The following is a 122,442-nucleotide window of genomic DNA, read 5'->3' as shown; positions in this document are numbered from 1 at the left end:
GACTCAACTATAATGCAATTGTAAGGACAGATTGTATGATGCAGCTCTTGTTTTATCTGGGCTGATTGGCTGCTTGCCTAAGTAGAATTCGTGTCACCTCAATGTCCCACCATTAATTCTTACTTTTTTTTTTTTGATTGCCATAAATACCTTTTCCTGGGTTAAGGAATAGTTTTGTCAGTTTACAAAAAAGTTCTTTTTTATTTTTAATATGCCATTAATTGGCAATATTCTTTGATCTTAGCAGAAGAATAGCAGGGGCTGGGGGCTGGTGGTGGGATTAGAGGTAGCGGGGTGTACGGGGTCCTATAGGCATCTCATGTAGAAGTAAGAAATGTTGCCAGGTGGCAGACAGTGCCTATAATGATCTCCCTCCTTCCCCAAACAATGATGCATCTGTGACAAAATATCAGGGGCATGAAAATTGAACCATCATTCAGTGACAACTCAGAGAGAACAAATTTAGTTTATTATCATAAATACCTTCCAGTATGTACAGTGTAATATGTTAGCCAAGACTCAATACAAAACCCCAATGAAAACCTTAACACAGCAGTTAACTCATCAATTATAAAAAAAATGATAAGCTGTACACAGTAATTCTGCATTTGGTTTGACACCACTCTATTCTCACAGGTGAGAATGAAAAATTGGACAACTAAATACTTATGAAACTACCAATTTTATCTTTGAAACTGAGATATTCTAAAGATGCTTTCTGATTATTTGAATGTCTTATATAAATATTCTACCATAGGATATACGTGCTATTTAACAATAAATTCAATTGTTGCCCAACAACATCTGTGCTAACATTTTATAAAAAATATTTTATGAATGTCTACTGGTACTTTAGCTTCTCATATCAGGTATTTACATTTTCTTGGAATTAATTTATGCCAACTTTCCATCTTACAGGTACTTAATTGTTCTAAATGTGGTTGAAAATAAAAGTAGTTAAACAAAATGAATTAAGAGAATATAAAGTACAATTTAAAAAATAAATTTGTGTAAGTAATGCAACATCTCTCATTTTAGATATGGAACTGAAAGTAACCTTACTAGACTCTTGCCCATTTGCAGTTTATTAATGAAAGGGCCAAAATAATCACCTTTAATCTTTTATGTGATTAAAAAACTCACTGCTTCAAAATATACATCAACTAAATTGTCTAATAAAATATGTACAAATATAAATATGACGTCTCAGGGAAAGATTCAATACCTATCTGAAGATGAAAGGAAATGAACCTGCTCATTGCCATCTCCGAAGGCCTAGTCTCGTGTCTAGTGCTTGCTCCACCATTTGTCACCATTGGCTTAGACGGAGTAACTCGGCCTGTCTAGTCAGTGGACCAACAAACTGCCGAAAAGAGTTTTCTTTGAAGAGGCCAAAAACCATGGAGACACAAGAGAATGGTCTGGAGAGAAGCAGAGAGTGGCGGTGCAGTTAGTATTTAGTTAATCTTCCGATTACGGTAAGTTGGAAGAAATATGAAGTAGGAGAACAGAGGTGAGCAGGGCGGTAATCAGATGCTTTGTGGAGCAGACAGCATCCTTTGTGTTCATGGTTGGTGGAAACGTTCCAGAAACGCGGAAGAAAGTCTGTCCCCTTCTGATTTAAGGTCACCACACCATGCTCGTTTGCATCTCGAACTAGATGACCATGTTCACGGTAATGAACACCGAATGAAATTTGCCGGAGGCCGTGTGTGACACGCCAGTTTGAATAAGGGGTGGCATTAGATGTTAGTTTTAGATTTAATCCAGTTCCGATAATGAGTCACTCTCGTGTAAATTCCGGGCTTGTTTTCTTTTCCACAGTCGATTCCCCAACTAACAATGCCAAGAAGATACCAGATATTTCCGTCGTGAGGAATGACCAGGGGCCCTCCAGAATCACCCTAGAAAAGAAGGAAAACATAATCAATGTGGGAAATATTGTTTCCGAAATGAAAACTAATTGGCTCCTGTCTAATAAATCCATATCTGGAAAGAACACTGCGACTTTTCCACAAAGCTTCTTTAACTCTACTAGATAGAAGTGATGCCTTGGTTTAAATTAGGTTTTCACTTTGTTCCACTCTTATTAATCAGTAGTAGAGTGTTCTGGAATGTTCTCTCAAATGTGCAGCATTTGTTAATGAAAGGCTATGGCAAGTCCCCAGTAAACACCTTTAAAGACCTAATCTCAGTTACCTTTAACATAAGATTTCGAAAAAAGATTTAAAATTTATCTTTACGTGATAACTTTATCCTTTCCAAAAATAAAAAATACCCTGTGATAGTTTATTACAATTTCTTAGAATGAGGGAAATGGTAGAGTCTGGAGGAGGCAGAGGCTCCTGAAGCAACTTTGAGGCTCCTTTCTTTCCACATTCCTCCTTTTCTTAGTCTCTTCCAGTGTCTGGTGCACAGCGTGAACACCCTGATTGACTGAAGACAACCCTCCTTAGCTGCTTTCTCTCAGGCCTCCTTTAAAATTGAGTTCTTCACGCTCTTACTGTACTGTCAGTAAAAATAAATAAGTATAAGCCAATGAGCCGAGAATGTCAGCTCCTGTGTAGATCATGTTTAGTCTCTGAGTCGTGTGATTTCATTGTATGTTGGATACACATCTTGCTTCTCCTTCTCAAGGGGGAATTGGAAAGATACCTTGTATTCTAGAACGTGTAGCTAAACCCTGACTTTCTTCCTTTGTTTTAGTAATCCGTGCCCTAATGAAATTGTAGACGCATTGTGTTTGTCTTAAATTTCAGTTTCCTTCAGCAATGTCTGTAGTAACCTATGATTCACAAATAGCTGAATAAATAAATGAATGCATATTTATTATCATTGTATGACAACCAATATCAGGTCGACAAACATGCATGCATACAACAAATGTCACACATGTGCCAAGTTATCATAGACAATATTAATTCTTCAAGAAATCACTAAGTCCTTGTGCCCAGTCACAAATGCTATAGGTCATATCTTTAATTCATTAGTTATTTTTAGATCTTCAAATAGTCATATTTGGAATTGATAATGTGCTTAAATGCTTAGTGCTTGTAATAAATGTGTTGTAAGTATGGAGAAAATGCTATTTCTATAATTTGAAAAATGATCTGTGATCTACTATGTTTAAAGGAGTGACTACAGGTAATTACTTTTCCCAATACTGTAATTCTATTTGGGCATACACTATTTAATTACAAAGATTAGCAGATCTTGTCTCACTGTGGCTTGAAGTTAATAGGAATGAGATATTCAAAGTTTAGTTGACTGAGCCTTGATTCTGTGGCTTCATGCCTGTTTTCTACTCTGACTGAATTACTGATCTCTACCAAGAGTTCTGATTTTCAACTGAAAACCTTGCTTAGATAGCTCTGTTCAATATGATGTTTCATGAGGAGCTATATGTCTTGTTCTCCAGTCCCTCTTCACACCTCTCTCCTCCACAAGCTAATTTCACCAAACTGTGCTAAATGACATCACTCTGTGATCAGTGATTTCATCCTTATCGAGTAGAGGCAGTTTTTGTAGGTTAGAGTACACTTACCTCACAGGCGTCCAGTTTTCCTGTCAAGAATCCAGCACATATCATTCCTGATGATATAGCTCCACCATACACATTCACTTGGTTACATACATCATTACTTATGATCTCTATTTCAACCTCTTGGAGAGAATTGGGAAAGGGACCTAAATAAGGAAACAATAAATGGACGAGAAACTAGATAATTCCAATTTATAAATCATTTAGAAAGACTAGCATTATCAAGAATCAAGTTTCATTCTATGGGATCCAATTGCTTCATGAGAAGGATGATGTGTACAAAGAAATTGGTGTGGCTTGCTGTTCAAAGCAAACATCAGTACAAATAGACAGCACACCCATCATGCTTTTTTCACTAACCACATTACTTAATTCGTTTGCATTGAGTGTAATGCACAATTGCCATTTACTTGAATGTAATATTGTTTTAAGCTATTATGTTTTCATGTTTCCATTTTCAGCTTCAGTTAAAAATGCCACTCATATGAAATTCTTGTTCTTTTTATAAAAGAAGAATTGGCATAATTAAGAAATTGGGAACTTAGTAGCCTTTACATATATGCTATGGCTGTTAGCTTGGTGTCTTTGTGGGACTCCTAACAGTGGGAGCAGGTGTGTCTCTGAGTCTTTTGCTTGCTCTTAGAACTCTTTTCATTCTGTTGGGTTGCCTTGTCCAGCCTCTATATGAGGGCGTTTGTCTTTTCTTACTATGCCTTGTTTTGTCCTGTTTGGCTGTTGTCTCCTCTCTTTTTTAAAGTTTCTTAAAAATTGTTTTTTAAAACAATCTTTTTTAGTTTGCATATTAATCCCAGTTCCCTTTCCCTCCTCTCCTTTCCCTACTCTCCCCAGCTTCCCCAATGCCACCCACTATCCACTCCTCAGAGAGGTGAGGCCTCTCATAAGAGTCAACAAAATAGGTTACATCACTTGAGGCAGGACCAAGGCCCTCCCACCTGTATCTAGGCTGAGCAAGGTAACCCTCTAGAGGGAAGAAAAGAGATATCTTTATAGAGGGAGTCATTATGGGGTTAGCAAGAAACCTGGCTGTTGTCTCTTGGAGGTTTGCTCTTTCCTAAAGGAAAACAGAGGAGTAGTGAATTGGGAGATAGGGAATTGGGACAAAATCTAGGAGGAGTAGAGGGAGTTAAAACTGTGGTTGGGATGTATTATATGACAGAAGAATCCATTTTCAATAAAAAATAAAGTAAGAGGAGAAGAAAGAAGAAGAGGAGGAAGAAGAAGGAGAAGAAGAGGAGAAGGAGGAGGAGGAAAAGGAGAAGCAGCAGCGTAGGAACCCAAAACTCATGCCTACATCTAAAAGTCTGTGCTTGCTATTTTTTGAGTATTATTTAGTGGAACAAAATGTCATATGTCTCAACTTGATATTATTACCAGCTTCAGAGATACACAGATCAGAGGCTCCCATTTAATATTTAATGTCAGATAGGAACAGCTATTTGGATTCCTTGCCGAGGCCCTTTCAGTTTAGCACTATGACCCTCTAGGATTATCATGATTAGTGCTTGCAAATTGTATGAGTCAGACAGACATAACCAACTTCCTACATATGAAATATGCAGGCAGAAGGAAGGCTATTTGAGTGAATATGCTCTGATAAGCTTTGAAAAGAAAGTTCTAAGAGTATGAAAATATAGTCTATAAAATGACTGTCTATATATTGCTATCTTAGCCACTATATCAAATGTAAGTACATGAATACTGTTTATAGCTAAAGTTTTCAGTTTTTTGCTGTGAGAGTCATGAGATTATCTTGATTTATACTTTATATTTTTGTATTTGATTAGGAATTTCCTTGCAGAAGCAGATTAGGTTTGCATGGTTGAATCCTTGTTTTTCCTGATATACTCACCATTTGCTTTCAAAGCTCCCCATCCAGTGACAAACACTTTACTCTTTGGCAAGACTTGAAAGGTAGCATCGGGGAGACAGACTCTGCGCAGGTTTTCAGAAAACAGGACGGGGCTGCAGAGCTTGACCACAGCAATATCATCGTCATGCTTGTGAGCTGCGTAGTTCTCATGAATAATAATGGATGCTATCTTTCTTGTCGTCAGTGGATGGCTTAGGGTTGTCCCAAAACTGACTGTCCACAGTTTGGGGTTTTTGTATCTGATTACAAGTTAAAAGAAGCAAACACAGTGGGTTCATTTCTGGTCTAAAGTTGCCCAGAATTCTGGATGAGCAATTGAACTTAAATGTGGGGGCAAATTCTTTAAGGTCATAGTTGATTTGGACTTTCACACTATCTTCTTTTTAGACTTTCCCATCCTGATAATTTGCTTTCTAGCTGATAAGAAACATTCCATTAAAAGGTTTAGTTACACTCTTTGAGAACGAGTATGCATTTTAAAGGAAAGAATGTATTACTGTTATTTTATATAAATAATATACAAAATATATTATTTGAATAAAATAAAAATGCTTGATATAATTGTCTACATATATTTCTTTAACTACTCATACATACCCATAATCATGTACAGTCATATATTTTTATTCATAAGTCCATAGAGAGGAAGACATAGACAAAAAAAGAGAGAAAAAGATAGAGGCTCAGAAAAAAAAGATAAATTTGTAGCCATATGTTATGTTTTTATGACTTTTCTTCCATTGGGCATTTTATTTAGAATATTTCCCCCATTTTTGAATTTTGCTATGGTTATCCTATCTTCCTTTTTCTCTCTAACAGTGACATATGACAAATCTTTAATAGTGTACAAAGAATAAAAACATATAGCCCATGGCATTCATGTAGAATATCAGATGTTAGCTTAGGTTGGGATATAATTAAAGGCACTAAAAGAAAACTTCTGTCTATTTCAGGAAAACTGGTGAGCATACTTGATTTTTCACTGTTGCCTTGTTTATAGGTAAAACTGAGATGAATACAAAAGATACATTCAGTTGGAACTGAAAGCAATCTATTCTTTGCCCTCTTCTTCAGTAACTGATTTTCTTTTCTACTCTTGCCAACAAGGGACTAAGAGAGTCATGGAAAGGATGAAGAAGAGATAAGAATTATGGAATATGAATGTGAGCAGCAGAGATGCTTGGGACTTCAAGAGAGCAACCTGAGGACTCACATATCAAAGCAGTGAGCAGAAGTCAGGAGCCACTGGGAGCCAATCAGGGATGCACCACAGAGGTGGATACCATCCACCTGTAGGCTGCTTTGCCATGGCCAGGAAGCTTTGTCTGCAGGCTTTCCATTAGCAATCCTTGCTGTGGGTGGGTACTCCATCCCCAAGCCACAATCTGCCAGCCAGAACAAGATAACATGGTTATTTGCAGAGACTTGTAAATGTATCTAGATGTCTTCAGCAAAATTAAGCATGAAAATATTTAAGGATGTGTCTTGCCTTGAAAATATTTATTAAAATTAACAGTATATGTCATGAGGATGATGGATAGTCAAGTTTACTGATTATATATATTTTTCAATTAAAGCATTAATAGTTAAAAGTTAACTATCATCTTTAGTGTATTTGAAGTAATTTTCCTTTGATATTTGTTTTTCATATTTTCTGAGTCCTGTTATTTACAACAGGTTATTCCAGTGATTGTTTACAATTATTGCAGATAAATTTTAGCCATAATATTTTTAAATCTATTAAATAAATGATATTTTATATAACATAGTAGGTTTCATTTAAATCTATGAAAATTTATATTTTAACAAATAAGTCTGATGTGGGAGGTCCACTGTCTATGTGTTGCTTTTATTGGTTAATGAATAAAGAAACTGGCTTGACTTGATAGGGTAAAACAGAGCTAGGTGGTGAAGACTAAACTGAATGTTGGAAAAATGGAGGCAGAGTCAGAGAGAACTTAGCCCCTGCCAGAGCCAGATGGAACTTTAGCCGGTAAGCCACAGCCACTTGGCGATACACAGATTAATAGAAAAGGGTTAAATTAATATGTAAGAGTTAGCCAATATGAGGCTAGAGCTAATGGGCCAAGCAGCTGGGCCACATAGGTTCTGTGTGATTGTTTCAGGGCTAAGTGACCGGGAACAAACAAGCGGCCCCCTCCAGCAGCTAGGAAAGAGGTCAGATGCATGCTTTATATCAGCATATATAGTATAAGAGGCCACACCCAAGTGGGCGGGTAACTTAAAGGCTACTGGAGATAGGAATTGCTACAGCATAAGTCAAATAAAAATAAATTGGAAAAATTCATGGAATTTGTTAAGGAGGTCAGTAGTGAATCTTACTATTAAAAGAAAAAATATTGCTAGAAAATTTATAAAAAAAATTTGTTAGTAATTTTCTCATTAATTGAAAGTAAGCCACATATCCATTTAGAAATACTGTAGGTATTTGAGAAGTGGGATACATGGAGATAAAGACCAAAGAGTTGTGAGTTTGATTCTTTGATTTAATAACATATGAGTGACATTCTTGGACTCACCACTGTTTAGAATATTCTCTGCTAGTGCTGCATTCATTTCTGGAAAAAAAATGAAATGAAGGTCATTTTTCAGTGACTTAAGTGTTATAATTTAAAGTACAATGCCTATATGGTATGAAATCTTCAGATTTGGAAAAAATGAGCTAATGAAGAAAGTCAATGTAAAGGCAATAAGATAAGCCATGAAAATGGGTACTGAAATATCAGTTAAGATTCTGACTGCACATGGATTTCAGGAAGATCCTGATATGATTATAAAATCATTGTCACAGACAGACATTATTTGTCTGAAAGATTAATGTCATACCAATTTATTGATGTAAAAGTTAGGTGTGTAGAGCCATGTTTACATGTGTCCTCCAACATGTGTAGAAGCCTTTCATTCTAGCTTCACTTGTATGGTGCTGTATAGGAGAGGCGTACAAACCATCTTCAAAGTCTGGTATCTAGGATTGGCCCATAGATTTATTCCTATTGTATCAAATTCCACCGCATCTAACATGTTATCATTTTTATTTACAGATAAAACTTGAAAATTATATAACCCGTGACTACCTTCCCAAATCACTTGTATTGCTCTTTATGCCAGCATGTGTAGTGAGATTCGAGTCAAGTATATTCAGATGAAAAATGGGCTAGCATTTCAGGGTCAGGTCTTTAGATCAGTCTCAAGGGACACTGAGTTGAAACCATTGTTAGGAAGTTAATTATAGAACTGTAGTAGATTTTCTAGCTGGCCCTAGGTGTCTAGGACCCTATTATGTCCTCAGTGTCATACTGAACTGCCCTTCCTCCTTACTACCTGGGCCTTCAAGGTCTTAACTGTGTTCAGATGTTGCTTCTGTTGGCAGTCTTTAATCAACTAGCTGCCTGCTTCATCAGAACGCTTTTCCCATGGCCTTTCCCTGCAGGGTCTCCTGTCTTTTAGACCTCAACTTTAAAAGACTCCTTCTTTTACAGTGCTTTCCATGACAAAGCAAACTGAAGTCTCATGTTGTTGTCAGGACAACATTACTTGTGGCTGCCCAGTTTGTTCACTTTCTCCTTTCGGTTAGAATATTGATTCTAGGTGTACAGAGATTTCAGTTCCTGAATGGAATAGCATAGTTGCTGAGTGAATAGATGAATAGCAGTTATGATCTATAGTCTACTGAGTTCTATAAGATATGTACTGTGATGAATTATACACTGTGTTGTATAATATCTTTGTAGTGATGCCATGATACAAGTCTACAGAAACATGATGTAATACTTGTTGAGGAACAGTCTCAAGGTCAGGCAGTTCGTCCTTCCCATGAAAGTTATCTATATGTTAGTCCTACCCTCTATTGGGTCATAATTCACAGTGAGTGGGTTATGGTTAATTTGTAACTTATTAACAACCTTCTCCTAAACCAATATCTATCGTCTGTGATGGAGCTGTGTCTCACATAGAGGCATGGTTCAATAGCTGTGCTCTTCTTACCCGATGGAAATACTGTAAAACTTTAGTTCTGGGCCAAGATTGTTCAGATTCAATTTTCTCTTCTTCTTCTGTAAATGCAACCAGCTACAGTCCACACTGTATTTGTGAATTTTGCATCAATAGATTCAACTAACTCCCAGTCAGAAATATTTGCAAAACACTGAATCTGACTTGTATTTTTCCCATTATATTCCCTAAACAATATAGTATGCTAAGTACTTATGTATAATTTATGCTATATTAGATATTTTAAGTAATATATAGTTTACCAAAGTGCATGGGGGGACTGAGGGGTTGGTCAGTATTTCACCTACAATGCCCAAGGTCCTAGGTTTGAACTGTGGTACAATAACACACATACACACACACACACACACACACACACACACACACACACACACACACACAGAGTGCATGGGGAGACCTGCATACATTGTATAGCAATACTGTGAAATTTTGTAGAAGAGTTGTGATATTAAAATTATTTACTACGATAAAAGAACTCTGGAAGCTGTATAGAAAGAGACAAAATGGTGAAAGACTTCAGAATTTGAGGAAGGATAAGGGCTGGGCTTTATGACCTTTCTTTTTGTTTTACTTGTAACCTGGACTAGGGGCCAGAAAGGTCTGTTAATAAATGGCCTTTATCAACAAGTTCAAAGAAAACAATCCCTGGAAATATTCAATTTTCCTATGCAAAATACTAGAAGAGGGGAAGGACAATAGAGACCTCTCTAGACCTCTACTGTAAAATTCAAGCTTGAAAGTCCAATTCTCCAGAAACAATGACACCAGGAATCCCTAAACCACCCCAGTTCCCCTGCTGTGACCAAAACACTGGTGGACAAACTATCACATCTGTGGAGACATCTGCAGACTCCTGTCTCTACTTAGTGACATAAGGAGATCCAGGTCCATAGACAGAAATATGAAACTACAGGTCAGTGCAGAGAAGCACATTCTATGGCCATGAATAGCAGGCAGCAAAACAGCATAGTGTTGAAAGAATCTCCAAGGCTGAACTGCCATTGAAATAACAAAAGTAGGCAAGAATTTAGACTCCCAGTGTAGGCAAGGTCGAAGGTGTGCTAAATGGAAAAAAAAATATTTATTCAGTATTAAGATTCCCCTAGCCTATAATGTTCAGAATATGCAAAATCTCATGAAATGAAACAAAATAAGAAAGAAAATCTGCAGTTTGAATGAGAACACAAACAACCAGTGCTAATTCTGAGAGATCTAGAATGAAAGAAATAATTGATGTAGATTTTGAAGAGCTGCCACAATCAATGATCTTGTAATAAGTGAAAAATAGAAAAATATTAACAAAGCAGTAGAAATAATTTAAAAATTATCAAAATGATAGGGATGAGAAAAAATTGCTGTCATATAAGAAAAATAATAGCAGTGAGAACAGATCAACTGATTTGATGATATTCCTAGTGCAGATGGATAATGGGAACATCAGTGAACCTGAGGACAGTAGCTGAATTATTCAGCTTCAAGAGCAGTGTAAACGAACCCAAATGAGCAGGCTTTGGTGTCTGTGGGATACGTTACAGAACAGGGACACTTGTGACTTTCTAGAATGGAGTCAAATAAGTATGGGTCTAAAAAGAGAGTCTATAAAACAGAGGTTGAAAATTCCTCACAATTGTTAAAGACAGAAGTGTATAGGTTCAAATAATGAGAAAACTCCAAATAGGACAGAGTAATGAGAGCCATCATAAGGAAACTGTAAAGAAAATAGACATTAAGGAGTACAGAATGAGTCTGAAATTGACTTTTAAGAGACTCCTTTTGTATCTCGCCCACTTTCAAGGAACTGAATTAGCTTACAGAGTTATAGGGCAAACATTTGCCAGACCCAATCCCCTCCCAGTGCTGAGCTCAGCTTGTGTGTGCGTGCATCACTGAGTAGCGCAAACATTTCCTGCACCCAAGGAAGCATAGTGTGCTGTGAAAGAAAAAAGATAAAAAGTCAAAGAATTTCCCAAACAAGTCTGTGGAGCACAGATGTGTGTGTGTGTGAGAGAGAGTGTGTGTGTGTGAGTGTGTGTGTGTGTGTGTGTGTGTGTGTGTTTGTATCAGGAAGGATTATTATCACTTTTCTGAAAGGAATGAGAAACATCTGTGAAATAGCTTACTTAGACAGGAGACTGAAGTTCTGTTATGGGATAGATTAGCTGATGTCTATGTGGATCAGCAATGATGGAGGTCTGGTCACAATCTTGTGAAGGACATCAATATCCCATAAAATATAAAGAGGTAAGTGTAGTGTGATTAATATAGAGAGGCGGGTGTGGTAGGATTGATCTAGGGATGTGGTGTGGATGGGATTACTATAGTAATAACGAAGTTGAGTTTCTAGTATTTGTCTTAATAGGAGTTCAAATTAAAAATTAAATTTCTAAAAGTGACAACCTGAAAGATAGCCCCGTTGGTAAAGTATTTGCCACACAACATGAGGACTGGAATTTGGAAACCTAGCACCTATGTTAAAAGTCCAGGCAGTACAGAGTAGCCCTAGAGTTGGGGACGCAGAGACGGATCTTGCTTAAGGTAGTCTATCTGTCAGTGAAATCCATATTCACCAGAGAGAAAACTTTTCTCAAAAACCTGATAGAGAGCGACTGAGTGAGGAAGAAGTCTGATATTTATGTTTGGCTTCTACAGCCACATAGAAGCACAGGTATGTGTACCCTTCTTCCCTGCTCCCTCCCACCCATACACACATGAACACCTGCACATACACACACATTTGTAAAAATAAATAAAAAGACAAAATCTCCTGAGTATACTGGGAACATGGGGACTTTGGGGGAAGGTTGGAGGGGAGGGGAGAGGCAGGGAGGGGACAAGAGAAAAATGTAGAGCTCAAAAAAATCAATAAAAAGTAAAAAATAAAAATGTATCTCAGATATACCATGTGCCCTCAAATGGGAGAATTGTCTGTATTCTGTCAATCATGTTTTAAATAAAACGCTAATTGGCCAGGCAGGAGGTGTAGGCGGGAAAACCAGAGGGGAAGTGGAAATGATGCAAGGAGAGCAGGAGAATTCTGGGGAGGAGGAATTTAATTCCTCCCACTTCTGCCCAGATCACCGAAGCAACAGGATGTGAGCTGCCCCACTGAAAAGGGTACAGAGCCTCATGGCTAAAATAGATCAGAAAAATGGGTTAATCAAGATGTGAGAGTTAGCCAGTAAGAAGCCTGACCTAATGGGCCTATCAGCATTATAACTTATGGAGATCTATGTGTGATTATTTTCTCTGGGACTAAACAGCTGGGGGGCCAGGCAGGACAAAAACCCCAACAAACAGGCCTGGCCTTTTCATGTTACACAAACTAAATCTCTTCTTTATGACTTTGGCAAAAACCTATAATATAACTTTCTTTTTGATATATCATAATCAACCTCACTCTCTCAAACAATTTTGGGGATGAAAGTAATGGGGGAAAATATACCGGTAACTTGTAATTTGCTGTTGGCTTTCCAGTCTCATTTCATATCTTAAAAAATTCTAATTAAATATGACAATTTTCTAAGTTAATTTAGAGGCTAGCAGCTGTCTGAGAATTATAAAGAACTTTTTAAAATCTCACATACCTAATATTTATCAACTACCTCTTTATGTCTGTGTTGAAAGTGAGATAGATTTTTATTTTTTATTTTTTATTTTTTTTTTCTATGACTGAGATACATTCTAACAGGGTTTGGCATTTTTCTTCAGCTCACTCTATGTCCCAGGTCAAGTCTATTCCGTGTGTTGTGTGAAGAATATGTTAATATTAAATGAACTCCACTTATAATTAGACCATGTTTGTGCCTGACATATTATGATTTTTTTGTTCATATCATCTTCATATTATATATTCAGTTGGGGAAACTCTTGCCAAAATAAAAGAGATTTAGAGATCTAGTGTATCAAAGTAGAAGTTAGGATATTTTTAAATACCACAAACATTGTTACTTAATTAAAAAATGTTGCCAAGGTTTGCTTTAATAAGAGAAAAAATATTTTTATATTTAGGGAACCATATAGTTCTAATAATTATTTTCATACCAACCAAGGGAAGATAATCTTTGGTGCCAAATGAGTGAGAAGTTGTTCATTAGTGACTCAGAGACCTAGAATAAAAATGGTTTTGTTTTATAGTGAAATAAAGAAGCTTTCTCTGGAGACAGATGATAATTAAAAGTGTTAGCTCTTGTGAGAAGAAAAAAGTGTCTTTCTTGCCTCTAAGATTAGGTAATGAAATGTCTCTCTTCATGAAGCTCTGGGTGGATTGCAACTTCTTGTGCAAAATGCTATCAGCTTGTCTTTTCAAAGTGCCCACATTGTTATGGGGAAACTGAAATTTAATCAGTATGTCTGCTTTCAAACCATCATTACTTGGCCTGAAAAAGAAAGGCACCAATGTAAGGCAATGACCTAGCAATTATTCTTAATACTATACTATTAGTACTTCAATATTGCTTGTAGCTTTAAGAAAATAAAACAAATACTTCATGCAGCTTATTGTCATGATTATCTCCTTTATATATCACACAAATGTTAAATCCTGGCTTACCCTCAGCTTATAAAACTTAATCATAATCATAGTGGAGAATGGAAAATCATAAATCTGACTTTGTATTTATATCATCTATGAATAAACGTTCTATTTATATCACATATAAATACATCTATATCTATATATACATATATATAAACTCCTATTTTTAAAAAAATATTTCTAGCAGGTATTTACTATAAAACAAGTAAAATCAGCAGAAGTAACTAAGATTGAAGGAATTTTCTATTGAAATATCTTTTGTCTTTTCAAAGAATGAAGAGAAGAACATATTTCATGATTACTCAAAAAACTCTCCCACTGTGCTCAGTATAGGAACAATTGCATTGTGAGAAGACCTGCTAGCTTTTCTTTGGTATATGTAAAGTCTTTACATCCTGTCTATAAAGAAAACAGGTTAAGAATAACTAAACAGTACATAGTTGCCCTTCCCTCATATGAATTTATTCATATCTGGTTACCTGAAGTTGACAACCTGAGATTTGATATAATGATGCTTTAAACTGGATCTGTGAAAAATCATATCTATCTGAAAAAGAATACAAGAGAACTTTGCTAAGTATTAACTGTGTACATTTAAAAATGCTAATTTAAAAGTTACTGTGATACAAAATGTCCTTTACTTTAATGTTTGTTTATAGTTATCTCAAAGATGCTCATTTGAGCACAATCCTGTTGTCATATAACCCTTCCTATAATTGGAAGAACTTTCTATGTGTGTTTGAAGGTGATCAGCACAAAGAGCTGAATTAAGGTAGACAATTCAAAAGCAGGAATTGGAGCCCAGAGACTGTGTAAGGTTGTCATACATGGACACATCATCCACTTGACATCTGTGTCTTGAAACTCAGTCTTGTTAGTCTCTGAGTGTGATGGAAAGATCAATTTTTAGGTTTGGTAAAACAGTTTTAGATGAAGTTTTGATCCTTCAGACAATGGTGTTGGGAGGATGCACACACAGGCACTTCCACAAACTTGATTATTTATCAGAAGAAATGTACAAAGTATTTACTTAGAATAAAATATGTCTACGAATGCCACAATGTACATTTTGGCTTTACTATATGGAATACTTCATCGATGGTAAAATATCCCAGATCAACATTTCTTAACAAAGCAAGAACAATGGCAATAGGATGACAGTTCTTGCAAGCCCATTTATTGTCATTGACTCATCAAGCTGATTTGGTCAAGCTAACCTTGACCAAGCTGCATCTGAGCAGGTAGTTGCGCAAATCTCAGGAGTGCTGCCGAAGAGTGAAATAAGCGCTATAAGACTAGTGTTGTTTACTCATCATTTAATTTACAAAGTCCTCTTCAATGAAATGTCATGTGATGTTTTATTAGCTAGACTGGGGAGATGTGCTTCAGGAGAGGAATAACTGTTAGTAAAACAAGTGGTCGCATGTTTCTTTTTAGCATATCTGGAAGTATTTCTTATGAAAACATTTTTATTTATACATGTTTAATATCCCTATAAAATATTTAGAGAATCTACTATAAAAAACCTTGAAGTCACTTGAAATTATTAGCCAAGGAACCTGGCATGCTTTGGGTATATATGCATTCATGTACACATACAGATTATTATTATCATTTACATTTTATGCAGAAAATACACAAAATCAAATTTAGTTACTGGTTTTCATATTAACTTTTCAGAAAATGTTTACATTATCTGAAACTAGTACTGTGTGTTAGTCAATAAACTAATAAACTTCGCACCAGAGACTGAATCTGACTTGCATTGTATCATTTATAAACTAGCAATGTTCTCTACATTGTATTTGGTTTCCCATTGTGGTGTGTATGCATATTCACATGTTTAGCTGGTCATGTATGTATGTAATTGCTTGTATATGTATATATGAATTGTGTTGAGGCCAGAAGTTAACATTAGGTGTCTTCTCCTATTGCCCTCCACCTTACATACTTTCAGGGTAGCAATGGTGGTAGTAGCAAAGCATAGATCTACCTCATTGCTGAGTTTTTGTTTCAGGTCTATCCGAAGTCTTGACTGTTCTATAGACAAATCTGAGCTATATTTAATGCTGGGAATCTGGAAGGAGGCCTGGTAGTAATAAGTCTTCTCATCTGAAAGGCAGAACAGAGATGGATAACTTCTGTTAATTACTTTGAGCAAAAGCAGTCAAGAATGCATAATTTTTCTGTGAAGATTTTTATGCTGGAAGCTCAGTCCTCCATATAATAATTTTGAGCGACATAAATCCTCTAGTAAGTGGGGAAGGGAGGAGCTGACTGTCATGATTGCCCACAGATTAATGTATTGGCTTTACACAGTGGGTTAGTCCTTACAGGTGATTAATTTTTATGAAAGTCGTGTTCCTTCTTGTCTCTTGTGTTCTGACTTTCCATGTGATCCAGGCACTACTCAACCTTGACACGCACTCCTCCCATAATGCTGTCTTCTGTGTTTGTAAATGGAGAGTGTTTGTTCATTTCCTTGCCACCCAGAGCCAAATAATCACACAAAACTATATTAATTATAATATTGTTTGGCCAATAGCTTACATCTTAAATTAACCCATTTCTGTTAATCTATGCACCACCATGAGGTTGTGGTCTACTGGTAAGAATCCAGTATCTTTCCCCTTCGGCAGCTACATGGTGTCTCTCTGACTCTGCCTTCTTTCTTCTTTCTCCCTGCATTCAGTTTAGTTTTCCTAGCTTGATTCTACCCTGCCATAGGCAGAAGTAGCTTCTTTGTTAACAAATGATAATAAAACTTATTCAGAGGATACAGAGGGGAAGCCTACATCAACTATTTTGATGGAGTTTGTTGCAGTCTTCCAAACTAGCCTGTACCACTGCCACCTGAAGCCTCTTTTGTTGATAAAGTATCCAGGTTTTATAAAGCATCTTATTATAGAAACATTAAGCAAACTGACAGTCATATAATCAGTGCACTTCAGAAAATTAAATATCCAATAGATGTAGCTAGTATCTCCCCTAACCATTTTAAGATCATATATCTTAATAACCACCATGGTTGCATGTTTGTTTTCTGGCACAATCATTACCTATTATAGGTGGTATTTCATAATAAGTGACAATTTAAAATACTAAGCAATTGATTAATGTCATAATACAATAGGTTGACACCAAATTTAAAAATTCTACTGTAATAAATTTTACTATTAGCAATATATATATATATATATCATCACACCATAAATAGCATATCATGTGAACTTCTTGTGCTATTCAAAAAATGGTATTACATGAATAGCATCAGGTTTGAATATTAGAAATGATTTTTTACACTCAAGATTACTATTGCTCAAATTTATTCTAATAAAAATTTTATTCTGTAATTGGAGAAAATGTTAAGATTTAGAAATATATGTATTCAGTCTTCAAATTTCCGAAGTAATACAATAAAGTGTGACCTTACCATACACCAAAAAGTAAACAAGGAGCCCAATCATTATTGCTAAAGCCAATGAAACAGCCGTGGTAGTAAGAGCAACCATCCATGGTTTCCAAGAACATTTTCTTCTACCCAGGATCCCTGGCCTTTTGAAAGAAAAATGCATATTAAAAGCAGTGAGGACCCTAAGACTATTATTTTTTTACATTCAAGTGATTTCTCTCTGAAGTTCATAATTAGTTTTTATTATATTTCATAACATTTGAATATATTTAATGCAATATTAGAAAAATACTACAAAAATCTAACTTAATTTTTAACTTTAAGCAGTCAACATTATACAGAGGTTACTACTGTATATAATTTCTGGTCCATTATAAATTTTCTTCTTCTTTTTTGTTTGGTACAAGATCTAATATCACAAATGTAATTGATGAGCTTCAGATAACAATGAATCTCTGAAAAGGGTGGCATTTGGGTTGTTGTTCCCACATAGTGAACTACAGCAGTTAATAGATTACAGAAGCTTATTGAGAGGAACAGAAATGAGACTTGATCTACTGGATTTGTTGTCTTGTTTGTTTGTTTTTCTTTTTCACAGTTTTACACTTAAACTGTGTAATTAGAACATGTAATTTGTACTGAATATAAGGAAGATGAAATTATAATGGACTCAGTCAAGTAGCAAAGAAGATACTTATGATGAAGAATAATTAGCAAAATAAAAAATCACCAATATCACGAATAAACATAAAAATGGTAATTCAGAACTCTGGTTTGGTATAATGAATATTACATAGAGTTGTAACAATTCAGACCTATGTGGGATTTTCTTGGTTGTTGTTTTTAACCAAAGATATTACTAGGATAAGGTCAAATATAATCAAGGAAATAGAACATCATAATAGTTGTATGCAGAAGAGAAGAGAAGAGAATAGGATAGAACAATAATAGTGTCAGGGGCTTGCAAATATGACGAAGAGCCCATGCTTCTGATTGCAGTAAGTGTCTGAATGTGGCATGAAGCTCTGTGGAAACAGGATGTTATGATAACTTTTTTCCCATCCCAGTGTCAGGTTCTTCCGTGTAAAGATAAAATCTGAACAATCATAGTGTAGGGACTAGAACATTAACATGAGCAGCGCAGGGTGAGCTAATGCATAGAGAAACTAACTGTACAGGAATGCAATTCTGAAAGTTTACCATGTTGCTTCTTGTTCTATACAACCTACCCTTGAACAAGAGGAATTATTTTTTCTGGAATGGGTACCTGGTCATGGACAGGCATAAAGGGGTCCCAGTTAACAAGTTGAAGGGATTAACTGAATAGCTACCATGGACAGCAATGGTCTGGAGGGAATGGAAATGTCTCTACAATACAAAAGAGAACCTAGAATATCCACCTCTCATGTGTTGATTGTGAGTGAGCCCCTCTGTCTACCTAGCAATGGCATTATAGGTGAGCAACTATGCCTGCTTGGCATTGACACTGACATTATTGGCAAACCACTATGCCTATGCCTGACATTGACAAAGTGTCTGGGATCTGAACTCCAAGTCTCAGGTTTGCATAGAGCATGCATTTTGTTTTGTTTGTTTGGTTTTTCATCTGAGCCATTTTTCCAGACCTGAATCCTGAAGAAATTTTATAGAAAAGTTAGTGCTTCTCTTTCGGAGATTATGATGTCTAAAATGTCTTCAAAACTTGAGAGAGATGGACCCACTGTTTTGTTTTCCTCTCTGGATTAGCAATGGAATTTTTGTTGTTTTTATTTTTGTTTTTGAGACATGGTTTCCCTGTAGCTTTGACACCTGTCCTGGAACTAGCTCTTTTAGACCAGGCTGGCCTTGAACACAGAGATCCTCCTGCCTCTGCCTCCTGAGTGCTGGGACTAAAGGCATGTGCCACCACCTGGCAGAAAACTCTCTTATAAAGATCTTGTGTTAAAAAAAATACGTGTGTGAGTATGTGTGTGTGTTTGTGTGTGTGTGTGTTCAAATGGATATGATTAGTGTAGGAGCCAGCCATGATAAGCTAAATAGAAACAGACCACCTAAAGGAAGTTCTCCCAACCATTATCACCTGCCAGTGTAGGACTCAGCCATGATAAATTTAGTGGAGGTCCGAGTCTTAGTAGTTCACCCTGAAGTAGTACCTGGTTGCAAAAAAGATCACAAGCTGAGATTACCTGAGCACCACCCAAGAACAGAGCACCCAAAGGAAATGCCTAGCACTCTAACCATTGTAGATAGGATCACCTTCCAGCACACACTCACCAGGGCACCCCTAGATAAATGTCAGCCAAACAGGGGTCCTGAACCTTAGAAATCCCTCACCCCCACCTTTACTACTATAAAAACCCAACTCTGACTGAGCTCAGAACTCTCTGATTATTCTGATATGTTGGACACACTGAGAGACTGAGTTTGCAAACCGGTATAAAGTAAAGGCTCTTTGCTTTTACATACAGGACTAAGTCTCCTTGTTGGCTTTTGGGGGACTGCATGGATCTGGGCATAAGAGTTAATTGTTGAATGACTCTACCCTAGACTTTGAGACATCGCTGTGACTCAGTTACCATTTCATGCTTGAGCGTCACAGGAGAAAGGGTTTATTCTCCTAACCATGCAAACTCACTCCAAAATATTTATTTCTTGATTTCCTCTAAGTAATATGTCTCTTTTTTGGGTTTTGTATTAGCCTGATTTTAACTTCATTATAAGGACTGTTCTAGACATATAGAAGCTTGTCCTTCATAGGTATTTGGTAAACGCTTACTTACTAAATGAAATAATGTGCTATGAAGCAATAAATCATTAGTAACTTAGAATCAGAGTTTTACAGCGAATGATTTTCTTCATCCTTGGAAAGATGAGACATGAAATTGAGCATTACCTGCAGTCTAAGTAAAAATAAGCAAATTTATTATTTTAAAAGAACACTGAATGACATTCTATCTTTTCTCCTTCTTAGGCTTTCCACATCCCCTTCCCTAATCCCTCCAATTTAAAACATTTAATTTTGGTTAGCCTATCCCAGTGAGATGATTAAACAGGTTCATTGTAATACAGAAACATTGAGCTCTAACAATAGCTCCCGATATGCAACCCAAAGGAAAGCCACAGGTGACCCCGTCCCTGTGGTTCTAATGTCATCATGACCCATGAGTGATAAAAGCTACCCATTCATCAACACTCTCCTCATTTCAATCCCTCCCTGATTTCATTTAAACCTGAAGTATTTTGTTTTCTAGACAGTCTAATAGGCAGGTGTTTCTTAAACCAAGCCTGAGAAGAATTTTTTTTTAAAAAAAAAAGAAACAAAATGAACAAGCAAACAACAACAGTCTCCTCCACATTCACCGTGTTTTTCAATGTCACAGTCTTACCAAGGGTCATTTTTCAGATCCTGTCCTCCTACTGCCTACTTTTTCTTCCAAAGATTATCAAATGCTTACTTCACAAAAATGGTGTCGCTTTAATGATGCAGAGGAAGAGAAAAGGCTTTTCTTCCTCCCCAGCAGAGACTGTATGATAGGAAAACGTTTAAATGAGGAGCTCAGCATCATGGTCTCAAATGTAGGTGTGCAGTCAGCACATTTGAATTCTTAGCCTAGTATCCTCCTGCTGTCTTTTATACCATCGTTCAGCTTCAGTGTGTGGTGCTTTCTTCACCAGTAAATTAACAATACTTCCTGGTAGGTTTGTCACAAAGACAAACTGAATGCTTATGGCAAACGGAAGAGCTTGTAGAGCAGCAGCAAAGCCTGGCAAGGACTCTGGAGTTTGAGTTATTTGATTGCTGTTCTTCACCAGGGCATTTGTTTATAGAAGCAGCTGAGAAAGCACACACAGGAAGTTTCCACACCGAAGGAGCGAAGGCAGCCTTCTGGGCAGGCTGCTTCATGGGGTCAGGGGTGCTACTACAGAAGGAAATACACGGAGACACTGGTGTCTAGGACATTGGAGTTTGGGTGGCACTGTGGGTACAGATTATTACAAGTTCGGAGAGCAGTTAGGGAAGCTAACAAAGCCCTGATTATCCCTACAGAGTCTTCCATCAGATAAGATGGTTTCCAAATTTGAGATATGGAAACCACCGGCAGTAATTTCACAAGATTGGAAGCCGTCATTACGTAATGAACGTCATGGGGAAAGAATTACTGGAAGAAAAGAAATGCACAGAGGAACGTGTAAATAAAGATGGATGAATTGTCTACTCAGAAGATTTGCTTCCTTGACTTTGAAAAGAGAAAATAATTTTGGAGAAAATCATCATACAATAGTAAGGTTCTCATTCACAATCTCGGGGGCTTCAATGAAAAAGGTGATTTTAATTGTACCAATGGATACAGCAACACTCATAACATTGTTGGTACAAGCACACATGCTAAAATTTAGATTATAGACTAAGTGAGACTTTTTTTTTAACCTTTCTGTCTGAACAGGCTAAATGCCTTGCTTTCATAACCCCACACTTTTCAAATATCAAGAAATGTTTCATAATTGGAAAGTTGACTCTTGTCACAAACAAAATTAGATAAAAATAAATGATGTTTCAGTAGGTAAGAGTTCAAGAGGGGGTAAACAAGGTCAAGGTATGCAACCTTCCGAATCTCTGTGTGGATTTGTAAATTTATATTTCCTGAGGGAAACTTTAGGTTACTTAAGTTAGATCGATAATTAAAACTGTATTAATATTAAAAAAAAACCAAATGCATAAGACTGGCATTGCTGAGACTGTTGAGGGCATCTGGCCCTAACATTCCTCCCCAAAATTTCTCCCAATATGGCTTCCATGTTTTTGTTGTTTCTTTGGTGGTGGTGGTGGACACATTTTCTCCCTGTCTTAAAATATTTTCAATTAAGATTTAATGTATTTTGACCTACACATTAAAGTTAGGACTTACTTTCAATGTTGGGGGATAGTTTTAATTTAAAAATTAAAACTTGGAGCTTGGGGGTAAAAAAATCAACCAAGGTTTTCCTTTGCTGGAAATAAGTTTTGAAAGGTATAATTTAAAATGCTGAATAATTCAAATAAGAACCAAAAGAGGAAACACTGTGTAAGCAACATAGACGGGTTCTCACTGCCATGGAGTTCATGAGTCAGCAGGGATCAAATGAGTAAGTAACTCTGAGGCAAACTACTAAGCTTTGTCTCCAAGAAAACCTCATTAATTAGTAAGAGACTAGAGGTCAAATACTAAGGACCACTGTCGGGTGCTTAACAGGGTGGCATAGAATTATTTATTCCAAAATGCTCTTTGAGTTAAGATGCTCATTAAGAAAACTGGTTAGAACAAGAAGCTAATATCAACAGTTGTAGAAATTAAAAAATAGCAAAAATTAGGGAAGAAGTTTAGGAAGTAAAGATAAAAGAGCAACACACAAAACTAATCAAAGAATTGGTTCTTTGAAACACTAAGACTGACAAACTAGAAGACATAAATTAACAGAATTAGAGATGAAAAGGGTGATATTACAGTAAATTTCATGAAATTCAGATCATAGGAGAATACATTGAAAACATTAAAAAGGTGGGAAACCTTGAAAAAAACAGATGAATTTACAATTGATATGGCACACTGAAACTGAAGTCAGAAGACACAACTTAAACAAACCCATTACAAACATTGAAGGCAAAACCTGATAGAATCTGTCCACAAAGGAAAGCTAAGGACCAGAGGGACTCACTGCCGATTTTGCCAACTATTGAAGGAAGATCTAATGCCAATACTTCTCAATTAGTTTCATAAACTCAATGGGGAAGAACACTACCAAATACCCACTATAGGGCAGTGTTATCCTGATACTAAAACTGGTCCAAATTTACATATTTTACATAATGAACAGAAAACAAAAAGTGCTTTTACCATGTTATTTTTCCCTTCAGAACTCGCTGGCCTTTTGGAGGAGTCTGTACATATAAATGAAAAGAGGCTGGATTGTTTTCTGACAATATTCATTGACATTTGAATGTGATTTGGACCTTGCTTCAGGTTTGGTGCCTGACTTTATTTATCTGTAGAATGGAAATGATTTCCACATAACTATTGTGAGGCAGAATAGATGGGAAGTGCTTGTTTAGTGGCAGCAATTATGAGGTTGGGTTACAGAAGTGACAGTCTAGTTGACTCCACTAAACAAAATTAGTTGGCTTGAAACATATATACAGTGGATAACAGATCTGCTCAAGACAGTGATGCTAACACCTCGTTTGCTTATTTTGGAGGTTCCTGTCAATCAAAAAGTACCTGGACATATAATTTCCCTGCTCTTCCATTTCTCACTCTTAGCTTTTAGTGGCAAATACCTGCCAGAGGGTGACTGTGTTGCATCGACTAAAGGTAAGTAGTATTTGTACATGCCTGTAAGCTTTATTATTAAAAACTCCTTCTCTGTGTGTCTGATGCATTAATATGATGTATCCGGTTTCTTACTATGGCTGTAGTCTTAGGACCCTGGAAAAGGAAGGGAGAGGTCCTTGACTCAAGATTGCTCCACCTTTCCCAAACAGGTTTGGGAAAACAAAGAATGAGGTGTAGGGTGAAGCACAGTTCACTATGACAGTAAAAGCAATTAGGAATTTTCAATAGATAGAATTAAAGTTTAGTGAGAGATTTAACATTCTTTGGAACTTGATTCATCCAACGTCTATGTGAAGTTCATAACATAAATATCACTAAGCTCAGTTTTCAACTAAAGCTACTGTGGCTCAAGTTTCTTACAAGTTAGAATAATAATAGTTCAGGTTACTTAAATTTCATATCCTTATTTGTTTACATTTTTCCTATATGGTTGAATTGCCATACCAGTGACCATGGGAGAAGATTAGAAAAATAGAACTTGAGATAAAGTTTTTACAAGAAATAATTTGACAATTTTTTCAAGATCCAATAGGTCTTGAAGAGCCACAAAACGTATAAATGTAGGGCATGGTTACAGTTTGGAATACCTCTGCCAGGCAAATATGCCTTGACAATCAAGGTTGTAGGATGGAGTTGCCCAGGAGAGACTGTGAGAGACGCACACTTGGGCCACATGACAGTAAGGACACTGACTATCTGGAATATGACCTCTTGGAAACTCAAAAGTAGAAGAAGCCAGGGAATGATTAAATAAGCTAGCTAAGTGAAGATATTATTTTACTTACAAACAGAACAAAGCAAGCTATTAATTTCACTTATAAAACTTTCATATGGACTGAAAATGGCAAAAGTATCGACATTTTCGTATGAGTTAAACTAGTAGATTGGGGAACTAAGAAAGTTGTAGGTAGGACTCTTGAGAAAGAGTGATGCTTGTAAATTTGATATGTAGAAGGTCAATCATTTTATCTCTTTCACTTAGAAGAGCATGAGAGCACAGATGCTAAGAGTTGGAAACTAAAAAAAGCTAAAGAATCTGGCAGAGTTATTGTGGAAACTAACAAAAGAGAAGTACAGATGCCAGGAAGTATTGGAAGCTTGTATGACTAAATACATTCTTCATATTTGTAAGGTAGTCTGTGCAGAGGCAAGATGCTGACATTTTCTTTCCAAAGTAGGCATTATAAATTGGTGTGGGAGGTTCTTCTGTCTATATGTTGCTTTTATTGGTTGATGAATAAAGAAACTGCTTTGGGCCTATAGCAGAGCTATAGGGGAACAGAGGTAGGCAGGGAAAACTAAACTGAATGCTGGGAGAAGGAAGACAGAGTCAGGGAGAAGCCAAGAAAGGCAGAGTCAGGGAGAAGTCATGTAGCCCGGTTGGAGATAGACACCAGAACCTTGCTGGTAGGTCATTGTTGTCATGGAAAAATATAAAATAATGGAAATGTGTTAAATTAACATGTAACAGCTAGCCAATAAGAAGTTAAAGCTAATATGCTAAATGATGTTTTAAATAATATAGTTTCTGTGTGATTATTTTGGGGCTAAAACAAGTGGCATCTTTCAACAAATTGGCACACATGTGCACAACTAAAATCCACTTGAAACCTGAGAGAGTTTGGGCAGGAATCTTAAACACATAAGAACAGAGTTAAGCATGGTTTGGTAGCAGTATTTTCTTGGGTGGCTCTGTTTGCTAGAAGCAAGCAGAGGCATAGCTCCTTTAAGAGAGGTTTTCCAGATTCAGTGGTAGCAGAAAAAAACAGCTGTGCCATTTTGAAAGGCCAGCTTTCTGGGCTGTGCTGCCAGCATGAACTCTGATTCTTTCTGGAGGGCCGACTATGGAACATTTAAATGAATTTTGTGACCAGAATGCTACAACTTGCTTAATGGCAACATAGACCCTCTGTGTGTCTGAAAATGGGACAATGTATATGGCTCTAAGAGGCAATGAATAGCTCCGCCATGCTGGACTGTGTGGAGCAAACAGGCAGGGCCGTATATACCATAGTAATGCTACAGTTTAAGTTTTTAAGAAGTGCTTAACATTTTAAGAAGCACTCCTTGACAGTAAAGAATTACAGATACACAATAGGACAGATTCAGATATAAAAGACCTCTAAATGGTTCAGAGTTTTGGATAAATGTATGTAGGCCTTGGAGAAGTAAAAATAAAGTAAAAGGAAGTAAATAGTTTTAAAAAATAAAACAGTCTTTAAAGAGACAGAGTAGAGACAGTCATAGATGAAAAGAATAAAAATAATAAAATAAATATTAAAAAGTAATAGAGTAAAAATAGGCAATGTAAAGATGGAAAATTCAGAGAGTCTGGATTATGAATATTATTGTGTTTTCTTTGCATTTTTTTGACTGTGAAGGAGCTAAATACAGAGAGACGTTTCATTGTATGGACTGCTAAACTAAACCAACAATATGTTCTAAAGGTATCATGACTTCCGAATTTGGGTTTAAGAATAAGTTGCTTTGGAGAAGAGGTTCTTCTTTTGTTTCCACAGAAGACGAGAACCTGTGCAATTTTTCCAGACTAATGTGGTTTGATGGACCAAGAGCCCCTGAAAGGTTGCCTCGAACACCCCTCACATATTAATGTCTCTGATAAGCAGCAAGAAACAGTTTGGAGAGAACAATGCCCATATTCCCAAATATTGTTTATAAATGTTTGTTTACATTTAAAGGGGAATATACTATAGAAATTTGCATTGGTATAGATCATGTTTTATGGATACAAATTGAAAGTCAACTTTGTTATATCTATATTTCTGCTCTTGATTAAGGTATTGTGTCTGTACAGCTCATTTAAAAAATGTAATGTATAATTAAGAAATATAGGTTAATAGATAAACATCTATAATAGTCAAACTTGTAGTTATCTTAGCTTGATTTTCTAGATATACAGAGATATAGTTCAGTTCAATAGGTATTCTTCAAATCTTTCAAAGATCTTCAGAATATGACATTCAAATATTTTAATAACTTAGGACTTTTTATCACAGTGAAACATATCTGCTTCTGGCAGCACCAATTTCTTCAAGAGAAAGATGGGCGTCAAAGATGCTCCTCATAGAGTTTGCTAGCCATTTGGACAAGAAATTGTTCTTGCCTTAATTGCTATAAGAACTGAGTATGCAGGATCCACAGAGAAATGACTGCTGAACTTGCCTAAAGGTGAGATCATCCTGCCAGACATTCTGCAGAACACAGTAGAAAGTGACTGAAAAACTTCCAATACAGGTGGATCAGTCTTAGAAATTTCTTGCTTCATGTAAAAGTTTGCTGGATACTATGGGCTTGTAGGCTGAAGATGGATGCCCCAACAATACAGAAGAACTTTGGGTGACTTTCCAGGCAGCAAAATGTCTCTGTTAATTCTAGAGTTTTGGAAGTAGCTTACAATGCACTTCCTATTTTATTATAATAAAATTTATAATGTATAATATTAGGTAATATTATATCCTTCTGGAGTCTTTGATGGAGTTGAAGAATGGACAGTTATAGTTTTCCTTAGTTATGATACAAGATAAAGTAGATATAAAATTGTAACTGTAATTCCTGCTTGATACCTGCTTTGTTATATGTAATTTTACTGCATTAAAGTTAAAGCCTTCCTTTTTGTTTAAACAGAAAAGGGGAAATGGTGTGAGAGGTCCTTTTGTCTGTTGTGCTGCTTTTATTGATTAGTGAATAAAGAAATGGCTTTAGGCCTATAGCAGAGCAATAGAGGAACAGAGGTAGGTGAGGAAAATTAAACTGAATGCTGAGAGAAGGAAGGTAGAATCAGGGAGAAGCCATGTAGCCCTGCTGAAAACTGACACTGGAACCTTGCCAGTAGGTCACAAGCCTCATGGTAAAATATAAAATAAAGGAAATGGGTTAAATTAAGATGTAAAAGCTAGCTAATAAGAAATTAGAGCTAATAGGCCAAGCACTGGTTTAAATAATATATTTTCTGTGTGATTATTTTAGGGCTGAGCAGCTGGGAATGAGAAAAGCAGCCTACTTCAACAAAGAATGGTGGTGATTCTATGGTGATATGCAAAATATTCATCAGTATGGCTATGGGACAAGGCCAGTTCAGGCACCCTCTCCTCTGTTGCCCAGGGAACAATCTGGGGACCTCTCCTTGGACCTGGGAACCCCTCTAGAATTAAGTCTCTTGCAAACCCTAAAATGGCTCCCTTAGTTGAGATATTTACTTCCCTGCTCCCATATCCATCCTTCCTCCCTCCCACCCATCCCATTCCCCCAAGCTATCCCAAATCCTCCCCTTCTCCCTTCTCTCTGACCATCTCCCCTTACATCCACCCCCTATATGATTTTCATCTGGCGATGGATGGATAGAGACAGAGACCCACATCGGAGCAATGGACTTAGCTCCCTAGGTCCAAATGAGGAGCAGAAGGAGGGAGAACATGAGCAAAGAAGTCAGGTTCACGAGGGGTGTGTCCACACACTGAGACAGTGGGACTGATCTAATAAGAGCTCACCAAGGCCAGCTGGACCAGGAGTGATGGAGCATGTGATCAAAATGGACACTCTGAATGTGGCTGGCAATGAAGGCTGACTGAGAAGCCAAGGACAGTGGCACTGGGTTTTGATTCTACTGCATGAACTGACTTTGTGGGAGCCTGGTTTGTTTGGATGCTCACCTTTATAGACCTGTATGGAGGGGGGAGGACCTTGGACTTCTCACAGGGCAGGGAACCCTGACTGCTCTTAAGACTAGAGAGGGAGGGGGAGGTGGGGAGGGGAGGTGGAGAGGGGTAGGGAAAAGGGAGGCGGGGAAGAGGTGGAAATTTTTAATAAATAAATAAATAATAAAAAAAAGAAAAGCCACAAAAAAAAAGAATGGTGGAGAGATGAAAGGCAAGAGAACTCAGTCAGGCTGAAACTGCCATTAGGGAATTCATGGTATGGGATAGAGAGCTGACTCAGAGGTTAAGGGAATATCTTGGTCTTGCAGAAGACCATAGTTTAATCCCTAGTACTCACATGACAGTTCATAAGCATCTATAACTCCAGTTCCAGGTTTTCTGAAACCCTTTGCTGGCCACCATGGGACCATGTATATGAGGTAAATATACATGCATTTGGGTAAAACATTCGCACATATAAAATAGTAATATTAAAGTGACTGACACTTCTAAATCTATAAGGGAAGCTGAGGTAGGAACTTGTCAAAAGTTCAAGGCCTGCTTGTGCTACAGAGTGAGAACTTGTCTTTAAGAAGGAAGAAGTGGATGAAGAAAGAAGAAAGAAAAATGAATGATAAACAAAATTTTCAAATGGTTATGGTGGCATACATTATTAATCTCTCTAAAGAAGCAGGCAGATCATGAGTTCAAGGTCAACGTGAGTCACAGACCCAAACTTATGTCAGCAAAGATCCTAAGGGTTACAAGAGGGAGAAAAGTGGACATCAGTATGAGAATTCAAATTTGTATATAATTTGGTGTGATAAATAATACATATAAAAGATTAAAAAATTAGAGCTACTTGTGATACACATTTATAGTCACACCACTAAGAGACTGAAGGAGAAAGATTATAGTCCTTAGCTTGGCTGGGCTAAATAGTGAGTTCTTGGCCAGTCTGAAACCGAGGCCTCCCACCTTAGAAAAAGGTAAAACACATTATAATAATAAATGATTTGACAACAACAAAACAACTCTGATGCACTAAAACAATATTATAAGAATGAAAGATCAGTGTTAGAAGTTCAGATTTATGATTCATTGAGAGTAACTCCCGGTCATGACCAACCCAGGGTGTGGATGTGAGTGATGGCATTTGAGAAAAAAAATACATCTGAATGAGAAGATCAAGGAAATACGTGGGGATGATGTCAATCATCTCATCCAAGGCATTTGTGCTACCTCAAATGAAGGCAGGACTTATGGGGGAAAAAAAAGTAAGCACAAGTCTACTAACAATATGGATTACAACTTTAGTCTGGGGTCCACAGTGACTACATGGAAGTAGTGAAAAAAGTAGATTGTACAGAAGTGTGAATCTCAGAAGAATAAGACAACTGTATAAGGCCAGAAGAGTCGTGCTCCATGATGGTAAAGGGAACAAAGATTAAACTCTAAGTTGTGTAGTGTCTGGAGTATAAGAAGCTCTTACTTGGAAGGCTATGGTGAATTCTGCGTACTAGGCCAGAGCTCTTTCAGCTATTCAGGAAATCATATAGAACTAAATATGGAAAGTAAAGAAAGGGTGTACAGTAGTTCGTTAATCATAATGTTACATTTCAGAAAAATGTGAATAAATAAATTTATCTTATAGAAATAATTTTGAATGTGTGTAAAACTTGGGCACAGAGATACTTTTAAATTTATTTTTAGCTATACTTTTGCTGTTCAAGAATTTCATACATGCTTATAATGTGTTTGATCAAATCTAGCTCCCCCATTCCCTCCCCTCCAATCCCTCATCTATACCCCAAATCACTTTGCCCTCCCAACTTCATGTGCTAGGTTTGTAAACCCTGAGTCCACTTAGTGTTGCTGCTTGTTTTTAGTTGAAGGGTCAACTACTGGTTCATTGGTAACCTCTAGGTAACCACATGCCTGAAGAAAATGGACCCCTCCCACAGCCAGCCAGTCATAGTTCAAGATAAGAGTGAACTCCATAAACTCATTCATGCCAGGATTCTGAATGACTCACTCTTGTGTAGGTCACAGGCATGCAGTGACAGGTGCTATGAGTTCACATCTGCAATGGCATTGCCTTTCCTGACCAACACTGTCTCATGGCACACATCCCCAGACAATGACTCTTACGATCTTTCTGTCTCCTCTTCCCTGATGATCCCTGAGCTTCCTGGAGCTGAGTGTGATATAGATGTCCCATTTAGAGCTATATTTATTATTATAGGGTTAATGTATATACCATATAGTAAGTGCAATGTTGACTTCAGAGTGTGTTAATGTTTTTATAAGTAGAATGATTTTATACTAAATATCATAATGAGATGTCTTACAGAAATACTTAAGCATAATGTAACTTGTGGCTCTCATAAGATGAGCTGGGTTTTTTTTTGTACAGTGGTTGTCAGTTAATACAGTGACTAACAACTGTCAAGGGCAGAAAATAAGTGATTGTGAAGTGCTTAGTCCTATATGAGACATTGATATCATTCCCTCACCCCAAGGTTCAGGTAAGAGAAGAAGGGGGAAAGAAAGATCATAAGAGCCATAGTTAAGAGAAAACAGATACAAAACACTGTCCTCTTGACATGAAGGGGTCATTACGGTCATGAATTCACAGCAGCCATTTTACCGACACAAGACATGCACAAACTCAAGCCCATCATCATCCCATCGTGGATGAAGGAGGGGCTCATCAGGCCCTATCCCTGCCTAAAGAGTTATTGGCAATTGATGATTGCTGGGGAAGAAAGAATTGGTTTTCTTCAAGGATGTGGTCCCTAGTAGGTTGGGTGCAAAACATTGGAAAGCACTGTACCCATAAACATAAGACCAACACTAATTAGGCTCAACAAGTTGTAAAAAACCAAAAGTAGAATCTGAAGGTGGGATGGGTATGTGATGGAAGAATTTGATATGTGGAGGGGGAAGACTGAGGGATGTGTATGATCAAATTACACTGTATGTATATGTGGAGTTCTCAAGTAATAAGTAAAACAATTTTAAAATCTAATAATAAATTAATAAAAATCTTTATATCATATTTAAATATAAAAATATGAGTACACGTATATAAGTTTGTATATATAATGTGTATATTATGTATGTGTATGTCTTGAAAAAGCTCAAATTTATGCTGTTTGAGAAGTACTAACTACTCTTACTCAGTTTGGGTACCATTGTTCTTCTGCTTTTGTCCCAGTGCCATGCTGGCAACCCTGAACTCCTACTGCCCACTGCACTATCCCACAAAACAAGGACTGCTCTACACTTTTATCAGGTACAATCACCATGACTGCATTAAAGTCATTAGACTTTGTTTTCAACTTGCATATATTTTCATTTGAAAAAAAGCTTTTTTTCTTTCTCTCTCCCCTCCTTTCTTTCTTCCATCCTTTCTCCTTCCCTCTCTTCACACTGCATGCCTCTTTCTTTTTTCTTTCTTTCTTCTTTTTCAAAACTGCAGATTGACTTAGGACCACTCATGTACTAAGCAAGACTCAGTCACTTAACTTTTAAAAGGTCTATAAGGCGTGGTCTCACTGAATTGTTTAGGAAGGGCTGAATTATTTATTCTCCTACCTCAGCCTCTCACGAAGTAGGACTTTTATCTGAACCACTAAGTCCACTGACTTATGCCTGTTATTATAATAAGTGTAACAGTACACCTATCTATTGATAGGTGTTTCAGCAATAAAGAAAATTCTAGTATTTTTGTGGAAGACAGAATTATACAGTTATTCAGTACCTCATTTTAAAAATGAGAATATCTGATGGTTTATTTACTTGTCTGTTTCTTTATTATAGTGGCAAGGAGTCAAAGCATATAATAGCACATATGTGGAGGTCAGAGTACAACTTTAAGAAGTTAGTTTCTTCTTCCATCATGGTTCTGGGGATCAAACTCAGTCAAGGTTCTGTTTTGTAGTTGTTTGTTTTGACAAAAAAAAGAAATTAATTCAAATAATGTAATTTAACAAATTAAATAAAAGACTACACATTTTTAGATCAATATAAATATACAGTGACTTACTAAAAAAGTATTTCTAGATTAAAAGAAGTCAGAAATACTATGAAATTTGTTTGAGTAAAGTTGAGAAGCCCAGCAGTTGGTGAGTTTTTGGCTAGAAATTAGTTGATCTTAAATGTTAGAAGAACAAAGGGATCAACTAGCACAATGAGTGTTAGGCATTAGGGTTCATAATGGTACACTAAAACAAGGTGTATTTTCATTACTCAAAAATGGTTAAAAAAAAACAAATAAAAGGCTGATTTGTGTTTTCCAAGGACATCATCAGTAGGAGGAGTTGAGAAACCATATTAACACCTCCTTTTCCCTCAGTCCTCACTTTCCTTTAAACCAAAAAGCTAAGGAAGCACAGAACCAACAATACAAAGCTGTATCATTAACATCTTGGTTGTTAGAATAGAGACTAGGATTGTGGGTTTTTGGATCTACAGGAGAAAATCTTGAAATCCTTGAAATGGAGAATTTATAAAAATGTGGCACCTTAAATGGTTTCTTGGTGTGATAAATATTGGGTGCTTTGTTGATGCCTTTCTAGTTTCTTTCCTTTTATATCACTGGCATTTGTCCCTTGACTTTTCTGATGGATTACCTCTGCCTTTGGCCAACTGTAATGCAGAGCTCACATTTACGCAAGCCTTAATAGTAATTAAAATTGTATGTCCCCAATGCGACAATAGTTCTGACATACAACAGTACTTAAATAAATGCCTGATACAGAGGAAGAAAATTGACCAATTATACTTATTTATTTTTGTATATGTGTATATAGGGATGCAGTGTGTGTGCACATGTATGTGTAGGTGCACACATGCCGAGGCCAGAGAAGGGCATCATCTTCCACACTCTTTCTTATTCATTTGAGGTTAGGTCTCTTTCTGAAGCCAGACCTCATGTTTTCCGAAAAAGGCCAAGGTCCAGAAATCCTTGTGTCTCTGTTGCTATCAGTACTGGGGTTCCAGGTATGCATGTACCATGCCTGCATTTTATGTGAATTCTAAGATCTGTACTCTGACTTTCATGCACACATAGCAAGTACATGAGATATACTCTCCCCTGAGCTGAATTATATTTATTGGTGTGCTATTGATATTTTGTATATGTTGGAAATTATTTAAATAAAAATATAACCATAATAATTTATCATAATGTATGATAATTCTACAAATACAATTCATTTCATTTTATTTGTTTATTTTGCTTCTTAACAAACTAAACCTTAACTTGTGGTTGTAAGGGGATCAGGTGGAGAGAGAATCTATTTGATTAAATATAAAGAAGTACATTTGTTGGTAGGTTTCTGGTCTAGTTATTTGTCTTAATTAAATTTCATTCTTCAATATCCAGTTTTTGTTGACAAAAAAAGGAGAGGACCACTAACCAGACATTAGAAAAGATATTTGCAATTCCTTCATCTTGAGCAACTTGTGCTAATTTATCTCTATCATGGACAGAGAATTAATGTGATGAAGGGCAAGTATGGCAAAGTGAGAAACAGAGCAGACAGAAGGGTAGGAAATAAAATATTTATGTTTACTATAGTCTTCTATATTTGTAATAATGCAAAAATTCTGTAACCATAGATTGAGTTGCACTTCTCGTATACTTACACAAATTGTTCTTATACAGTTTTCAGTTTTCTCATTTTAAAAAGCAAGTATTTATCATTTTTTAATTGAAGAAAGTTTTTCATTTTTTTAACTTCTTGGCTATTGTTCCATAGAATACAACAATAAGTGTATGATTTATAAATGAACATTCTTTGGGAATCTAGAAAAGGAACTATGAGAGGATATTCAAGAGAGGAAGAAGAGTAGAAATTAGACGATATGAAAATGGATTGAAGAGGTAAGAATGAAAAATATAATATTAAAGTTCTTATTTATAAATCTGAGTTTTAGTTATAATTAACATCAGAGTAGGGTCTAAGATACTATGGTTTCCATATAATTAAACATTTCATTTTTCATGAATCAATGTAACGCATTATTAAGAATGAATACAAAGGGTGTAATATCTTTTAAATTCATAGGTGGAGGTGAGAAACTTGTCCTTCCTCATTCCATCTCACTCCTTAAACTACCCAGTGCATCTCAGGCTCTCTGTCTTCCCCACAGATGAACATTATGATCTCAATTCTCACGCTAAACTTTCCAATTCATACCCAACACTGAACTGTGATTCAATTCAACATTAAAAATCTCAGTTCTTAACTATAAAATCACTATCATGCTTTTTTGAAATAGAGTATATTAATATTACAAGAGTAATAGAGAAAATTAATTAGGCTGACATCTTAGCTTGATTTTCAAGTTCCATTTCGAAGCACAAATATGAACCAAAACGTTCATATGTGGAATAAAACCCAACTTACTGATACATTGCCATGCTGGGGAAGGCCAGCTTCTCCACCTCCGTGCTGCTCTCTGTGGGATCCCTGTCAAATGAGTAGCATCCTGGATATTCTTGCAGATGTGTAAGCTGGCTAAGATTGAGAATACTTAAAGATTTATAAGAAACTTGTTGAACGAGTTGGGACGGATAAATGTTATGGTTTGAGGTAAGGGAAAGAATCACTTGATAAAGTCTCTGTTACAGGAAGTAAGAATTTCCTTGTTCTGGCTAATTGAGAAACAATGTCAAGTCCCAAACATAAGCAACTCCCTTGACTCTTGGGGAAACTTTCTGTTTGTCTTTCAAGAGGCAGTCCTGTCCCTCTGAGTCAGTAAAAGTCTGGTCTCTGGCTCAGTCATTCACCTCTTTCAGTGGCACAAGAAACATCAGGTTTTCAGGAAACATTTCATGCTTTTGACAAGATTTTCTTAGTGTAGTAGCATATGTGTTCATTTTGTCTTGTATTCTCATGTCTATTCTAAAGAGAAATACTCTTAAAAAGGAAACACAAAACCCTGAGATTTACCTTGAACCCAAAGCCATTATAAGGGTCTCATCAACTGACAATGTTTTTCCCTGGGTCCAGTAACTTGGCTATATCAGCATAAACTTTCTTTGATACTGCTGGATTTTCATCTCCCTGACACAAGCCATTTTCTTCCAGTGACTCTTTTTCCTGAGTGAGGTAGTATCTCTTCCTTTTTCTTTTGCTACAATTCACTCAAAATTCACTCATTGTCAGAGTAATCTAATTAGAGCCTGTCTACATGATATCTATGGACTCTGTCTTCCTGAACTTACTCCAGGACAGTCATTCCTGGTATCTCCAGTTCCCCCTGATCTAAAAAACATTCCCTCCCCAAGTAAGCATCTAGAGTTAGTTTTATGTGCTCTCAGACTTCTAGGCTACTTCTGATAACAAAGCTCAGAAGGTTAAAACTGTGCTGTATTTCAGTGTGTTAAGCAGTCCCTATGTGAGCACCAAGGCATCCGATATTCATTGACCCCTCTTTATTTCAGCCAATAATATGCAACACTAATATTTATTTTCTATTCCTTCTTTCATTGTAGAAAAACCAATCTTTTTTGAAGAGGATTGTCCTCTACAGGCTCATATATTTTAATGCTTGTTACTCAGTTGGTGGAACCTATTTGGGAAGGAGTAGAAGGTATAGCCTTTTGGAGGTGTATCATGCCATACAGGGGAGCTTAGAGGTTTCAAAAGCCCACACCATTCCGGTTAGCTCTCTCTTGTTGCCTTGTAGTTGCTGTCTCAACCTGTGAGCTCTCATATATTGCTCCAGCACCATTCCTTTCTGCCAGCTGCCATGCTCCCTGCCATGATGATCATGAGCTAAACCTTTGAAACTGTAAGTATGTCCTCAATAAATTCTTCCTTTTAGCTGGGTGGTGGTGGCACATGCCTTTAATCCCAGCACCCGAGAGGCAGAGGCATGCTCTGTGAGTTAAGGACAGCCTGGTCCAAAGAACAGGTTCCAGGACAGCCAAGGTTACACTGAGAAACCCTGTCTCAAACAAGGCAAAACAAAGAAATTCTGTCTTGAAAATCAAAGCAAATTCTTCCTTTTATACGTTTTCTTGGTCATGGTGTCTCATCATAGCAGTAGAAGGAAAACTAAGTCACTATAATAAATTGGAAGACAATTAGTTAAAATTAGTAACTTAGCATAGAGGCAAATGTTCAAACTGAGACAAAAGCTTCAGAATATTATCAACTTTATGTTGCAGTTTAACAAGTTATATAAACTTAACTGCTAAAATAGCAATTCTTAACCATTTGGACTGGTGTAAAATGGTATCTCTGAGTCATTTTGATTTGCATTTCCCTGATGGCTAAGGATGTTAAACATTTCCTAAAGTGTCTTTCGGCCATTTGATAGTCTTCTGTTTAGAATTCTCTGTTTATTTCTGTACCAAATTCTTAAATTGGATTATTTGGAATTTTGATGTCTAATTTCTTGAATTCTTTATCTATTTTGGAGATCAGTCCTCTGATGTTGGGTGGGTGAAGATCTTTTCCCACTCAGTAGGCTGCCTTTTTGTCTTATTGATTGTGTCCTTTAATATACAGAAGCTTCTTAGTTTCAGGAGGTTCCATTTGTTTATTGTTGCTCTCAGTGTCTGTGCTACTGGTGTTATATTTAGGAAGTGGTCTGCTGTGCCCACACATTGAAAACTACTTGCCACTTTCTTTTCTATCAGGTTCAGTGTGGTCAGATTTATACTGAGGTCTTTAATCCACTTAGCCTTGAGTTTTGTGCATGGGAATAGATATGGATCTATTTTTATTCTTCTACATGTTGACATCCAGTTATGCCATCACCATTTGTTGAAGATGCTTTCATTTTCAATTGCATAATTTTAGCTTTTTGGTCAAAAACCAGGTGTTCATAGGTGTGTAGATTATATCCGAGTCTTCAATTCTATTCCATTGATCAACCTGTCTGTTTTTATGCCAATATAAGTGATTTCATTACTGTAGTTCTATAATAGAGCACGATGTCAGAGATGGTGATACCTCCGGAAGTTCCTTTATTGTACAGGATTGTTTTGGCTATCCTGGTTTTTGGTTTTTTTTTTTTAATTTGAAGCTGATTATTGTTCTTTCAAGGCATGTGAAGAATTGTGTTGGGATTTTGATGGGGATTGCACAGGATCTAAAGATTGATCTTGTTAAGATTGTTGTTTTATTATGTTGATCCTACCTATCCAAGAGCATAGAAGATCTTTCCATTTTCTGATATTTTCTTCAATTTCTTTCTTCAAAGACTTAAAGTTCTTGTTGAACAGGTCTTTCACTTCTTTGGTTAGTACTACTCCAAGATATTTTGTTATTTGTGGCTATTGTTAAGGGTGATGTTTCTCTGATTGCTTTCTTAGCTTCTTTATCATTTGCATATTGAAGAACTACTTATTTTTTGAGTTGATCTTATATCCTGCCACATTACTGAAGGTATTTATCAGCTATAGGAATTCCATAGTAGAGTTTTTTTGGGTCACTTATGTATACTATTATATCATCTGTAAATAGCAGAAGTTAGAATTTTTTCTTTGCAATTCGAATCCCATTGATCTCCTTTTGTTGTCCTATTGCTCTAACAAGAACTTCAAGACTTATGCTGAATAGATATGGAGAGAGAGGATAGCCTTGTCTTGTTTCTAATTTTAGTGGAATCACTTCGAGTTTCTCTCCATTTAATTTTATATTGACTCTCGGTTTGTTGTATATTTCTTTTATTGTGTTTAAGATATGTTTCTTGTATCCCTGATCTCATCAAAACGTTTATCATGAAGTGGTACTGGATTTTATCAAATGATATTAAGCATCTAATAAGATGCCAATCTACTTCAGGATTCAGCAAGACCACTTTTGGGAATATACTTAAAAAATGCTCAATCATACTATAAAGACATTTGTTCAACTATGTGTATAGCAGCATTACTTGTAATAGCCAGAACCTGGAAACAACCTAGATGTCCCTCAACTGAAGAATGGATAAAGAAAATGTAGCACATTTACACATTAGAGTACTACTCAGTGGTTAAAAAACAACAACAAAAAACAACAAAATAACAATGACATCCTGAAATTTGCATGAAAATGAATGAAACTAGAAAAAAAAACATCCTGAATAAGGTAACCCAGACCCAGAAAAATAAATATGGTGTGTACTTACTCATAAGTGGATACTAGCTGTAAATGAAGGATATTGAGACTATAGTTCATGATGCTAAAGAAGCTAAGTAGCAAGGTGTTTCCTAAGAAAAACATACACCTGGAAAGGGAAAATAGACAAAATTGCCTGACAAAATTGGGTGTTGGAGGTGGGGGAAGAAGGAAAGGTGGAAGAGGAGGAGACAGGGAGAAGGGGAGGAGGGACGAAAAATTGAGGAATTGGGATAGTCTAGATGGAGGAAGGACAGAGATGAGAGTGGGCTAGCAAGAAACCTGACATTAGAGAAATTCCCAGGAATACACAAAATTGACTCCACTTAAGACACTAAGCAATGGAGGAGAGGTTGCCTGAACTGGCCTTGTCCTGTGATTAGACTGATGAATATCACCATAGAACCTTCATTCGGTAACTGATAAAAACAGAAGCAGAGACCCGCATTGGAGCACTGAACTGGGCTCCCAAAGTCCAGGTGAAAAGTGAGAAAATAAGCCAAAGAGGTCAAGACCATGATGGGGACACACTGAAAGTTTACCTGAGCTAATGGGAACTCACCAACTCCAGGCAGACAAGGAAGTAACCAGCATAGGTTCAAACTAGACTCTCTGAATGTTGATGACAGATGTTTGGCTGGGGTAGAATGCAGGGTCACTGGCAGTTGAGACCAGGGTTTATCCCTACTGCTTGTACTGACTTCTTGGGAACCCATTCTCTTTGGATGGATACCTTGCTCAGTCTAGATATAGTTGGGAGTGCCTTGAACTTTCCCAAAGCAATGTGCCTTATTAAGTAGTGGATTGGGGAGGGGTGGAAGGTAGGTAGAAGGAATGGGAGATGGGAACTGGGATTGGTATGTAAAATGAGAAAAGATAGTTTGTTTTCTTTTTAAAAAAATAAAATAGATTAAAAAAGAAAAATAGAAGAAAGTAATGGAAAGGTTACAATTTTCTTAGTAATTCAGAAATTCAGGCAGACTTACGATAGTCTATGGCTGTGCTCAATAGGCTCTTGCCTAATTTTAATTTTAAGATGTTACGTTTGATGTGGGATGCCCCTTTGTATTCTGTAAATATGTTTTATTACCATTGGTTAATAAAGAAGCTGTTTTGGAAGAAATAACAACTCTTTATTACATTCTTTTTTGTATAGGCTGAGGTCTAGATGAACTCAACTTTGCTGTAGAAGTAAAATTCTCGATACGTTTACTTCTAACATATTACACTGTGTCTAAATTGCAATACTTCTTTCTATTATTTCAAAGTCAACAAATTAGTGATCACTAAGGTCTGAATCCTTATGGTCTTCAAAGATCCCTATCCTGGAATCCTATCCTGTAAAGTGATGGCATCCAGGAATTCTCATAAGCAGTTGACTCCATCCTAGGGATGGAGTCCATAAAAGAGCAACCCAGAGAAGTGGTTTAGACATTTCACCGTGTGAAGGTCCAGTCAAAGGAGCTGTTCAGATACTGTATGTGTTGATATATAAATCTGTTCAGCCTCTAGAACTGTGAGGGAAAATGTTTGTTGTTTATAAGTCATAATACGCTATTTTCATTTTATCAGTCTCCAAATACAAAATAAATACCTTTACTAACATCTGAAAGATGTATTTTATAAAGAAATAAGGCACAATCATTGCTTTTTCACATATATACATACACATGTATACACATACACACACACACACACACATATATATATATAACACAATAGGATTAGGCAAGGAAGTATTTGAGGACCATTTTAGAATTCTGTTTATCATAATGTCAAAACAAAATGTTACTTTTATTCTCTAAGTGATGTTGTAATAGTATATATATATACATATAGTTTGATTTAATGTGTACATATTGTACATGTACGATAAATTTCTTCAGTAATAAGGAAGGAGAGTGCCCATACATAGGATGAAGTGGTGCAGGACATATCATCATTTGCTTGGCCCTGAAGATGCTTTTTGAAAGAAACCACAATGACTTTGTGTGGCACTCTGGAAGAAAAGTGGCAAGAGAGAAATGAAGATGACACTCAAAATAGAAAGCAATAAGGAAATGATAATAAGATTTTGTATATCAAGAAATTAGTTTTGCCCTTGTGCTACCTGTGATAGGCTTCTGATCTCTTTTTGTGCTGTATATGAGGCTATGTTTGGTATCCTAATAAGCTTGATAAAGACCATATTTATCTTTGATGATAATGTTTTTAGATGCATAAAGACTACATAGAATTATAAATAGGCTTATATATTAATATATTATATGAAATATGAAATTATAATAGTGTTTTAATGTAATAGGAAATAGGACTTTAATAATTTACTAAATCAAAATTGTGATAGATATAGTTTGTGTTTATGGAACAATTACTAAACAAAATTTAAAACATCTTTCTTGTGATTGACAACTTCTGCTACAGTTTGGCTGTGTATGAGAATCATTTTATAATTGAAAGAAATACCAAATATCAAATTTCTGTTAAAATAATGCCAATTTATCTTTAAGGTTAAACACTCTTGTTTTAGGAGATAAAGAGTACTTCTATCTGTTTTATATTGCTTTACCAATAATATAGAATGAACAATTTATTTTAAAAATTGTATTTATGTTATTATTCTGGAAGTTTTGAAGTCAAATGGGATTAAAGGGGACCTTGTTGGTGTCTAGCATCTGTTGAGGGATTTCTTGCTTCCCTCCCAGTGATGGAAGGTGAATGGAAAAGCAAGCATATGCAGAAGATGAAACAGCAGGGATTGGACTTGTCACCACAAGAAAAGTTACCCCTTTCTTGTGCTAGCATTTATTCATGAAATCTCTACCGTGTTGACCTAATAATTCCTTACTAAGTCCCCCCTCCAACCACTGATTATTAGGGTATACATTCAAGCTATAGCAGGATAGCTAAGCTGTTTGAGATAGAGAGATAGGAGGATGAAATAGAGGGAGCTCAAGAATGGAGAAGAAAATTCAGAACAGTAAAAACAGGAAAGTACAGAAGAGTTTTGGTGATTATCCTCACAGAATTTACTGAGAGCAGCGAGGAAGAGAGTCAAGCCTAATCTAATGCCAAGACTTGTTGGTTAAGGATATAGGCTCTAGAGATACTATTTTCCTCTCCCTTCTTTTCTTCTTTGTATGATGAATGTTGAAAATGTTTAGCAAGTACAGGAAGAAAAGAAGGGAGAGAGAAAGGACAATGAAAGGGAAGGTGGAATAGAAGGAAGAGGGGAAAGAAGGAGAAAGAGACAGCTATAACAAGACATAGACACACACACACACACACATACACACACACACACACACACACAGAGAGAGAGAGAGAGAGAGAGAGAGAGAGAGAGAGAGAGAGAGTGTTCTGGGGAGAGAAGGTGAGTAATGAACCTATTTTGTGAGAAGCAGAGACAGAGGAAAGAGCTGGGTTGAACACTAGTGTTTGTCAAAATGCTGACATGTTGGAACAACCATTAAGAAGAATGTAGCATGGATTTTCAAAAGAGAAGTAAATGACTGTCCAGCATCATTAACGGTTCATCAATGGTACAACTGACATGGGAAAGCTTAAATTTCTTTTTGGTGTTACAATTCCTTCTTCCCTGTTGACTTCTTCCTCCTCTTTCTCTTTCTCTTCCTCCTCCTCTTCTTCCTCTTTCTCTTCTTTTTTCTTTTCCTTCTTCTCTTCTTCTTCCTCTTCTTTTTCATTATATAGGGTTTAATATGTTCTTTTTCAAGGAAGTAAAAAAAAGCATAATTTGACCACCTATCAGACTTTTGCTTTTTTCAATAAAAGTATACTAAAATTACCATAGTGTTAATACACGGAAGGCAAGACCATTTTCTTTTTTGTTGTTAGTCATTTTTTTATGTTTTTCAAACAAACAAAGCAATAAAAACCCAACACTGCAAAGAACAAACACATATTTATAGTCTTAATGCATTTTCTGTATCATCTATATTGATGTCTTTTAACGATAGTATACTTTGCATTTTGAGATTTTAGATGTTCTTCAACTTTTCAACTTTATTATTTTTCAACACTGCCTTACAGTAACTCCATGAGATAGACAGCATAGTAACCCGTATGTCAGATGGAAAACCCAAAGTAGAAGATCACTCGACTTCTATGCCTTTCAGTCAACAAGTCAAATATCAAACGTGAAATAAGAAGTACAAACACTGCTATAAAAATGTTTTCCATTTTTTAAAGAATTCTTGAGTTTTTTATGTTTATTCTTATTTGCATTAAGTTATTGTTAAATTCAATACAACTAAACATGGAAATATTTAAATCAGTATACACGGTTTCACAGATACTTATACACAAAAAGTCATCACAGTATTATGCAATATAAATAAAATTACACACAACGAATCTGTTGTTACAGAATTTACAAAAGAAAGAATGAAAACTTTCTGGTAGGCAGATTTGCTTTCACATATCTACCAAAAGAGGAGCTTATCTTAATTTCAAAGAAAAATCCAACATCAATCAAGCCCGATTTTAAGCTTTTACCTGCATTTTCTGATGTTGTCCCATCAGCCCATAAGTCACGACCTTCTTGTGCTTTTAGCTCATTAAGATGCAAGTTAGAGCTACTCAGACTCTTTGAAAGTTGTGTTTGTCTTGGATACATATGTTGCATATAAACACAGTTACATGTAAACTAAACCCAAAGCAAGTTTTAGCCATAATAGAATGGCTATGCCACAGCTTCTGTGTGCTAAGTCAGAGTAACAAATGCAGGTCTCACATTTTATGGCTGGAGGTGAATAAAGATGTATGGCTGGAATTCTAAGCATGATAATCATCATCCTATGACTACTTGTCTGCAGCAGACACAGTTCAAAATAAATCCAAGAAATACCATAAAAGTTATTTTGAAGATCTAATACTTCATCTGTTCTTTAACAATGTAATTTAAGGGATTTTGAAATTATTTGCATTTCTTTAAAGAAGTATGGGCATTTAAAAATATAAATATTGTGTTTTTAAAAGTCCAAAGAACATTAATATTGAACCTGAGAATTTACTCTGTGCAGTTGCTATTGCAAATACTTTACCTGTCTTAATGCATGTAATCCTCAAAAAATAAAATTGTGAGGTAGAATTTTATTTACACTATACAGATGAAAGAGCTATCCGAGAGATAATAGGGCATTTGCATAAAATCAAAGTTCATGATACATTGGTCTATCTCAATCTGTGTTCACTAATACTGTGCTCACCACTAGGTTTTGAACTATAGTTAAGCCCTTTTGTTGGGGAATTCACTTACTGTTATTAGTGCTCAGTATGTAGTAAGCACTATCCTTTTTTGCATAAGGCCCTCCTCATCTGACATTTTGATAGATATATGACTTGGCAATGAGTGATGATTTACAAAAGCATCAGTAACCATATGCTCATGTTGGTATTTCAAAATAAGTATTTGGATAATACACGCTATCAAAAGTGTAGTGTGCGCTGCTACTAAACATCTCTAAACTAATTCTGCTTTCATCTGCTTTCTTTTTACACTAGTGGAAAAATCCTTATAATGGTTTTATTTTTCTCTTTTCTGGGCTGATTACGATTGATATGTGGATGGCAAGATTCTGCTAAAGAGTAAGCCAGAAATGCTTCTTAAGAATGCAAAATGCTCCCTGAAGCTAGTGCTTTGAGGGTATTCGTGGTATTATGGCAAGTTCATATGCATTTAAATAAAAACAATTCCTGCGGTGGAGAATAATGCTCTGCTCTGTCAGATGCAAACCCAGGTTAAAGTTCAAGTTTTACTGCCGGTTCAACACTCCTTCATTCTAGCAATTGAATGTCCAGTCACGAGTTCTAAAATGCTGGCGTCTTGAATTCCTAGAGAAGGTGTTAACTGATGTTTATAAGATGAATCCTGGGGCTCGATGTATCATATGAGGTAAGGTTGTAGCAGCCTGGCAGCTTTTATATCCTGAGGGAAGTCATTTGTAAGTGTTTGTCACCTTGAGGCGTCACCCTTATAAGTGAGGCATCGGTGTTACCTGTCATTAGCCATGTCTTCTTCCTTCTTGGTAGAAAGTTTATGTACATAAAAGCCACCTCATGGTATTAAGTTAGTCTATGTCTGAAGAGTTCCTTGACATCGGCAGAAGCATTGTTTTAACCCCATGATTCTAAGTAATAATGTACAGTCTGCTGGCATCCTGCTCCATGGGCCGCGACTATAGCTCCCAACTCTCAGTAATAATGTACAATGTGCAGGCATTCTGCTCCGTGTGCTGTCGCTATAACTCACGACTCTAAGAAATAATAGACAATCTGTAGTCATCTCTCTCTGTGAGCCATGGTTATAACCCACAAGAGTCCACTCTAGATGCCAGTCTTGGAGGCTATCCAGTCTCGGTACTTAGTCACTCTTGTGTAGACTCCAGGCTTGTTTGGAAGAGCACAAGATTGTCCCCAACTTACTATGCCCACAATGTACCAGATGTCCCGATTGTCATAAACCAGAGGCCCACCAGAATCACCCTGGAACAGAAACAAATGTTCCAAATTCAAAATCATTATAACCATCTCTTTTCCACAGACCTTGCCTACACACACACACAAACACACGCACACACACACACACACACACACACAAGAAAACAGAAAAGGAAATTTTTCTTTTTAGTAGAAAAGCAAATATATGTTTCATATATAATATTTACATTATTTATGGCTTATCATCCTTGTATTTTATTTGTTTATTTAGATATGCTCTGAATATATATTATGATAAGACAATATTTTATGCACATAAAATGTCAAATATGAGACTGTTATTTATAATAGTAAAGAGAAAATTTAAAGGTCACTTGGGAATACTATTGGCCTGACTGATTTGTTACCTGCTCTTGGTCTCTTTTTCTTTTTCTCATCTATTCTAATTTATATTTTCTTAGTGAATTATAAAAGTTCCTTTACCTCTTTTATGTAATGAGAGAGATTAAGTATACAGATACACTTACAGAAGGTAAAAATCTGTTCTCAGATGATGAAATGCCTATGTTTCAGGCCCAGCTCTAACAATTATGGGTGACCCTGAGCAAAATATTGTAACTTTCTCTGTTTCTCTCACCTCATTCTCCCATTACTCAACTTACAAAGGTGTGTGTGTGTGTGTGTGTGTGTGTGTGTGTGTGTGTGACAGAGAGAGAGAGAGAGAGAGAGAGAGAGAGAGAGAATGACATACATGTGAGTTTGCTCAGAGAGCTTGAAGTATAGATTAAATAGGCTGATATTTAAATAAGTCCCAAACAAAGACTAATCATAACTACGGTAAGTGACAGAGAAACTGAAATAAGAGCATTTGATTGGTCAGGATGTGCGCTCACAGTCCATCCCCTGGAGATGCAATGATGTTGACATGAGAAGGTAGAGCAGTTGATTGTGCATCAGACAGTGCTCCTGTATTGCATTCTAGACAGAGGGAAAATTTTTGAAAATGCTCTGTGGTGTGAAGAAATCTGGGATATGCAAGGATTAAAAAGATGGAGTTAGACAGGGAAAAAGTACAGAAGAAGTATGTCAGAGACGGGATGAGACTGGCAAATGGCACAGGGATTACTATGAAACCCTGTGGACCTTGCTTAGAAAGCTTTGTTTTGTGCTTTTAAGAACAAAATGCAGGTGCTGAAATATTTTAAAGAGGTCTTTGACATAACTAGAGTAGCATATTACAAACATTGCTGACATTTATCTGGCAAATGCACTAAAATACAATAGAAAAAAATGGGATGAAGAACTGGAAGTTATGAGGTGAGAGAAAAGAAGAGTGAGGGAAGAAGAATATAGAAATGGTAAAACAGGAGTTATAAAAAGATAAAAAAAATCCAACAGATTCAATCAGCAACTTGATATGGAAAGAGGAAAATGTTCTGGAAATCATTAAAGAATCAAGAGAAGACAATGTTTCAAGAAAAGGGGGTTGTAAGCATTAAAGCCCATAATAGCTTTAAAGAAAAGAACAACGTCAAAGATGCCTGTTAGAATTTAACTTGCTGTCACTGGTGAGGCATTAAGAGGAACTATTGGGAGAAAATAATAGGGAAAACCCAACAGTGGTGGCTGACAGTGTTAAAGGAAGTGAGAAACAGAGACAATAGGCATAGACATTCCTTCCAAATATTTTATAGCAAAACAACAAAGTAGGGTTCTATCTGGAGGCATCCATCTAGAGATTTCCCCACAAGACATTTGAATAACAATAATAAAATGAAAACAGTTGCAATGTAAATGTTTACTGTAAGAGACTCAGTCAGTGCTAATGTGAACTTCCCCCCCCCCAAGGCCAGTGAAAACAGGAACTTGAATGGAGAAGGAGGGATGAAGAGATGGGCCATAGAGGAGAGGTGACTTATAGAGCTCTCCCTTGAACAAGAGTGGCTTGAAACTACAAGTCAGTAAATGGAAAAAATCTGTACAAATTCACAAATATGGAAGGAATCCACTTATAGACAACCAGTGAGTCACAAGAGACATACAAAAAGAAATTAAGAAAATACTCGGAGAACAACAAAATTGAAACAGTATCCCCAAAATTTATAAGATACAGGGAAAACAGATGCATAGGGAAACTTATTGTGTTGGATGGCTAGATCAGAAAAGAAAGATCTCAACTCAATATAACATCCCTTGAAAATGGAGAAAAGTGAACAAACTAAGGTCAAAGTTGGCAACCAGAAGAAAATAAAGTGCAGAGCAGAAATAAAATATACAGTAGAAAAGCAACAAGAAAAAACACAGGAGTTGTTCTTCTCATTGTTCTATTAACAATAGCTGGGAGATGGAGACACCAGATGCCTTTCTACAGATGAAAGGGTCATAAAAATGCAGTACAACAGAATTCTCTTCAGCAGTAAAGAAACACAAAATCATGAAATTTGATGGATAGAACTGGAAAACATACTAATGTATAAAGTGGGGGAAATTATATACTGCTAACCATATCTTGCTACATTGAAAATAAATAATAATATAATAACATAATAAATATAAACAACAATTAATAAAATAATAAAAACATTATAGTAAAGGTGCTTTGCTTTGGGTTTGTGCACATTCAGCGCTCAGGACAGTTGTTCTATTTTATGCTAAGCTCAGAAATAGCTAAGAGAAGTTTCCCTCTGAAGGACTGACTTTGGCTTTCAACCTACCTTACATGCATCTACTTTTCCTTCCATGAATCCAGCGCACAGCATCCCTGGAGTTATCAGGCCGTCATATACTTCCTTTCTGTTACACACATCAGTGCCTATGGTTTCCACCCGGGCTTGCCGGAGTTTATTCTGTGTAGGCCCTATTACACCGCGCAAACAAACAAAAAAATAATGTGCTTTTCAAATATGATTGGACCTCTAATACAGACTAGAGGTAAACTGTGTATTTTTAGCAGCCAAAGCACAAAGTATTTTATGTATATTGGTTTATTCTAAATTGTATTTTCTCTAATCCTACAAGAAATCAAACATACAAGCCTCAGAACTGTATCATATTGTTGGTTCCTCCACAACATCTTTTAAAACTGCACACAGATGTTAAATGAATACAAGACTTTTCATGCTAACACACCCTGCAGTCTTCACTGGATGTTCAGAGAGTTCAACCACACTAATCTAACCGAAGTTGCATTACAAATTCATTATTTTTTTCAGCTAATATTAAAGTAGAAACCAGGACACAACACAGAGAATCATTCTCCCTGGTGTCTTTTGCAGGGAGGGAGGTGGTTGAAACAGGGTTCTTCTGTAGCTTTGGAGCCTGACCTGGAATTATCTCTTTAAAAGCCAAGTTTGACATATATGGGATATATGAGAAAAATTTTCATAACAGGATTCTACTAGGCTAAGTGCTTCAGCATGTGTCCCGTATCCTACTTCCTTCAGTGTATTCTTTTCTGGGGTTCAAGACAGAGATTTTCTCTGTGTAACCCTTGTTGTTCCAGAATGTTATCTGTAGACCACGCTGACCTTGAACTCAGAGACCTTCCTGCTACTTCCTCTGAGTGCTGGAATTAAAGGCCTGTACCATCATGCGTGACTTCTTCAGGAGACTCTTCGTTCAACATTAAATGTGTCATTTTTATGTTAAGTATTTGATCAGTCCCTCTGTGTGCAATAAATTAGTATTTAGAATTTGTAAGGTTTAATTTTCAATTTATGAAATTCTTATACTTGGTATCTTTAAAATTTTCAGAAGAGAGTATAAAGGGAAAATAAAGAAAAGATGTCAAAAATGGGATTTAAAATATATGTAGGTAAGAAGGATTTAGATCAAGGAAGTATATAATTTGTTTTAGCTACTTCTGTGTTTGTCCTTTATTATATTCTTTAACTTATTCTATTCTTTTCTTCTTTATTAGTCTTCGTCCTTCGTTACTACTCTTTCAATTGTGAACTCTGAGACAAAGCTATTTCTTTTACTTTTCAACCAACTTACAGTTCCCCATTCCAAAATCTTTGCCATCATTATTAGGGTGTATGTACATGAATGTGTGTGTATGTTATAGCATATGTGTGTGAATATGTTTTCATGTGTGTATGTATAAATATGGGTGCAAGTGTGTATCCATGTACCTGCATGTGGAAGGTAGGGATTGATGGTCAATGTTTTCTTCAATTACTGTCACCTCATTTTTTGAGACTTATTGTTTGAATGTTAGGTTCTTTCACTGAATACTGAATTAATTAATTAATTACAGCTGTGAGCCACACAGTTGGCTTCCATGTGGGTGCAGAAGACCCTAACTCATATCCTTTTGTTAGCACAACACTTTGTCAACTGAGCCACAGCCCCTGCACCATTATTTTTAAGAAAATATTTGTGTATAACAAAAAATAGGATGGAACTACTCACCGTCATCTACAATAGACCCAAATCCTGTGACAAACACACTTGTTTTCGGTGGCAGTTTCATAGATGCATCTGGGAGACAGACTCTTTGAACCACGTTTGAAAACTCTACACGGGTTGTGAGCTGGGCTAGAGCAATGTCATTTTCATTGCTTTCTCTGTGGTAATCTTCATGAATGATAATCTTGCCAACATTTCGTTTCACGGCAGGTGGTGTAATAGTTGTACCAAAAGTAGCAATCCATTTACTTGGGTCTCTGTTTCTACAGAAAATAAAGGATAAGATTTGTGATTGTTCATGTTGCCTTCTTTAATAAAAAAAAAAAAAGAGGTCAAAATTATACTTCTGCCCAGTTTTTAGAATGAAGCTCTTGAAAAGTTCTTATGGTGAGAGGAATTAACAGTTGGTGGCGCTGTGAAAAAGAGTTTTCCTATAGTTAAAGCAAATAATTGTACGTAAGTTATTTAATTATCGGTTTCCATATTTTAAGTTTGTGTCTTTTTAGAGTTCTTTGTATTCTCATTCTTTTCTTTCAAAGAATTGTGCAGGCATTAATTTGCTTTCTTCTACACAAGAAGCATCCTTGTAGGCAAGTTCCCTCTACACCAACACCCATCTTGGTTTGACAACTTACTTGTTGGCTCTTGTTTACTGTGATCTTTGAAGCTAAGTGGAACGTGTCTAATGTGAAGTTCCTCACACGCACAAAGCTTTTCCTCCACCCATGCCCACACCCCTTCCTGACATTCAAAGGTTAAGCTGCCCTTACTGGAAGCAAGTCTCACACAGTCCTTTACTGTAGTCTGTTCAGCTCCCCACTTCACCAACTCTCCTTTCACATAACTGCTTTTCGCCCTGGGGTTATGTCACAAATTACATCCAGTGCAACCAACTCTTACCTGCCATAATTTTTCTCCAAAGTCCATTTCAGTCCCTTTAGAATTATTCACATTACGAATGATTAGACATATATAGAAACCAGACGTTGTCTGGATGAAGGGAAATTAGGTAGAAGGAAGTCATGAATGAGAATTTTAAAAAGGAATTTCCTTGTTTATAAGGGATTACCATGTTGGTCAATCATCAACTCTCTTTTTAAAAAATGGTGGTTTTTTTGTATTTGTGAGTTGGGGATTATGTGCACATGAATACAGGTGTCTGTGGGGGCAGGACACATCTGATCTGTTGGAGTTTGAGGTGCAAGCAGTTGTCCCATACTTAATGTGTCTCCTGGGAATGGAACTTGGGTCTTCTTTGAGAACAGAATGCTTTCTTAACCACAGGGCTATCTCACCAGTCTGTGAACATTATGTTCATCCTACCTGCTCTGAAGTCAGGGCTATTTCTTCCTTGCTTCCTTCCTTCCTTTCTTTTCTTTCTTCCTTTTTTTTTTTTTTTTAGAAAAAGTGTTTCTTTTATATTTTGAGATTGTCATATAATTACATCATTCCCCGTTCTCTAAATCATCAATATTTAAGAGTAGTAAAAGGTCACGCATTTCAAAGTGCACTAGATTGCCCAGGGTTGACAGGACAGAACAGGAGCAGAAAAAGAGTTCTTCTCGCATCTGTTTATTCATTGTTTGTTTGTTTGTTGGTTGGTTGGTTCATGGAACATTTGTTCAATGTAGACACACTAGGACTGGGACCATCATTTGATACCTAGACATTCACTACTAGAATTCTAGGGGTGATAATGACTAACATGATTTCAGGAGTTAAGGAGATCACAAACAAGTTGGGATAACAAAATAGCATGGCCGTCCCTTTGTGTATCATCAAAGATTCATAACAGGCTCAAACATGCTGCTTTGTGAATAGAGACACTAAGAGATACTCAGGCCTTGCTGCATTTTGTCTTCCTACATCTTGTCAAAAACTTTCCCTGACTCACATGGTTTCTTAACACTGGAGCAAACTTTCATGAACATGGAGTGCTGGAATTGCACTTAAATACCATTTTTTTAAATATATTATTTCTATAGAAAGGGATCATTTATTAAAATAGGACGGTCATTTGAATAATCTATATTATCTTCAAAATATCAATTTATTCCCTTCTTAAATAATATTTCAAGTAATCAATTATATGAAATTACAGTACTCTGAAAATATAATTCCTTTTCTTCAGGATCATCACTTGATTTAGCGATGTACCTGATTGATTTTATCAGTACCTGATGTGGGATGTGTTGTTTTTATTGGTTAATGAATAAAGCTGCTTTGGCCTACAGCCAATATAACCAGGAAGAATATAACCAGGCTGGAAGAGCTATATAGAGAGAGTAGGTGGAATCAAAGAGACACCAATAGCTGCCGAAGGAGAGAGAAGCCGCCAGAACCTTTGCAGTAAGCCACAGACTAGTGGCAATACACCCATTAATAGAAATGGGTTAATCAAAGATGGGTTAACCTTAGGCTAGAAATAGCCTAAGCTAATAGGCCAAACAGTGTTGTAATTAATATAGTTTTGTGTGATTATTTGGTTCTGGGCAGCCCTGAAACAAAAGAACAGTCTCCATTTACAAATACCAGGGTTTTTTTTTGCTACATTTGCCGTATTTAAAAATCTTTCTTTGACATTAGCATTCAAATTTCTTTAGCATCTCTCATTTATACACTCCTTAAAAGTAGTTTTAAAGCTACTACCCTTGTTCCTTCGATTACCTTTTGAATACATTCCCATTCTTATCACACTATGAAAAATTACCTTTTTAAGGTCAGTAGTAATTTTTACTTTATCAGCTTCAACATCTAATTCTTATGTAGATCTTCCGATCCCCAGACAGTTCATTATTCTCATTGAAAGGAGTGATTTATCATTACTAATATTAACCTGACATTCTGGTTATAATTTTTATTTTATATAAACACTTTCACAAACACATAAAAACAAATTTGGGAGACCATAAGGACATGAACATGCCAGAAAGTCTTAGTAAGTAAGTGGAACTTGTGTACACCATGAAGACACGGTTCTAGTTGTTTTGGGATTCATAGCTATGAAATTGTGAGTGTCTTCCTCAATGAAAAAGGAACAGATAACTTTAAATTCATTAGGTCTTTCTCATTATACCTTGTCCTCAAAGAGACTGTTTACGTGTCTTGGAATCATTCTGTTTATATCCTTAAAAGAGGAATAAAAGGACTCCAATAGCACCAAGGAAAAACTGCTTTAGGAGGACACAAAGAAGGTGTCACTGAGCAAGCAAAGAACTTTCATTCAGAGCCCCTCCTGTTTTTGAAGATTTTCTCTATGCTGATGGTAATCCCCAAGGGAGAAAAGACCTTGTCCGTTAATCTCCAGGCTCTCTAAAGAGTCTCTGTATGACTGAGTTTTGAGAGAAACAACCATGAAAGCCAAGCTGAGAACCAGGGCTCTGCCAGACAGGGCCAAAATTCCATGGTATGAGAGCAGAATGACACCTCTATAAGCCTTCTGAGTCATGCACTACTCCCATGGGGTTTCCTTGATAATGCAGTGAGAAGGGAGTGCTTCAAAACAGATTTCAAAGCCTTTTTTTTCTCTTCGTAATGAAATAATCCTGGCGATTGATGATGGGAAGTCAATTAATTAACTAATGGGGAAGTAGGACAGAAGTGATTAATTTTTCTCCTTGAGTATGTATAAGACAAGTATATTAGTCCTCATGGTGAAAAACTTGTAATATTAGAAAGATAGCACTAGAATCACAATGACACAAACCAAACCCTGTAGAGTGCAGAGAAGGTGCAGACTGAAGGACAAGCTGGTGACATTGAGCTGCTCCTTTCATTAAATAAGCAGCAAGAGAGGCCTGAGGAAGCGAAAGCTTCCCATAGCCCAGTGAACTTACTTCCAGAAGCAGTGAGCTGCTGTCAGGAGCCATGTGTTGCTAATGAGGGTGGCTCCACACTGATGACCAGCCCCTATGAGCTGGAGGCTGGCCTGCCATGGCCACTCTCCTTCCATAGCTGTTTCCCTTCCTTGGACAATTCGCTCAGTAGTAGAGGATGCTGGCAATGGCATGTTTGAAGACGACATCCTTATCCCACATCCTGACAAAGAAACACGTAGTAGTTTGTTCTCATGACAATAGAGGGAAATATCATGACTTGTATTTAGGGAAATCACGAAGAAAATCTTTTTTTTTTTGTTTCAGCAACTCTTTATGCCATTCTTAGCAGTTAGTCACTGGTGTGTGTGTGTGTGTCTGTGTGTCTGTGTGTGTGTGTTTGTCTGTGTGTCTGTGTGTATGTTTGTATAGTGTTTATTACTCTGAAGTTCAGAGAAATGAAGAAATACTTACCAATATGCTTAGGCATTTAGTTCTAAAATCAGCTTGTTTATCTCTATAAAACATTGACACATATTTCTAATCCCAGCATTTGAGATGCTTTTACAGAAATTTTGTCAGTCTTTGGCCAGCAGGGGCTACAGAGAAAGTCTCTCATAAACAAACAATATAGACCAATAATATGAGTTGAAAATATTAAGTGAGCTTAGAAATAGAAGCAATAGAGTTTGAAGTCAGGGATGTTAATGCCTCCAGAAGTTCTTTTATTGTATAAGATTGTTTTGGCTATCCGGGGTTTTTGTTTTGCCACATAAACTTGATTATTGTTCTCTCAAGGTCTGTGAAGAAGTTTGATGGGATTTTGATGGGAATTGCATTGAATCTATAGATCGTTTTTGGTAGAATTGCCATTTTTACTATGTTGATTCTCCCAATCCAAGAGCAGGGGAGGTCTTTCCATTTTCTGGTATCCTTCTCAATTTCTTTCTTCAACGACTTAAAGTTCTTGTCAAATAGGTCTTTCACTTCCTTGGTTAGTTACCCCAAGATATTTTATGCTATTTTTGGCTATTGTGAAAGGTGAAGTTTCTCTGATTTCCCTCCCTGCTTCTTTATCCTTTGTGTATAGGAGGGCAACTGATTTTTTGGAGTTGATCTTGTATCCTGCCACATTACTAAAGGTGTTTATCAGCTGTAGGAGTTCTTTGGTAGTTTTTTTGGGTTGCTTATGTACACTATCATATCGTCAGCAAATAACGAAAGTTTAACTTCATCCTTTCCAATTCGAATCCCCTTGATCTCCTTATGTTGTCTTATTGCTATTGCTAGAACTTCAAGCACTATATTGAAGAGGTATGGAGAGGGTGGACAGCCTTGTCGTGTTCCTGATTTTAGTGGAAAGGCTTTGAGTTTCTCTCCATTGAATTTCGCATATAAATAGATGGAAATAGAAAACGCTTTACTGAGTGAGGTAACCCAGACCCAAAAAGAGGAATAAGGTATGTACTCACTCATAAGTGGTTTCTAGCCATAGTTAAAGGTCTTTGAGTCTATAATTTGTGATCCTAGAGAAGCTGAATAAGAAGGTGAACCTGAAGAAAATCATATAGTTATCCTCCTGGATATTAGACCTAGGCAAGATTGCCAGGCAAACTTGGGTGCACTGGGGGTGGGGGGGTGGAAGTAAGGGGAGATAGTTAGGGAGAGGGGAGAGGGGAGAGGGGAAGGATCGGGATGGATTGGGAGAATGGGAGGGGGGAGGAAGGAAGGATAGTTATGGAAGCAGGGAAGTTTGTATCTCAACTAAGGGAGCCATTTTAGGGTATGCAAGAGACTTGATTCTGGAGGGATTCCCAGGCCCAAGGAGAGGTCCCCAGATTGTACTCTGGGCAGCAGAGGAGAGGGTGCCTGATCTGGCCTTGGCCCATAACCATACTGATGAATATTTTGCATATCACCACAGAACCTTCATATGGCGATGGATGGAGATAGAGACAGAGACACATATTGGAACACTAGACTTAACTCCCTAGGCCCAAATGAGAAGCAGAGGGAGGGAGATCATGAGCAAGGAAAGCAAAATCAGAGGGGTCCTTCATCTGACGATGGATGGAGATAGAGACGGAGACCCACATTGGAGCACCGGAAGTCAGGACCGCGAAGGGTGCGTTCACCCACTGATACAAGGGGACTGATTGAATGAGAGCTCACCAAGGTCAGCAGGACTGGGACTGAACGAGCATGAGATCAAACCGGACTCTCTGAATGTGGTTGACATGGGGGCTGACTGAGCCCCCAAGGTCCACATGAAGACTGAGAAGCCATTGACAATGGCACTGGGTCTTATTTCGTCTGCATGGACTGGCTTTTTGGGATCCTGTCCTGTTTGGATGCTCACCTTCCTGGACCTGGAGGGAGGGGGAAGGAACTTGGATTTCCCACAGGGCAGGAAAGCCTGACTGCTCTGGGGAATGGTAAGGGAGGAGGAGAGGGAGTGGAGGGAGTGGGGGGAGCGGGAGGGTATTGGGAGGAGGGGAGGAAGTGGAAAGAGTGTTTTCGGATACTTGAATAAACAAGTCTAAGGGGGAAAAAAAGAAATAGAAGCAAAAACAGAAACAGCTTTATTGGGTGCAGAATAGATTTGAAAGTTTGAAAGTGAAGACAGCTACACTAACCAAATGTTCTGCCAAGGGAAGGTGGCTTTGGGCTTTACATCAAGCGTGAGTGTAATAACGTAGCATCCTTTGAGGGAGAGAGATGAGACTGGGAAAATTTCACAGATTACAAACTAATGCAAACTCTGGCGATCACAAATTTTGCAAGTCTCTTGGAATGTCTACATCAAGAAATAAACAATAAACTGACCAGTCTTGTTTACCTCATACTTGTTAAGATATAGTTAGTCTGGCGAAAGTATTCTCAATGATGGATTGACTTCATGATATTAGATATCTTTGTGATAACTTGCCTATGTCAGCACGTAATTAAAGTATAGAAAAATATTTGTGTTCTCCTATTGACCATCCTAGAGTTATCCCGTCATTTATTTTTTATCAATTACTGAACATCAAAAATGGCTTTATATTCTTTTAAATATAGATAGATAGATAGATAGATAGATAGATAGATAGATAGATAGATAGATAGATATAGATATACATGCATGCATGCCTTGGAGAGGGACACAAACTGCTGTATATCACATAGTTTGTGAGTGATGCAGTGGTATATAACACTAGAATATTCCACATCCAAACCAATAGAACTTTACTGTTGAGAGACAACCCATCACTGAATATAAGTCATGTTAACCTCCATGTGACAAGAAGAATCAATTTATTATCTTTGATATATTTTACCAATTTTATATAAATTTTTATTTTCTAAAATATAAGAATAGTTTAGAAAAATTTTTAATTGCTGCTATCAAATCTTCAACTGATCTAACTTCAAATATACCTTTGAAAAGACTTGCAAGTGTTCTTACAACATGCATAGTAAGCACATATTTACCTACAAAACTCAGAATATATTCAGGTGTGATAAGTGAAGCAGGGAGAAAACCTTAAACACTTGAAAAGCAAAAGCTTCAACTTGATCCTCTCTTAAATTATGAGAGAATATTAAAATACTTTAAGAATATTAATATGACATCTAAACTATTACACAATATATATAAAGGACAGAAAATAAAATCACATTGATATATACCTAATATGTGACATATTAAGAACAGAAATGGAAAGACTAAGTATTTGATTTATGAAGGCATAAAAAGAAATAGAAAATCTTGTGATCTGTACTAACTTTTTTGCGATTCTTATCCATTCTCTTTATTAAGTAATAAACAGTTAATTGTAGACTTTGGGACTTACGACTATTGAGGAGATTTCTCATCTTTTTGCTGTCAATAGCTGTAAGAAGAGAACACAAGTTAGCTGACATGATAGTGCAGTCCCTTTCCTGTGCTATTTTGTTCACATGTTTATGAAAAGCATTGTTAATTATTTGAAGTATACATAATTCAGGAAGACATTGAAGTTTTCATAGTCAAGTAATATACAACAATCATCTGACTCAATCATTGGTTCAAATAATAGAATTTCATTTGATAATCAACTCAGAGCATCTTATTTTATCATTTTTCTTTCAAAAGCTTGTAAAACAGTTAGGAATGAAGGAACAAGGGTAAGCGTCCTGGTCGCTTTTTTAACAGGGCTGTAGCCAAAGTCAAAGTAGTGGCTCTTCAATTTCTATAGCATAGTCAGTAATGAAGGCAGACTCTCAGGGCCCAATTTCAAGGTCCTAGTCTAACAAGAACTGGGAATTCTGCCCATGAACCTTGCTGACTTCTCCCTGAGATTCTTTCATATTGAAGTGCCTGAGAAGTTTGTGACCAATGCTAAGAGAAAAGCATGAAACTCCTTCACTTATAACCTGTCCAAAGACTGTTCATTCACAGCTCTTATCTCACAGTTATGCCCTGTTGAAAGGTAGCTGGAGACTATCTGGTGATCTAGTGTGAGCAGACCCTGCCTTATCAGTCTTTTTGATCCCTGTGATTAGCTTTCCTTCTTCCCCAGACACGGCCGCTCAGGAAAGAAGGTCTTAGGATCTACCACTGAGTAGGGTCAGAGAATTCGTCTATGACCTGTTCTTCACAGAAAGATAGATAGTCTCAGACTCTCAGTACCTGGGTTGGAAAAGGATTCTAGTTGCTATCTCGCCTTGAAGCAGAAGAGAGAAAAGTAGGGAGAATGAGATCCAGAAAGAAATGTCTTTGAAGGCCCTTTAGATTTACTTTAGTTCAAAGCACTCCATGCCCAACAACATACTTTAGATTATTCCATTGTGTTACAGAAGTCCAAATAGGAATGTAAGCCCCAATCCTTACTAGGGATTTCACAGATATGTTTTTAATAAATGGTGTGTATGTAATGGAAATATATATGCAAATGAATATTTGTTATCAAGCATTGTCTTAGGATATTCTTATTTTGATATAAAAACAGCCTATATTATAAAATGTCATTATATAGGCCAAAAATACTGTTGACAACTGTAAGAAACTCTATAACTGTAACATGCAGTGAACTTTGATCATTTACATTTTCCTTAAAGTCTGAGATCATGACTTGGAAATAGCTACATTATCAATAGCCAGGATTTTCTATGAGGATCCACTTTACAAAGTGATGAATACGTTCTATTTTTTTTTTTGGAGCAAAATGTTTTAACAATAAAAATAGTACATGGTAAATAGCATGATCATCATGTCTAACTACCTATGTAATATACAGGCTAATATGACTTAAAGATATCCAAGAAGATTCTACAAGTCTCTTCTCTCTTTTATATGAAATCAAAAGTAACTAAGCCTAGAAATTCATGAGCCACAGTGAAGGAGTTGGAAGGCCTACTGTCCTGAGATGTAGACAACATACCAAGGAGGTAAATGAAAAAGAGACAAGTCCAATCCTTTCATCTTAAAACACCATTTAAGACAGTATTTTATTTGAAACAATATTTTTCTCCCTAATTGCATTTTGTCATAGAACAACAGAATCCCCCTAGATTTCTAATTAGCTCTGAGGTACTTTTTATTTTAATTTTATAAACTATTTGAACTTAATTTTTTTCTATCTTCTACTTTGGGGAAAACAAGGACTTTACTGATATATTTTCCTTCTTTTGGAAGTAACAGGGAAATAATGAAAAATATTTTGATGTTAGACATGTCAGAGAATCTCTTTATAGTTTATGCCTCTCTTACTTCAGAATCATTCTTTATACACCTGATTGTTTCTTTGATATAAAAATTAACTCTTGGGGGTATAGAGATAGTTCAGTAATCAGGAGAACTTGTTCTTGCAGAAGACTTGGAGGACTTAGCATCCACACCTGCCTGTAATCCCAACACCAAAGGATCAGGCATCCTCTTCAGATCTCCGTTAGCATCTCCACACACATGCCCCTTAACTCAAAGAGGCACACACACACTCACATAAATAGGGAAAAAAAATCTTAAAAGACAAACAAACATTCTCCAAAATGTACCTATAAAAGGATTCTGAGATTCATAATATTTCTGTTTAATTCTACCAAATTCTGTCTACTTTTCCTGATTCTTGTTTCAGGGCCTTGTTTGCTGTCAAGCTCCTATGTAAAATGTTGAAAATAATGCCCACCCTTTTATGGATCTTAAAATATCCAATAACATTTGGTTAAAAAAAAACTTAGAAACTTTGTCAAAAGGTCTCATAAGTATAGAAAAAAGTGTAACTCCAAATTTTACCTCATAGTGAATTTTTATTTTAGATTTTCTTAATGCTGATATGTTTTCATTTATTTAGTGTGTGTGTTTGTCTCTGTGTGTGTGAGAACACATTCATGTGTGAGCATGCACATGCATGCAAACACTATGTACATACAGGAGCCTGAGGATATCAGAAAGGTGTCAACTACATTGGAACTTGGCATGTAGGTTACTGTGCACTGGCATGTGGATTCTGGGAAGTGAATCCGAGCCCTTTGCATGAACAGAAAGTGTTCTTAAATGCTAACTCATCTCCCCAGGCCCATTGATAGATTTACTAGTGGTGAGTTTGTGAAATGAGAAGATACATGAACCAGATTCTTATGACAACTGCAGGCAATTGCAATCAGAGAGAATTGGGAAAATGGCAAACAGCAACAAAATACTTACGTGTGAGGCTAAATGATGGTTTATTTATAGTCAGAGGCAACTGTTTGATCTTCAGACCTTGGTATAAGGTCCTTTCAATTTTTTTCTTGATTCGTTCAGCACTATCAGTAGATGGGTATCGAAACATTAGCACCATAAGAATGTTCACGCTCTGTTCATCTGGACTGGAGCAAAATAGAAAAATGATTCCATCTCTGCGCTCTCCATGAATTTAAAGGAACATTGTGGATGATATCTGTGCACATGAGACTTAAAATTGCATCCAGTTAAAGGGAGCAAGATGGAATGCATGACAATAATGAGTGTTGCAAACACTGCAGAAGAGAAAGCAACATGATGGAAATGAGAAGAGTATTCTCTACTTTTCCTCAATCTGAAGAGTTCTGTGAGGGGCTCATGAAACCATACTTTGTGTTCTCTTGAACAGTTTGTGTTTTAAGGCATTTCGAATGAAAGCAGTAAGGTGGCTGAGGTCATTATTCTCCAGTGAAGTGTGGCAGAGACAATGTGTGTGCATCACATCCATTCTTCTTTGCCTTCTGAGCATAGAAGTCTACTGCATTTCTAGCCTCTCTTGAAGTTTACTGAAACGCTCTCATGAATTCTTCCCTTATTGCCAGGTCTTGTGCTTCTTTTGTGTCAGGCAGAATTAGAAGATCACGTGACAAGGCAATACTAAAATGCCCCCACTTTTGACTCTTTGAGTTAAGTCACAATAGATACTGTATTGAAACACTGATATTCTGGTATTTGGTATAAATGTAATAAACAAATTTCTACAGGGGGTAATTTATAATTTGATCAATGATTCAAATATAGAAATGTACGTCATGATTAAGGGAAGGAAAGTCTGTAGTAGACTTTAGAAAGTGAATTTACTTAGAAAGGAAAATAAAAGAAGAAAGGAGGATACAAAGAGGAAAGATGAAAAAAGAATAATTATCACTAAGAAGTTATTCTTTGTATTAGCCACCTGTCTATCATCTGTATCAGCCACCTATTATCTCCTCTATCTTTCTGTCATCTGTCTATTTATCTATCTATATATCTCATCTATCAGTCATTTATCTATTATCTACTAGATATAGACTACCTATTTGCCATCTCTATATATCTCTATTATCTATCTAACTATCAATAAAATCAACCATTTCTGTATGTTTCTTCTATCATCTAATCACCTACCTATCATCTCTCCATCTATCTCAATGTGAAATCTAGGGCTTTTAAACACTACATTAAAACACACATAGGAGCTGGTGTGATGGCTTAGCAGGGAAGGGTGCTTTCTGCCATGCCTGATGACTTGAGTTTGATCCCTGGAATTCACATGGTGGAAGCAGAGAACTGACTCCTATAAGTTACATACCTTATCTTGATAACATGGGATTTGATAAATCTGCCCACTCCAGAAGAACGTCGGAATATCCTAGACATCTGATAAAAAATAAATAAATAAAAATGTTAGTCCTGAGAAACATAAAATTTTTTTATCTATCAAGAAATTTTTGGTAAAGAACAGGTTTTCAGTTGATTTTCGTGATACATAGTGGCTTTCAACAGTGAACAGACTAAATCTGTGTTCAAATCCTTATAGGACTGAACAACTTTTTCAAAATGGTCAAATTTACTGAACCTCTGTAAAACGGGAGTGACTGTGATCTGTCTTACAGAGTTGATTTGCGAAATAAAATTGGGAGCTGGAAAGATGGATCAGTGGCTAGGAATCCTTTCCTGAAATCATAAGGACACAGATATGGATCCCAGTACCTGTGAGACAACCCAGGCTTCCTTCCAGACTCCTTAAATTTCAGCTCTTGGGGGCTGCAGAAAGTTGTTGCTTTTAGCCTAGCCCTAAAAGCACCCATCCTGGGTCCACGGAAAAACTGTGGCTCAAAGAAATGGGTGAAAAGTGATATACGTAAGAGGATACTCTATGTGATATGCTTTCCTGACCTTGTATGTTCACAGAAAGGTGTGCACATGCACGTGCACTTACATAGACCCCCAAACATACACATATACAGACAAAAAAACTAATAGAATTTCAAAAAGTAAATAAAATTATATTATGTTTGCTATCTATCTAGCAAATTACTTACGTAATAATTTCAGTCTTAATTATCAAATGAATTAAAATGTGGGTTATTTTTAAGACATCAACCTCAGTTCTAAGAAAGTCCAGCATCCTGTTTGCTACACTCGATGGCATCTAGTCTACCACTGTCACCAGGTCTGTTGACTTTGTCCGTGATTACTATATCACTCGACCATTTGAATGAGGGTAACAGCTCTGACACCTCACTGTCTCACTATGAGTCATTGCTCTGAGGCATGCGGAGCCCAACACCCATTGCACCACACTGTCTATCCTGAGCATGACGCTCCCCAATCTTCCCAGACAAACCTGTGAAGGATTGGGATGTTCAGAGAACTTATTTCCTAAAGAACCCTGATTCCCTAAAAGGAGGCATGCTGAAACTTACCCTCAAAGAGCACTGGGCTGACCATCAAAAGACAGAAGACACAGGTCTATGTTAACTGAACCAAAGAGTACTTATGAGCTAAGTCTCACACTCCAACCCCCAGATACTACACACTTTGGGAACAAGGGGTTCTGTGTTCCTGCTCCATGTACTTTCTTCCTCTTCTTGACTCTGCAGAACTAGTACAACACTCAGAAGATTCTACCTTTTGAATATTGAACCCATTTTCCTTGTTTTAGCCTAGTGGTGGACTATTATCATCTTCTTAGAAAGATGATAATAGTGTTATATGATCCTTCTTGCTCCCGCAGTTTGCCCCCACAGTGCAAGCAAAACTGACACCTATTAAGTAGAAGGATGAATATATTAAGCTCTTGCTTCCAGACAGTATCTCCCTCAGTGTAAGTGGTATTAGTTTTCTTCTTTGTTGGTCCCATCATCACTCTGCCTTCACTTGAGGTCTACCTCTGCCTGTCTGTGGTTTTATAAAAGATAAAATGAACATGTAGACCAATTCCATAAATTGGTTACCATGAGGTTTCTATCAGTAAATGAATGAAGAAAAAGTACATTGTGATATAAATGCATAATGGCAAAGCAAAGTGAGCAAGGCAGAGTAAAGAGAGGGAGCAGTTATTGCTGAGGCAGGCGAGCATTTGGGAACTTGGGTGAAGAGCTTAGGCTTTATTTTAAGAATATTTAGAAGACATTAAGAAAATGTAAGGAAACAAATACTTTATTTTCAAAAGGTTGTTCTGATTTCTTTGTATATGGAGATGGATCCTAGGTGGAAGCAGTGATAATTAACGTGGATATGTGAGCTCTTACCCAGGCTAGTCTAGAATAGAGATTACAGACTAGAGGTAGGTAGAAAAGTGACTCGTGACTAGAATAGGCATGTGGATAATGGAAGTGTAGGTACTCTGGCAATGAGGTAGACAGAATGGTTCATTGAAAATTCATGGTGAAAAAACACTAGTGGGCACAGTCTTTCAGAAGGGCATTTAAACTAGATTAATTTGAGATGTCTCCCAGTATTAGCACCAGGTAGACTATTGAATGAGGGTGAAGCTTTATCTATATAGTTCAAATGGAGCTAAACTTATCTCCATGACTCACAGATTGGCAGAATTTCAACATTTTGACTATTCTTTAATTCTAAATTTGGTCAGCCAAATAAGACTGCTTTTTCAAACATCCACCTAAGATGATCATGGGGAAATGCCCTGCTGCTTCAGTTACTAACTTGGAAAAGTACATTAAGCTGGAATTAACCGTATTTTTCAATGTGAAATAAAATATGAAACAACATCAGCCTAAAATCATTGTTTGACCCCCTGAAATCAGCCATTTCTGAAACCAAGTGAGTCTTTACTTTTTCCCACTGTCTTCATTTTATTTATCTATAATTTAACTTACACTTGTTTAATGCGATTTAACCCTGAATGTGTTCTAATGTCAACAGAGGAGAACATTGCAAACAAACGGAAAGAGAAGCAACACCAGACTATCCCTCAGGTGATTTTGAGATTTTGGCTAATGGAGATTTACTTTTATAGTTGCTTATGCAACAAATAAAAATGTCTTTTATTTCTTGAGAAATTTCTTAAGACAGGCTAGAGAGATGGCTCAGTCATTAAAGGTTAAATCAAAAGGACAAGAAATTTCTTAAGCCTTTAGTTTTTTTTCTTTACATTACAGTGAATTGTAATGGGAAATTTCAGCATATAAATACTATTCAACAATAAAGTTATGATCATATTAACTAAATTACTTAGTGGATAGATGTATTAGTTTCTGTGAATGCTGGTTGCTAACAGTTTGCACCTGTACTTCCCCCAACCTTGTCCTTGTTTGACCTGGGAAACTTGCCCAGTGATGTCTGGGAAGTTCTTCTTTACCTTTTTTAGGCATCACCTTTTGGTGAATGACAAAGAACCCAGCCCTACTATGTCTGCTCGGAATCACCTTTGTGATGTAACCTAAGCCCCAGATCTTGAAGACAAATCAAGCTGAGCCTGGACTTTTGAAACCACATCTTTGCTAATATTCTTCCTGTATACATTCCTTCTGTCTCTACATTATAGATAAAATTTCCTGAAATTATTAGTCCAAAAAATCATGTAATCAGAAATCTTCATTAATCAGGAACACAGAATTTGCTTCTTGTGACTCAAAATAGATAAGAATAACTTCTCTGGAACCAGAGGATGTGAAGGACCCCAACTTCATTGGGGTCACAGTTAAAACTGTGGTTTTAACTTTAACCACAGTTATAACGCTCTGCAAAGGTTTTCAGATAGCAAGCTTCATTAAAGGCCGGGATGCTGAGCAAAGACACCTGAGCAAAGACAGCCTTATCTGGCTGCGAGACAGGATGGATTGGTCATAGGAACAAAGAAAGAGAAGATTGCGAGGCCTGAGTCACGTAGAAAGCGAGGCTCGTCACAAGTCAGGGGCTGTGCAAATCGCCAGCCAAGCTAGGAAGGCAGGAAGAGATAAGAAAAACAGGTAGCACAACCCCCTCCAGGTGGGTCTGGACAACCCCCTCCTTGGTATTTAGGTAAAAGGTCAAGAATGTGCCACTCAGCTTAGCCTTATTTGAACTGACCAATGAAATGAAAGCTTTTCTGCTTCTGTACCCGCGCTTTTGCTCCCCTATAAAAACCCCTCATCCCCAACCTGCAGGCGCGCAAGCTCTTTGAGAGACTTGTCGCCCAGGTACCTGCGTATCCACCAATAAACCTTCTGCTGTTTGCATCCGGCTGCGTGTTTTCGACTGGTCTCTGGGCACGGGGTCCTTCCCGAGGGAAGACGCCCACGAGGGAGCCTTTCAGATGTTGTGTTCTCTCCTTGGAAGTTCTGCTATCACTAATTCCCAATTTTTAGAGGAGGCTTAGTTTGCAGTGAGGAAAATATTCAGTAAACTTCAGGGGAAAAATTGTTTCCATAGCAAAAGCTTGCATCTTGTGCATTTTTCATATTTCAAATGTTATAATCCTTGAATAGAAACAAAGTGGTACGAACCTTAATACAGATCTTCAGTCTGTATTAAGTGTTTAGTGTTGCTTTAGAATGTCTAAAAACTCGGGGCTGGAGAGATGGCTCAGAGGTTAAGAACATTGCCTGCTCTTCCAAAGGTCCTGAGTTCAATTCCCAGCAACCACATGGTGGCTCACAACCATCTGTAATGGGGTCTGGTGCCCTCTTTGGCCTGCAGGCATACACACAGAATATTGTATACATAATAAATAAGTATTTTTTTTTTAAAAAAAAAAGAATGTCTAAAAACTCATAAAATGGGTTTCAGTGAATGTTCATACAGCACACAGGATTCACTGACTATAAAGTGAACAGCTTGAATTTAACAGACCAATCCAGCAGCACTGAGAATGAAGACAATTATAATCTTGTTTTTCTGGGGAGGGCGGAATGTATTTTAATCACCACATCTCTCCCTTCCCTTTCCTCCCTCTGTATCCTCCTGAATATCCCTCCCTACTCTTCTTCAAATTCATGTCATTTATATACTGATAAATATAGCATGTTCAGTGCACATAATACTACCTGTATGTATGTTTTCAGGGCTGATCATTTGCCATTGGGCAACCAACTGATGTGCTTGTCTCTAAGGAGTGCCTCTCCCATCCCCAGCTTTTCACAGTTGCTTTATTTTAATCTGTCTTAACTCTGCCCCCAAAGAGCAGAGTATTATACAAATGATCAAACAGAAAAGTCCATGGCAACCCTAATCATGGTGCATCCCTGAGATTACAGGTTGTTTGTAGACAGGGAAAGATACTAAGAACAATGACTAGCTTTAATATTTCTACTGAGGACTGTGCCATAAAGCCTCGATTTAAATGTTCATAAATAATTCTACACAGTCATAATGCTTTATTTAGCCAATCTCTTGGCCACTAATGAAACAGTTTATTATCTATGATCATGATTTGACATAATCTTAGAGAATAGATTCTATAAATATTCACTAAACATATACAAAAAACAATTTATAAATTTATTGAATTGGTAGAAAAATAGGTGAATGAGTCGTAAGCTACAGTTTTTCATTACCATCACAAATATGTTTGGAGTGGAAAGAATCAACAATTGGAAAGTTGCAGCTGGCATAAAAGGAAGGTGAAAGAAAAATAATTATAACTGAAAGACTATGAAATGTTTTCTTAGAAGCACAATAGTTTATGGTACTAATGAATGAAAATTAGTGAGCTGTTTCTTCTTAAAAGATACTATAATCAACTAGGAAACCCTCATTTGCTTGTTGTGTACAAGTCTTTACTGTACAAACACTTTAATTCTGTTTGCTGTCCTTTGAAAGAGTGGATCGAGAATGAGAAATTAGGAAGAAAAGAACAAATAAAATATTCAAAGACAGAAGTAGCATTAAGGAGACACTGACTCCTAAGAACTAGGAATTCTGAAAAGGTGAATGTGGACTACATCAAAATGAATTTAGGTTCAAGGTGGCTGACTTCTCTTTAAAGACCTCACTAAAATTATGTTAGATATAAGAGTAGGAATAAGCCCAAACACTGACAAAAGTAGGAAAAATTTCCTTAATAGATGAGAGATTAATTTCATGTCTTGAACTCAGACAAAGAAATAAAAATAACTGAAGCATGATTAATAAAACTCAGGGATTGATATCGGGGTTCAACCTGTAGACCCAAAAGGCAAAGCAGCCAGTCACTAGCTCGATCTCAGTCCAAAATGACGATCCTTCCTCCAAGAATTTCAAAATGATACTGTGTTTGAGAGCTGTTTTCTACCACTTTATAATCCTCTCTAGTTCTGGGATTAAAGGTGTGCACCACAGGTATTAAAGACAATCACCACCCGGTTTCTATGACAACTAGTGTGACTACTGGGATTAAAGGTGTGTGTTACCACTACCAGACTGACCAGTGTGACTGTTTTACTCTCCCGATCCCCAGGCAAGCTTTATTTATTAAAATACAATTGAAATGCCACTGCAAGTAGCTGGCTAGAGAGATGGCTCAGCAGTTTAGTACTGGCTGCTCTTCCAAAGTACCCAAGTTCTATCCAAGCACCCACATTGGGCAGCTCACAATCACCTGCCTGCCACTCTAACTGCATTGAAAAAGAAGTAATTATTTATTTAGTCTTTCTTTAATCCATGGAATCCAATTAGTGTTGCTTGTATTGGAATAGGGTGTAGGGTGTTGAGGAAACTTGGGGATTGGAAGTGAAGTGTAGATATGGCCAACATACATTGTATACATGTATAAAATTTTCAGAAAAGAATACATTTCTTAGAAAGGGTAATACTTTAAAGGAACACTTTAAAGTTTTAATGAAATATGTCAAAGAAATTCAAAATTAATTAGTTATTTTGTGCGGCCCTCTACATTTGAAGCATGTTAAATCAAATCCCAACATGAAAATGTGTGTCTCTCTGTGTGTGTATGTGTGTTGGGGGGTCTGTGTGTGTGTGTCCATGTGTATATCTATGTGTATGTCTGTGTTTTTTGTGTTTGTGTATGTCTATGTGTGTATGTTTGTGTGTATGTATATTTGATACATAAAAACAAAATGCAATATTCGTCAAAATAAACTCGAAGAAGACTAGAATCCTAGATGTATTGAATGTACTGAATGTACATTCTGAAAAATATATGAGTTCAAAAATCAGTAAATAAGGTATCATTAAGCTATTCATCTTAAAATGAGAGATCTGAAGATAGATTGCTTTAGAGGGCATTGAATTCCATATTTAAAATTCTCATCAGAATGAAAAATTATAGAGAAATGAGGAGGAAGACCTTGTGAAGAGGAAGATTATAGATTTCACTGTTTGCAGCAACAGACTAAGGAACTTTTGGAGCATCCAGAAGCTGAAATATATAAGGATAATTCTCTGCTATAGCCTTTCCAGGCACCGCTGACACTTGGTTCTCCTACTTTTGCCTTTTAAAACAATTAAAGAAAAAAATTCTATCGCTTTAAACCACATAGCTTTGTGGTAATTTTCTATCATTGTTGTAAAGAGAGGGCTCCTTGTTTGTCCCAGCCGCCCGGCTAGTTTACACCTGAAATAACCATACAGAAACAGTATTAGTTAAAACACTGCTAATACTGTGTTTAATATTTAATGCTAATACTGTGTTCATATTTAATGAAATATGTCAAAGAAATTCAAAATTAATTAGTTATTTTGTGCAGCCCTCTACATTTGAAGCATGTTAAATCAAATCCTGTTAAATCAAACTTCTTATTGGCTAACTCTTACATATTAGTTTAACCCATCTCCATTAATCTGTGTATCACCACGTGGCTATGGCTTACCAGTGATTTTAACCCGTGTCCATCTCAGGCAGAGGATCCATGGCTTCTCTAACTCTGCCCTTTTTCCTCCCAGCATTCAGTTCTGTTTTTTCCACCTACCTAAGTTACACCCTATCAACTACGCCAAGGCAGTTTCTTTATTCATTAACCAATAAAAGCAACACACAAACAGAAGGAACTCCTACACCATATGGTAGCCCCAACAAACTAATGTCACAAAGATCAACACTCACTGTTGATTTATATAATGATACAGCAGATACTCATCCTCATCAACTTAGACCGTGAAACCCAATATGGACAAGTTCAACAGAACCGCCATATATGGGCTGCCCCTGTATGCATGCATAGCAGTTGCTACTTTCAGAGTGAAAAATAATTGAGCAATGGAAGAGGTTATACACCTCAGTTAGCAGGCTGAAATTGCATTTGTAGAGGAGCTGGTCTGACAGGTAAGCATGGGGCTGACTATTGTACCACAGTAGTCCTAAGAACACTGATTTTTATATTAGGAAGGAAATTATTTGATTATTTAATTCAAACACACATGTGACTCAGTTACATATACTATAAATTTTAAGGGCAAAAGGCAAAGCTAGGGTCTTAAAAGCTAATTATATTGAATCAGAAGTGTTTTCTCATGCAAATACAAATGGTACTGATGAGAAAATAATAATATCAATAATATTTTAAGGTTTAGATCACCTGTCCATATAGATATAGTATAACAGTAGCAAAATTGCAAAGAACAAATGCAGAAAGATTACTTTCAATATATATTATTGATAAAGGTTTATATATAAAAGAGCAAAATCATTAACAAACATTAATGGAAAAATGTACACAGCAGCTAACTATTGTAAAATTTAATTAATAAATAGGGAAATGAAAATTAATTCTTCAGTGAGTTACAGACTGCTTGCATGGTAAATTTGAATAGTCAAATTGTTAAATTTTAAGAAGGACTGGATCAAGATTTCTCACTGAACTTACCATTCTCTCAATCTGATGACTTCTTTCTATAAACTCTCTTGATGACCTCACCCCATAATTTTCTTTGTATCTGATGTTTGTGACTTGAAAAGAGGCAAGGTAATAGAATGACTTATCATCTGAAAGGCAAGAATGAAAGATCCTGGGTTACATGTGCTGTGTTCCTTGTTCCCACCCCTGATAGGTCTATTTCCATTTAGAACAAAAGTTATTGTAGAACTCAAAAATTCCAGCTTGTAATTTCATCATATCATTGCAGTCAGCCAAAACAGAAAACACAGTTCCAAAAGAATGCTGACTGATACTGGTCTCTCTACAAAATTCTGACTGTCCTGGAACTCGCTCTGCTGACCTGGCTGGCTGGCCTCAAACTCACAGAGATCCACCTGTCTCTGTGGTGGTGCTGTCTCAGGGTGCTGAGACTAGAGGTATGCACCACCATGCCCAGCTAGCATCTTGTTTCTTATTGTTTACTTAAAAGTTGAAAAAGATGCACAACCAATCATTTTTACTTAAATTATTTATGCTGCATTTGATTTTATATATGGTTTCGCTTTTACGATCATGCCTTAATTCTTTTTCATAAGCATGTGGATGAATGAACCGATATCTGTCAAGTTTGTAGCAGACACCAAGTTCTAATCAATCACTTTTTACATGCAGTGTCTTAATTGATCCAGGCTGTATCTTAATGCATATCATAACAAGATTTTATAACTGAGTTATTTTATAAAAGGTTCTATTATTTTCTTCAGTGACAGGTATTTTTTTAGGGATGTCTATATCTATTTATATCTCAATGCATTTTCGTATATTAAAACCTCAAAAAATAAAATGGACTTGTGGGAGTTACTAAATTTTTTAACAAAGTGTCAGTAATTAATGTTTACAAATATGCTAAGACAAATGTAAGAGAATCTTAGCTGTGTGTCATGTGACTTATCATGATATTATTTTCCACAGTTAGAATTAGTTCTGAGTTTTTCTTTCTCCCCTAGCCATGAAATAATTTTACTTTCCAAAACAATGTTGACTTTGGCTTCTTCAAGATGTTTTTGGGGTAACCTTTTTATATAATAAGCTATTATTTTCTCCTTTCTTTCCCTCCGTTTTTTTGCTTCGCTTCCCTTCTCCTTTTTTCTAACCCCTCTTCCTTCTTTCCTTCCTTCCTTCTTACTTTTAATTCTTTCCATGTCTTTATTTCTTTGTGGTAGGGGGGATCTGAATCCACAACCTAGCACCTCTTAGGCAGTTGCTCTTCTACTGAACAATATCCTCAGCATTCTTTACTTTTAATCTTGAGATACTTTAATCTTGAGCCTGTTCATTGGATGTGGCTGACTGTAGGGCCCTGTCTTCCCTGTTCCTTGAGGCCAAAGCACAGGATGCAAGAATTGTTTACACTAACCAGTTTAGCTTCCCCTGCTCATTCTGCCAGCCAGAGGTAATTAGTTAAAAGTCTTGTTTCTGTCATTGCTATGATAATTTCACCTGCTAAGAAGGTCCTCACAGGCGCCCTAAATCTCCCATCTGTCTGTCAGGGTTCCCAGCTCAATACCCCTGCATGGAGGCTCAGGCCGCTGGTGCCATGCGGCCAACACACCTCTTCGCACTCCCAGGTGGGAGGGGGCTCTCGTCCTCTTGCCTCCAAGTATATAAGCCTACGCGTGTTGAATAAAGATTGACATTTACCCTTTTGGCAAATGATTCGGTCTCTCTATGTGTGTCTGTTCAACTCCTAGGATATTGATCCAGACTCGTGGTCCAGTACAAGAAGCGCGCCCTGTTCCAGGAGAGTGAGGGTTCACAAAAAAGCACGGGACAGCTGACCTTGACTTTATTCTGTAACTCGGGCAGTCTTTGAACTTGTAATTCTCCTGCTGCAGTCACTTGAATACTGGGACTACTAGCTAAGATTACTGAGTCCTATCTGTCACAAGCTTTCTATAGGAGATTCAGCCATGTATTGATTCTAAGAAGGGTACTCAACTTGATGCTATTGAAAGACCTGGATAAATCCAGATCCCCCTAGCAGGAAAACAGAGCCAAAAATCTATCAGGAAGAGAAGAATCAGAAATCTAGGATTAACCAATTTCAGGGTTTCAGGAACTAGCTGAAGATAAAGGTAGATTGTAATCTTGAGAGTAATCTTGAAAAACAGAGAGATTCCCCCTAGTAATTATCACCCCCTAGTAATTATCATTGGTACAGGAACTAGCTGATTACGACCTTGAGAATGATCTTGAGAGGCAGGGAGTTGCCCCCTTGTAATCATCACTGGAATTTTCAAAGTCTTCTGTGACACCCTCCCTGCCCCCCTTTCGGATTACTGGGCTGTGTGGTTTCTTCCTATAAAAACTACTTCTCTCAGAGGTTAAGAGCACTGGCTGCTCTTCCAGAGGTCCTGAGTTCAATTCCCAGCAACCACATGGTAGCTCACACCCATCTGTAATGAGATCTGGTGCCCAAAACACTATATACATAATAAATAAATTTTAAAAAAACAAAAAAAAAACAAAAAAAAAACAAAAAAAAATACTTCTCCCGTTCACTCGAGGTCGAACTCTTCCCCTGCGTGGGTTCTGAGTCTCGGCCCCAGTGCACTGGTCCCCGTCTTGTCGTCTTGTCATCTTGTCATTAAACCTAGTGTGATTGCAGCAAGGACGGTCTCTCGTGAGTTACTGGGGGGGGTTCGCGTCATCCCGAGGCTCGAGTGAGAGTCTCCCCAAATCGGGGGTCTTTCACTATTAATCCTTATTCTGAAAATATTTTTTGTTTTTTAAAATTCGTTGTGTTTCATTTACTATCAATGTAGTCTCTATTTAAAATTTTAATATTCAGAAATGTGTAATGCAGACTTTCTGTTCTTAGCAAACTATACATTTACATGAATGAAAACTATATTTACTATTCAATGTTATCAAAATGTCAAATTGTATGCAACAGAGTGCACTTGTACACTCGAGGCATGACCTGGAGACTTACCTTCAACAACGAAATGAGTGACAATGCCGATTGTGATTCCTATGATTGCTACAATTGCCAGTGTGAACAGGGAGAGTCTAATAGGGTCCCAAAATTGTTGCTCTCTTCTTTGGTACTCAATTCGTGGGTATTCAGTTTCTGAAAATTCAACTGGTCTGAGATAAAACAATAAAAAATAACAGAAATTCATTAGATTTTATCATGGTTCTTTCCCATGGGCATTTTCTTCCTTCCTTCCTTCCTTCCTTCCTTCCTTCCTTCCTTCCTTCCTTCCTTCCTTCCTTCTTTCCTTCCTTCCTTCCTTCCTTCTTTCCTTCTTTCTTTCTTCTTTTAATTGAAAATAGATTCAGTGGAGAAAGAGTATAAATTAGAGATCCCCATCAGGTCCCTCAGAAGTCATGGAACCCCACAGAAGGAAGGGAAAAGGATTGCAGGCGTCAGAGGAGACGGAGGACAACAGGAGGACATGACTACAGAAACTTGCACATTTCTTTCTTTTTCATTGCTAAATTCTTTTTTTCTTTATTTTATTTTTTTAAAAAAGAAAACAAACTATCTTTTTTTAACGTACCAATCCCAGTTCCCACTCCCATTCACTCCACCTTCCCCCGGACCCCACCATTCCATCCTCTCCTCAGAGAAGGGAAGGCACATTGTTTTGTGGAAGGTCCAAGGACCTCCCTACTATATCTAGGCTGAGAAAGGTATCCATCCTAAGAGAATAGGTTCCCAAAAAGCCAGTACAAGCAGCAGGGAAAAATCCTGGTGCCACTGTCAGTGGCCCCGCAGTATGCCCCAGCCATGCAACTGTCAAGCATATTCTGAGAGCCTAGTTTGGGTCTATGCTGGTTCCTTTTCTGTCCAGCCAGAGTTGGTGAGTTCCCATTAGCTCAGATAGACTGTTTCAGTGAGTGTACCCATCATAGTCTTGACCTCTTTCCTTATATTTTTACTCTTCCAACTCTTCAACTGTACTTTCGGAGGTTAGTATAGTTCTCCTATGCAGGTCTCTGTTTCTGAAACATGTGCATTTCTTACGTTCATTTCTTTGCCAAACAATTTGCATTGCTAAACAGCACTGGGTTCCTTGAATCTCAGCAAGAACACCATAGTGTGCATACCCTCCCTAAACCACAAGCACAGCACATATCGTAGTTAACTTCTATCAATGGGATGATTCCTTTGCAGTGATCTATGTGTGGCATACTGGACATTTAAATGCTTGATAGTGAAATATAAAGATCAAATTCAAAACTTTATACTTTGTAAGGAATATTTTATGTCATTTAAAGAAGGGAGATTTTAAGCACAACTTTGCATGGTTCCATCAGTTACAATTGATTAAAAATAACAGACTTTAAGACTTAAAAAATCTTCAGAAATTCCTAACAATTGGTTTTTAAAGTAATCATATGAGTGAGAGAGAGAGAGAGAGAGAGAGAGAGAGAGAGAGAGAGAGAGAGAGAGAGATCAGTGGTTAAGAACACTTGCTGCTCTTCCAGAGGACCTAGATTTGATTTCCAGTAAGCTCACGGTAACTCACAATCTGTATCTCCAGTTCCAGGGTATTCACCTCCCTCTTCTGGCCTGTGCCGGTACTGCATTCATGTGGTGCACATGCATGCAAGCAAAACACCCATACACATAAATAAAATAAAATAAAATAAATACAAAACAGTTTTCAGAAAAGTAGAAGCATCACTTTCAAGACACGATCGGGGTCCTTTGTATTTTATTGGCATCTCTAGCAAAATCTCACAGCTTGTGAGCTGTGTTCAGGGCACCTAAGACATGTCCCACTCATTTGTCCCAGTTTCCCCAGTGCACTACTTCTTCTAGTAACAGCATGTCATTTAGACCATCATTTTCTCACACAGAAGGTGCTATGGACTTAATTTCTGATTCCTCAAATAGCATTCAGTGATATGTTTTTTGCTTTTCATGAAAACTTTTGACAAATATGAAATGAAAATGTTCACTAATGCAAAAACAATCTTCGTGTTGTTACCTGTGACATTAAAGTGCTTCACAAATCATCATAGCTACCTAAAGACTTTGATATGTGCTTTGCCATTAGCATCTTCGTACTTTAGGAGATGAGACAGACACAGAAACAAACTGTTGCAACTCAGTTTTTCTAAGGTTGTATAAGAAACAATTATGCCTTTAGAGGAGGTATGAGGTAGGAAATTTTTATCAAGAAGGCTACAATGTGTGTTGTGTGTGTGTGTGTGTGTGTGTGAGAAAGAGAGAGAGAGAGAGAGAGAGAGAGAGAGAGAGAGAGAGAGTTTCTTCATTTGTTTATTGAGACAGGTACTCAATAAATAGCCCTGACTGACTTGGAACTCGCTGTGTAGATAAGATTGGTTGATCTGTGCCTCTCACTTGAGGGCTCTGGGATTAAAGGGGTGTGCTTCTGTGCCCAGATTAGGCTACACTATTAAAATTTTGAGGAATAAAATTCACTACATATTAAAAAGGAAAAAGAGCATAGAAAACAGAGTGTGAAAAAGAAAACCAAAGGGGCTAGATATGAGAAAGTGTTCACTACTAATAATTGGCACCCTTTGCCTTAAAGAACTTATGTTCTGTAAAATGCTTGCAGACAGGAAGCCTTTCTAACACCACAGCACTAAAACGGGACAGAGTAGAATAGGTTATAAACTGTAAACTCAGAAGTGTGAGGTTTATGATCCCAAAGAGAGGTGGAAATTTCCCTGCAGGAGCTGGGCAACCAAAATTTTAATCAGATAGGATAAATCACAAAGATGTGAATAGTAGTAGGAATCAGGCAAGACACTGACAGGTGGAGGTCATGTTGAAGATTCAAGAGAGAGGTGGCAAATCTCTCGATTGAGGTTGCAGTGTGGGAAGGAAAGGAAAACACAGATCTAGCTCTAATCTTTGAGTCTACAGAGTGATTGACTGGGTCAGGGGCAAAGAATGATTAGCAGCTCACTCGTGGGGGTGTCCAGACAAATTATTGTTATTATTAAGAACAGTGAACGAAAAAAAAGTGCTTCCAATTAGTCACCAATAACACAGATGTGGTGGTTACCCTAAACCAGCTGGAAACAATGTTTTTATTTTTCTACTATCAAAATACCTATTTATATTTCAGTGAGAACAGCTCTTAATATTGAAGCTGCACAACCCAACCCAGAAGAAAAATGGCTGTGTTCCCATGTGCACTGTTTACTTTCTCACCCACAACACACCTATTCTCAAAATCTATGGTGGTAAATATTCTTGCTTGCTTGTGTATGTGCCTAGTATTGTCATTCATTTGCATTCCCAGACCCACTTTCTCCAGGTTTTCTTGATTTCATTCCTGCAGCCTAGTTCTTTCAAAAATCAGGAGAATCAAATTTTTACCAAATTTCTCGTGGTGATAGCTAAGCATCACATCATAAGAGACACTATTGTAAAGGAGATTTGTTTCTCTTCTATCACAGTCATTTTTAATTTTGAAACAAATTTCCTCTATCATTGACTACTTGTTTTCAGTTTAATAGAACTCAAGTAATAAATTCTGTCTCATAAAAGTTGAAAGGAGAGATATGTCTTTCTGTGAAGTACAGCCTATAGAAATAGCAGAAAGATGCCACCCAATCATTTAGGAAGTAGTGCTCGTCATCTGCCAGAGGCCATGGGAGTATACAGCAGTTGACAACTAGGATTTGACAGGTTGGTCCACCAGATGAAAAACTCTCTGATGGGGGACCCCACTGGGAAAAGACCATGGGGCAACTGACTGTGCATGACTGTAATTTTTCTCATGTGCAACTAAGAACAGCTATGGATATTTTCCCCACTACTTGTGTGTTTATCATATATATATATACTCCACCCTACTGTGCACATGTATATTTGTGGATAGTCAGGAAGATGATTTCTGCTTAACTTTATAACTCTGATAAATAGAAATAATGCTAGGAGAAAGACAGCCTTTTACACATTTGACTGATTTTAGACCTCAGAACAATCAAAGCAAACTGGTTGCCCCTGGAGACAAATACATAAGGTCAGTTTCCCTGCTGTTTATTGTTGATTCAAGATCAGAACCTAAAGAAACTTGAGTAGGCATAACTTTCTCAGCCATGGACCTTCTGCACATACTCCCAACCTCAAGGTTCAGTCAACTAACTGGTCATTGTTTAAGTCTTGAATTTCAATGTCACTTTCTGTCTGGGAACCCTGACCACTCAGAGCTTGTGCTTACTTTACCCACTGACCGGTCAGCGTTACCTCCCTAGCCAGAAAGAAACTGTGTGATCAGTTTGGCTGTTTCTTATTATTTACTCAAGAAGCTGAGTGACCCTGAAGATGTGATGTACATTTGTCCAGAGATTTTGTCTGAGAGAAGAAGCAAAAGAGATGTAAGGGGAAATTAGGAGAGAAATGTGAGAGAAGTGTGTATGTGTGTGTTGGTAGGGAGACGTAGCTAAATGTGCGGAGAGGACTGTGAAGGAGGAGTAGGAGAGATGAAAAGGGTGTGTGTTTGTGTGTGTGTGTGTGTGTGTGTGTGTGTGTGCCAAAAGGAATTGTAGAAAGAGAATTATGAGAGAGATGTGAGAGAAGGTGTGCATGAGTACTGAAAGGGAGATGTAGCTGAATGTGCAGAGAGAAAGAGAATTGTGAAGAGAGGCAGCTGGATGGGTAGAGAGATACAGTGGATGTACCTGTATAGAAGAGAGACTATGTGAAGGAAAAAGTATATGGCTGTGTGGAGAGAGATGTGACTATGTAAAGAAGAAGCATAAAACTGTGCAGAGAATTGTGAAAATAGATACAACTCTTTATAGAGATGCAAGGCGTGTAGAAAATAGATGTAGCTGGAGAAAGCGATATAACTGTGTGAAAAGAGATGTAACTGTGTGTACAGATGTATAGCTGTAAAGGAGAAAGGAGTATGAAAGGAGAGACATGTAACTGTATGTAAACAGAAGCAACTGTGCAGAGAGATTGTCAAGAAAGTGAGATTATTCAAGCAAGATGAAGTAGAAGATAAGGTTGCCCTAAGAAAGCATGTGCTTTCTTATTTACTCCTCAGACAGAAAAGTCTGGCCCTTGCTGCATTTCTGGATTTTTTTTTTTTTGCATATCCTGGATGTGGACTTAGAGCTGGCTTTCAAAAAGGCTGCAGGTATAGTTCCTTGCTGCTCTGAGAAAGCATCCTTTCACCACCCTGGGTGCAGTCTTTGGAGATGGCATTACCATTCTGCGACAATTATCTTATGGTATTGATATGAATTGCTTCCTCAAGTGGTCCATATGTTGGAGACTTGGTCCTCCCAATGGTGGAGTGTCAAGAAGAAAACATTCTTTGCCATGACAGTCAGTCACAATATTACCATCAACACAGTCTAAGAACAAGGAAGCAAGTCACTATGGGCAGACACCTCTGAAACCATGAGTCCATGTAAACCTTTCTTCCTGTAAGTTACTTATTCCAGACACTCTTTTCATATCAGTGAAAAAAAAGCATAGAACACTCCAAAGACGGAAATCTTCACCAAAAAAATCCAGCAAAGTAGTACTCGGAAGAATTGACCCTACACCTCACCAACTCCACCACTCTGGAGAATGGACCCTGCATCTCCCCAGGCATCTGAATGGTCTCTGCTAGCAGAGGTGTAGGTGAGGCGGCCTTAAATACACAAGAGTGGAAGAGCTGGCCCCATAATCTGCTATGTGGTGACATGGGCAAGGGAGAAATAGCACCATGTTCCTCGCCGCTCGTCACCTACTGCAGGTGGAAAAAGCTGGTCCTGGTGTCATGTGACTGAAAGCACTGACCCTACCCATCACCAGCTGCAGCCCTTGCTAGAGCAGACCCTGCACCAAGCCCAGGCAGCATAAGATAGCTGACCCCATTGACGGAGGCTCAGGAGATCTGGTACCCTCGAAAGTACTTAGGAGATCTGGTCCTACAATTCATCTACTATGTTATGGAGTGAGCCAGGAAGAGATGACCTCTCTTTTTCCTCACCCCTCACTGCCTATGGTGGGCGGGGGAGTTGTCCCTGAGGTCACAAGAGTGGGAGAATGGACACTACTCCCCAATGACAACAGCACCTTGGAAAGCAGGCCCTGCACCTTGCCTAGGCAGCATAATAGAGCTTGCCCTGTTGGCAGGACTGGGCCTGGGGGCATGAGAGCAGTAGGATTGACCCCACTCCCCTCACCTGCCATGTGGTGGTATGAGTGAGAAACAATTGCCCTCCCTCCCCTTGCCCCTTGCCACTTGTGGCAAGTGGGAGAACTAGTCCAGAGGCCATGAGATTGGGTGAACTGGTTCTGCTCTCCCCAGCTGCAGCACATGTGAGAGTGGGCACTCTTGGCACCTGACCTGGGCAGCATACTAGAGCTGACCCTGTTATGTTAGTGAGGATTCGGGTGAGCTGGGCTTTTGAAAATGAAAGCAGAAGAGGTGCCTCATATGCCATGAGATGGCAAGGGTAAGGGAAATGTGCCCTTCCCCCACCCCTTGCCACCTGAGACAGGTAGGAGAGCCAGTCTTGGGGACATAAAAATGGAAGAGCTTGTTCTGCAGCCATTTGGAGAGAGAGAGCTCTCTACTTCACAGTAGAGCTAGCCATGGTGGTGTGAGCATGGGGGAGCACACAGTAGAGCTAGCCATGGTGGTGTGAGCATGGGGGAGCACACAGTAGTGCTAGTCATGGTGTGTGAGTGTGGGTGAGCACACAGTAGTGCTAGCCATGGTGTGTGAGTGTGGATGAGCCCACAGTAGTGCTAGCCATGGTGTGTGAGTGTGGGTGAGCAGGACCCAAAGGCATGAGACAAGAGAACTGGACCCGTTTCTTGCTGTCTACTACATTGGATGAGCTAGTCAAAGCAGTGCTGGAGAGCTTGCCTGGGTGGTGATGATTAGGGAAAGCTGGCAGACTGACCCAGCTACCATCCAGGCCCAGAACCAAGAATATGAGGTAGCCCACCTCAACATCTGCCTCATCTATGAAGTGCTGAAGCTTGTGAAGGGGCCAGACCTTCAGATCCAAAGTTACAGGACCTCCATGACATAAATCAAAAACAGGTTATCCAAGAGGAGTCCCAGTGAGGGCCCAGTATCAGTAGTGTAGCAGAAGTCAGAGGCCTTCAGCCAGGCCAATAACTCATTGCAATGAACATTTACAAGTAAAGCTGTAGGGACTAAAGGGTGTATGGTGTGACTCACTGGGCCACACTACATCTTCCATGCTGAGATTTTTGTTTGTTTGTTAGGGGAGATTTGCTTGTATTGATTGCTCCAATACCACCAATAGAGTCTGATCTCAGCTCAGAGGGCAAGGTCCACATTCAGGTGGCTGGAGAAGACCATATTGCTCCCTGACAGACTCAGAGGGAGATAGAGGATACGTGATGAAGGAAAAGAAGGAGCTAAGGGGTAGGGTAGTTATTTCGATCAGGGAAAGAGAAGAGTGATCATCTCTGTGTAACTCCATGGATCTCTCAGGTTTATTCTCTAGTATTTACCCTAAAGCTTTATTTTTAAAACAAAACGATAAAATAAATCACAGTATCAGGCCCACAATATATGGTGCCGCACACTGGATACCATTTGTAGATGGATTTTTCTTTGGGTCACCTTCTCGCAAAAAAGTACACTAAGATTGACTATTAATTATGAAAGCTTGGCCTATACCTTAGGCTTAAATTAATTGAAAGGAGGCAGAGTCAGAGAGACACCATGGAGACACCAGAGTTAGACATGCCAAATCTTTGCTGGTAAGCCACTGCCACATGGCGGTATACAGATAAATAGAAATGGGTTAAATTAACATAAGAGTTAGCCAATAAGAAACTAGAGCTAATGGGCCAAGCAGTGTTTTAATTAATACAATTTCTGTGTGATTATTTCGATTCTGGATGGCCAGGATGAACAAGCAGCTGCTCCTTCTACACTTGGGTTACATACACTCAAAAGATTCTACATCCTACTATAGAGAAACTTGCATATCTATGTTTATAATTGTTCTTTTCAAAATAGCAAGGAACCAGGAGCAGTCTAAATGTCCATCAACAGTAAAATGGATAATGATAATACGGTACATATATACAATACAGCTTCATTCATTTATAGGGAAAACTTGAAATTATAAAATTTGCAGGCAAATAGAATTGGAAGATATTAAGTGGAAGAAGAGAATACTGGGTGCCAAAGGTTAAGGTCACAAGAAGAGGAGAGAGGGCAAGGAGTTAATGTGAAAATCAAGCAAAATGAAGTATGTATGAAAAGTCTACTGCATTGTAAGCTAATTCATCTTTAATTTAAAAAGTGATATCTCTCTAAATTAGAAACAAAGCCAAAGATGTGTATCAAATAGATGTGTATGTTAGTTTGACTCAGCATTACAAATGAAAGAAAAATTGCCAAGGATTTAAAGACATATGAGAAGATACCTTTTGAAGTCTGTTTAAATATACTTTAACTCTCTGTGACAATATTACCTAAATCTTTATGATCACTCTTATATGACTTTCTCAATGAGCTTATTTTTGTTTATGTTAATGTTTTTTATTAGTGCTATTAAAACATTATAATTAAAATTAAATTAAAAGAAAATACAATACAATTAATTTGAACCTTGTAAATCGAATGAATCAGATAAAAATTCAATAAAGATGAAGATTTAAATATTTAACTCTCCTTAGCACTAATGAGATGCAACTAACCAGATGTAAATTAAATGCAATGCAGTCTTCTATGTGCAGCATAAATATTTATGCACTAATCAAATGTTCTCACAACAGCCAGCCCGAGGGGAAATTCTTCCAGTGTCTTACACATGTTCTGACATATTTTTATTCGAGTTGGAGCACAGATAAACATTAGAGAGTCTGCTTGGGTACAATCCATTCCACTTCTGGCCAAAAACCCATCATTTCTGGGCATGCCCATGAATCTATCTCTTCATTAGTATCTCTTTTGCATGAGTTAACTGAGGTTAATGACCCTCCTTAACACATATGTCTTCATACACGTAGTGATACACGTGGAGATTGGTGAACGAAAGCAGGAGATAAAATATGCGATATTCACTTTAAGGGCAATTTTGAACACTCAAAGGGAAAAGCGAATCTCAGCAAAACCAACAGGCGGATCCTTTCTACGGCAGAACATTGCAGTTTATTAAATTGTTCTGAGTTTTCTTTCAAGTCTAACTTAAACATCCCAGCTTCCACTGACCTTGCTGAGGCTTTTACTTTGAATAAACTAAAAGTGTTTTTAAGAAGTTAGGAGGTCAATTGCCCATTGTTCCTTCCTTCTCTCTACACCTTTTTTCTTGTGTAGCATTTAGTCTCAAAAACCATTAAGTCAGATAACAGCCTGAGTGTCAAAATTACACGCATAGGGACTAACTTCATGATAGGATTCTAAGTATGTGTATCATCTCTTACCTATATGTATGATCACAGTGTGAAATATTTTATAATTCAAGTTATCTTGTGTCCCTTGTTCTCACCTAGGTAATTATTTATCAACTATTAAAATGCTTAGGTCTGGGGTTTTGCATTACAAATCTCTTCCTTTTTTCTGTTTTTCTAATTCCTTTTTGAGACAAGATCTCGTTGTGTAGCTTGGACTGATCTAGGTCTTTTGTATACATATATGAAATTGGCAAAGAAGAAATTTAACTAACAAAAACCAAAAAAACACTGATATATACTTAATTATGATGAACTTTGGTATAGGAAGTGGAGGACACTCATATTTCTCTAGCAGGGAAACCTTATCTCGTGTTTAGGATCAGGTACGGCTTCTCTAAAGACAAAGCAGTCTGACGATCCATCTCGCTGAATCAGAAAAAGCAGAAGCAGAGGGGCAAGCATGCTCCAAGAAGACAGTTCAGGATTCAAAAGTTGAACTGCCAGTTTCTGTAAAGTAAGCACATACACAGACACACAAACACACATGTGCACACACACATACACACATCAAACACACAAACAGGCACACACATGCACATGCCTGCACACATTTAAAATGCAGTCCTTTTTCACGAACAGTGATATTTTGCACTTAGCTTTCTACATGGTTATCAGGAGAAGAGATTTGTATTTTATTAGTATTTGGCAATCTAGTACAGAGGGAGGAGTTGTGATTAAGATAAAAGTGCCCTAGATAAAGGAGATCAGCAGTGTTCTCATTTACAATTCACATAATCTGCATATTCAATAAACAAAATTAACATGTCCTAGAATTTCTCTGTCCCATGACAAAACACTCACGTGTGAGATAATGAGTAGGTTAGAAGGCCACATGCAGAGACATCGAAGAGCTTGTCATTCTCACCATTTTCCCTTCAAAACTGTGCCTTATTTATTTTTTATTGTTTTGTCTTTAATATATCCCTATCACAGTTTCCCTTCCCTCTGCTCTCCTCCTCCACCTCCCTTCTCTCCCAGATCTACTCCTCTGGCATTTCCCTTCGGGAAAGAGTAGGTCTCCCAGGGATAGCAACTGAACACAGCATAACAAGATACAAAAGATTAGGTACAAACCCTCAGATCAAAGCTGGGCAAAGTCTTGCAACTCAAACTAAATTTTATAAGATTTATGTTTTTTAAGAAGATTTTTTTTGCATTTAGAGGCTCACTGACACTTAATAAAATCGCCTAATCTATACAAGCTTTAGAAAATTGTGCCATGTAATTCTGGAATAACAATAAGGTAGTTAAAATTTGACTTTTTAAATTTTAAATATAACTTACAGACTGTATTTTGCTTATGGGTTAAAATTAAATTTTGTCTTTGTGAGAATGCCTGAAATTCTTATTATTAGTTTCATATTCAGATAACTCCTACCTGTATTTTCATATATAAATCAACTGACATTGCCTTCATATTCTTTGAAAAGCTATTAATCATCTACTTGCTCTGTATTTTTCTCAGTGCAGAAAGCAGTTAAACATTACAGATGCAACATTAATTTTCCAACATTACTATATGAATAAATGAAAATGCAATTCCAATGAACTGATTCTATTGTAACTAATATTTATGCAATAATTCTACTGTTCAGGCAACACATAACGTATGCAGGAAGCTCAGTTCTGGGCTCCAAGAACAATTTAATAGATGCCTTGTTTGATGTGTAATGTATTAAATAGCTTCCAAGAAGACATTCATGAAAATAGTACATTTTTCATTAATTTAGTTAAAGGGGAATCTCAGCGATTCCTGAATTCTTGGTTCAGTTAAAAACATTTTTTTAAATGTGTCTGGGATGTAGGATGATGGTTAAATTTGAACTGAGATGCACAGATATCAGAAACACCTTGCTGGGTTTGTTCATGTTAATAACATCTGATTCCTCCATGTTTCTGAATCTCTATGCTAATTGTCCAAATTTTGAACTAGAGAGCACAGTGAAAGTTAGAGGTTAGTTCTCACCCCTAAAAGCTTGACTAATTTTGTAAACACAGTAGAGGGCAGTGAATAAACCATTTCTCACACGTTGTCATATTGGAACAACTTATCTGCAAATAGTGTTTAGTTTTCTTTCAATAGCTTCTGTCAGAATAAAAAGATGGTCAAGTGAGTTAAAATATGTTAAAATTGATGACTTGTTAATTTTGAAAGAGTAGTAAATAAATACTAGCTGAATTCTTGCTGCTTTGATTGGCCAAGGAGTGAAAAACATTAGCAATTCCCAGGAAAAGTATTAATGGAAGGCAAGGAATCCAGTTCTATGTCCTCCCCCACAGAGGACACATTTCTCAAGTTAACTTTACAGAAATGTTTCTGCAAATTCTGCTGAAGGTGTTTGCCTCAATGACCTCATCTAACACCCCTCACACTCAACTGAAATGACTCATTGTTTAATATATATATAGATTAATGTATTTTTAGAATATGATATGGCACATAAGCCATGAAAATAACAACTGATTATTTCTTTACCTATAAGACATATAAGCTACAGAAATAAAATTAATCATTCCTTTACTTGTCAGAATGGTGGCAAAGGATATGAAAGCAAATGAAGATTGGGGTCAAATTACAGGTACAATCTAGAACATATAGCTACCTGGGAGTAGCCTGACATGGAAGGGTGAATGACAGGGAAGGGAAGGCAGGCAAGAAGGTCATTGCAGTGGAGCAGGAAATGCCTCACTGGTGTAGTAGAGACTAGAGCTAAGGTGATACTTTTCATGGAGTTTCGAGGCGGTATCTATGCTGATGCATCAGGCCTCAGCATTCTCTTCAGGTTTATGTATATGATTGAAATGTGTTCCAAGTGAAAGATGAGAGCCAGCTAAATGACCTGATTCTTAATCTATTTTTAAATACGTTCATCAAGATAAAATACTCCTCCTCCTCTCCTTCTCCCTCTTCCCTCCCTCCCCCTCTCCTCCTTTTCTCCCCCTCTTCTCCTCCTCCCTCTCCTCCTCTTCTCTTCTTCTCCTCCTTTCATTCCTCTTCCTGTCCCATGCTCCCCTTCCTCTTTCTCATCTTTCTTTCCTTTTTTATTCATCTTTGCCTTATTTTAGTTTGTATTGCTTTTCTGGTGATTTGATATCGGTGTATGCTCTAAGTCCTCTACCTGTTTATTCTCCTGATTAGTAAGAGAAGGAAAGAAAGAAAGAAAGAAAGAAAGAAAGAGAAAAGAAGGATGGAAGGAGGGAGGGAGAGAGAGAGAGGGAGGGAGGGAGAAAGCAGGGGATATGAAAGAAAGAAAAAAAAGGAAAATACTCCAATCAAGAGCAAGTACAAGAATTCTCCAATGATGCTCTCGAGTGAGAAGAGAAGGGTCAAAGCAGTTGTTTGCTGTCATGTAGATCAAAGGATTTACCTGTTTTCATTTTTCTTACAGTGCCTACATGAATATGCACTCTCCTTTACAGGTTTTTTTCTATTCTTAGGTCTTACTTCTTACCAAAATTCCTCATCTTATCTCATTTGTTGGAACATATCTTCAAGATTGTTTTACATACCAGTATTTAAGCCAACATTTTAAAACAGTGCATAATACTGAAACACACATTCTGAACATTGCATTAGACACTCCAAATACTACCCTCAAAAAAAATAAAACAGGACCAGGACAATACTTAATAAATTTGAGCTATCCCACAGGGCAGGGAACCCTGACCGCTCTTTGGACTGGAGAGGTAGAGGGAGGGGGTGGGGGAGTGGGAGGGAAATGGGAGGAGGTGGAAATTTTTAATTAAAAATAAAAATTTTGCTGAAAAATAAAAAAATTAAAAAAATAAATAAATTTGAGCCATATGAAATCTTTAGTTAATAATGATTTTAACCTACAAATGGGGTAATGATTTTAAATTTCTTGCAATCTTTAATTGCGCATTATACTGTACATTTTCAAGAGTTGTAGTGCTTCATTTTTAGTTTATAATATAAAAGATATCCAAAACATGGTCTGCTTTCTAAGTTAATTATAATGTCATATAAATTAATGGCTGCCTCAAAGTCACTTGTTTCAAGTTTTGAGCAATAATAAGCAATCATTTATAACACTGAAACTCTGTAAAAAATAAAAAGGTTCTACATTTTAAACATGGTCAGTGACAGGAATTTGCAATGAAGACTTTTTTTATCATGTACACAGTTGAGACAATATAAAAGAGACTGTTTCAAGCAACAGTTCTTCCAAGCCCAGATCCTGTTTCTACATTCTTTGTCTCCATTTCTTGAATACCACTAAAAGATGCTTTTTAGATCTTTTCAAGTCTCGTGTGAGCAAAGTAATAGATGACAGCAATATGTAAAGCTTTTGAACTACATTTCAAAACTTTGATCTTGATTAGTTGGCAAAATAAATGAAAAACACATCATTGAACAGTGCTTCTCAACCTGTGGGTCTTGACCCCTTTCAAGGTCAAATGATCTTTTCACAAGGGTCACCTAAGACCATAGCATATATTAGATATTTACACTGTGATTTATAACAGTAGCAAAATCACTGTTATGAAGTAACAATGAAAATAATTGGGGAAGGGGTCACCTCAACTTGAGGAACTATATAAAGGGTTGCAACGTTAAAAAGGTTGAGAACCACTCTCATAGACTCTTAACATATAACCTGAAAGTTGATTTTAAAAGGTAAGTAAATCAAGTGAATTGGAAAATTTTCAAGGGAAAAGGTATGCAACCTTCATCTCACATGTACGATGTTCATAACTCACTTTAGTTTGGTTGTTATCATATTTCTTCCTTAGATTTGAAATACCAGAAAACATATTTTCTAAAAAGTGTATATATGCATTTTTATTCTTTTATATAATTTTGTATTTATATGTGTGCACATATAATAGATACACAAAGCATATATGTGTAGATAATTTAGGTGGCCGTATACTGTGTATATACTGTATTACTAGTATACTATAATCTAAATTTGTTGAATTGTAAATGAAATTAAAATCTAGTTAGTCAACATTTATCTGATGCTTTCTTCTCTTCAATGATAAGTTTCCATCAGCACAGGTTTACATAGAATATCTCTATTTTTAAGCTTTTTATTTATCTTAAGAATTGCTTTGTTATGAATATTTCATTTGCATTGTTAATCAGTTATGAATCAGAAACTTGCATGTTTCATTTACCCTTAACCTTTCCTACTTGAATCGTTCTTTAGCGTTAGTATATGTTGTCATGAATACCTTACAAATATTGAGGGTCTGCAATGAGACAGGAAATATGCTTAGCACTAGGAATACAAAAAACATTCTGTTTACCTGGAGAGACATGATTTGGGGCAATTAAATACATAGAGAAATGCATATCGATTGGCAGATGCTCAATTTTATGTGTGTCTGCGGTGAATGGCTGTGCTTCAGAAATGACTGTTGTAGCAGCTTAAAGGAAAGCAATATCCCAGCAAATTTCATTAGTATCATGAAGGAAGACGTGGAGTGTCACTAAATGTGGGAACGTGCATTCCTTGTAGATGAGGAAATGATCCATGAGCAGGTGGAACCCCACCTCTCCGCTTATCAAGTTTTGCTGCTACAGCCAAAGAACAATAGAGTCACAAGGTGAGCAGCTTCCCTTAGAGCTCTAAATAGTAAATTTCATCCTTCCTTTCTCACATTTTTATCAAACTTTCATAATGAAGTTTAGAGATATTTAATCTGATACAAAGACCCTTCCTAGACCAATAATCTTAATTTAACTAGATAATTCCCAGGATCTCCTTGGAAATGTGTTTAAAGTCTCACACCTTTGAATGACTGACTTAGACCATAATATGTGCTTATTTCCTTCCAAATAATTTCTACTTGTTCTTTTATAAACAACCATCATTTCCTACATATTTAGAGATTCTCTAAAGAGATTGGGCAGACAGATACATTATAACCTCTGTATGCTTCTAATTTTTACATATGTCACATTCAACCATTAAGGAACAGTTTATTAACTTGTCTCTCAGCACCACTTTCTACTTTCTGGTAACAGTAGCTCCTGTAGCTTTCCAAAAACAGTACCATCACTTGTAGGGGGTACCACATGAAGTGACTGATGAAATGAAACAAAAATAGACAGCTATGCTCTGGGATGATTTAAATAAATCACTATACTTTAAGGAAGTTATTGTTCTCAATGCTAACTGACTGTTAACTCTTTGACATCACAGAATATAATTATTCAAATGGAATTTAGGATTATTTGACTTATTGATTTAGAAATACTTTTGACCAAGACCCAGAACAAAACCAAAACAAAACAAAAACATAAAATGCTATCCGTCAAAGATTCATACATCGTAAACATCTCCACAATGAAAAGCTTACTACTTAAAATGCAGGCTATATGAAATACTACCTCGTTATTATTTAAAAAAACAAGTAAAACTAATAATGTCAAAGTTAAACCAATAACAAACTCCCAAAATATCTTTGTATTCATCCTTAAAGATAATCACAAATTCTGCTAATGGTTGTGCCCTCTCGCCCCTTCTGTTTTACTATCACCTCCGCCTAACTTTTATGTTTAGCGTGAAGTCTTGAGAGATAAAGAACTTTCCCAGAATGCTGAGTTGAAACCTGGCTCTAAAACATGTGCAAATAAATAATTCATTTTCCTCTTCTCTTCAGTGTGAGCCAGGGACTTTTCTAAGAAGTGTGTCTTTCTCACTCATTTACTATCTGAAGTGAGATTCCTTGGTCAATGTACCTTTGCTAATGGATTTATCGAATTCACTAACTTGCCTCATACTGTCTTCATGATCTAGTCACAGTATGGGGTAGGATATCTGTGCTAAAAATGCTTTTCAGCCACACTTCCTTCCCATCTTCTGCCATGTTCCACAAGCTCTGTCTAATGTTTGTCTGTGGGTCTCTGTATTTGTTCCCATCAGCTGCCTGAGGAAGATTCTCTAATGACTGCCTGGCTAGGCACAGACAGATTTGTGTCTAGTCTTATTGCATCTTGTTATTCCAAGTTCAGTTGATAACCCTGGGAGGGCTGTTCTTGTCTGCAGGGAGGTGAAAGAGCAGGGGATATTGGGGAGAAGAGAGTTGGGGTAGGAACTGAGAGGAGTGGAGGGAGTTGAGGCTTCGGTCGGCATTTATTGTATGAGAGAAGAATAAATAAAAAGAAAAAGCAACTCTTGTCTAAACGTCAATACTGGAACTTTCATTCTGAATCAAATCTGAGGAGGTGTTAATGTAACATAATATAATAAAATGGTCAGAGTAGAAGAAGAGATTAATAAAGGTATAATAAAAAAAATCCTGAGTAGAGAAGAGACTATAATAGTAGAACAGAGTCGGGAAGTAGATATAGATGACTCCATAAATTGAGAGGAAAAGAGTGTCAGGATTTTAGAGAAGCATGCCGCTGAATTCTTAGATATAGGTGGATGACGACTTCAGGTTCTTTGATATGACTTTTTAAATTGAAATTGTTAACATATCATATTCACTTCTGTACATTTTATTTTGCTAAGTAATATACTTTCTCATACTTAAAAGTATTGTTATATTATTAGGACAGTATCTGTCTCGGTCAACCTTATGGATCAAATGGGTCATCTTCCTCAGGCTCATGCTGGTATTGATAAGTTAAGGAATGTAAAAAAATTACTTATTTAGGAATATGATAGTTCATACGCTTAACGTATTATGTTTCATTGAAGACAAGCTCAAAACTAAACAATCACAAGAATCACAAAACCAGAATTATGATTAACACATTGATCAAGGGAAACATGGGAAATTTATAGAGAGAGACACTAAGCGCCTATTTGAGAGATAAAATAGCAAATTTGGGCTAAATAGGAGTTTGAAAGAAATCATTGACCCCATATCAGTTATCCTTTCAGTCTAAATCAATAACACAAACATTGCTGCATAAATTAATAATTTTAATAAAAAATAAGTAAGCAATTATTTATTTTGAAGTTCAAGTTTTTGTTAATAATTGTTTACACATGAGCATTTTAATTTAACCATTTTATTCATATGATAAAAATATATGATATATATGCATATAAATTTCAATTGTAGTCATCCTTTTTCTTGGAATTAAACAAATTAAAAATTTAATATTGTTTCTTATTCAATTTGTATTTTGTTGTCCTATAATATACTTCATTAAAGGCCATACTATTAAAAACATATTATGTTGAGCATAGTAAGAAATCAAACTGTGTTTAATATTTTACTCATCAAAGCATAGCTTTTTATGAATGTTAAAATGTAATACTGTTAATATATTATATTTAATTTCTATTTAGAAAGAAAACATCACATTGGTCCCTTCTGTTTCTTTCAAAATCCAATGAGACAAAACTTCAACACAAAATATTATCTCATATAGTTAAAATAACTTCTACCAGTCAGAATCTGCATAGCTTGTCCCAGGAGATGTAAATACCTGTCCCCATTGTCAGCTCACTGAGAAAAGCTGAGTACTTACGCGTACATCATGGACCCAAGACTGGGAAGGCTTCTTCTATCCAGTCACCATCTGATCTCTATCAGCCAGGTCAGAGCTGGGAGGCTGGAAAATAATGACAGTCACTGCGGACAAGAAAGGAAACAAGCCCAACAGGTTTACTGACTGAGGTTTGCTGGCTTCATGTAGCCTGATAGGAGCACGGTCTATTTGGTGCCAGCCATTGCCACACAATGAAGTAATTGTCAATGCCTGCATAGAGAAGCTCCAAGCAGTAGAGGGCCCGGGTGCGCGCAACTGGTGATGATTCAGAGGTTGCACTTTTCCAGTCGGGGAGGTATGATTAGAATTGAGGTGTGGACTTGGATTTTTTGCTTTTGTTTTTTTAAGCAAAACAAAACACTAGAGTACAATGGCGCCACTTCTTCCTTTGTTGTCCAGATCTTCCATCTCTTCCTTTTGAGGGACAGCTGAGTGGTCCTGAATTCTAGACCAGAGCACCCGTGCCTGTATCCTTGGTGGTATGACCATGGACAGTCAGAATAGCTACTGAAGCTGACTTTCACCGCAAGCAAAATAGTAAAATTAACTTTATCTAACAGTAGCCACTTTAGTTCTAAAAATAAAAGCAAACTTCCCCCAAAACTGAAATGTAAAACAAACAAACAAACAAACAAACAAACATGTCATTTCTCCTTTCTCAATGCCAAAAGCATTAATAGATTTCAGAGGCATTAAATAACCCAGTATTCAGAAATAGTCCTATTATGTAATTGCATATTTGGAGGGTTTAGAATGTATAGATTTCTCACAGAATTATATGAAGTTACAGGGTACGTATTACAATTTTAATGTCTACCTTTAAAGATTCAAAGCAAGCTAGGCCTAGTGGCATGGGTCTGTAACCACGGTTGTTCAGAAGGCAGATGCAGAAGGATTTTTCCTTCATGGCTTAGAGCAGTGGATCTTAGAGCAGTGGTTCTCACCCTGTGGGTTTGAACTGCTTTGGGGGCCTCATTTCAGATATCCTGCATATTTGATATTTATATCACGATTCAAAACAGTAACAAGATTATAGTTATGAAATAGCAATGCAATAACTTTATGGTTGAGGGTCACAATATCACTAAGGACTATATTAAAGGATCTTAGCATTAGTAAGACTGAGAATCAATGATTTTGTTTGATACTTGTATATAGCCTTTATTGCTTCAGCTGCATCCCCTCCTCTCCTCATCTCTTCTGAAGGGCTGTTAGATTATGGCAAAGACTTTTCCTTCATCTGTTCAAGCAGTTATGAAATTTCTGTCCATGAGTCCATTTATGTTGCATTTTACATTTATGGGTTTGTTTTTGATGAGGAATTCCTTTATATCTGGAATAAAAACAACTTGACCATGATGAATGATTTTTTTTCAACTGTCTGAAATTTATTAAATTTTAAAAGTTTCCATTTCCGCCCCTCCTCCCAACACCCTCCCACTCCCCCCACTCCCCCTCCTCCTCCCTCTCCATCCCTAAGAGCAGTCAGGGTTCCCTGCCCTGTGGGAAGTTCAAGTTCCTCCCCACTCCCTCCAGGTCCAGGAAGGTGAGTATCCAAACAGACTGGATCCCAAAAATCTTTGAATGTGTTCTTGAATTGACTTTGAAAATATTGAATAAGTATTTTTGAATCTACGTTCTTCGGGGAGAACAGTCTGGTGTGTGTGTGTGTGTGTGTGTGTGTGTGTGTGTGTGTGTGTGTCTGTGTCTGTGTGTCTGTGTGTCTGTGTGTTTATCTACTTTGGTTATTAGGATAAAAGAGAACATGTAAACATTTCTTTTTATTTCTTTTTTCTATTTTATATAATGGTCTGAGAAATCTGTACTTTTTCCTAATTGGTCTGGTAGGATTTAGCTGTGATTTCATCTGGAGTTTGACTTTTTTAGTTGGAAGAATTATTTTTTTTTTTGTTTTTCAAATTTCTGATTTAACTTCACTGCTTGCTACAAACCTGTTTAAATTCTTTAGTCACATCTCAGTTTAATTTATCAGGCTGTGTATACACACACACATACAGACACATACACACACACACACACACACACACACACACACATATATATATATATATATATATACATGCATACATACACATTCATTTCTTCTTGATTTCCCAAAACAAAGGGATAATTTCATGGATACTTATTCCAATGTCTCCCTTTCACTTCTCATTGTAGAATATTATTATTTTAAGATGTGTTACATTTTTTATGCTGTGGAACATTTGTTTAATGATGCAAAGATGTGCTGCATTATTTTATGTTGCATTTGTTTAATCCTTTAAAGCTGTGTTACTTTGCCTGCCTAGAACACGCAAATGATTTAATAAAGAACTCAACAGTTAATAGCAAGGCAGGAGACAGGATAGGCAAGGCTGGCAGTTTGAGAGAATACATAGGAGGAGAAATCTGGGAGGAAGAGATATAGAAGCGAAAGAAGGAGAAGGAGGATGACTCCAGGGGTCAGCCACCAAACCACACAGTAAGAAGGAAAGAAAAGATATACAGAAGGAGAGAAAAGTAAAAGCCCAAGGGCAAAAGATAGGCGAGATAATTTAAGTTAAGAAAAGCTAACTAGAAATAAGTCAAGCTAAGGCTGGACGTAAATAAGTATGAATGTGTTTATTTGGGAGCTGGGAAGTGGGCCTACAAACAGTATGTAGAATAAAAGAGTAAAAAAAAAAAAACAAACCCGACTACATCCTCTAATTTTATTAACTTCTGGCTTCCTTCTCTAGACTAATTTGGTTAAACTTTAGCATTATTGTTTATCTCTTTTTGTTGTTGTTTTGTTTCTCAAGACTGGGTTTCTCTGTGGAACCCTGGATATCCTGAAACTCACTCTGTAGACCAGGCTGGCCTTGAACTCATAGATCTACCTGCCTCTGTCCCATGAGTGATGGGATTAAAGACATATGTTGTTTATCTTTTCAATGAACCGTTCATCATTTCACTGGCTCTCTTGAACATTAGCTTGTTTCTATTTCATTAATTTTGACCCTGATCTTAACTCACTAATTTCAGTGAATTAATATCAGTTCGTTTTATACCTTGTGATCCAGTTAAATGTGGGAACATGTCAGGTATGAAAGAAATGGTGATTATGCCAAAAGGAATAGAATGCATACAGCAGCACTGAAAATCTCTTTCCATAAATCAAAACTCGTTTGTTTTCACTCTTTTAATTATCCTACAGGAGAATATTCTGTATACTATGTATAGCTAAAGTTTGAAAACTGTACCTTCTACTGTGATATAATAGCTTATGAGCTGCAAGTCCAATTTCTAAAAATTCCTTCATTATACTCTTGGGATCTTGACAGGTTACAGACAGGTTGTCTTCTTTCATAAGAAGCTCTCACTGGAGTTCTCCAAAAGGGAATGGCCAGATGGAATAAGAACTTAGTAACACCTGTTATCTTTGATTTATATGGCTTTTGAAGTGTAAGAATGTGTATTTTGTGGGTTATGTAAAGATAGTCTGTGTCTACTGTGTGATTTACGGTTATCCTCAAAAAGGAAAACATCTTGAACCTAGTATTCAGCCTGTTATGCAATTAGAATGTTTCCAGGTAGGACAAAAACAACAACAACAACAACATAACAAGGATGTAGGAAAAATCCTTAATGGCATGACTCCTTTCCAAAATATGGTTTTCATATAGTCTCTCTGAATAGTCATAGCATCAAAATCAAATGCTAATATTTAGGTGGCAAATAGTTTTGCGTCAGAAAGTGAAGTAAGATAGAGTCCATAAAAAATGTGAATGGTTTTCCATCATCAGAAAGAGCAAAGGCCATGGTCAAGGATAATGACCAATGAACAAGGAATCATACATATACATATGCATGTGTATATGCATATACATGTAACAAAAATTACTGAAAAATAGAGACCAAGAATTTGAAAAAAGGGGAGAGTTGGGGTTATATATAAGGGTATGCATGCAAGTGGAAGGTAAAATTATGCAATTATTTTAAATCTCAAAATATTAAAGAAGAATAAAATAAAAAGTAATAACTAAACTTCATAATTTAACCCTTTATGTACAGCAAGTTTATAAAACCCTGTAAAATGATGAAGAAGATAACATGATTCTTGGGGATAACTGACTTCCTCCATGTATTGGGAGCTCCATATATGGATGTTCTTCATTTCCCAAGCAAATACAGATATTCTTTTTCAAAATCTAATGAGTTTCCTGGACTGTAGGTCCAATTGCTTTTGCTTAATTTTAAGAATATTTATTATTTGTATATGTTGTGTCTCGAGGGGGAGATATGTAGGAGAAAGGAGAAAGGATGATGCACACATATCTGGTGCATGTATGGAAGTCTAAGGACAAATTTAAGGAGCCAACTCTCTCATTCTATAATGGGTTTTGAGAGGCAATGTTGCACGTTTTTGCTCATAAGTGGTTGGATCTTAGATGCTTTAGAAATATGCGCTTATACCAGAATACCCATAGAAATCAGGAAGGTGAGAAAGGACAATGAGGTAAGAGGTCAATGGCATGGAATGTTTGTGGTGTGAAGAAAGAGAGAGAAATAATGGAGAAGGAGGTTAAGTGGTAGAGAGAGTAGGAAAGCAAAAGTAGCAGAGGGAGTATGTGAGGAATCACTAATACTAAAGACACTGAAATGCCATATGGAAACTTAGTACTGTACACTCCTAAAACATACACATATACATATGTAAAAGGAGTTTAAATGGAGTTGCCCTATAATGTGGGGACAGTACCTCTCCAAATGGCATAAACTATCAAACCAAAAGCTCAGTTCAAAGTATGTATTATGTGTTTTCTTGTTGGTTGACAGGGTTCTGTGGACCTCATAAACAATGAAATCAATTGTTATTCTTAGGTATTCTCTAGAACTTGGTGGAAAATAGGTACCCCATACTTGAGGTATAGAACATTGAAAAGGCAAACTTTTACTCTTACAGAAGCTTCATAACCCTACTGGCTAGCCGTTATGGTGTCAGAAAATTCTATACACTGGAAGTAGTGGACATATACAGTAAAACAGTATTTGCTAGACGTGCTAGGGCCATGGCATACGTGAACTCATGGGATCTGTGACTGTATACATAAGCTCTACTCAATATCAAGCTAAACAAAACCCTAGTATAGATGGAGAGGGGCTCATAAAGTCTCACTTCTAGCTGAAGAGCTATTGGCAATTGACAACTGTTGGAGTAAGAGCAAGTTTGGTTCAAGAATGCGCCTTAAGAGACTACCCATACTCCAGATGGGATCAGACCCATGCATATACAGGCAGCATTAAGTGGTCTCCGTTGGCTTCTTAAAAACAAACACATGAAACTATGATGGCAAAGTCATGGGGTATATAGTGGAGCAGCTGTAGAGGAGATTAATTTGATCAAAATATATACATATATGAAAGTTTCAAATAGTGCTAAGAAGAACAAAAAGAGGAAACATTGAAAAGGAAAAATATGTAAGAATACAAAAATGTACAAAATAACAATACTTTCTAATCTCTTTTCTGGAAAAAGAATGTTAAAAAACACAATCAAGAAATTAGGGTACACATGAGAGTTTATTGCTAAGCAATGAAGTAGCATCTCTAGATCTTACTTTTTCTGTATTGAGGACTGAATCTCAGGTTCAGGGGTATTAAACAAATACTCTGTCACTGAGCCACATCCTCAGCCCACGTATTTCTTATAATCAAATAAAGTCTTTCAAAGTTGTCCAAGATATCCTGTAATTCACTCTGCAGCTCAGGTAGACCTTGAACTTGTGAATCTTTCATCTCAACTTTCTGATATAACTAAAATTACAGGCCTACACTTTCTAAATTATAGTTGCTAGGAATAGAAATTTAGATGCATGAATGGGTAAATAATAAGTAGGTAGGTGATGTGGTGGTTTGAAAGAAAATGCCCCCCCCAAAAGTGGTACTATTAGAAGGCATGGCCTTGTTGGATTACATGTGGCCTTGTTGGAGGAAGTGAGAAAGTCACTGTGGGAGTGAGTTTTAAAGTCTCTTATGCTCAAGCTACTCCCAGTGAGACAGACAATTTCCTGATGCCTATAAATCAAGATGTAGGAATCTCAGCTCTATCTACAATACCATGTCTGCCCGCATGCCACCATGTCACAAGACAATGATAATGGACCAAAACTCTGAAAAATGTAAGCCAAAGAAACTAAAAGGTTTATATGAGTTGTCATGGTCATGCTGTCTCTTCACAGAAATAGAAACCCTAACTAAGCAAATGGATAGATAGACAGACAAAAAGATAGACAGATGACAGACAGAAAGATAGATTAGATAGAGTTCCCATAGGTTTTGTTTTATTTTGTCAACTTTACACAAGCTACAGTCATTTGAATAAGAGAAAATCCCAATTTTAAAAATAGACCCAATGATTAGATAGTGAGCAAATCTGTATGATGCTTTCTTGATTAATGATTGATATGAGAGTGGTGCCAACTTCATGCATTTGGTCCTAGATGATACAAGGAAGCTTAGTGAGAACCTGGGGAGCAAGTCAGTAAGCAGTGTTCCTCCATGGTGTCTACTTCAGTTCCCACCTTTATATTCTTGTTCTGAGTTTCTACCCTGACTTTCCTTGTGACTGACTACAATTGTAAGCTGAAATAAACCCTGTCCTACCTAAATTGCTTTTGATCGTGTTGTTTTGTCATAGTAATATAAATCAAATTAAGGCAAACAGATAGATGATAGATAGATAGATAGATAGATAGATAGATAGATAGATAGATAGATAGATAGATAGATAGATAGGAAATAAGTAAATCATAGACAGAAGAGTGATCATTTCAGGACTTCAATTGGGACTGGGTTCTATTGATGTGTTCCAACCAGATTTACCAATATTAAACTTTCTATATGTACATCCAAATTTTCTTAAAGTATCATTTCATCAGTCTACTAATGGATTTTATGAAATAAAAATGATCAAAATCTATTGATATAGAAGTGTAAGTTGATTAGATTCTATTACCTTATACATGGACCCACCCCATCAATGATATTAAGCTCTTTATTCCTTATTCACCTTCCAGCTTGTTCTCTTAAAACCGCAGAGGGAAAGTTTGCAGGAAAGGCTACCCCAAGATAAGTGGAAAAATTCTAAATTTCCCAAAGTCTTGATGCCACATGCTCCATTTCAATATATTTACATTTTATCTTTCTTTTTCCTTTTTCTATTTTGTTTTTATTCTGCACTACTTTGTGAGTTAAAATCTAAAATGAGTCATACCTTAAAAAAATAATTGAGAGAAGAGGTAGGATAATGAGAAATTCAAGCAATGGAAGGATAAGCAGAACAAGAAATAATAAAATTAAGAGTAAGGAGAAAGGCAAGCCCATCTTGAAACAGAAGGAAATGACAAGGCAGAATAAAATGTGAAGAAACTGGAGAAAAGAGAGAGATTCCAAGTCAGATTACAGCAGAAATATTCTCTTGACTATACAGCTAATGTTTACATGATTCATGATGAAAACATATAACCTACATTTTGTATAAGTAAATATAGATAGATAGATAAATAGATAGATAGATAGATAGATAGATAGATAGATAGATAGATAGATAGATGCATTACATAGTTCTTAGATGGCTGCATGTTTTTATTTTTAAATTATTGGAAAGTTATATGCATGGTTCTTACTACAAAATGTATACTCATTAAAAATAATCAAATAACCTGGTTGTCTTTAAACTTGGAAATCAAGAATATTTCCAGATGTTGTCCTCAAACTTTCATTTGTTGATGTACACAGTCATTAAGTACTATATGTTGAACACCTACTGCATGCCAAGTAGTAAGCTAATTTCAGAGCAAAAAGGAGCAAGCAATAGTCTGTCTAAAACAACCTTACAGTTGGTGGAAAAAAGCAACATCAAGCAGGAAATCATACAGGCCTGTGTTGGCCGTGGAAGTACAAGATGCTAAAAGGAGCATGCTTGACTCTGACAGTCAAGACTCTGGAGTTCAGAGAAACCAAGCAAACCTCTTGTTCTGTCAGTACATAGTCATATAGTTTTACTCCATTATTTATTTGAAACTAGCTTAGACATTGTTAGTCTTAAATTCCAGTATGCCAAATAAGAATTTTTATATCTAAAAAGCAGCATGATGCAGATGCAAATAGAGTCTACAGAATGTTTTACAGAATATCTAGTTCATAACTCATATCATTCATCAAGTTCAATCCTACCGAGGGAGATAGCAAAAAATATAGAGGAGTTTTCAACCCAGTTCTCTGTTTTATGTACTACAAAGAGAAACATTAACTTGTGTTGGAAAGCATAATTTCAGTTTTCTATTTTCAATTCATATTTTCAGCCTAAAATTAGCCATTCCTCCCCATTCAGTCTCTCAATTCATGGTTATTTAATGTTTATTTAGATAATATAGTATCTTATGTTCAATAGTTCTAATAACTAATACCAACTATGATAAATTTATTTTAGCTCAAAATTCAACTATCTGGCAGAAAAACCTCTTGATTTTGTTTTTAACTCCTCAAAGTATACAGGGAGAAGGTGTCATCACGAGAGATTAATGTTTATGCTACAATCTTTCAAACCATGCAGACAAGACATTTGAAAAGTGTCTTTGATAAGATTTCCGGGTGAAGAAATATTTTCATCCTTTAGAAAGTTTCTGAGGTTGTAATTACATTATTCCTCATCCCTTTTCTCCTTCCAAACTGCCCCATGCATACACTACAGTCAATTAAATAGTCTGTCTCAAGGAGCACTTAGCTGACAGATAGAGCAGGACAGCCAACATCGTCCTCTGGCCTCCTTCTCTATTCACACACATGCACACACACTGCCAAATAATTTTTTTAGTACTACAAGTACTTTATTCCAAAGACGATGATTATTTTACTCACATGATGAAGTGCTTTGTAGATGCAAAGCATAGTTAAATTCTTTCATCCTTATATCACCTACACTCTACTATCTGCCTCCCTTAAGGCCTTTCTTTCCCCTCAGTATCAATGGTCCCTTTTTAGTTTCCTAGATTCTACAGCACTCTGAATTGAACACACACACATTTAAAGATTGACACTAAGGTCTACATGGTATGTACTGGGTTACCTCACCTATATTATATTTTCCAGCACCATTCATTTATTTATATTTTTTTCTTTACAACTGAGGAAAACTTAACAATTGGGAGGGAATTTTTGGTTGAAAGAAGGATGCAGGAGTAGGTCAGAAGAAAGGGACAACTAATACTAATAAATTGAAAAAGACTTAGGGAAACCTATCACTTTCGTAAGTGTCATATAAGATTTTATGCATTAATTTTATATGTTAATATAAAATGTTTGAATTGTAATTGCCCTATCCAGGGGATTATGCTCATCCCAATAGCCATAGTTTGCCAAATAAAGAGCCCGATGCCAAATATAGGATACCTTCCCCCAAGCTGTTGGTCAGAGACGCCCCAGATATTTCCCCCAAACAATGCAAGCTGTTGGCAATGCTTCAAGCTGTCTAGGAGAACTTGGTGGTAGTGCCCTATTGCTGAAGACAAAGCACACTTTGGAAGCATGACAGGAGAAATCAAGCTCGTATGAATCAGGAAGCTTTCTCTATGCTGACCACTAACTTTCATAGTACTGGGGGGGGGTGCTGTGCAGGCTCTAAGTGGGAGTGGGAGTCACTGTCATTCTTGCTCAGTTTTGAACTGCAATAATGACTAGTGTGACAAGAAAATAAACTCATGGATGGGATAGTAGCACGGATGTTATGGGGGTAACCAAGCATTTTCTGAATGGATTTAAGGCCAACGCCATAAAAGGAAATACATGCAAGGCACTGCAAATATGGCCAATATCCCCATGGTTGAGGAGCTCTAGGGCCCCAAGAAACTATTATAATTATTCTGCCAAATGCAGAAAGTATCAAACTGCCTTCTACATTCATACTTTCTACTCTTAGATTGGTGCAACTCTGAGATCTCACTGTGAAGTACCTTTGTGTACTGGATGGTAGTCAATGTAGACATACACGTTATCAAGTGTAAGAAATCAGTAATTGTGAGTATTCACCCAGAAATGGGACATCATTATCACTGCACGCAACAAGGCCTAGAATCTATTGTGGAAGAGGGTAAGGGAAGCTTTTGAGAGTCAGAGGCTCAGAAAGAACACACCCTCTGGTTATGACAATATCGTTGAGCTCATAAGTTCACCACAGCAGTAGCTGCCTGCACTAATCTGCACAATATTGATCTAATAAACTTTCTGCCATGGAAGTTGCAAAGGTTCATTGAGCTCCTACCCACTACCTGAGGAGCTTTTTGTTTATAATGACTTCTTGGGGAGAGAGTCAGTTTTCTTTAAAGGTGTTGCTCCTGGAAGATTGACCATATTTCAGTGGCTAGTTTTGTGTGTGTGTGTGTGTGTGTGTGTGTGTGTGTGTGTGTGTGTGTGTGTAATGTATATAAACAGCATAAACTAGTTTGTTGCATTAATTTTTTTAAGAAAACATGGAATTTGGGGAGTAAATAGAGGTATATGGGAAGAGTTGGGGGAAATATGAGGGTGAATATGATCAAATCTCATAAAATTCTCAGAGAATTAATTAAAGAATTTTAAGAACTATGGTGGCCTAAAGAAACTTTCTGGTCAATCATATTCTTCTCAGATACCATTAGCATATGGATATAATGTCTGATACATTAGCTTATATGAACTAACTTGATGTGATCATATAAATGTTTTTAACTATTAGAATTTTGCAAATTTTTTACAGGTAGAGTGATGTATTCTTTAAAATCTTTAAATAAAACCTCAACTTGCAAAAGCTGGATGCTTTCTCATTCTAGACAAGGGATACGATCAGATCTAATTTAGAGATGCTTATATATTTCACAAAGCATATAAACTTTTGAAGAATGTATTATTTCTTGCCTTTCTTATCAGAGCAAAACATAAAAGTGGTCTTAATGGAGCTGTTTGCTAACTTTATATTTATAAAAATGGCAGCTTCTAGGACTGTGGAGCTTGAAACTTTGTGATTAAGGTGGAAACATTTAAAACTTAAATTATTAGGGAATCATTATTTTGTGGATTTAATTTTCATTTTAACACCCAGAATATATCTTTACTAATTGTGTCCCCTTAATATGGTAACTGTTTTATTTATATTTATATTTAGAATATTTTTGTACAAGATCTGGATTTATTTTGCTTGAGGCGTTTATACTATCACAAGGTTGTAAATATTTTTCTAAGACTGTTTTAATGTACTCCACAATTATCCTAAAATATTTTTATTGAGGCATCTTTTAAAAAATCATAAAATTTTTCTTCAAAGAACTAAACCAATGCAGCATTACTATAGCTCTCTATAAATCTGATGCCACAGTAGAGTTGTCTTGCCTTTTAAAAGGGTTGGGGCTGATCCTTGAGTGCAAATGTTTATATCGCATCCTTTTGTAAACTGCATTTATGTAGGCTTTAAGTTATATTAAAGAATATTAATATAGTATGATGTGGCGATAATTCAAAATAAACAGGTAGAAATTTGGAGTCCATACCAAAAAATACTTTACTGATGAAATAAACATAACAAATACATTTAGAGGTAGTGATCTTTTTTATTTTTAAAAGAAACTTCTTCTATATTGCTGACCTTATGTTTTCCTAACATAAAGGGGTTTGTTCCTTTTGACATATTCCAGAGGTGAATTCTCAGGCATTGCACCAATGAAGCTATTGTAGTATTAATTATGATAATATCATTTTTCATTTTTAGAAGTATGTGGCAGTTGCATTTGGCAAACTTTCTTTGCCCTTTGTTTCACAGGCAGGAATTGGTTATGAAGATCTTCATTAACCATATATACATGAAATGGGATCTAGAAAGTTCCTCTCAGAAGCAAGTACAGATTGATAAAAGCAGAGTGTGTTTGCTATTCATATATTAGTTTAGTCATTTGATAGATAATTTAATCAAATGAAGCTATACATATTACCCCTAATAAAATGAACAGAATAGTAATCATTCACCAATAAACAAATGCATATTGTAGCATATATGTTTCTATATTATATATTCAAGAAGGTGTATATTTATTCACTACCATCTAAAGTAGTGTGACTCATGACCTAAAGTTGCATGACACATTGCCTAATGGTATTGTTTTTCCCTCCTTTGAACTTGCTGCTTTATTATGTCTGTCTTAATCCCTTTGATTTAGTTCTAAATAAAGCAAGATAGTTTTAGAAGTTAGAATCAGTTTCAATATGAATTAAATCAGTTAGCAGTGATCACAAAAAAATTCTCTTCACAACCATGACAGCTTTTATACTTTCTGGTAATGTTCAGATAGAATATGAATGGAAAGATTTCCAAAACTATTTTGTAAAAGTAACAGATATGAAACATTTTCCAGGTAATACTCTATTGTCCCCATATGGTTCTTTGCTGACTTTAAAATAAAAGAATTTATAACCTAATCTCCATTTTACCTTTGCACCTTTCTTTAGTTTTTAGATTACAAATCACCGCTATATGATTAGCGGTGGGACATTCTTTTCGGACAAATATATACACTTTTTAGAGTAAGCTCTGGTCCTTACCTCCTCTTAAAAACTGGAAAAGGAAGTCAAATTCTGAAAATTTCCCTTTTCTGAAACATAAAAGCAGGCAGTTCATATCTACTTCTGACAGATAATGGATATCAATTGAAAGAGTGAATGTAACTGAACTGAAACAGTCTTGTATATTGTTTCTGAACCTGTATATTGTTTCTGAAATTTTTCTTCTTTCAAGAAACATTAAATAGTTACTTCCAACCGGGAATTCTTCCTAATTCTTTTTCACAGATGCTTTAATGTGCTCTGCTTTAAAAACAAAGAAACGCTCATAGCCACAATTGATACTGTGTATCACTTAAAGTTTGCAGTTGGCAAATAGCTTTCTTGCATTTTGATGCAATCCTCTAACACCTCAAAGACTGGGGATCCTCTTACTCTCCTGGCGTCCTCAGCTGTTCTGTTGCCTGTGTCTTCAACCCCTTGAGGTATATGTTTCCGTACTAAGGGATCTGGGTATTTCTTTTCCAGTTCCATCTTTCACAATTGAATCCATTCTCAGGACACTGTAGAATATTCTACTCAGGCAACCGCAAAATTTTTTGTCTCCCCTCACCTGTGCTTTTAGTCTTACAGACACCTATTAGTAGTCTTTGTTCCATTTTCTTGCCACTGTCTTGTTCAACTGTATTTCAAATCAATTTTAATCATCTTTAAATACCTGACACTGTGCCTGGCATGGTACAAAGGTCTACATGTTAAATATGTCGCCATACTCTGATTAAAGAATGCAGTCTTTGCCCCTTCATGCCTTTTCTGTCTTAGTCAGTGACATGACACTTAGTTTCAATTACCAGCTTTCAAAATTCTTAGCGCAAGCTTGATTCACAGTTCAGTTTCATTCTTTGCATCCAGCCAAAAATTTGACAATCATCCCTTTGTATCATTTTGTTCAGTTTCTTTCCAAACTAGTTCATAATTTTAAAGCAGTATTAAAGCTCAACGCCATGACCAGTGTGCTTTTCTCCCTCCAATATAACTCATGCTAATCCAAAATCAAGTGCCTGTGAGCTTGCACATGCGCTAACGCCAGAGTATTAAAATCAGCTGTCTTTAATGATATAACCCTTGATAGGCCACCCACACTCCAGGGCAGGCTCCGTTCTCTAGAATAGTTGGGCAAAACAATGAGAGAAGTAGGGAAAAAAGTTAAATAGGGTGATTAGGGATGTGAAGGTAGAGTAGACATGGAAGGAGGTGAGGGACAGTGAATAAGACCAAGGTAACTCATATGAAATTCTCAAAAAGGCAACAAGAACATCCTTTAGTATACATATTGGCTAGCTTTTGGGAACCTATCCCTCATATTGGGTTGCCTTTCCCAGTCTTAATACAAGGGGAGGCGCTCAGTCCTACCACAACTTCATATGCCATGTTTTGTCAATACCCAGGGGAGGCTGCCCTTTCTGAAAAGAAACAGAAGAGGAGTGGGTTGTGGGGAGCAGAGGGAGTAGGGGAGGGAATAAGAAGAGGGAAGAATTTGGTTGGGATGTAAAATAAATAAATTAATCAAATTTTTAAAAGACTAGATATGTGTATAATTTTATTTATTAATTTTTTTTTGAGACAGGGTTTCTCTGTGTAACAGTTTTGGATGTCCTGGAACTTGCTTTGTAGACTAGATTGGTCTCAAACTCACAGAGATCCACCTGCCTCTTTAAGATATTTTCATGAATCCTTATCAAGAATTTGGTTGGTTTGGTCTGAATACAAACTTTTGCTAGGGGCTTGGATATTAGAACTTGGTCTCCGACTGATGGTAGTATTTTGGATGCCCTGGAAACTGAAGTAAATGTAAGTAATGAGTGCAATGGGTGTCTTCCCGGGGCCCTTTCTCTTTCTCCTGGCTTCCTGTCTTCCATGAAGTGAAAAAGCTCTTCCATCACACGCTGCTCCCACAGTAATGTTCTGCCAAAACACATCAGGCCATGGTCTCTAAAATCATGACCTCTAAAACCATGACCTAAAGTAAAACCTTTCCCTTTATGTTGCTTCTGTCAAGTACTTTGTTACAGCAACAATAATCTAACAATACATGCCTGAACAGAATTCAAAGTCCTCTGAAAAGCAAATTCTTTCCAACTCGTTTCCCAAGATACAGTCACCATGAACTTTCAAGTCTTAGTATACTTTGTCATGCTTCAATCATGTAATACACGTTTTAATCTTGTAATTATTTTCTGTTATCAGTCTCCATTCTCTTGAGGTGTTCTCTCTATTATTTTGCCTCATTTAAATATGTGTCTGTAAAACCGCAGCTTAATTATCACTTCTTAGCTTAAAACTCCAACAGCTTGGGTAGCAGTTTAAGTGTGGTTGTTGGCTGCACACACACTTTGATTCAAGTCATTGTTCTGCTATTAATTTTGTTCCGTCTATTAAGGCACTTGATCTTTCTGTGCCTCAGTGTTTCTTCACCCATATAAGATGAAAATACCATCTGTCTTTGAAATAGCTTGGGTAACAAATGAAATAATGAATGAAGGCTAATTTGAAATATTATCCCCAAATCAATCAATCAATCAATCAATCATCATTGCAGCAGTAGCAGTAATTTAGCAATGACAATATATTACTTCACAACTCGAACCCACTCTTCTGGTAGACTTTTCTGTCATCTATAAAAAAAGACACAGAATTCGAGACTTAATGAACTGTCGCTGGTGTCACCCTGTGGTATTCTTAATTTGTCTCTTGAACACAACTTTAAAACCCCAAAGAACAGAAACTAGATCTTTTAACTTTTGCTTTTCATCTAGTATGAATTTCAGACCTGATGTGGGATGTTTTTTATCAGTAAGTGGCTGAGTTATTCCCATTCTGCTTTCACACCGTTGTTCATCGTTACCCTGTGTGTAAGGTCTAAAGCTTGGAGAACAATCAGCCCCTTCATTTTTACCATGACCTAGGAAGTAAAAACATAACTTTCTACAAATTGAATTAAATTGTTATCTCTTTATAACTATTTCAATAATTATTATTCTTTCTTTACTGAGGAATCCAGGAATAAGATTACAAATTAGGCTTAAAACAAAGCCAGGTAGTCCTTTCTGCTAAACACTTTTTCTCGTTTTATTACTAACCTGCTAAAGATTTTGTAGTGGATTATCTCAATATTCAGAACTGATTAAAGAAATCAACTCGGGTATAAAATAATGTGGGACATGTATTGCTGCTATAAAACACTGTCATGCTTTATAGAAGTAAATATATGCATTTATGTTAATACAAATGTATGAATGCATGTATACATATATATGTATGTGTGTGTGTGTTCATGTAAATATAAGGTTAGTACCAGGTGTGATACAAGCAGACTGTTCTATATACAGGAAATCAGGGTACATATAACCTTTAAAGAATTGAAAAAATTAGGAAACCAATTAAAGTTGGTGTGGCAACTATCTCTATACACCAACAATGCTAAGCAGCATCACTGATAAAGTATTCCTCCCTACTGGAGGTGAACTGCTCCCATTGACACCCACAAGCATACTGTCTCCCACATCAGTATTCAAAATTTGTCCTTACATTCTGGTCCCTACAAGCTTTCTGAAATATCTTAGGACACTTTTAAAAATAGAACAAACAAAAAATCCTTAACACCTTTATTTGTGTGTGTCTATGTGCACACACGTGTGTGTGGAGGTCAGAGTACAGCTTGTAGAAGTCAGTTCTCTCCTCCCACTATGTGGGTTCCAGGGATTAACATAAGCCATCAGGCTTGGTGGCAAGTGACTTTACCTGTGGAGCCATCCTGTCAGACCAGCTTTTAGTGCTATGGTCCAACATAAAAATACACTCCACGGCACAGCACAGTGTCTAAGATACAAATATATATTTCATAAAACAGTCATATTTTGCACTACTAGTTTGTGATACTGAGTTTGAAAAACATGCTCTAATACGGTGCTTAGTCACCCAAATGGGAATCATAAAGAAAGACCTGTAGGATGAATTAGGTTGTTGCCATGGGCCGTTGTCAAGGAGTTTTAAATCCAATCAGAAATTAACCAGACTCTTTGGTGAGGGAAGAAACTGAGGCTTTGTCTCCTTTGATGGAGGAGGCATAGGAAGCAGAGATAGTAGAACACAGAAGCTAAAAAGCATGTTGAGGAGTAAAATCACCTAGTGATGCTCCATGGTTGTTCATCTGAGTTTCCTTCTCCATGCCTAACACCACCCTGAGTACCATCTCCCAAGACCTCCTTGAATCCTACTCTATCAACAACCCATTCACTTCTCTCATTGAATTCTGGCCACTTTCGTTGTCAATTCCAAATACACGGAACATCGAAGCTTATTTATCTCTACCCTTTTCTAAGCCTCGCTTTTTGCTTCCTCTGTCTCCAGTGAGTGTAGTAATTCCTTGGTTATCTCTCTCACTGTCTATGCATAATTCACGGTGCCTGTCACTGGAGGTGTTACTCTGTGCCCGTAACTTATGAATGAAACCAGCAATGATGCAACTTCTGCTGGTCAGGATTTCCTTTTGAAAGCTATAGTTACATGCCCAATTAACAGCAAGATGAGAGGTTCAAACTTCATGACACATATCAAGTATTACAAATTATTCTCTCTTATCTAGACTTTGACTTAGGATAGATACCAATTGAAGACATGAACAGTCATTATCATTTCCAGAATGTTATTACAAGCAACTAAAAGTCTGTCATCTAACCTTAGGTAATGATTTGAAGGAGGATGAATTAGTTGGTCTTGGTTCTGCATGGTCATACAAACATTTCATGTCAAAAGAAATGAAGCTAAACTTATTTCCATAGGGACAGTATGGAATAATCACAGATAAATGTGTGGTCTTCTTTTTTAATAGGTAGTGTTGATATTGACTCCTGTTTTTAACAGTTTATGTTTATTAAAGATGCTATAATATGACACAAGAGCACAAGAACACATTCATTGACTGAAGAATTGATGAGAAAGAATACTATTCGCAGGATTTGTGATTTTTCATCATTTGATTATGAGAAAGCTGACAAGCTCATTAAACATTTCAAAATGACTTGATACAACATAGAAACTACTAAACTTAATCATTTTGCCAGTAGTTGCTTTTTCATGAGAAATGTTACAAAGCGGACATGTTAGTCTATATGTGAAAGGGAGTAATATATAATCATTTAAACACTATGATATTTTAATGTAAATGTTCATATTAGCATTAAGAAAGGAAAGGAGGTGAGTAGTGTAAAATAGTAAAAATAAGCATAAATTGGATGGAAAATAATGGCAGAAAACAAAAAGAAATCTAAGAATTCTACTGAGTATAAAACTCATATCTTCCTTTTGGTATAAATTTCAGAATGTTTTCAGACAAAATATCCACCTACTGCTTTATTTGTCATCGCTATGAGTCACCAGATGAAATGGCAATATTATCTAAATAAACATTACAAATATATGTATATGTGTATCTGGTTTTATGTTGAAGTCTTTGATCCACTTGGAGTTGAGTTTTGTGCAGGATGATGTTTATGGATCTATTTGCATTCTTCTACATGCAGACATCCAGATAGATGAGCAAATTTGTTGAATATGCTCTCTTTGTTTCCCATTGTAGATTTCTGGTACATCTCTGCAGTACAACTTGAAATCAGGGACTGCAATACCACCAACAGTTCTTTTATTGTTCAGATATATCTATCAATGAGGGAAGCAAAATAATGGAAACCTAAACTAAGCTTTCCAATTTGACTTTCAACATCATATTTGCCAATCTCTAATTTAACGCCTAAAAAACAACATTGATTTAATAAAACAAAACCTTCTTGGCATGCTGAAAAAGTAGTAAGAGTTTCAAAGACTGCTGGTTTAGGTTTGTGTAAATGTTGTAGATAATCCCTCAATATTTGTCCTCAAGATTGAACACTGTACACACCAGTATGTGGATCAATAGAGAATAAAGGACAATACAGTTGAGAGAGATTTTGCGGAGGAAACTCAACTATCCCTGAATTAGCATGAAACTCACTGTGTTATCTATCAGTCTCTGGGTCTCTTATTCCATCTTTGACCTGAGCAAGTTCACACTACATTGTTCCTGAAATTCTTTTCTATTCTAAAATAATTATACTTCTGTGATAAACTGATCTACTTGAGTCAAAATTCTGCTACTCAGAGAGTACATATTGTTACAGGTTAGTACAATTATGGAAATGACTAAAACGTACAGTGTCTGTAGGTGAGACATCAGCATTCATTACAGAGAGAATGCACCCCTGGCACACAGCATTACAGCCTTTGGAGCTACTGGTCTGCACAGTCATCAGGTGCATCACTGGGTTGCTGAATGCCAGATGGGCTGAGTCACTGAGTGAAAAAGAATAGTAGTACTTTGTGGGCTTATATATTTTTTCAATCTAGCTGTAAGAGTAATGCATCAACACCCTACCATTATATGATTATTTTATGGCTGACTTTTCTTTTGCAAAATTAAGTCCAACTTTTTTACACACTTTGGTATTAATACTACTAAATTTTATACAATTCATTGAGAAGTGAGGGCTTATATGAACCATCAACATTCACTATATTAGGAATTCAAACAAGGAAATTACAGGACCAATTTATTTTTAAATTATGATAATAAGCAGTTTATGAATTTCTCTTTCATTTTTTGAAAGTTAAGTTTTCCAAAAACTAATGGATTCCATTTTCAAATTATAGACATTCTTTGGCTCTCCCCATAATTTGAAACATGTTCATTTCTTAACAGTTATTGGTGGCGTAGAATATGGTTTTCTACTGTATTATCCTAAAACTCACTGGTTTTGCATACCTGGTTGGATCCTTTACTATGCACAGTTTTATAATATTCACTTAGAGGTACAAGCATACATGAATAATGACATATTTCATCATATGAAAACTATTACTAACCTTAACACCAAATTCATCATATAAAATTCTAAGTGTTGAGGAACAGTCAAATTCACAAAGCTTTAAATTTTCTAAATTTTGCCTCAGAGTTTGAGTTTTATCACTAATTAAAATGGACACTTACTTCACTGACTTTTAATAAATTGCCTTATACAAACGTAAGTCTAAATATCCACACCACATCAGTTTTCCTTTGTATACTCATTGTGTTTCAGTTTATACCAGAAGACTCAACCCATGTTTTTTATTTTGTCATCCTGGACAGTTGTAGGTGGTCTGAACCTGTGTCCATTATTAATAAATTAACAATCTGACTGCTCTGTGCATAGCTGTCGGTCCTCAGGGAAGCTGGTTTTGTTTGTTTGTTTGTTTGATGTCCCTATTCTGATTCTGACACAGTATCAGTGTTCTTACTCATTGTGGCTTTGCTAACACAGTAAATACAGAGAATAACATTTTTGTGAAATGCTTTGTGACTTCAGCAACTCATGAGAGTCTCGGGGCTCCTCAAGTCTGAGAAGCACCAAATTAAACACTTCACATAGTTTAAGTATCATCACAAAGTTTCAATATACTTCCAAATTTATTCAAAGTAAATTTGACAATTGTTAAACATACACTCACTCACATAATGTTTCAGTAGAGAAAAATTTGAACAAAAGAATATTTTAAAGTAATTCTAAGAATTTCTAAAATCACACCCATAGACACTAATATGCATAAGACAGAAAACACAAGCAAATTTTAGAATATGTATTAATCTATGTATTGTTTTCCATACCTCTTGACTTATTACCTTTGAATTGTTCCTTCCTTACATAGCATGTGTTTCTCTGGTTGGCTGTTCTTGAAAATGATGCTGGGCTGAAAACTCTGGAATCTTCTTGCCGAGATCCAAAACAGATGAAAGACATACACTCAACCTCCTGTTTCCAAGACTTAACCCTTTACCTCTGACTCAGCCATGGACTACAGTGTCAATCAAAAACGCTCTTGCCTGGAAGCTAGTCACATGTCATCTTTCCCTAGCCAATCAAAAGGCACGATACAAACAATAACTGCTCAACTGAGACATTCATCTAGTAACCTGCAAGTACCACTGTCAGTACTTGTGGCCCTTTGCCAGATGGATCCAGAACAGAAAATAACCCGTCTAGTAACTTGTACGTCCCACTGTCATTACTTGTGGCCCTTTGCCAAATGGATCCAGAATAGAAAACAAGCTATCAGGTTTTACAACTTTCAAAAACATAGAACAAAAACATTGTACTCATTTTATATGGGTTATATAATTTGTCCAGTCCTGAAGCTCATCAAAAACAAAACCGATCAAAGTTAGACAAAGTGTCTTTATTTCTGGAAATATTTTTGTTCTCTTTTTATATATCCTTATGTTCCTCAAGAGAATCAACAAGAAATCTATGAGATGCAGCACCTTGATACTGGCTATATTTTATTTTTTATAAATTTTCTTTACTCTTGAGAATTTAATATATGCGTACAATGAAGCATAATCAAATCCATCCTCTTCTTCCCTATAAAATTCCCTCATATCATCCCACTATGACTCCTCCCCAACTTCATGTCTTTTGTACCTTCTTAGTAACTCACTAAATTCAATTAGTGCTGTCCATATGTGCATGGTGGTGGATCCATCCACTGGAGCATAGAAAATCTACCTGCAGCCACACTCTTTGCCATTGGGCATCTATTTATAACAATGAGCAATAAGTTTCTTCCTATATAAACAGTTCAGTTTGTGGCACGGCACAGACCACCATGAGCACCAACAACTTGTAGGCACGAGAAGATATTTGCTTTACATAAATTAAAAGAATTTGATCTGGCATCTACTTCAAAAGGACATTAAATCAATATCCCAAGGGGAAAAGATTGTGGCTAGACCTTGACTTTAAATTTAGCTAATTACCGATGAAGATAATCTTAAACTATGGTCTACTATGTCATCAGTGTCTCTCTTGTAGTGATGATTTACCAAGTACTTGAAAGATGAAAGAGATGAGTCATAAGACACCCTAAATTTTTCATTATGGTGCAGCCCTTGAAGATATTTGCCAATCCACCACCTCTGCCCACCTATGAAATCTTGCAAATTTCCTGGCTATGGCTTTCATGTATCTTCTTTGTCACATTTTGTCCAATCCACTTTCTTTGTTTAAAGTGTCATCTGTATGTTTGTGATTATCAGACAACCATTTTCAGTCCTGACGTTTCCCCGGGCTCTAGACTTGCATAGCTAAATCTCACACAACATTTTCACCTGTGTTTCAAATTGTACCTTGTACTTCATGTCACTAATTTAATAATTAATTATTATCTCTGGCAATCTCACAACTCCTTCCCTTCATGCTTCCCAGTCTCAGAAAATTGCACACTTTCCTTACCCATTGACCATGGCAAGAGAATCTCTTGTCATGTGTGTGGAGAATCTCTGTAAGAGGTTATCTCAATGATGGAGAAGAAACAGTTTCACATGCTGCCAGTAAAAGGACGGACTCTCCCCCCAGACTTCTAAGCTTTAAAAGGTGACTTAAATCTCTGTAAAGCCTGGTCTTCCTCCTTCTTTAATTGTTTATTTCCTTCCTTCCATTTCACACAATTCACTCCAAAATGTATTAATTGCTTGGAGCTGATAACAGTAGCTATATATATATATATATATATATGAGGCAGCCTAGAGCCTGCAGGATAAGGAAAGCATCTACACAGAAGATGGAAATAAACATGTGTATGCATACATAATGCTATATATATGGCTAGATGTGCATTATTTAGTTCTATTCACTGAGAGGGGTTTAGAGCCAGTGAATCATAGCATGTAACATTCAAGTTTTGTCTTTAACATTTCTTTCCACCAAAGAAAGGAGATAAAGTTCATTCTAAGGATGAATCAGAAATTACAAATGAATCTGGAACATTTTTTTCTGCTATGGAAACAATTAGGAGATTTGTCAAAAATTCTTTATCATAAAGGGATTATCACTGAATAATTTCTGTATCAGTGTAAACAATAATACCATATTGTTATCTAGTATATAAAAATGGGAACCAAAATGGAATATTGATATAAGTAACAACTGAATAAAGAAATGGGAAAATGTGCAAAGAAAATGCTACAGTTAGAAAAACCAAATCCTGGCATCCATTAAACCAGAATTGCTTTAGTTACTCAGCATTATTGGGTGCTACAGACAGCAAATTAGATGTCTGGAGATAAATGATTACTCAAATAGACTCAATATAGGACACATAAAATATATTTGTCAAGAAATGTGACAGGCTGCCTTCTTTAAAAAGTGATACAAATCACTATCTCCAGAAATGGGGCAAGATGAAATAGTGCCTTCGGATGTAAAGAAAAGATGGCGGCATGATTTTTGTAAAGTTTATGTCTAAAATCTCAAGGGATGAAATTGAGAGACACTGTGCAAAATAATTGACTTCTAGATTACAAAATTATGACAGTCATAAAGGTTGACGGAAGATGGCAGAAGTCTTCCTGTCTATAACACATAATCCTGGTGTTTTTGTTAGGAAGACTACAGCAGGGCATGCAAATCGAGAGATAGTGCTACAGAAACATTCTTGACTTTGATGTTTTCTCTGTAATAAGGTTGATATCTTCATAGGGCAGGAAAAGTACCTCTATGTATACAAATAATATGGAAAAAACCAAGTTCTGTTAGTAGTCTTATACATTTTCTTCTAACTTTGACTTTATTTTTTTTTTCAAAAAGAAAAAAGAAAACTCTTATAATGAAGATGACGTTGACGGCAAAACCATAGTTCTCAGCTTACTTCCCATAGCAGAAATGAAGAAAAGATCATTTTCAAAGTTCAGGGAAAAGAACCTCCTTGGTTTACATTTTCTGCAAATTGGATCCTCTCCAAGTTCCTCAAAGTAATTGCCATGATTATATGTTTATTAGACCACTTAATAAATATTCTTGTTGGGTTAAAGTCTTTGATAAATATTTATTCATATTGAATTTTGTAACTCTACTTTATTTATAGAACTTACAGATGAAAATTTGAACATACGATTTTGATGTTGCTTGAGTGTTTTGAAGTTTGGTTTTCTTGGTTTCTTCAGTAATATTAGCTCATTAACCTAGTGACCAGTTTCTGGAAAACTTAATAATTTACCCTAAGAAGATAGATACTAATCACTTCTTTTTTAAATATATAAATATCCTATATAAGAAATGTTGTTTTGGAAAATGACTATAGCCAGGCTAATTTATTAGAAAGTAGCTTAAAACCAAATAATATCATTAATATTATTTTGATATTTATAAAAAGTTAAGAGAAAATTTAAATAGTGATAGGACAAAATTATTGCGATTTCTCTCTTATAAAGCTGTTTTCTGGCCAGTTGTTTCATTAGACCCAGCAAAGCTTCTTGCTATTTATTTCTTCCATAGTTCACATCAATTGTCCAGTAGAAAATGATTACGTTTGTGAAATATCGTGTGATATAAAATCTTACTGTTACCTTTTATTTCTTTTCAGATTGTTATTAATCCCAAAGTTCACTTGATATCTCATAAATATGGTAAAGAAGAGATGAAGGTGGAGGAAATGACCATATGTTGAGATTCAGTTGTAGAGTTTCTTATATTCTTCCTATTTCTGTTTGGAGAGATCTTGTAGAGAAAATGTTTGCTTACTACACTCAGACATGAAAAGAAATATGGCTGCTTTTCTTTTTCTGTCATAGGATTTATCTTTCTCCTGCTGTTCTTTTTCTGTGTGTGACATGTAATATGAAGTAAAGAAATATGTCTTTCTTTTAAACTTCCAGTGTTTTACTCTCCAACTGACGTGAGTAGTTCCATGGATTCAAAGTTCTGTTTACCTTGAGGTTGGTCTCTATGATTCTGTTCAGGAACAGGCCCATTTTATTATAATGTTTTATTGATATTTTTGATCCCTCTGTTCTCTTCTCCAAGACAGTACATTGATCCATGGTCAAATATTGTTTGTAAGGCCCTTGTTAGAAAGGGTCTCAGAGTCATAGGACATACACTTCATCTTTCTGCATCTCTGGTCTGGTCCTTGGACTTGTCAACACTGAAGTGTTATGGATACCTATCTGGGTTAGGAGTACCATGCTGTCGCTCACCATGATTCAGTCTTGACCATTTGTTTCTCTTGAGAGTCTCTTCTTTCTTTAGAAGAAAGAACTAAGAAGAACTTTCGAAGAACTAAGAGTCTTTCTTTCTTAGTTTCCATCAGTTTCTGAGCCCTCTAAGCAACCCATGATTTCCTCTTGACTTACAAAGGATCAGCTTCCTCCTCCACCCCATAACTACACATACATACACATATGCACACACCACATTCACACATGGGATCAGGCTGCACACTTCTCTGTCCTGCCTGTCATCCCCATTGGATGTGCTACACTATCCCCACAGCACGCTTGGCAGAGCTGGGTGTGCAGAGCTTCACCTAGATAGCACAGCTCTCTTCACTTATCACATCTCCAGTGTTCTTGGGCTCTTCCAAATCATTTTTTATTTTTCTCTCATTCGTTTGGAATTCCACCTCAAGAGAAAGCCTGAAGAGGCACCTTACTTCCCATGTTAACTTCTGCTTTTCTCTTTCTCCCCACACAGCACTGGAGTGGAAGGAAGGCCTATGTCTTCCTTTTTCCAACACAGATTTACATTCCACAAGACAGTAATTCTGTTTTGAAGAAGAAATGTCCTTTTTTATAAGTATGGAAATAATTCAATGATCTTGCCAGGCTACACATGAAAAGAATGACACTGTTTATAAGTCTTTATTTTTGGATTGGCAAAGCTTAGGTATTAAAATTTCTTTATTCCTCAACTACAAGTTAACCTTATTTGAGATTTTAAAAGCTTTATCTAGAGATAGAGAGAAGATTTGGTCTTATGAGTACTGGCTATTCAAGAAAACCTGTGTTTGGCTCCCAACACTGTAGTTTCTTATCCAGGGGATCCAGGACTCTCGCCTGACTTCTTTTGGCACTATATGCACATTTACACACATGCACTTACACACACACACCTTCATACACACACACACATACATACATACATACATACACACACAAATGCAAACACTCACGTTCACACAAGTTCATACACACAAACACAGATATATGTACTCATATGCACTTACATAAATAATAAGAAATGAATAAATAATTTTAAATTTCTATTATGCTTTTACAAAATTTTTATTGTAAAAATTCTAACCTAAATCAATATACTTAGAACAATAAGGGGTTGTTGATATATAAAAGAATACAAAAATGTGTTAATTTTATTTATAAATATTATCTTATGACATATATGCCATTATCCTATATTTCTCATAACACTGTACATCTTGACAAAGAACCATTTTAATTGAATCTCCTGGAGAATTTGGAAGTACTAGATCTTCTGATCACATGTGCTTTTTTCCATTTTTTTATTACTCTATCCTGTCTTTGACCTAAGATGAGCACCTTCATCTGAACTCTATGTGCCTCTGGGATGTATGTTCAATTATAGTTATCATTTTACATCATATAATCACTTATATTATATGATGTAAAATAAACTCCCAATAAAGAGATCTATAGGAAGCAGAGAATATTAATTTGAATATCTTATTCTACCACTCATGAGCTTTTTTTTCTTTTTACATTAACTACCCTTCATCATTCACTACTGAAAAGCAATTATGCCTTTTATAAAATTTACAAAGCAATAAATCCCCATTTAGATATGTGTGCATAGAAAATATATTTTCAGATCATAACATGGAATATAGCACTATAGTCTAAGTATGTTCCATTAGTCTACAAAAAAAGAATAAGGCAAGAAAAACAAAATACAAGACTGACACTTTGAATTTTTCCCGAATCATGACCTTAGGTAACACTGAAAGATTCTTCGAGAACTTCACAACAGTTCTTTGTGATGAAATTCTTTATGACATACAGTCTTATCAGAATAGCTGAAAGACAGGTCATCACTTCCCTCCTTTTCTCATTGAGAAATTAGGTTGAGCAAATTCAAACTATTGAGAGAGCCGAAACTCACAGATACATTTAAATAAGAAAAATACTTTATTAGCAACTTAGAGCTTATATTTTAATTAAGAGAATATTACACTGAGATGAAAACTGCCTATCGGTTTATGTCATATATCACATTATATCAAAATTAATTCATGACAGAACACTCAATATTACGATTATCCCCACCTTAAAATATGAAGAAACTATTTTTCAGAGAAACTAATAAACAAGTTCAACACTACCTAGCATGAAATTCAGCCAAGATTTTTCCATTACATCATTTTAGTTTATAATCTGGGGAGAATGCTCTCCTCTGTAGAGTTTCCTACACATCTTTTCTCCATAATTTGAACAAGAGCTGTGGAATACCAGGAGCTGCCATTATGTCTAACTCCTCCAAGTCTACAAACACAAAGATGATTAGGAAGCAGCTGATAAATGATGCTTCTCTAGATATGTAGATTCCAGACAGAGAGAATTAAGTTAGCCTTGGACTCACTGTCTTTTTCTAAAAACTAAGTTTCCAGAATTCAAATGACTGCCTTGTCTAAAAGGAGATTATGTCCCCATAAAAAAAAGAGATTGAGAAATAGAGCAGGACTCAAAATGGCAGCTAGTTCACCAACATAAAAAAAAATAGAACTAAACAATATGAACAGGAAAAGTAAATTCCAAGACAAAGTCCCTGAAACACAAATAGGCTGAGTTCCTATGCTAAATAAAGAAGCAAAAAGAAAGGGCATAGAGGAACCATCCTAGTGAGAATCGCACTCTAGAGAAAGGCAAGGTCTTTATCAGTGCCATATATCAGTATAGCATTTACCCAAAAACACTTGTCTGTGTCTTAGCATGGCTGAGGAAGGCTTGTGACTCCTGACTCATAGCACCTGAGGATGCAACAAGACCCAGGGGACAAGAAGAACAGGATTTGTCACTCTGATTCAGACATATTTACTCTACCTTTATGTGCTGTTTCAGTTATGTTTTCTTACTCTCTTGAAAATATTGCAGACCACAAGAATGGAGGTGATGGGTCATTCGATGTTGGAAAGGAGGTATGATGGCAGAGAAGGAACTCTTCCTGGATGTGTGGCTTTGTGTCTATTTGACAGGACAAAAGTTTGGAGATGGAGGCTGACCAAAAATTATGTTTGAATCTTTGGATATTTAGTTTTATTCTGTGGAGGGTGTTGGGCTCCAACTGTCTACATTTATGTGTTTATAGTGAAAGGCTAATGGGTATAACTTCTCTTTAAATTGATCAAGATACACGCATGTCACATGTATAGCTCTATATTTGTGTGTGTGTGTGTGTGTGAGAGAGAGAGAGAGAGAGAGAGAGAGAGAGAGAAAGAGAGAGAGAGAAAAGAGAGAGAGAGAGTTGGAGAGAGGGGGAGAGAGGGATATAGGGAGAGGGACAGAGAGTTGAAACATATAATTTATATACAGCCTAAGATGCCACCAAATTTAATATATATCCCAAGATGGCCTCAAACACACAATCCTCTTAACTCAACATTGGTTATACACAGATCAGGTTAGAATATGGAAGAGAATTTGGGGTAAATTGTGTACTAATATAGGTAAAGAAAAAGATTTATCAGTTATAATATAACATTCCCAACTGGATTTGAATTTTAGATAAATAGATTTTAGTTTTAGTCCCATGCAATATTTCTCATACTTCATCTCGCTAACTATAATGTTTAAATTTGAAGCCAGATACTTATTTTCAAAGATATTTAGGGAAGGATTAGTGAGGGTTTTTTTTAGTGTAATTCAAGTTTACCTCAATGTTAAATATTTTTACTTCAAAAATCTTGAGATTTTACTCCAGAGTGTGTGGTTTGACTATGAGTCTATTTTTTCATGTTTATATTATTGTTAGTCAATGTTTGTGTTCACATGTGTGTGCCTGCCTGTGGGAATAAAGGGAGAAGAGAGAGACTAGATGATTTGGAGACTGAGTAATAACAATAAAAAAGTTGTATGCCTTATGCTTCCAAAAATAAATACATAGACATTTTTCTTGAATTAAAATAATGTTATTTATATTTTTGAAGTTTTGATATAATAATTCAACATGCAATCCCAACCATTGGAAGGCTGAGGCAAGAAAATCTTGAGCCAAGGTCCGCTTGGGCTCCATAGCAAGAGGCCATCTCAATGATAAGTATTTGAGGAAAATGAAATCCAGTCACACAGTAGAGATAATCACTGTTAAAGTTTGCAAATTTACATGACTTCTTTACTACTCATACTCCCAAATATAAAATAAGTAAAAAAATTAAACCATATAATGTTGGGAGGTATCCATCAGAGAAGACCACTCACACCTGGATTCAAGCCAGTAAAAAGGCTTCATTAGCCGGCAGGCAACTACACTTGGGTGTTTGTAGTAACAAGTAACAAGTCTTTCATGGGGTGAGTGTTAAGCCCAAAAAGGCATCCTTGGTTAACATACCTCAGATAGCAAGAACTGTTAGCCAGAAAAAGAATTACAGAAGCCAAAAACCAAGGTTAGTAATTTCAGGGACTTTCTCAGAAGTATAGACTTTGAATGGTTAGGTCTTTTTTTTATTTTGGTAGGTGTTGCTGCCAGGCGCAGGGTTCCAAGGCATGAACTATACTTCAGCCATGGCATCAGTTGTGATAGGGTCACGGGGCCTCATGGATCTGGGGACTGGTTACATTTAAGACAGCATCTCTGAAAGACTTAATACAGCCAAGTAATTCAAGTGATTTATGTAGATGAACACATTAGATCTTTGTTGAGAACTCTGTTAGTAGAAATACAGAAGATTTTCATGAAACATTACTAGGGTCATCAAGCAATCAGTGGTCCAGCTGGGATTCTGATATGGGGAGTGACTGATGCTCAACCATAGATGAGTTATCTGTACCAACCTCATCTCATCCAAGACAAGGGAACCATCATGGAAGAAAGGACAAAAAGAATGTAAGAGCTGCAGAATGGGGGGAAGGGGACTATTAAATACTGTCTTCTTGACAGTACACATGCTCAGCACGATCTGGATTCAGTAAACTAGTAAGAATAACATTTTTTTTAAAAAAAAACTTAAAGAATTTGGGAAGAAGACAGCTTAATGGATCCTGGGATGAGTAGGAGGGAGGTGGTAGGGGGATGATTAAAATAATTTGTATTCATGTATAGAATTTGCAATGAATAAATGGTGATTTCATTTACATTTTATGATTTTTAAGATTTATTTTTATTACTTTAAAAGTATTTATTCATTAAGTTTTCTAGAAATCCATTTTGATCATGTATCTCCTCTCTCAACTTCTCCCAGACCCGCTCTACCTCCCTATCCACCTTGCCATGTACACAACATCCTTATCTTCCCCCTCCCTTCCTTCTCTCCCTCCTGTTCTCATGTCCAGGAGTAATTGGCCAATGTAAAACAAGCTCCATGTTCTTTTTATATGCTTTTTGTTTTATTTGGTTGGGTTTTTTTGTCTTATTGCTGTTTGTTTGTTTGTTAATCTTTTGTTAGAGACAATTTTATTTTTAAAAGCTAAGGAAATAAAGTCTGAACTTCAATTATCATATGTCAGTATCAGTTCATTTGCAAGGATTACCGCTAGGAAGCGTTATAAACCTCCGTCAGCACAGTTACTGAACATTCTATTGGCTGGCACAGTTTCTCAAGTTGGTTTTTAATAACTCTTGAATTTTTGAGGAATAAGTACTGGTCAAGCATTTTTTAGACTGTCTCTCAGGATTCCCTGCTGTTTTCTTCTCTACTGAACTAGACTAGAAAGTTTTGCTGAATCACACTGGTGGAAGCCAATTTTGTATATCCCTTAGATTCTTGAGTATGACTTTCCTTTCTGTAGGATGCTCCTCATTGTAATGCAGAGGATTACCTGGTGTCCAGCACTGATGGAATCCCACCACTGATGCGGGATTCCCCTCTGTATGCTATGAATATGTTTTATTACCATTGGTTTTAAAGAAACTGTTTCTGTCAATGCCTTAGTAACGTAAAGCCAAACAGGAAATCCAAACAGAGATACAGAGAGAAAGTAGGAGGAGTCCAGATATCATGTAGCTGCTAAAGGAGACAGATGCCTCTCAAAGCCTTGCCAGTAGGTCACAACTTCGTGGTGCTACATAGATTGATAGAAATGGGTTAAGATGTAAGAGCCAGTTAGAAAGACATCTAAGCTATTGACTGAACAGTGTTATAATTAATATAGTTTCTGTGTGATAATTTGGGTCTGGGCAGCTGGGATACAAACGAGCAGTCTCTGTCTAAGATAAACTGTTAAGCTTGAGTTTCAGATGCTGGAAGAGTGCTTGCTGATGCCTTAATAGTGGTAGGCCTGCTTTCTTGGTACTTCATCAGCTTGGCCAAACAGCTCTATTGAGTTGCTGTTCATGGGCCATCATGATGTTCTCAAGCAAGACCTGAGTATATTGTCTCATTCATTTTGTTGCATCTCTCACAACCCATCTGAAGTCTTCCTGCTGCCTTTGAGATACTACAGGCACATTGGCTTGTTCAGCTGGGCCTGGGAAGCTGCAGGTGCTGCATGGATAGGTGCCAAGTCTCACTGACCTTCTTTTCACCCAAGCGCTTGCTCCATGCAGCATGCTTGACACTGTGGTTGATTTCTCTGTTGAAGGTCTGGCTTCCTCAGAGCTGCTACATGGACCTAGTGGAGCAAACCTACACTACATTATAGATGATGCACCATGAGATGATTTTTTTTTCTAATTGAAGATCAAAGATAAATGTGTCTGCTTCTTTCTCCCTGATCAGACTTTTCAAAAACAGTGTCTCTTAGAGTCTCCAAAGAAAACCCAGGGCTGGAGAGATGGCTCAGCGGTTAAGAGCATTCATTGCCTGCTCTTCCAAAGGTCCTGAGTTCAATTCCCAGCAACCACATGGTGGCTCACAACTATCTGTAATGAGGTCTGGTGCCCTCTTCTGGCCTGCAGGCACATACACAGACAGAATATTGTATATATAATAAATAAATAAATATTTTTAAAAAAGAAAAAAAGAAAACCCAGTACCTTGCTGTCAAGGTCCAGTGAAGTTGGTGATATAACCCTTGTATATACTTTTTATCCCTAATTTTCCTGCTCTCCTTTCTCAGTCTTTCCCAAGAATTGCATAGTTAATAAAATGAGAGGTTTTTTTTCCATTTTTAAAAAATTTTTCTTACCTGTTCTTACTATGACATCCA

The 122,442-nt window shown here is 36.7% G+C and overlaps 2 protein-coding genes across 4 annotated transcripts; both read right to left on the bottom strand.

Annotated features, from left to right (window-relative positions):
* Positions 1-447: 447 nt before the first annotated feature.
* Positions 448-35,055, bottom strand: LOC125408211 (transmembrane protease serine 11G). 2 transcript variants are annotated; one of them, XM_085691702.2, is made up of 11 exons: positions 34,853-35,055; positions 19,491-19,563; positions 17,432-17,553; positions 15,992-16,110; positions 14,478-14,545; positions 13,680-13,840; positions 7,973-8,011; positions 6,646-6,817; positions 5,412-5,671; positions 3,545-3,687; positions 448-1,904 (listed from the first exon to the last, which is right to left on the bottom strand). In XM_085691702.2, the coding sequence occupies exons 2-11, from the start codon at positions 19,511-19,513 to the stop codon at positions 1,743-1,745; spliced, it is 1,269 nt and encodes a 422-aa protein (XP_085547828.2). In that variant the 5' UTR covers positions 19,514-19,563; positions 34,853-35,055; the 3' UTR covers positions 448-1,742. The 2 variants fall into 2 exon arrangements, with proteins under 2 accessions (XP_085547828.2, XP_085547830.2); XM_085691704.2 differs by lacking the exon at positions 19,491-19,563 and having other exon boundaries at positions 34,853-35,054.
* A 7,508-nt stretch (positions 35,056-42,563) lies between these two features.
* On the bottom strand, positions 42,564-111,087 carry LOC125408210 (transmembrane protease serine 11F). Of its 2 annotated transcripts, XM_087908932.1 has the most exons (11): positions 110,956-111,087; positions 90,618-90,701; positions 72,707-72,861; positions 69,721-69,839; positions 61,281-61,348; positions 59,912-60,075; positions 57,081-57,119; positions 53,266-53,467; positions 49,433-49,692; positions 47,734-47,876; positions 42,564-45,064 (listed from the first exon to the last, which is right to left on the bottom strand). In XM_087908932.1, exons 2-11 carry the CDS (start codon positions 90,626-90,628, stop codon positions 44,906-44,908), a joined length of 1,320 nt encoding a protein of 439 aa, XP_087765058.1. In that variant the 5' UTR covers positions 90,629-90,701; positions 110,956-111,087; the 3' UTR covers positions 42,564-44,905. The 2 variants fall into 2 exon arrangements, with proteins under 2 accessions (XP_087765058.1, XP_048302306.3); XM_048446349.3 differs by lacking the exon at positions 110,956-111,087 and having other exon boundaries at positions 90,618-90,865.
* Positions 111,088-122,442: the final 11,355 nt, after the last annotated feature.

The sequence above is a fragment of the Myodes glareolus genome, chromosome 8 (genome assembly GCF_982192425.1).
Source record: "Myodes glareolus chromosome 8, mMyoGla1.1, whole genome shotgun sequence".
NCBI classification, from domain to species: domain Eukaryota; kingdom Metazoa; phylum Chordata; class Mammalia; order Rodentia; family Cricetidae; genus Myodes; species Myodes glareolus.
This window is presented reverse-complemented; position numbering and strand designations above follow the sequence as displayed.

Coding starts and splice junctions, on each gene's coding strand:
- LOC125408211 (XM_085691702.2), bottom strand. CDS start 19,513: ATGGCTGAGTCCTACACTGGCAG. Junction 13,841..14,477: donor TCTCAGGTTGTCAACTTCAG/GTAACCAGATAT, acceptor TTTCTTTTTCAG/GCCAAGTAATGATGGTTTGA. Junction 1,905..3,544: donor GAAAACTGGACGCCTGTGAG/GTAAGTGTACTC, acceptor CTTCTTTTCTAG/GGTGATTCTGGAGGGCCCCT.
- LOC125408210 (XM_087908932.1), bottom strand. Junction 69,840..72,706: donor CACTCATTTCGTTGTTGAAG/GTAAGTCTCCAG, acceptor CTTGCCTTTCAG/ATGATAAGTCATTCTATTAC. Junction 47,877..49,432: donor TGGGTCTATTGTAGATGACG/GTGAGTAGTTCC, acceptor GCGGTGTAATAG/GGCCTACACAGAATAAACTC.